Source organism: Typopeltis vanoorti, chromosome 20 (genome assembly GCF_054136105.1).
Source record: "Typopeltis vanoorti isolate ZY-2024b chromosome 20, IOZ_Tvanoo_1.0, whole genome shotgun sequence".
Taxonomy (NCBI): Eukaryota; Metazoa; Arthropoda; class Arachnida; order Uropygi; family Thelyphonidae; genus Typopeltis; species Typopeltis vanoorti.
Window position 1 is genome coordinate 59,628,044 of NC_143568.1, and position 144,179 is coordinate 59,772,222.

The window sequence follows — 144,179 nt, forward strand, 5'->3', positions numbered from 1 at the left end:
TTTTCGTCTTTTAAATGTTTAAAAAACACAAACATTAGTTAAGAATATCACAAGTGTTTTTGTAATATCTAAAATTTACACAACCCCAGAACACTATATTAGTGTCAGCGTTTTGTACATCAGTAAGGAGATAAATAAAAATTACTGAAGTGTGGCTCTTCCCGAAAGCTTTTTTTTTTTTAATGTCCAAACTATGCTCGCACGTGTCACGTTAAATTTGCTGCAGGCCATGATGGGATTAAACACGATGAAGTCCATTGTAGTCTTTATTTAGATATAATATTGCGAGGGGTGTTGGGTTTTTTCAATATTGACACCAGAAGTGCTACGCTGTCGTGAGATGACAAATTCTACATTTAACTTATTTCTTTCGCGATGTTCCTGAATGTCTTGCTGAGTAGTGAATGCTAATTTAATCCCAGTTACTAAGAATGTAACAGTTCTGCAAATTTCTTAAAGAAAAATTGCACGAAAATACATCTTCCTGCAAGATACGCTTGAAAGCAAAAGCTAATCCGTCTTAAAGAAAGTAACATAATATTAAGATTACGGTACATGAATCAGTATCTAATGCACACTGATCATTATTAACAGTGAATGTTACAAAACTGCCCGGATTTTAATTGAACATCCTGCAATTGATGGGGGCCATAGGGTTATCATGTCGTCAGTGAGATATGATTGTGAGAAAGTTTAAATTTAAAAATGAGTTTCTCTGATGAAACAAAAGTTTTAATAGATACGGCAGGCGCCTTTCTATTAACGCATTAATTTTTGTAAGGAAAAATAGCACTTAACACAAAGAATTTAATTTAGTGTTTGAAAGTAATATGAGTCATCGTCCTCATAAAGAGAGTTTATTAATTCACACTGCGTGTTAAACATGTCCTACATGGATATCTAACACTCCGGGTTTTGCACCTGGCGCTATGTTAATTATGGTGTATGTATTGCGATATTTAAACAAGTTCCACGTGCAAAGAGATTAAGTAGGATTCATGAAAGTTAACGTCATAAATATATCCACAGATGGACTTTAAAGCGAGAAAAAGGAAGGCGGTGATTACTCAGATGGTTTAACAAGGAAGCAGCAGAATGGAATATCAAATGTGATGTATTCATGTATCATGCATCCACGGGCTGGTTTTCCAATTCTGAGAAGAAGAAAACTGCAGTTTCCAAGGGAAGTCGTCTTCTATTGGATCAAAGAGGCCAAGAATAGTAGTGTATTATATTGAAATGGCTTCTCACTCGTTAAATAAAATTTTTGTCATAATGTTCTCAAACTTGGACTTTTGTAAAGATTTAAATTCAATAGCCGTAAGCATCTAATGTTGTCTAGGAGTGGGAAAGAGTATGGTTATCCCACCCTCCCTATTCTCCTTTCTTGTCATTTTCAAAAGTAAATGTTGTTCTCTTCACGCTGGGAAAAATTTAATTCATTGTTATACGCCTCCCAGTGTTTTGTTTTCAGAAAATTCAGTCATCCCTTTTAAACCTTCCCAGTCTGCTGAGTCCATATATTAAAATGTACTTTTATATTAGCAACTCTCTAGAGAATCAACACCAACATAAGTTTATTGTTGTTCAATTCCACATTAAAAAGAAAGAAACAAAAGAAAAAAATGTGGACTATTCATTATGCGATAACTGAGTTTTTGGGAGGTTTCTTCTTTAGCTAAACAATAGTAGTTCTCGATTTCTTAAACAGATCTTTCCCACATCTCAGACCATCTGCATGGAAATCTTAGAGCTGATGCAATGTTATTACAGAATCGAAATGGAATTGCGCCTGCAGGTTTGATTATTTGCGTTCTGTATGCAACAGTTGCTTCGCGAGGAGGTGGAAAGCGAAATAATGCAACTCCTAAGAACAGAAATGATGTCCTTCTTTTGTGTCACCCTCTCCCACATCCCAGAATGTCGACACCATGGAAATTCGCTTTTGCCGTTTCTTGCTGCTCGTGTCTTGCGAAGCGTTAAATTGAATTATGTGTTTGAATGCAAATTAAAATCCGCAATAAAGTTGGAAAGTTTTGAATTAAATTAGTTTTGCCGCGATCTTTACTGATGAAAGGAAATGTAAAGATGAATCGTTGTCAAGGTTTAGTCGCGTGCAATTGAATCGCTTGGGAATTCCTCTTAGGACACTGCTAAATTGAATTTATTAAAATATGAATTATTTGCGCATGCGCTATTCATACAGTAAGGATAACTTTTCCAGATGTAATAACACAGATATTAGAATGAAACGTGAATGCAGAAACACGGGATTGTTCTGGCTCTTAAAATAATGTTTCATTGTTGTTTCTGAGAAGAACGAACGACAATTCATGCAATGCATCTTTGTTCATCATTAAAGCTATTATTGATTCCGATATGAGAAACAAGTTCAGGAATTCGAACATAATTACTTTCCACGTTTAAGAAGAGCTTTCGATATATTTCTTTACAAAAAAAGCAATTTCTCTTCACGATTTTTTTCAAGATATTTAACTTATAGTTATAAATTATTTATCTTGTTACTATATTACTGGGAGCTTTATTGATATACTATAGATCTCGTGAAAAAATAACAAATACATTAATAAATAAATGAAATAAAAAATAAAAAAATACAGACAGTAAGTAAAAAAAAATGCCCAGCGTTTCTTTTACCCCCCCCCCCCCACACACACACCACGGCGCACTGTAATCACAACCTAAACATGCAACCACATCGTTAAGTAAGGTATGATCTTGACTCAGTGGCATAGCTAGAGCTTTTGCCGATGGGGGCTACCCCTGAGTTTTCCGCCCTCTCAATCACCAAAAAAACTACAAAAAGTCAAAACGACGTATAGGGAAATAAATTAAAACACTATGTTTATTTTGAAGTAAAACTTTAATTTCAACATTCTAAAATGTTATTTTTCTTGCTTTTCTGTTAGCAAAATCATCCATGACATTGGCGAAGTCTATTTCATAGTAATGTAGGTAATTCTTGATCAATTTTAATTTAGAAAAAACTCCCCTCACAACTAGCAACACTTACAGCAATTGTGAGGAAACTTCGCATCAGTATTACAATATTTGAAACTGAGTTCTCGTGACTGTATTTTAGAACTGCAAAAGTTCAAAAAGGTTCACAGTGCCGCCCGAGGGGCGGACAGCCCCCTCCCTTGCTACGCCACCCTTGACCAATCAGTTTTATTCATGGGCAGATTTATTTAAGCCAGTGGAGTACCCAGAGGGGGGGCACGGGGGTTCTGTCCCCTCCTCCAAAGAAAAAGGAAAAAACACTAGGAAAATTTCCAAAAATCTTTTCCTAATTAATAAAATTCATTTTTTATTTATGTTGTTTCGTGTTTTCTATTTCTATATTACTTATGAGTTAGCGATCATTGCAGATACTCAGTCATAGGTAGTATGCGATGCGTAGTGCGCTACTGATTTCAACAGCTTTCAAAACTGTTTACATGAATATTATAGCCTCGCTGACTAGATGCAGCAAAGAGAAACAGTGCTCAGTGAAATCGAAAATAGTTTATTCGATTATTAATAATAGGGTTTATTTACGAACGCTTTCTTGGCGCATTCACGAAAATGAATATGTATTAGCACATCTAAAATTATTGACTTCGAAGAATAAGTATATACAGTACAGTAAACCCTCGATTTAACGGACCTCGATTTAATGGACTTCGGATTTAACGGACAAAATTTCCAGTCCATATGTCACATGTGAAAATTAACACCCTGTTAATTTTAAAATGCTTTTAACCAAGATTTGCTTATAATTAAATTAACAGGTTATTTTTTGTTATTTTATTTTCAGCTTTGGGAAAGAGCGTATGTTTTTTTTTTTTTTTTTTTTTTAATGCCGAACAGTAATATTTTTTCCGTTTGACTCTGGTCGCTCTATGCACAACAGAGTTGTGCATAGAGCGACCGTCTGGAGGACAATAAATTTCATTGCATAATGGTATTTTTCAGTATGTGGGTCATCAAGTGATAGAAAGTTGAATTGTACGTTTTAAATATTGTCCTCCAATGAATGGCAATCAACTGAACACTTGTATCGATGTCTATAATAAACCGACCTATACCTAAAGCATACAAACCAGAAAAACAAAGAAAGAAAAAGAGAAATAAAAAAAAAGGAGAAGAAAGCGTCAGAGTGCTAACATTCTAGACCACATATGGGCAATCCGCGGGCCGGATCCAGTCCTCTACTTCTTTTGATTTGGCCCTAACTATTTCAGCGAAGTTTGTCTGATTCATGGTGGGAGAAAACATGGTGTGTTCTACTAACTCACATTAAGCTGACGTCATATGACTTGCGCAAAACACACTATGTTTTCTCCAACCAAGGCCTCTTTCTCACTTTGACTAGCGGCGTGTGTGAACGTGTTACGTGTCAGTTCAGTACTTGCGTTGAAGTTGTGTTCTGTTCAGTGCCTGCGGCGTAGAAGACAGTTTTGTTTGACAGTTCTGAATATCGCTTATAAATTTGGGACAATGTCAGGGGTTATTTCAAAAAAAAAAAAGAAAAGTAGATGCAGAGAATCGTCAATTTCAAGACAACTGAACGGAGGATTATTATTTTATTCTGAATAAAGGTTTGCCTGTATGTTTGCTGTGCAACGAATCCGTATCCGTCAACGAAGAATACAACTCGAAGAGACTCTTTACTTCGAGACATACGGATCACACAAAAATTCATGGACAACTACGAAAAGATGAAATACAGAAGATGAAGAAGAATTTGGATACCCAGCAGCAAATGTTCAACAAGCAAAGAACGCAGCACCACAGCATTGTCAAAGCCAGCTTTGTGGTAAGCTTAAAAATCGTTAAGCATTCTAAGTCATTTTGTGAAGAAGAATTTATCAAAGAATGCCTGCTGGATGTTGCAAGTGTATGTCCTGAAAAGAAAAAAGACTTCGAGAATATTCGTTTGTCGAGACGTACTGTTGTCCGACGGATAGAAATTATGGATGATATCAAAAAACGTTTTAAAGAGAAGATTGCTAGATTGGAAGCATTTTTAATTGCTTTGGATGACAGCTCCGATGCCTCCGATACAGCACAACTAGTATTATTTATTCGAGGAGTTGATGCGGATTTCAACATCACAGAAGAATTATTGGCGCTTCGGCCGTTAAAAGGAACAACTACCGGTGAAGATATATTTGAAACAGTCAACACAGTCTTCGAGAGATTTGGGCTTAAATGGAGTTCACTATCTGGCATATGCACTGATGGAGCCCCTGCAATGGTTGGTGCACAGAAGGGATTTATTGGAATAGTTCATGAAAGAGCAATAGAACTACAGATCCATCCGGAAAATTTAACAAAGTTTCAGTGCATTATCCAAAAACAAAATCTGTGTGCAACATCGATTAAATTCACAAATGTTATGGAAGTTGTAGTAGCCAGTATTAACTTTATTAAGTCACTTGCACTTAATCACCGCCAATTTGAGGAGTATTTGGCAGACCTATTTTCGGATTATGAAGATGTGTCTTATTATTGTGAAGTGAGGTGGTTGAGTAAAGGTAAAATGTTTAAAACGATTTTATGATCTGAGACAAGACATTGCAGATTTTATGGACATAAAAGGAAACACAATTAACCAAGTAAAAGATGATGAGTGCGTGTGCGATTTAGCATTCCTTGTAAATGTCACCGGATACCTAAACGAACCGAATCTTAAATTGCAAAAACAAGGACAATTGGTTCATGAACTGCATGAACATGTCAAAGCTTTTTGTAATAAACTAAGATTGTTGGAAAGTCAGATAAGAGCTAAAAATTGTTATCATTTTCCTACTCTAGCAACTCATAAAAATATCCCTTATAATTGTTATGGAGATGAACTGAAGACACGAATAGAGCAATTTGACACAAGGTTTGCCGACTTCAAAAACAAAGACTCCACATTCGCTCGTCCGATGGATGCTGATATAAATAATGTGCCAGAAAACTTACAGATGGAACTTATTGAGCTTCAGGCGGATTTAGTGCTAAAATCCCAATTTAACAACATTGCTTTGACGGAGTTTTATAAATTTTATTTGGTGGAAGAAATATATACAAATTTACGCGCCTTTTCAAGAGAGATCATTTGTCTTTTCGGCAGCACATGTATGTGTGAACAGTTTTTTTCGAGGATGAAATAAAATAAATCAAATATTCGGACAAGAATAACGACGAAAACCTCGAAAATTCTATGCGCTTATCCTTAAGTAATATTAACGTCAATATTGATAGTCTCATAGTTGAAGTACAAGGCCAATCTTCACATTAAATTGTTATGTCGTTCATTATATTATAAAATTTATGTAGAGCTTTATACCAAAGCATTATATTATAAATAAATGAAATATGAAGTAGCAACTTGTTTTAATTCATTTAATATTAAATTATTTTATTTAATTATTTGGCCCCCGAACTGGGAAAGGTTGCCCATGCCTGTTCTAGACTAATGGACCTTTTCTTTGTAGACAAAAACGGTGTCGCTTCTGATAATGAAGTAATGGCTTCTTATTAATTTTTTTCCCCTTTCCAGATGCTGCTTGCTTAGCTGTTTTGTGTAGCTAATCAGAGACCGACTAAGTAATTTTTTATTAATTTGATTAATCCATTTATGTCTTAATAGCTAAGTTTATGAGTGTATTCACTTTAGTAATTATAAACACAGTATTTATCGTCCAGGAACCAACACAGCTGTTGCGCGAAGTCATTTTGAAAATATGCTGAACGCGCGGCAGTGCACGCATTCAGAAAAACTGCCGCTGTGGTAAATTATATTTTCTTCTTTCACTTACTTTACTTTAAATTTAAAAGGCAGAACGCGTGATTTTTATGAACTTTCTTTTTCACTACATCAGATCGCCTTCAGAAGTCCTGATAACGACCATGTCTCTGAATACACACACACACACACCTTGGACAGCACATAAGAAACAGTAGAGATCCTTGAACAAAGATTATTTCAGTGGTCTGCACATCGGTCTAATTAGTTTCAAACTCCCATTAGCGACTGTAAGTAAGGATTTAATTTATTTTCATACAAAGCTGAACACCATTAAACTAACAAAATCCTTCAAAGGCTTCACTTAATTTTCATTCCGCCATATTCTCTCTCATTATTATTGTAAGTGGTGGTGATCGGCGGTAGATGGCGTTGGTGTAGATGATGAAAGTATTTGCAGTTCGTTGTAGTTGGTGGTGGAGATGGAGAGTTGTGGAGTAGGTGCCCTCCCTTGATGAGTCTTTGGACTCCCTGGAGGTATCATGTAATAATAATAATAATTATTATAATTATAATATCTATCAGATTTCTCCTGCGAGTTTTCAACAGAATTACTCACTCTCAAAGCAACTCGAAATACATAAGTTATATACTTGCCTAATGCATTATGAGAACAGTAGCGATTAGTGGACGCATCTGTTTGTATCACTACAACTCTCAGTGTATGCTGTCCTCTAAAATGTCTGTCTTCGATGGCCACAAACAGTAGAAATAATAATCATTAATGGATATTATTTCTCCAAATAATAAATCTCCTTCTCATTCCTTGTCGTATATATAACTTTTATTTATTCAAACTGTCGAAACACAACGATCAACATATATTAGCAAACCAATCTGACTGGTGATCTAGTTTAGTTCAGTTCAAATTGTACCCAAAATCTAGAGTTCTCTGTTAGGTATCATTGTAAAATATGGACTGTTTCAATTAACGCGTTTTTTTTTTCTGCTTGCAAAGCAAATAATGTGTGTTTAACTTAATTTCAATTTTAAAACTATTTAGTTTTTAAAGCGTGCCAAGAATAACTGGGATGATCTTGAACTGCTTCAGCCATAACCGACCAATTTCGATTGCTAAATCGAGAGATTGGAAGTCGAATTGACAAAAGCGGTCACTACTAGATTCCGGTCGTAACATCAGTATGATTTTTAATGCGTAAAGCTGATACCGCGTTATAAAAATTACGTAAAGTAGAACATTACAGCTCCAACAAGAGGAATATCAGAATAACAGAGATCTTCTACTATCACAATATTTCAGATATACAGGGTATCCAATAAGTTCCTAGAAATTTCAATAATTCATAAAAATTAGAAAAATTGGTATATTAGGGTGCGGTTTGCACGAAAGTGAATTCGCAAGGAGGAAGGATTTTTTTATGGCCGGGAGAAAAAAATTACTTCACATTTTCACTGATAGAGGGCGCTGTACCACATGCCTCATTTGCAAATACCTGCAAATGAGAGTTCTATAAAACGCAGGGTGCTCGTAATGAATGCGTGCAAATTCCCCGTCACTGAGGGTGAACACAATTGTTTTTGTTAAAAGAAAAATTTGTTGCTGTGATGCTTACTTTGGTGGTATGATGATTATGCACCACGAAGGATGAGGAATAGTGACAGTTTCGCTATGCCTGTGATTCTTGCAGCTTCCTGTGCACTGCTTACATCGCTTGTTGATTGTGCCGCTAGGGCATTCATTTGCGATACCACAACGCTGTACAGGCTTTGGATAACATTGGTCTGCATGTTCGAGGACGAATGACAAATTTCCAGTTTTCTCGAAACGTCGTAGTAGAGACTGTATTCTGGCAGGTGTGATAGGACCTCGACCTTTCTTCATTCTTTTCTGAGTTCGAAACTTTCGTAAAACGTCGGATACCGATCCCCCCCACTTACGTAAGACAACTTCGCTAACAATATCTTATCCACCAAAATCATCATCAGAGCAACAAATTTTTCTTTTCACGAAAACAATTCTGTTCACTCCAACAATGGGAATTTGCACGCATTCATTACGAGCTGTCAGCAGTGCATCCTGCGTTTTTAAAGAATTCTCATTTGCACGTATTCGCAAATGACGCATGTGGTACAGCGCCCTCTATCGATGAAAAGTTGATGTAAATTTTTCTCCCCGCCAAAAAAGCAATCCCCCTCCTTGTGATTCATATTCGTGCAAACCGCACTCTAATATACCAATTTTTCTAATTTTTATGAATTTGAAATATCTAGGCGCTTATGGGACACCCCTGTACATTCAGATCTTCTAGTCTTTTCTATATTCTAGGACTGAAATAGTTTTTATCCCTAAGCGGTATTCGCATTTTCAAGTGGAGATGGAATAGGTTGTTTGTTATTTATAAATACTGCTGAAAGAACTAAAGCTATGAGCCCATTGTATTATGTCTGTAAATCATATGTGTTCTTCTAGCCTGCCTACGGCTTGAGAAGCACACGTTCTCTGGAGAAAATATCCTTCCACCTCCTTACGAGACCGCTACCTCACCTTCAGCTGAAAGAAGAAGAAGGAGAGAAAGAAAGAACTTTGCATCCTACACAGGATTTGAAACGAACGGAGATCCAGAGTTGGAATAATGTAATAAAATGTGTCATTTAAAAAAAAAAAAACTTTAATCGTGGTTATGGTAAAAGTATGTTGGATTTTGATTACTTGGTGTTTATTTTAGGATTTTTACATCGGAAATAATCCGAAGGGCTTCACTCTCATCATAAACATGTTACATAAAGGACTGATTATCCTGCTTCATTAGTCTATTATGGGATGCATCTCGCAAATTAAAGGCAGGTCGAATTTCAAAACTACTCGCTACCTTAGCAAAGCATTTGCTGTGGTGACTGCAGAGATGATCCTATTGAAAGACAATTTTTCTTGCCATCATTAGATAACAGTTTGTAATTAGCAAGCATTAATGTGTGCCAGCCGCGTGTTTAGGATAACTTTCATGTCTGCACTCCGAGCCCATCATTGGGCGGAAATATTATTGGAAAACTTGGGAGAATACAAATCAATAGACATTTATGTAAATGAAAATTGAAAATTCTGTTCCAAAATTCTAAAGCGATATCTGAAAATTCAAATGTCTGACCATTGCTGCTGGGTTCCGTTTATTTTTTCAATATTCGAATTTAAAATTAAATAATATTATATATATATATTTGCAAGTTTATTTAGATTAAATTTTAACTTTCTTTAACTTGATTTTATTCAACCAAATGAAATTAGTTTCTTACCGTGGTTGGTACGAAGTAATACGTTGCTGTTGCCCAGATTACAGCCTCAGTAGAAACATTAACGTAATTTGTAAATTATCAGGGAAAGAGCTGATATTGTAAAATAATCGATTGAATACAATTAGTTTTCAACAGCTGTATTTTTGGAATCTGTAGATCTGTGGGAGATGTACAATGTTATTATCAACAGCAGGATATTTATATTTTATATTAAATTATATTGAATTAACGTTAATATAAAATTAATTATTTATTATAAAAATTAAACTAAATTATAATAAATTTATATTATACTAACGCTAATTAAAACAGTTAGTATACGTTTAAAATGAAAACGCTAATTAAAAAACAGTTAGTAAAAAACGGTTAGCAAAAAATGCTGGAGCATCAAAAAAAAAAAAAAATCTAGGCGCATTGTTGTTTTACTTCTTTTATTGGGATTCTGTGGCGCATTATTACAGTGGATAATATCGTTTATCCACTCTAAAAAAGGAAACAGATCTTGATTCTTTCTGTAATCCTTTAGAAAGCTGTAATAATCTTAGAAAAAAGTGGGCTGTGAAAAGAAATTCAACACCTTATTATTGTGCTAAGAAGACAATCCTTTGAAGTGGAAATATTGCGATAGTGAAGTAAAATACTGCCAAGAACTTAGTGAGTGAGTGTGTGAAGCTAGAATAACTTATTTTCTTGATGTTTTCTTGTTCAGTAAAAGCACAAAACTTTTTTTTATATTTATCAGAACCTGAGCTTCTAAACTAGAGTGGAAGCAATTCTCGGTTTGTTTTAAATGGACTTTAATCTTTAAAATAACACCTATTTTAATTTTTGTATGCTGACATTAAAATATAAAGAAAGAAAGGAATTTTTCTGAATGGGACAATAATTTTCATACGAAGTGCATCCTCTGAAGATAATATTTACTTCAACTTACATGTATTACTTATTAATAAACCTTCTTTAGTCTAGGTATGCACATGAAATCTTATATGTTCTATTGAAAACCATTAAAATAAAGCTCATCTATGGATACAAGTTCGTTGCAAGCAAAGCTAAAAAACTTATATCCTCATTTTGTTTCATCGTAACTGTCATCAGAGACTAAAATAAGACAGATTTTCATGGCAAAGCGCGCTTAAAACCTCCTAAAATATCCAGTGGATCTCATCTACATCATACGAAAGTGTATAAGAAAACTGACTAATTCCACAGTTGCCATGACAATACATAGTCATATGAATTAATTGTACAGTTAATTATTACATCAATAGCCGATTATCGATGCATTACCAGAGTATTTACGGTAACCTGCTTTTGTGAAATAAAAGCTTAGTTTTATCTTAAAAGCCAGTCCTAGAAGATCTCGAAGTTGTAGAAGATTCTTGTTCAGTGCTGATTCCATCTAAATCAGGATTCCATCAGCCATTAAATAAAAAACTTTGAAGTTTGATGAAAAATGTTCATCCTTTCTAGTTGCAATTACCACGCGGGGTAGAATTTAAATGTTTTCGAATTCTAGAATAGCTATTCAATATCGTGATTACATTTTACTTTTATGTGATTTTTACGTGATTACTTTTATCGTGATTAACATTTGCCCACTTAAAACATTTGCAAATGAATACGGTATTCATGTCATATTTCTAGCTAAAATTTCCTGCACATACAGACAAATATTTTCCAAAATCCGACAAATGAAAATGCTTTGACATGATAGCTGCTTGACAGATAGCAAAGCGTTTATAATGTATATATCAAGAAGTCACGTGTTGTTGATGAAATTCTGAAAAATATACTTAAAGTAATTTCTTCGATTTCAGAAGTCCATATCTGACAGCAGTTTCTCTCCATTTTATCTGGAATATTCGTCTTTCTTGGATTAGAATAAATTCAACAGAATTTGTTTGTGTTAATTTAGAAAAATACCAGTGCATATGAAAAAAGTAAGTGTTACAGCTGCATTTTGTAACATTTTTGTTACAGCTGCATTTTGATCAGCAATAACCGAATCGTATTATAAGGTAGACATAGATTTAAAAAAAAAAAAGATGCCGTTAATGAGTAGCAGAGAAGATAGTCATCGCCTCAGACCTCAAATGTAGTGTAGTGGAAGAGGAAGCATGAAAACCTTTCTTCTGTAAAGATGCCCGTCGGATGTATGTCATTATAAAGCCATTGACTCGCGAGAGAGAACATGGATTTATGTTCCAGTCACGAGGTAAAATTGAAATATATGACAGGGCTGCTGATGGAGGTGGAAATGAATATAAAACGGCCATTTTATTGGAAGGAAGTTTTGCATGAAAATACGATAAAAACGAACGGGAAGATGGTACGTTCGGCAAAGCTCATCCGATATGTTTCTGGAATAGAAGAACAACTACTGCTGAAGGATTTTTCTCTCGACACCTTCCGTGATTTTTGTTATCCGTCGGTTTTGATTTTCCCCTCCAGAAAATGGCGACATTCACTGTTCTTTCTAAAATGGTAGCAGTGGATTGACTTCAAGTAAAGAGGCGAGAAGAGAAGAAAGGAATGATCATATTTTCATGCCGTTTAATTTTTTTAAATAGGCTACAGGAGAGGGTCATTCAGTAAATACGAACAGAAATGGTAGGAATTTGGTTATGAAAGCTGCCTTTGAATTTCCTGTTTTATTCGGTTAGTTTCTCTATTCGTGGGAGAAAACCCACATTTCACTGCACGAATAAAACTTTATATTCACTGCGGATATTAGAATGAATCGTAATTTGTCAGGAGATAAAGATCATCGTCATCTAACTTCAGTCTCTCTTAGATGATAATTATAATCACCATCGCCTGAGAGTTAAATGGGAATAAAGCAGTACCAATTAGTGAGGGATCCTATAATCAGAGTTGTTCAAATTAAGTGGATATTGAATCCAACATTATTTCAAAGCCGAACAGAGAAACTACAAGAGTTGTAGTTTCCCAGAGTTGTTATTTAGCTTCGAAAATATCCTAGACATATAAATGTGAAGTGTTCTAGTATACATCATCGTTTAATGAAGATCAGTACATGAACAATGCCACAGTGAGTTATGGAACTAATAAGAGGCAATAACAGTTTTTTACTGTTATAAAGCAAACAAGTCAATCGTTTTTTTAAAGGAAGTTATAAAATTTGTCAGACTAGACTGCGATAAAAAATTTCTTGCGCAGAAACGCTAGCAAAGTTACTCTTATGATACCTATTTCATGTGAAACACTGTTTGGCCGTCATAGGGAGCAGTTGTTGGACTTTGAGAGACGGAATACGATCAATAAGAATAGGACTGAATTATTGACAGAGTGCGGCGACGTTCAAGTGGCCTATCGGGTCCTCTTTCTTGTTCTTTTTTGAAAAAGAAACACGAATTTTCTTCCGAAATGATCCGTGTCTCGTCATTTCCTATCAGCTCACCTCAAGATATGTTTTTATACTCAATCTGGATTTATGTGAAGGGGCTGCTGTGGTTGTTTATGTCAAGTTATTTCTTTAAAGACAACAAATTCGTTTTTGTAGATCGCTGGAGAGTGCTACGTTTGTTCAAAAATTGAGAATTTCGTTTCCCATTGAGGGATAACAAGGATGCTAGCAGAGAGCGGAGTGACCACATATTTTTAAAGTACTGCAATTCTTGAAAAAATAAATAAATAATAAACTCGAAGATAAAATTGCCGCTTTCTTTAGCGACATTCACCAATAAAAACCGATAAATTTAAGATTGGCTAACTTATAATGAGTTCTCTAACGTACCTAAATCGATGTTGCTTTAATTTTCTATTATGCTATACTGAATATCTTACGGTGAACTGCTTAAATTTAAAATAAAATATTCTTCCGATACTTCAGGTATGTCATTACTTTTTTGTTACGAAGCAACTCATCATTAGTGAATTGTACTCCATTTTTATTTATACAGAATACAAAATGTGCTACCACATATTCTAATATTAATATCAACGAGTTGATCAAAAGTAAATTAATTCCTTCCATTTATTCAGCACGCCAAAATGGTTATTGTATTTATTTATTTTCATTTTATGGATTATTATTATCATTTGTATCGAAATAACTTATTTAATAGTCATTAAAGATATTTGAGAATTGTGTTCGAGGAGTTTACTGAATCATCAGATAACATTAAAGGCAGTTAATACAACGCTGCTTCGCTGGCAGCATCTGTCGGGATACTCACCAAGTTATGTTACAATCCTAGGATGTGTTGCTGTGATGAAGAGCCATAGCGAATCCCATTAGTCAAAAATAACAATAGCGAGTAATATCTTCGCGCGTGCGCGCGCGTGTGTGTGTGTGGAAAATTTCGGAGAGGAAACAAGGGGTAGAACTACACATTTACTTTTCCAAGTTCAAGAGTAGAATGAGTCTGTTAAAAATACGCAGAGGTAGGAATATCTACTGACCAGCAAAACAGTTTGACTTAAAATCACCCGGTACATTGAGTGACGTATTAATGATCAATATGCAAGTTGATAAGAAAAATATCCCTGTATTAAATTTCCCTTATAGAGAATTATATATAATGATAATATCTCTATATACGAGGGTGAGGTCTGGAATGTTCTGATAAACACATAGAACAAAAGTCAGAACTTTCCAGACCCTCATCGTATAATTCTCTCTCTCTTTCTCTTTAATAGCTTCAATTTTCAGATCAGATTCTCTGAATTTTTATAGCATATACAGAAGCACATAATTCTGTACCATACATTCCTTTAAGTGTCCCATTCATCTTCCTTTGTGTAAGAGATAAATATTGGCCTGTTAATACCAATAGTAACTTGGCATTGGATAGTAATAAAAAGTGATTAATGCTAATCTTAATAATCTGCTATGTTCAACAACTTTGTGGAAAAAAAGAAAATGGCCTCTTCCACCATCATAAAAGTGGAGAGCGCATTCAGTTAAAACATCTATCAAGTATTCTGTGTTCCAAGAGAATTCGAACCCGAACCTCTCTAGGTAAAGTGAGTCGTTGCTACCGACTGCGCTCTCTTTACGAATTTTTTAAGTCGATCCTCAACTCTATCGACTAAATAAATCTGAATATTGGTAGAAAGACTGTTCTAGAAATCTTCTCAGAAAAGAAATCAATTGCCTTCTTATGGTTAGATTTTCAATCAATAAATAATCCTAGTGATTTGAGATAGAAAGTTCTCTGGTCTCAAAAAGCATAATATATATATTATGTCTCAAAAATATATATGCATGGAGGTTCATCTACTCGGTTGTTAAACATATTTTTAAAAAGAATTGAATAAAAAAACCGAGAAAAAAAGGAAAAAGGTTTAATACTATCACACGACTAGTTTCGGCATTTTACAGCCTTCTTCAGGTGTTTTTATAAAAGAAAAAACCTTAAACATTGAAGATAAAAACTGTCAATAGCACAGGAAAGTCACTATACATATTTAACGTGAAAATGTTGTAGTTAACGTATTCAAATTAGTTCCTTCGTTGGTCACATTGTTGAGTGAGTGCGTGCGTATGGCATCCCGTGAGCGCCAGTATTTGATCACAGCAGAATGACAGTCATTATCCCCCATTCTGGCGAATAATTTCCTAGAGGACTTTGAAACATTATATGGAGTCATGGTGAAAACTCTCTCACGAATTTTCTTCATCATCTAAATAACCAGCATCCAAATATAAAATTCACGGCAGAACTAGAACATGATAACTCCCTTTCTTTTGGATATAAAACTCTCAGGCTGTTCTGGAAAATTTAGAATCTCTATGTACAGAAAACCAACGCATACTAATAGATATCTTCACAGTCTTTCTCATCATTTTCTACCAGAGAAACTCGGAACTATTTCCACTTTGGGACACAGAGCTCGCTCTATTTTAACCATCCAGGTGAGCTTCAAAAAAAAAAAAAAATTAATCACCTCTCACATATTTTTGAACAAAATGGATACCATTGAAATAACAATTAAGAAATTTCTTTTAGATCCTCCTAGGCACCACAATACAGAAACTACCAATTTTAAAGGTAACATCTCAATCCCATACATCAGTTCGGTCTCCCAAAAATTGGCAAAAGTCCTTCAAAAGTACAACATCAGGACGTTATTCACCACTCTTTCAAAAATCAGATCACTTATAAGCCATCTTAAACCTAAGCATTATAATCTAAAATATCCTGGCGTACATAAACTATGGTGTGACTGCAATGTTCCTTATTACGGTCAAACTAATAAATCTGTTGAACTTCGCATGGAGGAGCATAAAAGAGCATCTCCTATAAAAGATCAAATGCTAGCGCCTTATCCACCCATGTGCTCTTCTCTAGCAATCCTCATGATAATTTTCAAGGTCACTCAGTTTCCTGGGATAGATCTGAAAACATTTTCCGTTGCAAGGATGAATTTGAAAGAAAGATAGTGGAATCCAGGGAGATCGTCCTTAATCCTGAGCATTTGAACAGTAATTTAAGCTATAACATCCCTGAGAGCCATACAGATGATGAAAAATAAAAAACGTATTAAAATTCAGTTGTTCTATTTACGTGCCATTGTTTGTTGTATGCGTGGTAGCAGACTCTCGAGAACGCCAGTATTGAACAACAGCGTTCTCGAGAGTCTGCTACCACGCATACAACAAACAATGGCACGTAAATAGAACAACTGAATTTTAATACAACGTTTTTTATTTTTCATCATCATCATACGTATCAAGGATTTAGTCCTAGCATGGTCTGTTCCGGCCTTAGAAGTCATCGTTGAATCGTTTAAGAGGTTTTCTATTTTTATTATTTTTTTAATTTTGTTTTTTATTTTAATTATTTAATACAATTAACCTGTGCTTCTCAGTTTTCTTAACATCTTAAGTCTTTTATTATTGTTTCTTCTACCTACAAAGATACCTGATGAAGGCCATAATAAGCCGAAACTAGTTGTATCATTAAAGTTTTCTAACTTATTCTCGGTTTGTTAGTCATTAAATATCTTTTTTAAATATATATATTTAAAGATACCAAGCAATTTTTTATAAGTTAGGTTTTTAATCTTTTTTCCCAAGGTAAGCAAACAGACAAGTAAGTCAAGTTTGCGGCTGCATGTAGTGCAACACCAGATAACTCGTGGTAAAGGTGGAGCAAGTTCTGATCACTTTCGTTAGAATTTTCCCCTAATACAAAGCACATTTCCGCAAGGAAATGCATGATGCTATGCATTAAGGTAATGGTCACTACCCATACCTGTTTCGACCTTTATTGAGGTCTCGTCAGTGGGAGCCAGACCTAAAAAATGCCAAGGGTGAAGTAATACAGAGCTTATAAATATTTTACCTAAACAAGTTACCATGAGGTGCTTTGACCTCATTAAATAAAAATCTTAGGATGAGAGTAAGATGTAGAAAGTTTTTTACCTTGGGTATATATATCATGTCCCACTGACGAGACCTCAATATATACCCAAGGTAATATATTGATATATATATTACCTTGGGTATATATATATATATATATATATATATATATATATATATATATATATATATAATAAGTAGCATATATATATATATATATATATATATGCTACTTATTTTTATTTCTATGCTACTTATGAATTAGCGGTCCAGTAAGGTGGGAATACCCTGTAGCGCTCGGGAATCCTGGCTGCTGTGAACGCAAGGAGGACCAAGTAGTGCTCGGGAGCTACTTCGTTTGCCAGAAACATTGCTCGTATGCAATGCGAGTATTCTCAAATCGTCTACTCAACTAACCCCCCCCCCCCTCCAATATTAAATCCTGAGTGCGCCACTACCACAAGGTAAGAATTATGCTTAAATAATTAGCATTTAAATCTTTAGATCTATATCTATAGGATATTGAACTTTTATTTGGGAACAGAATTTCGATTCAAGCATGAGAAGTCGTTTGGACAAATACCCAAAGTGGTAAACATTATTAATAATCATAAGGCAGTATTAGTTATCTCCACCTCACGTTCATTAGTGAGTTTGTTTTTACTTTCATGATTTCCCTTTCATGCAGTTTAAAAATGTATCGTTGTCTCAGTAGGTCTACTTAATTGCACAAACTGTCTGAGAGTAACCTGTTCTGTTTTGTTTATTTAATGGCTTTAAATAGCATTACACCCTGTTCTGTACTCAACTTAAAAACTTATTGCTTTTCATTTCATTAAGTAACTTTTAAGTCATGCATTATAAATAATAAGTGACGCTAAGCAAATATGAAACTCCCGAAGAACGAAATTTTTATTGATTATACTTACCAGAAGATAAAATGTTCGCTCGTAGTGTATAAATTGGAAACTCTGGTGTCACGCTAACTTTCTGGTCTGAAATTTATTGTTGCCAAAGTTGCGAGAACATCTTAAAACTTGAAGTTCGTGAAGCGTAGCTACTGGTCGAATAATATACTGTTTGTTTAGCAATCATTCTTCAGTGAAAAACATGTAATCTAAGGGTCACTTTTATGGAGTAATTTCTTTTGTTTTTTTATTGTTTTATTAATAAAATAAATATAATAATAATTATATAATAATAATTAAATAATAATAAAATGGAATCAAAATTTACATCAAGGAATTAAACTTTCTCCTACAGTGAACTTAAACACTCTCCTTTTTGCCGACGACCAAATAATAATTACAAATTCTGAAGTTAACTTACAGAAAGCTATTTTAGATCTAAATGAGATAGCCAAAGATTATGGTATGATAATATCAACAGAAAAATCAAACACTATGGCCTTTAAAGGACAAGATACAGCAAGAACTAAAATAGTAATAGATAACAAGATCTTAGAACTTAAAAATAACAGGTGTAATTAACTCTATATTTAAACCAAACCTAGTTCAAAAACAAACCAGGCTAAAAGTATACAATACATTAGCCCTACCAGTCTTAATGTATGGAAATGAAATCTGGACAATAAAACAAAAAGACAAACAAAGATTAACAACAGCAGAAATGAAGTTTATGAGAAAAACTGAAAAGTATACTCTATTTGATCACAAAAGAAACGAAGAAATAATGAAAGAATTAAACCAAGAACCAGTAATAGAAAAAAAATAAAAAACATAACACAGATGGATGGAACACGATCAAAGAATGAAAACAGAAAGATTATCAAAACAAGCCTTAAAGTACAAGCCATTAGGAAAAAGAAAACCAGGACGTCCTCTTAAACGATTCAACGATGACTTCTAAGGCCGGAACAGGCCATGCTAGGCATAAATCCTTGATACGCATGATGATGATGATGATAAAATTAAACTGTTATCGAGACATATTTTTTCTTTTCTTTCAGAAATACTTTGTGTAAATATTTTACCATCCACAGCACTAATGTACTAGAGGATTATAACTTTTCGTGCGTGAAAATCAAATAAAAAAGGAAGTAGCACTTTATATGAGTATATGAAGCAGGAACAACCAACAATCTATTATTTTTTTTGAAATGATTAAATATGTGACTTCTTCCATCTAATTCTATTGAAGTTATTGGATCTAAACTGTGATATAAACAGCATTCCAAATTTGTAAATTTAATCAGAATGCAGTTCGGCAACACTCTTTATACGTGAGTTTAATAAAGAAAACTAGCATATTTATTTTGTACAAATAAGAAGCGGAATTGAGTTCAATGAATACAGGGGAAGGGGGACTGAGACAGAAAAAGTAATAATTTATTTTTAAAATCTATTCTACATGCTTACACTAAAGATGCTCATAATACAGCAGATACTGCAACAAGAAACGTTATAATACCCTATGATATCAAGAAACCTCTCATTTGAGAAGAGTTCTAACGGAGTGAACAGGACAGGAGGGGGGAGTGGAAGTCGATGAAGGGTTAAAAATGAAACAGTGGTAACACTCGAAGTTTACGTGACTGATTACTACTGTTATAGCGGAGGAGTGGTCTGCCCAATCATCTCGATTAAAAAACATTCTAACCCATATCTTTTTATTATTTCTGTAGTGGACGTCTTCATTTTGAATATTCTAGGCTAAATCACAGCAAGCATTGAGAGTGCATTTTTTAAAGGCTATTCTAGAAAACAACACGAGGCATCTAAATGTACCATTCCTTACAGAGTTCTGTTTCTCCCCAGTGAACAAGCTTATGTATACCTGTAGGAAACGCTTTTTTTTTTTTTTTTTTTTGAGTGGATGAAAGACCATATGCACCAATTTTCTTCACCTACTTATCACTAGCTGAAACACGACCTTTCACAGCATTTTTTAACCTACACACGGCAGTAATGTGCTACAGCAGGCATGTCAAACTCGTTTACCTCCAAAGGCCAAATTAAGAATTATACATCAAGCCGCTGGCCGCAACAGAAAAAAAGTTTTAATATCAACAGAAAACAGATTTTTTTAATATTAACATTAGAGTATATAAGTACAAAATACAACCATGTTACAAAAATACATATAAAATATAAAGTTTACATATTTAAATAAAATTATATATATCATTTTTTTGAAGAAACTTGACTACGTTTTTCATTAACGAAATCTTCGAAATTTGGTTCAATTTGTTGAGCTGGAGTTATTTTCAAACTCGTTCGATATTGCTTGCACATTCTGGTCTGAAAATCTTGACCTTTCCGCAGTTTTAGTATTCTTTAAAGTTGAAAATAGTTGTTCGCATAAATATGTGCTACCGAACATAGATAAAATACGCTAATTGCACATAACACATTGGGATATCGATCGAGTGAGAAATAATTATAGAACTTTGAATTCCAACATCCATACATTTTTGTTTCAATACAGAATCGCACCGAATTTCGATTAATTCCAATGTAAATTGTCATCAATAGTTTTTCAACATCAATCGATAGAGAGAAGTAAATAGGTGAAACTGATTTTCATATTTCTTAAAATCTAAAAATCGTTTTTCGAATTAATTTTCTAATAACTTCATTTGATTGGAATATTCTGAAAATTTCAATTTCGGCGATTTTTGTAATAATGATTGACAACATTCAAAGTGGGATAAATTTTCTTTTTGAATTTGTTTTTGCCGAAGTAATAATTTCTGTTTGAAAATGTTAATATTGTCAAATAACATGGTAACTACTTGATGTTTGCCTTGTAGCTTAAGATTAAGTTGACTAAGGTGACTTGTAATGTTAACTGAAAAAGCCAGGTCCTTTATCCATTGATCACTTTTTAATATTTCACATTTATAATTTTTCGATTCTAAAATAAATGGTAATTTCATCCGTCAATTCGAAGAATCGCTTTAAAATTTATGATTGGAAAGCCATCTAATTTCTGTATAATAAGGTAGATCGCAATATTCTTCTATTGCGATCTACCTTATTATTTTATTTCTTCTAGAAAGTTACTAAATTGGCGATGATTAAGCACATGTGCACGAATATAATTAAAAAATTTACTGACATTTTGTAGGACATGTCCAATATTTAAAACTTTGGAGCATAGTGTCTGCTGATGAAGAATGCAATGAAAATGTTGAAAATGATTATTCCCTTGTTCTTTGCATCTTTTAAATTTGCAACACCTCCTTTAACAACACCAGTCATATCAGGAGCACTATCAGTTGCAAGACAAACTAGCTTTTTTAACGGTAAATTGTATTCATTCAAAACTTCCATAAGGGCGTCAAAAATATCAACTCCAGTGGTTGTATCGTTCATGGAAATAATTTCTAGAAGTTCTTCACTTTTAAGTTCATATCACATCCACGAATAAAAACAGCCAGCTGAGCGATATCCCGTACATCTGTACTTTCGTTAAATGCAAGGGAATAGGTCAGAAATGTTGGAATTATTGATTTTAGTTGATTCCTTAAGTTCCCGGCTATATCATCAATTCTGCTAGCAATGGTATTTCGAGATAAACTTATATTTTTAAATTTCTTTAATTGATCAGGACACAACGCTTCAACTGCTTTAATAATACATTCGCGAATAAATTCCCCTTCAGTGAATGGTTTCGACTTGCTTGCAATTAAATGTGATAAAAAATAACTGGTTTTTACCGTAGCTCTGTTATCTTCAATAGGTTTGGTAAATACCCCTGATTGATTATGAAGTGTCAACTTTAATTCTGACAATTTTTCTGCTCGAAGTTTCGCAACATATTTGTCATAGTTTTTCTTTATTGTATCGTAATGCCTTTTAATATTATATTCTTTGCAAACTGCAATAGAATTTCTACATATCAGGCATAATTTTTTCCCCTTGAATGCATGTATTGTAATTCAAGTACAATATTATAAATATTCTACTTGAATACAAAAATATTGTTGCACTATTACGATGTTGTTATATTGTAACGGCTAGCCTCCGATTGCTGTGGTCAGCAGTTGTAGCCGTGTACGTAAACTTGCTCGTTTAAATTCGATATTTATGCAGTGGTATAACAAGATTTTTTGAAATGATAATTTCAAAAGATCATTATTTCCTTTAGAAATTGCAGAGTAGTTTGGCGTATAAAATAATCTTAAGTGGAAATGTTAATTTTTTTAAATATGTTTATTTAATTCGATGTTGTCAAAAGTTAAATAACCATATTGGTGACGAAGTTTGGCGAGCTGTATGATACTTGTCGGCGGGCCTCATGCGGCCCGCGTGTTTAACATGCCTGTGCTACAAGTTACTGTACCTTTCGTGTATGCCATAATTTTCTTTTTTATAAAGAATAATATTTTAGCCCAATCAGGTGATGTAGTGAAAAAGTGCACATGTTATTTCGATGGTCACATCAGACTATGTGATTTTCTCGCACAATGTGAGAAGGCCATCATTCTTCCTATCAGAAGGTTGAATTAATTTCAAAAATTATTGCGCCTAGAATAGAGTTTGCTTCTTGATTATGAATTCTATTTCCTTCAAAGTTTCTAAATACACCATGCTACAGGATTGCTACCTTTGATTTGTGAGATTATCATCAAAATAAATTTTATAACGTCATTTTTAATTATTTCCGTACATTTTTGTTTTCATTTCGAAATAACATTATTTTGGTTTTTAAAAATGACAAGGATGAATTTCTTTTTCTTCCACGGGAGAATCGCTTTGTCTTTCAACTGCTGAAAAGTATTCTTTTAACTTAATATTCTTTTAAAATTGATGTGCAAATCAATCATATGCGGTTTTCATCAATGGTTTATGCTTCTTAGTCTACACAAAGTTAAGCACCTCTATTTTATTAGATAGTTTTGAAATTTCAAAGCAAATAAGAAGAAACGTGAACTGTACAGAGTTAAATTCTATCCCAAAATTGCTATGAAAGCATCGGTTCTCCATGAAGACTTTGCCTCGTAAGATATTTATTCAGTTATTGTAATATCGATCCGTTTTGAAAAATGGTCATACTCAGCAGATCATAATTCATTACGTTTTGATACTTTTGTTAATTTTTTTATTCGAATGATCTTCCAAACGCACGCCATTTGTTTTTGCAAGAAAACGCTGATCAAATGACGCCTTCAATTTCAAGGATTTTTAGACCTCTAAATGTGATTTTCTAAAAAAAATTAGAAATTGGAATTAGAAATTGGAATTTTAATTTTTTTCTACGTGATAAAGATGCTTGCACTAACATACGAACATGCCTATAAACTATAAGGTCTTCTTGTAAGTAATCTCAAGTTATTCTAGGCCATTAGTTTGCCCTCATCCGGAACATTTCATTCTAAAATGGGGAAAAAAAAATCATTTTCCAAATGGAATCTAATGCCAGCGCGTATACAGCACGAACCTTTTACTCTTTCCTGCACGTGTTCCCCATGGGACTGATGGGAAATAAATAAACAATATCCCCATGTAGCACGACCTTAGCAGAAATAATCACTTTTTAATTTCCGTTCACATCAGAGGTCAAAAAAGAGCGCAGAAGTTCGGTAATTGTGCGAAACTTTTATTTGAACTTCGCAGAAACATAACAGGATAAGACGTTACGACGGTAATGTCTTAACGATTAAGAGGTCAGTCTACGGTGTCTGACATAATTTTAATCCTTTCACAAGTTTTTTAAAAATTTTAACAACTTTATGATTGGGACGACGAGGGAAAGTTTTTGCCTGTCCGATAATCACCGTTCTGGGAAGCTCAGATGTTTTAAAAACTACACACTTACTTGATTCTAATCAATACTTTCACTAAAGAAATAGATCGATATCGGCACCTGTTCTCTCTCTCTCTCTCTCTCTCTCTCTCTCTCTCTTGTTTAATCAAGTACTTTAAGGATTTTCATTAATGCGAAGCCAGGTAATTTGCCTTGAATCTTACATCTTGTAGCAAAACTTCTTAAGCCTGGAGAATCGTAATTGCGTTATTTTAATGTTAGGTTTTCCATCTTAGTTAATGTTTACATAGTCTGCTGATATACCCCAATCCTTCTTCACATATTTCAGAATATATTTCTGTGGTCAAACGCTGCCAATACTGCTTTATAAAGGACATATGCTGCTGTTTTTTTATTGTTGTTCTTGTTTTGAAGTACTAAGAATGCGACTAAGACTATGTGCCAGTGTGTTATGTCTATCAGTTGTGTGGTGTCGGGGGGGGGGGGCTAGTTGGTTTGCCTGTTTGACGGAATGAAAACCCGAATATCCGGAAGGAAGAAATCTGTCTCTTTCATATGAGACTGGTTAACAGAGTTGAAATGCATATCTGTATACTCTCGATGGCACATGGAAATCTTCCCAAGTACGAAGTAGGTGATATCACAGGATTAAATTATCGGTGGTCTATCCATTCTCAGTCAATAATGATGATGCCCCTTGATGGACAAGAATAAGTTCGAATTCTGTTGAGAAATTCATATAAGGGTTTTTCAACTGAAAGTGAAGTAGCTAGTCTTCCGCGGAAGACAAAGAGATTTTCTCCAGAAACTCTATTTTTTTTTAAACTCAAAACAAGCAGACCATCTGGAGGAACACAGGTAATTAACTAGCATAATACACCGGTCTTATAATTTAGTTGCTCCGTCATAATTTAAAACATTCCAAACCAACATTTATCCATCCGTAATATTGGTACATTGCTGCATTATCCAAAATCCACTATAGATATCAGCAGCTGAAAACATATCAGCGATGATAGATATCCGCTGATGAAAATGTGAGAATTTTTTACGGAAGAACAAGCAAGCTAATACCAATGCGCACCAAAGAGTGATCGAAATAACTGCACAAATCTCGGACTCTGTTGTCGAAACACTCCTCTAGGAGTTCAAAGTATACAAAGGTTCAAGATAGTAATGGACAGTCACGGTCTCAGTTTCAGCTTCACGAGGAGTAAAGAAGCACATCGTCACTTGTCCGTAGAGCATCACTTGAAGTATGTGATATGGAGCGATGACTCAAGCTGTATCCATTTCGACCAGATGGAGGCGTGTGGATGTTGGAAGATATATTAGCACGCCGAGTTTATCATCTTAAATGTAAAGTGAATGATGTGTAATGTCTGAAGCTGCCTTTCTGGTATAAACTTGGAAGTTGCAATGAGTGTAAGGATGAATGCAGACGGAGGAAAAATTCCGCTGGATGATGTAACACTCCCTACATTGTTGTATCTTTACATAACTTATCCACGTCTTTAACAAGACCATATTATACAGCAAATAGTATCGTAACACACTTTAATAAATTAGTAAAAATGGTGAAAGTTTTTATTAAGCATTCAGAGTGTACATTGAATGGTCGTCATGTTGAAGAAAGAATAATTCAAAACACTTGATTAGTATTACGGTAGATTAGTGAAGACATTCTATTTAAGTTTGCCATTTAAATTTTCTGTCTTTTTTTTTTGTCATTCTTTCGAAGATTCCCTAGAGGAATTTCACGTGGCTATGATCTTCGCTATTTATTGAAGAAAATATACCAAGAGGAAGAAGTCGAAAGAGGATTACTCTTCAATTCCCATTGTAGTAAGTATAAATCTTTCTGCCTTAGACGTTTGCCCAAGTGGTTTTTGAAATTTAGTTATTGTAATATAACAGCTATAGACAAAAAATAAAAATAAATAAATAAATTTCACTTAGATAAGTAAATGCATTTCATTCTTCAGTATTACACGATGAAATTATCAACGCACTGTACTTTAATTTCTACATCTTGATTATTAAACGACATCTGCCATCGAAATGATGAAGATTAAAGAACAACATTATTAGTGTCAGTAACATCTTAAATCATGAACTGCCATTTTGTCTTTTTTTTATTACAATCATGTTCAAATCATGTTCAAACATGACCACGATGAGACATCTTTCAAATATGTCTCATGTTGGTCAAAAATAAGTCACTAAAGTAAGAAAATGAGAGATAGGGATGTTCTTCAATGGATTACATAACAACTCCTGCTTCTTGAAGATTAGGGGGAAGTTTGGTTGTTCTTTAATTTAAAACAACTGACCAAATGATGACTACCAATGCTTCTGACGGTAGCCTATTGAGGAAGAAGTCGGCTACTCAGCATAGTAACCCGGGTATAGTAAACTCAATGAAAAGGTCAGTGATAATACACAACTATATTCAAAATGGTGCTGATGTAATTTTTAAAGCAGGCATGTCGAATTGATATACGAAGATCGTTATAATTTCGTCAAAAAAGAAGACATTTGATGCGCTGTTTATGAGGCAACATTAAACTTGATTTTCGCTCATTTTCACTAGGTTGAGTCATGTTCATGACCGCAGATTAGGGTTTGTAATTCATTTGAAAATAGTTCTCGTCATTTTAAAATTAGAGGACTTTATGCTGGAACTTTTGTATATGTATATTGGATATCTCACTTGCATAAATACAGATTTTATATTTTTTATCTAAAGTTTTACTATTTCCCCCCTTTAATTTAAACATTAATCCTAGAGAATTTTTTCCATAACAGTCTCTCTTATTACTGAATTCAGTTAGAAAGAAAAAAATAATAATGAGAAATTAATTTCGGAGGAGACTAATAACGCTATCAGTCTTAGTGGTCCGTGTTTCGGCATGATTAATATCTATTATTGAAAAAATTAACGTGCTTGGCTAAGTTTCTCCATCCACATTTCTATCTAGATGAGCTTATTTATAAGCAACATCCGGTTAATTATGCAACATTCAAGGAATAAGTTTGCATATCAAATTTCGGTAACGGAATTTCTTGGCAGTTTTCCAAGTTTGTATGAAAAAAAAAAAAAAAAAATCCGTAAACTTTGGTAGGTTTTTTTTTTTTTTTTTAAAAAAATACAGTAAAACCCCGAAGTTACGCGGTAGGTGGGACCAACAAAAAGCTCATAAGTCCAATTCTCGTAATTCGGGGTATAATTTTGCATGTAATTTATATATACAAACATACAATTGGGACCAAAGGTTTACAAAAACACCTATATTTTTTAAGAAATATAATCATAATTGTAGTTTTTCGTACATTCGTCTGACGGCATAATGTCTTTTTCTTGTCACGCAAAATTTCTTCATAGCAAGCTAATGATTTTTTTATTCCTTGCCTTGTGGCTACAGTTCGTTCCTCGTTAGAACCTATGTCCTCCAAAATCTGTAAACCCTTTCTTTTATGATTGTTCTTACTGTGGATTCCTGTAGATCGAACTTCTTTGCTGGCTCACAAATTTTCATTCCGCCTTCAAAATCTTTAATAATGTTGAGTTTTGTTTCCAAAGTCAATGTTTTTTTTTTCTTGCTAGCTATAGAAGAATCGGACTTGCTTCTTTTGGATGATATTATTATTTTTTGTAATAAAAGTTTTATCAAGAGCATAATATTAAACAATCGCAAAGTTTGTAGACTATAAAAATACGTGTATGAATGGAGACCGCGCGAAACACGTCAGTACTTGTTCACAGCATGTGCGATATTCGAGAATGCGGCCGGCGCCTGAAAGATACGACTAGTGGTGAGGCATGAAGCGGGATGGGAATACATACATATAAGAAACCGCATAACTCCGGATTAGCGTAAGTCGGGGTAGCGTAAATCGGGGTATAACTGTATAGGCGACAGTGTTTTTCAGAAGGAGAGACATATTACACTACTTAAGATGAAAATTATAGCATTAACAGCACTTATCTGTTCGACTACTGGAAAAGTCTTTCTTATATCAACTGTCCTAAACTGCTTTTGCCTTATCTGCGCACCGATTTTATTTATAAGGTATATTGCATCCTTATCATCCAAACAAAGTTCTTTGTTTGGATGATGAGTTTTCGATGTGCTATATATTTTCGACCAGTTTAATTTTTTTTTTTCTTTTTATGGAAGGCACTAGCAATGGTTATATTTTTCTTTCATACTGCAAGTCAAAAACACATGACTACAGTTACGGTGATATTTAAGAGTAACTAAAACTTGTTGTTTTTCGTCCTTTTTTTATTAAGCATCTAAAAAAGAAATGAAAAAAAAAAAACTACAATTACAAAGTGATGCATACCGACTGGTTTGAATGGATCCAAACTATTTTGAATTAAGTAGAAGCGTATTCCTCAAACCAGCAATATACAAGACAGGATTTAAAGAAATAGAAATAGAAGTTAATTTTCTCAGCAATTTCAAAATAAGGATACTTGATCTCAAAAATACAAGTCCTTGTCTGAGTTTAACTCAGACAAGAACTTCGAGAAAATTCACTGAGTGAGTTTTCTCCAAAATCATCACCCTGTCGGTATCCAATAACACCAACTGATGTCGAGAAAATCCTCGACATCAGTTGGGGATTTTCTCGTCGATAAGCCAATAACGGAGTCTGCATAGCAGCTTCCCTTACACACGAAAACATTGGATTTCAAGCAACGCTGTGCTGAGAAAGATATAAATAGAATCTCACGCGAGATATTTTCATAAATATTTACAATACTCTTTGAACACGACAGCTCTCGCTTAAGAATAAGAATACAACTAGTTTACTAGTGCATAAATCCGACACGAACAACCTGGTCATTTCACTAGAAACATTGATGAAAATTTGTTCAAAGGCTGCAGTTGGAGTTTCTATTATTTATTTAGAAGCAGCAAACTTTGTTATCGTTGATATAAGCAATGCGGGAAATAGCATTTATTTATTGCGATTGCTGACCAATCATTGAACTCGGCTAATTGCATTGGCTGTTGGAAATTGTACTCGGGATAAATATACTGAAAATTTTATTAAGTGGCGATAAATTCCATTGCCTGCACTGCTTATTAAAGGCCCGAAGTGACTTAAAAAGTTCAATGTCTGGTCTCTAGATCGGTGTTTCTGGATTACATAAGAATAAATTTTAAAAAATGTAAAATTAATAAAAATAAGGGAAAAAAATCTTAATCAAGGTAGAAAAACAATGTTTCCTCTAAGCCATGTGCGTGCGCGGTTAAAAGGGGATAGCACACCCCTAATAACTTCGCGCGCTAAATTGTTGCCTTCAGAATTTCTAATTTGTGGTCAATAAGTTTGGAATCTCCTATAAAAGCGAATTAATTACTAAATCATACTTATCACTTAATTCATTTAGTAATTTCTCCAATGTCTCCACTCCAGTATTATTCTAAACCATTCCAACTTAAAATACACTTTACTTAGTTACTTTCAGCCTGCTCCGTATGGGTGTAATGATGCTGATATCTGTAAGTTGCAGTAGCATATTTGTTTTGTGTGTCTCTCTTCTAGACTCTAAAAAATAATCATTCTAAACCAATAACTCTACTGAGTCTAGACTTATTTTTGTATAAACATGAATACATCATTTTTACGGCTATTTTTGCTTGCCTTCATTTGGGAGTGTCCCTTATTTTAAATACATTGGCTCTTTTCTCAAGAATTCTTAGGGTATTATAAGTGTATTTTAAAGGTAAATATATGCAGATTAATAGAGAAAGAAATTTTGCACATGCCTTGTTTGGAAGTTAGGATATCTTCTTTCTCCATACTTCTGCTGTTTGCTGTGAAAAAAAGGGGGGTTCGGAAACGTGGAACGTTTCCGAAACTCCCCCCCCCCTTTTTTTTTTAAACTCTTTCTCCTAAACTGGCGAAAATCCTGAAGAAATGTAATTTTAAAACATTTTTTCACCTTTCCAAAACTCCGATCTTGCCTCAGTCAACCCAAAGTAAAACACAACCCTCTTCAGTTCCCAGGAGTCGACGAAATCATTTGTAGTTGCGACAAACCTTATTATAGCCAGACAGAAAAGTCCATTTCTCTTCTTCTAGAAGAACGCCAACGTGACATTTCTTACAACAGAACCTATGCTATTGGGTTCTGTTGTAAGAGGCTGGATAGGGGTCGAAACCCTATCCAGCCACGTTTTATTCTCTGCCAGTACCAATGTTGAAGGACGACAACATCAAATAGACTGGAACTTAACTTCAAACACACATAAATGCTCCGATGACTTAGAAAGACGTATCTTGGAATCCGAAGAAATAGCTCTCGATCCTACCCATCTAAACAGCAATCTCAGTTACAGCCTACCCGATTCACATAACCCTGTAATCCAGTTTTGGCGTACTCGTGATATCATTCACAAACAAAGTGCTTCACGCCAGAACTAACGCTCGGACTCAATTTCAAACACAACTACTATTTGTTCTAAACTCTGTTTTTGTCTAAAGTACAATATATATTTTTAAGATGTTGTTTACTCCCTGGTACTATTCACCTGACGAAGTCGGCATTTCCGATGAAACTAGTAGTGAAACCTTATTAAATCTCTTATATTTTTTCTCGGTGTCTAAGTCAGTTAATAATTTTAAACATATATATATATATATATATATATATATATATATATATATATATATATATATGTTAAAGATACCAAGAAAATCTTATACGTGGTTTTAATCCTTTTCCCAAGTAAGCAAAACAAAGTTTTGCGCGTGAAATATATTCACGTGTGAGCTACTTGTACATAGAGGCTAATGACTTCATATCACTTGTCTTAGTATGTATCCCATAATGCAAAGCACTTGCATAATGCATAATGAGAAGGGTCACTACCCAGACCGATTTCGACCTTTGTTGAGGTTTCATCAGTGGGAACCAGTCTCATATACAAGTAGGACAAAAGGTGCTTGACCTTATTAACAAATACCTGGATGAGAGAAAGGTGCAGAAAGTTTTTTTTTTTACCTTGGGGATTAAAAATCAAATATAAAATTTCTTGGTATGTTTAACGAATTTATACACCGAAGGTAAAAAACTTTCTACATCTTTCTCTCATCCAGAGATTTTTATTAAGGTCAATTTTTAACAAGGTCAAGCACTTTTTGTCTACTTGTATATGAGACTGGCTCCCACTGATGAAACCTCAATAAAGGTCGAAACCGGTTGGTAGTTGATTCCGGGGTAGCAGAGTTTTTGTTCTCTTAAGGTTTTTGCCTTAGAGAACTTTTGAGCATCCAGGGATTTCGATCAATTGGGGGTGGCCTGTATCACGGTTTCATTGGCTTATGCTTTTCCATGCAATATGGGCAGTTCTGCTCGGTGATAGGGTGAGCCTCTCAGTGAGCAGAGGCACCGCTGAGTTAAATGATCCTTCAGGTGGTTCATTGTTGGGTGATCTGAGGGATTGCACGAGTTTTTGGAGAGATCCCCCGCACTTAAACAGGGAAAGCGGTCTGGGTAGTGACCCTTCCCATTATGCATTGCGTTATATACGCCTGAAAGAGGGTGTGCTTTGCATGATGGGATACATACTAAGACAAGTGATATGAAGTCATTAGCCTCTATGTACAAGTAGCTCACACGTGAATATATTTCACGCGCAAAACTTTGTTTTGCTTACTTGGGAAAAGGATTAAAACCAAGTATAAAATTTCTCGATATCTTTAACACACACACACACACACACACACACACACACACACACATATATATATAATATTCATCAAAGCTTGATTTGCTTCCTTAGTCTTAAGTAAAAGGCTGGTTATATTCCACTAATTCGAACCCTATCCAAGGGCCTATGCGTTGTGGAAATACTTTCTGAATATGAATGCTGTGCCGAACAAAGCGGCCTTTTGCAGCTGCCCAATTTTTAATCCATCTAACTCGAGTGCTTCTAGATGGTTTTTCAATGTTTTAGGGATGGCGCCTAAAGCACCTTTTATTATGGGAACAACTTTCGTTTTCTTCGGCCAGATTCGTTCAACTTCGAACTTGCAAATCGCGATACTTTGTAATTTTTTCATTTTCTTTGTTGTCAATCCGACTATCTCCTGGTACTGATATTTCGATAAAACGTAACATCCTTGTTTTCACTTTTTTTCAACCACTGTTGAAATGTGTGTGTGTGTGTGTGTGTGTGTGTGTGGATTTTTTTTTTTTTTTTACCTTGGGTGTAAAATACGTTAAAGATACCAAGAAATTTTATACTTGGTTTTAATTCTTTTCCCAAGTAAGCAAAACAAAGTTTTTTTGTGCGTGAAATATATTCACGTGTGAGCTACTTGTATATAGAGGCAAATGACTGTCACTTGCCTTAGTACGTATCCCATAATAGAGAGAGATAGAGAGATGTTGCAAATTACAATTATGCTGTGCTTTTTGAATTTTATTATAGTAAATGTCAATCCGCTACCGTTTACACTGATTTAAAATAATGAAAGTTTACATATTGGCAGTCCTCAAGTAACAGAAGTTTGGAGTTCTCGTCATGTGGTGACATTATTATTTATCGGCGGAAAGCGAGAAAATTCATTAAGAAAGCACTGCACTGCACGCTCTACTATTTGAGACTTTTCAGAGGTCTTGTTCCGGAGTAGTTCGCATTCTGAGAAGGACCGGAAGTGTATTGGCGATGTTTCGAAATGCAGCAAACAATCTCGGATTGATATTCATGCCAATGTATGGAAGGCCATTCATTCCCTCAATTACTCATCCACAGCTGCCTGGAACGTGCACCCCACGTGTCAAACATTACAAGAAGGATGCGGCGTCTTCTCTTACTCAGCCGCCCATCTGACTGTCGCCTTTAGATCTATATCGGCTGATAATATATTTAGTGCTATTACTAATAAAAGATATAATAAATAAAACAAAATGCTCAGGTTTTTCTTTAATGGTACAAAGCATCGAATTTCTGCCATAGGCTCTTTGTCGCCAGAATGATCAGGCCCCCCCCACACACACACTCATCTGGAGCACGCAGTTGATACAGGAACTTTCGCTTTGTTACTGCTGAACAACTAAGGCGATGAAGACAGTGCATTATGTATGTTAATACAGGCGCTCGCTTTAATGGCGGCTTGCTTGGATATTGCAGATGAACAATCTGAGTTTCAGAGGACAGTAAAATATATTTTAATGCTTGTTGGTTGAATTTTTAGTGCATCATAAATCTTTTTGAAACGAAAAGAAATAAATTAAATTAAATTAATTATACTTTATAAAATTTGTCTGACAGGAAGTTTGTATGCTTCGTGTGTCCTTGAATATTTTAAACAAGAAGGTGCAAAACTTTTCTTAACTGTGGGCGCAGTGGAATATTTATGAAGGTTCGAATTGCCCTTCGTTTTTTGCTAAATGTTTATTGAAAAGAACGAATTACTCCGATAATTGAATAGATAGGTTAGCCGAAAATATCGTATTGTAAATATCTTTTTATTCTAAATTTTAAGGATCACATTCTTAACGTTTGAGGTCACATTTGCATCAAATTATATGGACAAACCATTCAAATATGATTGGCTAAGCAAATAGGTGCAGATCTGCAGCAAAGATTTTTGCAAGACATTCCACAATCTTTGAAAGAATAAAAAGTAGATTATCGATAAAATGTTCAAAGTTCAGTGCAATTCATAAAATATCAGTTTTGAGAACTTTTGTTTTTAATTTAATGCGAAGCATACACAGTTTCATGCGAAATTCATTAACAGCAAATATCTTCCTTTATTCACTAATTATTTGGTGAAACTTTATAAAATCTTTTTTTTTTGTAATTACAGTACTGACATACAGAAGTTTAATATGCTTTCTATTATTAAGGGGGGAAAAAGCGTTGAATTGATGCGCACGATTTCGAAGATTATTTTACAAATCAATGTTGGTGATAAAGTTATTAATTATGTTTCTTTGAATACTTTCAGGAATAAATTTAAAAAAAATGTAGTCTCTGAAATATATTTACCATCTCCCACCGTATTCACACGATCGGAGAAGATAATAACAACTTTTATTAACAACCTGTTCTCTTTGAAAGTCACTTCACCATATGTTTAGATTATATTGGCTTTCGTCTTATCTAAATAAAAATAAAGCAAGTGTAATCTAAACATATGGTGAAGTGACTTCCATCCGAACTGCAGCAGTGTATTGATGAAATAATAATGCTGTTAAGCTGTGCTAGCACAGCTTCTGCATAAACCCAATTTCTTCCAAAAGCGGTAAATGAAGCTGTAATTTTATTAAATCCTAAACACCCTCCAAAGAGAATTTTCTGCTAAACTACTTTATATAACTGATCTGCGTCTTCCATTACCGCTCATTTTTGCTGCTGCTTTTAATACCAAGGAGGATCTTATGTAGAAGACGATACACTGTCATGTAATCCTATCCAATACTTCGTTAAAATAATGTTTTAGCCACGCTGATTTATTATTTTTAACTGATTCTGATTTGATGAAGCTGAATGGTTCAAAATGAGCGTGCGAATAAAGTTAGAATCAAAGTTAAAATAATTAGAATAAAGTTAAAAGCAAATAAACTTAGATTCCCCTCTTAGATAAACTGATAACATTTACTTATCATGTTAGCTCTGCTAATTTTTAAAATGTAAAAAGTGTAAAAAGGTATAAAGAGTGAGCGGGTGTTCAGTATTTGCTGTTGATATTCTGCTCGGCAAATTTGAAAGGTTCATGGTCTTATTCGTAAGTTAAATATCAAAGATAAATACCCCTATTAGTTCTGCTATAAAAGAAAGAGACCGGAAACAACTTTGTTGCTTTAGCTCAACACTTTACAATAAATATTGACATCAACTCTGGCTGCAGGCGATGACGATAAAGTGATTTCGAGAAATGTCTTACAAGAAAATTCATCTTTATATATATCTTAATGAAGTCAATGAAGAAGAGAAACTTCTTTGGAAATGACCCCACAAACCAGTAAGTTGTGCCTACATTCGAAGCAGATAATCCAATTCATTTATTTTTTTAATTCCTTTCAATAACATCCCATTCGCTAACAATGTCATCAACAGTAACAGGGCTTTTGCAAACTGGTGAAATACAAACAAAATTTCTGTGAATAGACAATTTATCATATCCAAATGATACTGTATGCTAATCCATTTCAAAATACAATATTTCAAGTTCTCTTGCAATATTAAAAAAGTGGAATAAAGCATATGCTTATTAACGTATTACCATGTAAATTTTTTGTAACAGCGACGCTCGATGAAGTGACGCGCGCACATATACAAAACATTTTCGTGTTTCATTATTATTATTATTATTGTTATTATTATTATTCTGTGCCACATTTTTTCTGGCTGTGTTAAGTGTTTGTAATCATTTTAACTGCGATATAATGGCAAAAAATAATACCGAAATTGTAGGAAGTCACCATTTACCCAATTCGATAATTCGAGTCATTTAAAAACAAGACGGTTCTAACTGTTTTTCATTTCTTCCCCAGTAAAGCAATTATTAGTGTCATAAGAAATCAATCCAAGACAATATATATGAAGACTTTCTTCTTCAGTTATCACAACAACAGAAAAAAAAAATAGAGAAGTACAAAAAGTATAGAATATAGTTTGTGGATTTGATGCACTTAAAAAAACCTATTGACTCCAATTTATGGCATTTTGGAGAAAACTATCTGCTCATAAGGAGAGACTTATCGCATATATATTATGAAATAAATGAAGGCAAGTACATCAAATACACATAAATAATCATTTATGTGTATTTGACATTTATGTGTATTTGAATCATACTAAACTGCATAATTTTATTATGCAGTTTAGTAAGATTCAAAATTATTAAAAATAAAATCCATTCCTTTAATTACAATTAAAAGAATGGATTTACAATTTTTGGACATTACAATTAAATCCTTTAATTGTAATGTCCAAATATTTAAAGAGACGGAGTAAACACGATAAGCACTACGAACACTCTACTACTGGCGCAAACTGCATATAAACTACAGTAGAACTGCGCGACAGACGGTGCCGCATTATGCTAATAGCTCGCATCTCACTATGACGTGGCATATGCTTGCGCGCGTAGCACTATGACACTGTGGTGAAACACAGTGCTGCTAGCGTCCTTCGCCCTCCTAAGTGCTACAAGATGGACTTTTATTATTTTTTATACAAGATAAGAGAATTTTATAGGATTGTTGATGATAAAATTAAATATTACAAGCAAATATAAATAAATTAATAAATATATTTATATATCAAAAATAAATTGGGAGTGCTGCAGTTCCACAGTGCCTATGCACGAGTAGCCTCTGATCATGATTCTATAATTGATAATAAATAAAATTATTGTCTGTCATCTGTTAAAGTACTTGCAAAATGTAATTATTGGAAACTGCCGCGTAAACTTAATGTATTACAGTTACTTTATTTCCTGCAACAACGTTGAAGTGATGGTAAACAGAAACTCTCCTGGAAATGCCATTTGTCAGTAGTCAGAATTTTCTTCAATCATTTGAGAGGCTATAATGAATAATTCCTTATTTTTTTATTACATTATTATTACATGACACCTCCAAGGAGTCCAAAGACTCATCGAAGGAGGCACCTACTCTACAACTCTCCGTCTTCACCACTACTTCATCAACTACAGCTACTTCCGTCTTCACCACCACTTCATCCATCAACTACAGCTACTGCCACCATACACCAACGCCATCTACTGCCCATCACTAGTAGTATTTTTCTTTGTAAATTTTTGTCTGTAAATATGCTTCAAATACTTAGTATTCGAAACATATTTTCCTTATGCACATACAAAACTTGAACCCTCCCTATCCCTCTAGTTAAAAAAAAAACATACTTTTCTAGGATGAAATACCTCAATAAAGTGATCATTAAACAACTCTGCTATGTCATCTGCATTGGTCACTCGACAATTTATTTATTTATCGTATGGCAACCTACATACAGTTATAAAAGTACATGTACATAAATCAGTACAAATGTTGGGGTGCAAATCTAGCTCGCCTCCTTGTGGTGCACCCTGGATAACGCGCTAAATGAGCTAGAGCGATCGTGGCAGTCAGTCTATCTACCGATCTCCTGGCTACCAACTACATGCAGCAATCAAAAGTGAACGGTCCTTACAAAATCCATTTGAAAAACTCGACTACTATTTTCATTTGACAATATCATGCTTCCACAGTTCATTTCTCCTCCTGTTGGCCATATAATGAAAGAATTCTTTAGGATTTTCCTTGGATCACAGGGCTAATCTTTTCTCGTATTCTAGTTTTGTCTTTTTTACTCTGGAAGTCACTTTCCTGGGCTGGATTTCGTATTCCTCGTGCAACTGCTTTCCAATTCTCCCTTTATACCTTTTTTCGTAACCTCATTTTCATTTGGAGAGGCTATTTGATATTTCATTAGTTATATAGAGATATACAGCGTTCCTGCTGCTAAGAAATATTTCTTCATTAGTTCTTATGCAATGATGATATCTCTCCCTTCGAGTTCTTTCATACATGGAACTGCCCCGTGCCGATTTCAAAGTTATTATAATCACTTAACTTATAATTTCTTATACATTCCTTTCTCCTTGATACTTCTCCATGTCTGTTCATCCTCCAAGTCAAGATTACATGGTTATTCTGTCCAACTGGGACAGGCATGAGATGTCTCAGTTACATTCAGATCCTCTGATGTTAGGACCAATCCAAAACTCTTGAACTTCTTGTTCCCTCTATTACATGTTGCCTAAGACATTTGTACCTCAAGGATTCTAGAAATTCCATCCCCTTATTACTATATGCATTTTCCTCTTCCCAGCTTATACTGCTGTATTTAAAATCTCTGTTAATGATCACTCATTTTGCACTTGCTTCCTGTCCTCCACACTCTGTGATCCCTGGCTCATATTAACATCTCAATAAATATTATGTCCTGCCCACTTCAAACTTTATGCTCTCAAAACCTTTAGTACCATTATCCTTTTACATTCTCCACTCTGAACATTTATGATCATGGCTAAACTATTATCGACCAAAGAGAAGTTTCATACATATTGGACAGTTGGATCTACCACTTTTCCTAATAGCTTATTGCATAAAACAATATTTATCAGGTCGTTGAAGTCATCATACCGTTCTTCCTCACATTCACTTGTTAGGTGGGTTAATATTGCTAATTTTGATATCAAAGATCAACCTAGTAAACAACTATTAATTCTACAATAATTTTCGTAATAATGAATGACAGCGAGAATGTACCGCATTATTGTGAAATGAGGATTAAATAAATTAAAGACCCTCAAAAAAAAATTCAAACCAAATTCCACATTTGGTCTGAAAATGTACATAATTACAATTGTCGCTAGGCGTTTTGCTAAAGGTAACAAAACGCTTCATCATTACAAAAATTTCTTGAGTTCTAATTTTTGTCGTTATCGTTATGTTTTGCGTCTTACCCCCCTCCCCCGTGTAAATATGACCATTTTCAGGAGCCCAAAACTGTAGAAGTTGCCGAAATTGATGTACTGCAATTAGTACTTACAGAACCGAGATCAGGGGGACTCGAGTACTGGGATCCCATCAATTTTTCCCCTGTATTTGAATACAGGTATTGATATCGGTACTAATTAAGAATAATAGTTTATGATTTATTCACGTAAGAGTTATAAAATCAATAACAATAAATCATTACTGTCACTGAATTTGCACCTGAGGGAATGTTATATAAAGTACACATATGTTACGGAAATCTGAAAACGTCACGAAACTCCGATCTAGTTTACTAGACACATTGTTGCACACAAAAGAAAAGAAAAAAATGCATGTTAATGAATTATTTCAGAGATAACATTAGAAAAATCTAATAATTGTTTTATAAAAATAAAAGTTTATGAGATAGTTTATCGTTCCATCTTTCCCTACTCGCTGGTATCCTTTTCTGATATCAACGAGTAGAGATGAGATCACGAGAGGATTTACTGATTTATCCAAATTGCAGCAACTGTTAGGAAATGGTACTGGACTGCAGCAATTTTCCAAGTTATATTCGAAAAACGGCAGTAAATGAAGCAGCTCAATTTAAATCAGACAGGAAAAAAAATTTAGTCTGACTTTTGACGAGTGGACGTTAGCACACAATAAATGTTCATTGTTGGGAAATATTTTCGAATGTTGGACTCGTGAGTTTATACGGTAGTCTGCCAGCATAGAATTGCTTATAAATTTTAAATAAATAAATAAACAGATAAATAAAACTGAATACGGTCTCTGTATTTCTAAAGACGTAACATGCATAACAAGTGATGGATGATTTGTCAATTATCGAATTTGCTTCTGTAATATGTCGAATAGCATTTTGTTTGGTTCGTGGTATGCGCCACGTATGAATGTACTTTATAAGTAAATAGCAAATGAAGAAAAGTCTGAATTTCAGCAATATTTTATTATTTGAACATGAAAATGACCACGAGGATGATGATGAAATGAGAGTGGTGTAAATATAGAAAATATTCTTACAGTTATTATTATTCATGATCCCAGTCACAACTGGTTATCTCCTTTTGTACAAAAGTAAGAAAGGAAGTTAGAATTTATAACAGCTCACTAACCAAAATCAAAAATATTTACAAAAGTATATTGTAGCAATTTAACAACAGCTCACTCTCCATGCCTGAGAGATTTTTTAGATTTAATTTGAGTGGAAAGCTTTAACTGAGCTAAACTGAAGTTGATTTACGTAGAAACGCTTTTCCATTGTGGTCATATCCCGATGGAACCGGATTCATCGCTTTTTTCGGAGTTCAAATTTCTGTGAGGATTAATTTATTATCTGCGTCTTTATACTGTTCGACCACAGATACGAGAACCTCAGTTAGCTCTGTTCCAAGAAGATTCAATTCATGTTTAAGCGGAGAAAGAAATAAGACGGTGTACGAATTGGTCACTAACACGCGAAATCAAGTGCTTTATACGTACAATTTTCCAACTGTTATACAAGCAAACTAGTTACCACTTTAAAAACTACAATGATCATAAAAGACAAGTTAATTTTCCGACGTGTAATAATAAACAACTCATCCCTCAGTACGGATTGATTATCCTATTATCGGAAAGGATTCTCCTTCTTCTGACATGCGCAGAAGTGTCGAAGGGTCTCGCATCTGTGGATGTATAGTACTGATGTCTATAATGCTAACTGTAGATGCGCTATGCTGCAAAGAAGCAATTCTCTTAACTTCATATGTTGTCATAAAATTCATGATGAATCTCTTGCCATGCAAAATTATGAAATATAGAATTGCATATGGTGTGAAAACGATATTTCTCAGAGACGTAGAAATTTATTAAATCAAATAAAACTTTTCTCTCGTTTAGAAAATGACGAACAGAATTCAATCTGAGAAGAACAACATGGAATGAAGCATCTTCTTCCTTGACAATACAGCCCCATGTAGGGCTTTGGCCTTCCATTTTTGAGTTTCATAACTCACTACGAGGTGGGGTAGTTACCCCCACGCTCAACCATGTGTAATGTCTGTGAAGCGTTGTGTTCTTAAGACCGGTTGCCTGCTTTAATGGAGGAAAAACCCCAGATAAACGGGGGGAAAAAACCTGCAGTCTACATCAGCCTAACTTGGCTATGTCTGAGAAAACTCCTTAGCCCTTCGCGTCAGCGACGAGAATCGAACGCAGGACACTCCTTTCCCAGGCACATGGTTGCGAAGCGCGTAACCACTCGGACGGGAAAAAACACCAGTTCTACAATTTCTTTCTAAAAAAAAAAAAATGAATGACACTAATGAAATACAGCCATTAACCGATAAATTTGAGTGTAAATAATGAAATAACTTTGAATTGTTATACTCAAATAATTCAAACTAAAAATATGTTAAAAAGAAATAAAATTTTGTGAAGACGGGAAAAAACCTACAACTCGTCCAAAAATATCTCAGTGCTACGGCACCTTCCAGCGTAAAATCCGAGACGACATTTTTTGCCGCTAATCCAATTATGTACAAAAAAATTAGATCCAGTTTAAACGATAATTGCTTATATTTCTTAAGCGCTCACTCTATTCGAGTAGGTTGTGTGTGTAATCTTAAACATAATTAAAATTTACAGTGTGTGTGTACGCGCGCGCGTGCGTAGAATAATTGTATTTTTTTTTTTAATATGTGTTTGTCAGAATATTTATTACTGTAATAAGAGTTTAATGTAAAACATGAATTCAGGTAATTACTTGTTTTTTTTCACCTTGTTTTAGTGCACGTAATTGTCATAAAAATGAGAAAAAGGTTTGCTTTCGGAATGCTGGTATTAATACCGATATTCCGGTTTCATAAATTAAAAATCACGGTATTACGATTTTGATTGGTATCGTAATAAACTTCGCTATGGTTAGATGAGGTTTCAAAAAAATGGAGATTTAGATGTCTCTGGGTATCAAATTTCGGTTTCATCTGATGCGCTTTTATTAACAAATTCTGGTAAAATATTTTGATTTTTAAAACATCGCACGAGCTAAACAGAATTTAAGGACATTTTTTACTTTTGGAGGAGGCCTAAATTGTCCGAAGCATTTGATAATAATAATTCAATGGAGTAATTTCCGTTCTTAAACCAGTCAGGTTAAAACTCCTTTTCTTTTGTTCTGTTTTTTACTTTCAATTCATTCGTATTGAAAAAATAAAAACGATGTGAATGATAATAATTATTCCTGGCTTGATAAAATGTAATGAAAGTCGATATTTATGCGGAATTCTATGTAAAATGTGTTACGCAGTCTCATTTTGACCTCAACTGGACCATTTCAATGGCAAATTTAAGAAATGATGTATGTCTACATTACGTATGGTAGAAATGGCTGAATATTCTGGGATAATGAAAGTTTAATTATTATTATTATTTAATGATTGTTCCTATTTGTTTCTATATCATCTCTAATTATTGTCCAAGAATAAGAAGTGGATGTAGGAAGGTTTTTAATTTTTAATAGTGATTAATAATATTTTAGTGTTACATTCCTTATGAAATTGAATTATTTAAGCTACTCACCATTTTGTTAGCATTTCTTCTTCTTCCCAAAGTTCTTTACGTAATTGTAGTTCTCGTGGCTAATTACTTTCCAGTTATTTTTCTAAGTTCGGCAAGCGTTCGGTCTTCGCCTGAAAATTGATTGGTTTTTAAAAATTTGAAATATATCGGTTAGAAACTGGACTCATGTTCCACACACACACACACACACACACACACACACACACACACACACACACACAGAATGTGTTGCTTATCTTTCTCCGGGTCTCTTTGGCGAAATGCATTATCAAACTACGCGAACTCCTTTTGTTTTTCTCCAGATCCCCGATGAGTCTCATATAAACCCTCGCATGCTGCATTTCATCCACTGCCACTGACGAAAGAAATATTTTTCTAGCATCACAGAATTTGCTGTTTGTGGTTCGCGTGTCGATTTGTTCCCAGCAGGCCGAGACTAAGCCTTCCCAGAAAATACATTGGCCGTAGCTTTCAGGTAGCTTTACGAAGCCAGCATGACCCCCCAGGAGCAAAAGTTGTATTGCGTATTGCTTTCTGACAGTCAATCCGCGAGGAAGTAAAACCAAGAGGTTTACGTTTAATCCTATTACGAAAATAGCGGAACTGCATGGTGTTCTGCCACCCCTTCGTGCATTAGGTGCGGATTATCACAAAGCTTCAACAAGAACAAATGCTTGTTTGTTAAAGGATTTGGGAAAACTGAATGGTTCGTTTAGTTTAACAGATGGCGTTTAATTTCGCCTTCCTTTTAACAAGTTGAAAATTTTCTTTCATTTTTCATTGCAATCATTATCGTATGATCCATGGATTAAGAGATTAAAGGGGTAAAAGTTATCGAAAACCAAAGTATTTCACTTTATTTTTGTGATATTTGTTATCTTCATAAAACTGATGGAATATCAAAAATGTTTAAGAGTGCAATTTCGCATTACAGGTTGGAAACTTTTTAAATAGAATGACATGATATTTAAATATCATTTCCCCTGAGTTATTTGCTTTAATGTGTATGGAAAAAACTATCTAATTCAGTGAGAATACTAAAGTGTATCGTCACTAGCAGAAACCATTCTTGCCTTTTATGTATTAACATAAATGTCCGTTAGCTGTTTATATCTTTCCTGTTGTTAAAACATGTTTTAAAATACTTATATAACAAAATGCGTTTTTGAAATGAGGGAGAGAAAACATGCAAAACAAGCAGGCTGAAAAAAAGCTGACGTCTGAAGGAAAAATCATGCCTGCCAGCCCTCAATGAGACTGGGTAAATCATCTTTAGTTGACAAGCTTTAAAAAGATCGATAGAGTCTTTAAAGACATGAAACCGGAGCTTTCTTCCATCCAACGACATATCGTTACGGACTAAACTACATAGCATATTTCCCCCTTTTATGTAATCCCCACTCCCGAAAGTTTGTAAATCTATAATACATTTGTACTGTCGTTGGGATGACTTTTTTTTTTTTTACAATTTTATTAATTTGTATACCATTTTCATTTTTATTTACTTTGTTACCTAATTCAGAAACCTTGCTGTGGAAAGCAAACATTGAACTTTTTTCAAGGTACTTTAACCCCTCTAATAAGCGAGGTGGTGGTCGCGCACTGGGCAATGAAATTCATCTACCACCGAAATATAATAACAAACATCAACCTACACGGTAGGAGGTATTTCCTTAATGTGACCTACTTTATTTTATTTTTTTTTTAATCTCGGCAATTTAATTCGTTATTCTGCTTGTGATAATTATAGAAATCACGGGAATTTGACCAAGGTAAAAATAATTTCTTCAAACAAAGTATAAATTATGAAGTATCTTACTAGAAAATTATTAAAAAATAAAGGCAGTTCATCGTTGAAATTCATAGTTAAAATTACCATCGAGAAATTTAAGTTATTTTCACAGGAGAAGATGAAGAACTGTGAATACGAGCAGTAACGTGATGATGCAGTAGAAGAGCAAATAAGGCGCTCGTCCCGAGCTCAACAATGCAGAGGTCAACAAAACAGTCTGTATTATTTATTTATTTAAAAGAAGCAAAATTTTAGAATATTTTTTAATTTGCTGATTTTGGGGAATATATGGTCTGCGTCGAAGAAAATCGGCAAGTAATTGCGTCCAATGTGCTTTCCAATGAACTTCACAGCTGTGCAGCCAAACTTATTTGGGGATATGTGCAAGATTAATTTTCATATTTATGGATAACAGTTTTGTTAAAATTTATGTTCCGCATTTAAAAAAATAGTTTAAGCAAAGTAAAAAAAAAAAAAACTTTTAAATGTGGATAATTATTATGAAACTGCGTGCTATGAATTCAGTTTGATTACGAAAGTGCTGTCACCCATTGTTTTTAAAGAAAGTAGAATAAAACATTATATACAGATACATTGCCAACTTAAGACGATGGATTTTTTTGTACATTCTCCAAGAAGAAGCAAATAACATGCACATATCATTCCCCTCGTTGTGAGAAGAGGAATCTTTACATGGATTTTTTTTTTTTCAACTGAAGATGAGTTAGCCGATCTCATACGGAAGCAGCAGGTATTTTTCTCCCTGAAACTCGGGTTTTTCATCCCGCATACAGAAACATCGGCCTTGAGAACACACGCAATTTAAAGACAGAAATGCTAGCAGTGAGAAGTAGATGGCGTTGGTGTAGATGATGAAGGTAGTTGCGATTCGTTGTTGTTGGTGGATTAAGTGGTGAGACCGAGAGTTTAGAGTAGGTACCCTCCCTCGATGAGTTTTTGGGCATAATAATAATAATGCAGTATTTCTTTATCTTCGATGTAATTATAGTTTTAGAAATGTCAGCAGCTGGAAGGTATAACTACCAAAGTAACACGTTTTTTCCTAACTTGAACTTATTTAAGATAAGTGAAACCAAAAATGGAATTTTATTTGTTTTGGCTCTCGGGATGGCATAACTCATCATGTGCGCTCTTCTTTATTATCAAAAAAGATTATGAGTTAAAATGCATCTTTGAAGAAGATATATATGAAGAAGATTTTCTTATAGTTTTTCACTTTAAGAAAATTAATTATATGCGAACTACTGAAAGTATATAATTATTTAACTTGATTTTCTCTAAACACTTTTTGTAAATAATTATAATAATTAAATGACTTTAATTTAATACATTTTATTTTGAGAGATATTTTGGGGAATATATGGTTCGTGTAGCATTAATATTATTGTTTATTGAAGGTTTTCCCTATTGCATGCTTTTGGTATTCTTGAAAAATTAGTGACTATGGTTATAATTTATGTTCCACATGGCAATATTCCATTCTCCTCCTGGTACCTTTGGCTAACTCACTTTCGGTTGAAAATGCAACGACAAAGTTTCCTGGCATCTTAGGTGTGATTTCAAGTCATTCCGAAGGGCAAATGTTTCGACATCGTGGTGGTTGCGCTATTGTGGTCTCGCTCAATTTGTGTTAAAACAACTTTAGGAAATAAGAATATGATTGGCTAAATCAAAAGTAGTGTTGCATTAGCCAGAGTAGGGATTTTCAAGTGAGCGAAGCAAAAATGTTCGCTTTTTTGGTGGAAGAAGGAGTACAGCAAACTTTCCATTCCAAATCGCATTCCAAACCACTCTCCAAGAAACATGCTGTGCTGTCGATTTGAATCACGATGTGATTCAAATCCAATGTTTGTTGGAGAATGGACATATAACTACTCTCCCAACCCATCCGTCAGGATGCACGTGATATATATTACGTGACATCTCATTTAAATTAATTAAACACGAATGTAATTTTTCTTTAACCACCTAAAATAACTCACGTGTAGATGTAGTTTAAAAGACCAAAGTAAGTATACTTATTAAACTTTAGAATTCAAACAAAATATAATAAAATTATGTAAAAATATTCCATACTCATGTTTTATATACATGGAACAAAGCCGAATAATCAAAAATTATCGCGTGGAATTAAAAACCGGTATTAGATATAACGGATAAATATCCGGATAATCGACGTTCACTCACTGTAATTGGTTAGAAAAAGGCCAAAAACTCTTCCGCCATATCTTTGGGTTTCTCATTTTTCTAGATTTACTGCATCATATAGAAAAAAACTAATAAATGTAAGATATGTTATTCTAACTTTATTACGCATATGGGAATGCTGTGAGTTACTTTTAGCTGGTTATTTATTTCATGTATATTCATTTGTCATTCTTCTCCCTTCCGCTTGCTCAGTTCCTGTGCATAATTTCTAATAATAAACATCATCCAAAGACAACAGAATCCACTCCTGTGCACGACATTAATGATAGTTCTTTATTGTTCCAATTTTTCTTTTAAATTATATCTAACTTATACGATTTGAATAGTGTCTACAGATCACACAAAAATGTTGCCAATAGATAGCAAGGCCCGTGGAGTAGCGCGACAATTGGATATGCCTTATTCCACAGTATGGAAAATCTTGCGCAAAATTAATACATTTTTTCCATGCAAGATCAGCTGTTTTTGGTCACAATGGAACTCGACGATGCTTGGCTTTAAATTCTGTGGGGAGATGAGACGCATTTTTATCTGAACGGGACTGTAAGCACAGAAAATTGTCGAATATGGACTTCCGAATAACTTCATGCGCTCCAAGAACTCCCATTACATTCACCGGAAATTACCGTTCGGTGTGGCTTCACAGCAGATTTTATAATAGGTCCATTCTTTTTTGAGGACATCACTCCTACAGCAGCGCTTCCCAAACTCTGGGCCGCGGTCCCCTTGGGGCCGTAAGTTTTGTTGAGGGGGGACCGGGAAATAATGAAAACAAATTTAAAATGTTTTAAGACTAAGTAGATTTTTTTTAATCTGAAAAGAAACGTATTTACTTTTTATTATTTCTTTTTTGTTATTTTTTATATTTTAATGGAAAAAAATCACACATTGTGTTGGTTCACAAATTTTAACGGAGCAAGCTACAGGACTAGTAACTTGCTCCATTACCGCACGGAAATATCGCGAAATACCGAGCATTTGCGGAATGAACATCGTCATCCAGCAACGACGATGTCTGGGCAAGACTACTTTTATGCAAGATGGAGCACCTCCCAGCATTGGTCACGACTGGTACTCGCTCCGTTGATCCATGTGATTTTTGGTTGTGTGGTTGCCTGAAGGACATCGTCTATCTTGGCGGTGTCTCGAACTTGATAGCCTTGAAGGACAACGTATTTCTACGTTGACTACATTGAATCAGGTCCTCCTTCACGTGGATGAACTCAATATGGTCGAGTTATACAAGAGGAATTTGAAAACGCTTATGCTCCAGTAAGGGTAATACCTTAATTACTATGCTAAATTAAATTGATATTGAATGTTTTATTGCTGTGCTGTCATACGTGCAAAACATAGAGGTGGACTTTCATTTCAGTTTTGTCTTTGTTATTCATTGGTCTGTCCATTTTTAACGCTATTTTACATTGTATAGAACCAGATTCTCCTATGAGCAACTTTTTGTTTTTTCGCGGAATCCTTCTTCCCATGTCTTGATTAATTTCCCTACCAAATTAAATTAAATGTAACAATAATGGATGAAACACTCTCATACTATTACACAAAAAGTAACTATGATTAGTGGAGTATAACTAACAACTATTTTTTATTAAATGTTATTAAACGAATTCGCCGAAGGGGGAAAATATCAGTTCTAAACACCTGATGATTTATAAGATAAAGTTTGTACCGATTTAGTACTTTGTCTATCAATTACTCCTTCTAACTCAATGAATCATAAAATAAATTGATGGAATGGATAATTTTATTTTTTTATATTCTTGGGTGCAAACTGCCACTATCTAACTTTTCTAACCTTCGGGTAATTGCTATTTTCAATAAGATGTTATTAGTTGGAAGTAACGTCTCTCAAAGAAGTAGATCTGTTACGAAGAATAAAAATAACCGGAAAAGAAATTGTATCCTATTATTCATTTATTGCTTAAGGCAATATAATTTATTGCTAACTAAATTGGAGAATTAATTGGTAATTAATAAATTGGTAGTCGTGAGGTTCTCGTTGATTGCGTCAAAGAGTATTAATTCCCATCCCTGTGAGGCCTTCGGGAGAATTTTTAGTGGTTTTTAACTCCGAGAAAATGAATTACGCACATTGCTTTTAAAAGTCTATAATTATTTCTGTCTTTTATTATTCCCATTTATAAACTGCAGTTATTAAGGTTATTTTTAGTTTTCTATCAGTCCATCCTCTTTTGAGAGGGAATTTAAATTGAGGAGCTTTAATATTATCAAACATTATTCATTGAATTTTTTACCCTTTGGCATTTGTTAGGCTGTATTCTGCCAAGACCGATAGGACTGGTTTTAATTTATGTACCACATAACACAGCTGAATTCCCTTTTTTATCTATGAAAACTAGAAAGATGTTTTTTTTTTTTCCGTACTCGTTTCGCAGTAGATACGTTTAGAAATGACGTTGCTTAATGGAACTGTTTTCCAGAAGACAGTCCCTTCTAAGTATGGTCTGGAAATAAACCAAAATAGTGAAACCGTTTTTTTTTTTTTGCTGTATCGTAAATTATACCGGAACATTATCCTAAAGCACACAATTTCTAGTTACCGCTTTGAATAATAAGAGATCGTTCATATCCTATCAATATCTCTCATTTCTGTGAACGTCGAAGGCTGGAAAAGAAAAAAATAATAAAACTTTTTGCATATTGGAACCTGAAATGCAAATATTCCCCGCATTTAGAGTTCAGTTTAGTGATGTTTTATCTTAGTGCCTGATTTTATGAAAGTTATACTGAAGAAATTTTACTTTATTTTTTTTTCTTATGTGATTTCTACCCAAGAAAGGTGATTAACGTAATTCTTAGCCCATCCATGATGGACTAAGGATTTTTTGATTATTTTTAAATGTTCTTTATTTATTTATTTATTTTATTATTATTATTTTTTACATAGTCCGGAAATCCCGTTCCAAGTAAGAAACTTTTTCAAATCAATTCAGACCTCCAACAAACGGGACCATACCCTCACACAGGATTATCCAATTCTGCTGAAAATTTCACTGAAATCCTTTAATCCCATAGGTAGTAGGCGGAATTCGTGCTTTAACCTTACGTTTTGGAGCCTGGGGGGGTTCAAAATATTGATAAAGCATCATTATACTTTTCCAAAATATGAAATGTTGAAAACGGATTTTTATGGCATGTAAACCTTTCATAAATTTTAATTTCTTCCGCAATTCAGCCGCGATAAACAGAACATCATTAGCAGAATATACTGTGCGACCACAAATGCCAAACCATTCCGATAATAGGGTAATCAATGTGTTTCATGGGATGCTGTTATTATTACCATACGTCGGAAAATTAGCTTTCTCTTATGAAAATTCCAGTTTTTAAAGTAGTAACTATTTTGCTTGTACAACAGTTGGAAAATTTTACGTATAAAGCACTTAATTTGCTTCTGTGGTCGGACAGTAAAAGAATAAACGGATATTGAAATGTATGTATTATTAATGCATAAAAGCTAAATCGAAGTAATAGAAATATTATTATATATTATTTATGTTATTAAACTGTTTCCATTATCTGGATTTTATTTGATCTTTAATCTCAGTTGGTCAAATAAATGGGGCGGCATACAGTAATTCCTTGCATTTCCTGTCGTATTAGAATATCGAATAACCCATAAATAAATTTCATCCCGCAAGTTGTTTACTCAACACTCTACTTAAACGCTTATAGGTGGAAGGTATTGCTTGCTTCAAACACTCATGGTTTGGCTCGCATTTTGACTCGTGCATAATGTAACAACACATTTTGGGGAAAACTCCTCCAGGCCGTATTCTCATAAATATTTTAGAAGAGAGGGTCCAAGACTGAGAAAGAACATCGCTACTTCTCAATGTTATTTCTTAGCTGTTGTTACAATCCCCACAAGGCAGCTGTAAGTAGGAAGGCCATTTTGAAGCCCTCAAGCAAAGCGTTATTAACCGTACGCAAGAAATTTTAAATAAACACGCGCTGTTTTCTAAAACTCCAAAACATTTCCTTAAAGGAGAATGCATAATGGACTGCTTTAATCACACGCATATCAAAACAATAACCTTATTTATTTTTTATTTAGCTGCCATGTACGTTTACTAGCACTTTTTTTTTAATGATCATAATAGAAAGAAAGGGAAGTGATTATTTTTCTTTCCAAACTGGTCTTAGCTAACTTCCTAAGTCTAAATGTCTTCAGGATCGTTATGAAAAACATCCTGCCATCTTTCTTTTTAATGAATTCCGTTTCAAATGAAAATTATATTGAAAAATAAATAGAGGATTTTGAATAAAATACTCTCGAAGCATCTTCTAACGTTTTATTTATTTTTCCTTGAAAATTTATCAGGTTCTTGAGGATATATTATGAATGTATTTTCTTTTTGTATCATGCGTATAGTGGTCTTCATACCTCGAACTTCGTATCAACATCCATATCAGAGAACACCATCGACTCTAACCCCACTTAAATTTTGTGACAATTTCAGTAACAATCCCGACCACGAATTTGATATTTGTTGAATAATAAGAGAACTACGCTATGACACTAAACATAGTTGCGTTGTGCACTTAAGATTAGTTAATTGGTGCAGAAACAATAATCAACTGTAGTTAATCCCACCCATCTGCTACCTAACATATTCTTATCCCGCATTCTTACTGCTCTTAATCGCCAAGTTTCTGATTTTTTTTCTTCCGCAAAATCAGTTTCCTGCGCTTTAAGCCATGATTCGAATCCTTCCTAGTTGTCCACTGACATAACTCTGGGTCCTCAATCCATTGAACTACTACTTCTATTCAACACTTTTCATTCAATTCATTTTTAGAGCACCCATTATATTGTGATACGTCCCCCGATGGTTTTGTCCGACTACTTTCTCAAGACATGTGAGTCTGCGGCATGAAAATCTGGTCATCCCATGTATGAGATATACAGTATGTCGCGTCATGCACACGAGTGATTACCAAATTTCAGCTATGACAATTACACTAGTGTATTATACCAATAAATTATTCGTTTTCCAGAACGTTTGCAGTTTCACGATTTGAAAAATCCGAAATTCAAAAGTCCCTATCATGCCATGGAAAACCAGCTAACTCCTCTTTGAAAAAGTCTTATATAAGTTCCATAATGCTACGACGAAACTAGAACCAATATCTTTTCGTTCAGAAAGCAGTTGTTGTTACCGACTATTGATGCGCTCCTATAATTAGCAAAATAGTGGTCTCACACGGATCGTCGAAAATCATCTACCACCTAAACAGATGAGATGAGATTGCCAAATCAATTTGTGTCAATGCAATGCTAAAAGCGATACTAGATGATCAGTTACATACACAGTCAATTCAAATTATTTCTACATTTAAATAATATGCCTGTACCGTCCTTGTAATAGTTATACCGCTTATGCTCTGGGAGGTTTGTAATGCAGGAAACAGATTCTTCTGTTTTCATATAACAAATTTCAAAATCTCACTCAACAGTTCATATTTCACTATTTGACTAAAAGTATCGTTAAGATTTTAAGTAATATACTATTCCTAGAACTTACCACAGATATTAAAAAATGTGGGTAGTACCAGCATTAATCCAACACAACATAAACTGTTGTGAAATGAGCTCAGCATTAAGGAGTGCAGGTTGTTGGGAAGCACAAACGTTTGCCTGACAAATCAATCCATGACTTGAAATTTCTTAACAATTTAATGTAAACAATTCATTCATCTCGAAACTGAATTCGAGTGTCTTCATAAGATGATATTCATTGCCTACCATGAAAGACTGAAAATCTATAGTATACAAATTCCATTTGGAAAAAGGGAGGAAGTCAATATCATTTGTGTGAGGGTAAAAGTTAAAATGAAACGATATCGGACGAAGAAGATTTCTTTAGACTTCCTCACTCTTCATTGTCTCCTTCAGAAAAAGTGAAGCCAGTTGCGCATAGTTTATTGAAAACATAAACATCTCAGCGAGTAATTTCACTACAAACTGACTACACTCTCAGGAATTTGCAACAACAGTTATCAAAACAATCTTAGCTGAAACAGGAAATAACCTGATCAAACAAGGTATCTGCTGCATGGAGGATGATGTACTATCTCGAACTGGAGTTTACACGCCATTTATGGCCATGATGTTTTTACGCAGGGTAGCATACAACAGTATATTCAAATATTAAACACAAGGATCAGTGCTTGGTCCACTGTTATTCAATCTGTACATTAATGATATTGGGAAAGATTTGATAAGCGACATACAGTTATTTGCTGATGATGCAAAGATAGGTAGGGTAATCAGGAATGCTGCTGATAGCAGTACTTGCAGAATGATTTGAATAGGCCGGAATTGTGGGCATGGGAAATAGTGTGTTAGTTCAATGTGAGTAAATGTAAAGTCATTTACTTCGGTATGATTAGATATCCAATGTCGCATTATATTAGTGGGATTAGGCTAGAAGAAACTGATGAGGCTGGGGATCTTGGAGTTTTAAAAGATAGGAAGTTGAAATTCAGGGCCATGTGGCAAAGATAAGGACAAATGTAAAGATAAGGATGTTATTTTCCCTCTTTATAAGCCTTGATAAGACCTCACGTGAACTATTGTACGCAGGTCTGGTCTCCTGGTTTCCGTTGTGATTCTGATATATATTAGAGAGAGTACAAAGGAGAGTGTTAAAATGATATCAGGATTGTGAAATACTGATTATGAAGACAGATTGAGAATTCGTAGACTGCAGACACTAGCAAAGAGGAGAAAGAGGGGCGATATGATTCAGACTTACAAACTTCTGAAAGGGTCATACAGGATTTCAATTGATGAAAATTTTCAATTTATGGAGGGTGGAAAAAGGAGACGAGAGGGCACCCTTGGAAGCTGAGAATGAAAGCCACCAAGAAGAGAGTGAGGGCTAGATTTTTTTCTCAGAGGGTGGTGCGTGATTAGAATGGATTGCCTTTGGATGTTGTGAATGAATTCAATAATAAATATGATAGCTAGTGTGTGTGTAGTATGTGGCCTCCCTCGAAGAGTCTCTGACTCCCTGGAGGTCTCTCTTACTACTACTACTACTACTAATACTAATAATAATAATTAATAAATTGCCGAGCAAATGTCGCTGACGACGGATGATTATGGTGCCGATTTGTATTACTATTAATGAGAATATTGCACAAAAAACGTCATACTTTATACTCCACAAAAGGAGGTTGGTATCGATTACAAACTAAGTGCTGACAATCCAGTTTTGAATATGGTTTGAGGTAGTACAGACCTTGTCCCATAAGATTATCACCAGTTTTAGCTGTCAACAAGTATTTTTATGAGCAACTAAAGAGCATTTGTGAGCAACCAAAGTGCATATGACCTGCCATCTAGCTGTTAACAACTCTGCAAGAACAATAATGCAGATTCTATACTCTGTATGGTTACTGCAAAGTTTCCGGGTGAAAAAACTCCCTGCCTCCGTATGAGACCGGCTAAATCGCCTTTCGTCGAAAGAGACCAGATGAAGGTTCTTCACATCACTGACGAGAATTGAACTCAGGTCTTTCAATTTTCGATGAAATTCATCTTCCACTAAAGACCATCACCAACATCCATACCACGGTGGGATTCCAACCCGCGACCTGTTGGGTGGAGAGCGGGTACACTAATCACTCGGCCAGCCAGGGCGAAAATAGAAGAAGACTCAGGATATCGCTCTCATTTCGCATAAAAATGCAAAGCCCTATTTCACATGAAACGTTACGGAAAAGTATGGTTAGCAAATTCTTCCTTATCCCTGTGAAGTTTTGACACGAGCCCCAGTAGATTTCAGCCTTTGCTAACTTGAAAGTTCCTCTCCATAAAAAATGCTTCAATACCTTTGATGATTTCTGCTTAACTGATCGGCATATTAAATTCACGAACAAAACAAAGTCTCCTGGCAGGAATAAAAGATTTTCCAGACAAAGTGAAGCAGTGATAAGGCAGAATGAAGGTTATGTTGAAGGTCTTTACATGCATTTTGCAAAATGCTTCGTTCAACAACAGGAGTGCAGTGTGCAGAACTTTTGATGCGATCCCCATATTATAGTTGAGTGAAATCGAATATTTTCACTAATCCTCGAATTAAAACGTTTCCTGAAGCTCACAGTTGCAATTCTTGTGAGCATGTCCGTGTAAGTTCTTCAGGCTTACTACACAATGCTGGTTTCTTTGAATTACGTACTTAATTTTATTAAGTAAATAAATCTGTTTTTTAGCTTCATTGTTTTGGTTTATATTTCCACTTCCGTTTAAGTTTACGGAATATTGATTTACTCCTCTTTACTAGAAGTTCTGTAATTTTTTCCCTTCCTTATTTACCTTTGACAGTTTGTTTTTCGGTTTAAATAAAAATATTATTTAATAGAGATTTTAATTAAATGTAACCGTTTAATAGAATAAGTAAATACTTTTCCGCAGAAGTTTCTTTTGCAACAGAAAGAAAGAAAAAAAGATGGCATGTTTATCCCAATGAGGTAAACAAATACCAATTTTTCTCTTTATATATATATATATATATATATATATATATATATATATACATAATCCATAAACGTTGATCAGGAGAAAGCAAACATCGATCTGATATATTTTCATGGACACAATAATTTTTGCTTACGTGGCAAAGTAAGCGGTGTGTGTTTCTTCAATACCAGGTTGGATATCATAGCATCAGTGGAAAGGGACACGATAACCATAGCACTACTGGAGAGATGACCAATAGTACTTTCAAATGTTATGCGATCAATTCAGTTTACTTCAAAAATTACAGTGAATTGGAGTAAAAAACAAAATAAGAGACATTTTATAAAATGTAGAGTTTATTTCAACAGCATATAGGCCAGTAAAATTAAATTTGTTAATATTCTAGTTGTTTGTTGTTTTTCCATATGAAAAAATATGAAAAACTCACCCTTTCAACTTCGTTAAAGACAAGCTCTCTTCTTTTTAACTGAGAAATATAATTTATACTCGGAGGCTACACTGGATTCGAACCAACGTCTTTCAATCCATACGACATCATTATGAAGTACTCTACGAAAACCTTTCTGCAAGGTCAAAAATCGATTTAAAAAAAGTATTTTTATTTCTTTTGACCACCGGAAAATATGAAATAAGTTTAAAATAAACTTAAAAGATCAAGGAAACTTTGTTCTTCTTTATATTCCCTAATGTCAGGGCAATGCACTTGAATCTGGATTGTAAGATTCTTTCCCTCTTCTCCTCGCATTTCTTCGACTATTTCTTCTTTCTTGACACGACAGCTATAACATTTGAGAATGAGAACATCAGAGAGAGAGAGAGAGAGAGAGAGAGAGAGAGAGAGATCTGACCGCTTTTTTGAAAATAATGTTATGAATTTTACTGCTTCTTTTTTCATGTTTTTTCTTTCCAACAGATATGTTCCCAGAATGTTTTACGTTTTTCTAAACAACTTCCGATATTTCAAAATCAATTTTGTTGCATGTGATTAAAAAATAAATAAAATAAAAATCCGAAGGAAATCTAATTTCTTCCTTCGTCAAGCAACCTCCTTGTGGCGCGTTGTTATATTTTCCCCTCTTCAACAAAAACACAATTCTCCTGACACGCTCAACTGGGAAAGAAGTGAGCAGATTAGAAAAGTACAGGAGACGTCTAACAAAGGATACAAAGAATACAAAATAATACAGAACTCCTATTAAAGAATACAAAACTCCTATTAAAGAATACAAAATAATACAGAACTCCTATTAAAGAATACAAAATAATACAGAACTCCTATTAAAGAATACAAAACTCCTATTAAAGAATACAAAACTCCTATTAAAGAATACAAAACTCCTATTAAAGAATACAAAACTCCTATTTATAGAGCTTATGTAGCCCGTAAGTCTTTCACTGATTAATGCACACAAGATAGTTTACTCTTGGTTCTATTAATGATTTCAAAATAGTGAAAATGCGCATCATAAGTACAAAGAAAGTATTCCATTTACAACAGAAGAATTTTATATGTAACATGAAAATGGATCTCAGTTAAAAAAAAAAAAACCTGTTGTCCCATTTTTTATGTGGCTGTCACCCACATAAGGTATTTGTTGTTGTAAATGTACAGTATACATTTACATATTTTATATAATTTTTGCATTTTTATTTTTGTTTTTTAGCTGGTGTTCCGCAACCCTTCTATAGCGACAAAACATGCGATTTTTTAAGCCACTTCAAGTCGCCACTGAGCGGACTGTGGTCTCACATCGGATGGAATGACTTATCTCCCATCTAAATTTAAGAGAGAAATTTTACTTCAGTCTACTAATCCTTATAACAACACTACCACTCCGTGTCTTTTCTTTTGATGATGGAATTTAATTTTTTTTTTCGCATGGAATCTTCGATTGAATTACTTCGTTTTATCTACCAAAAACACCAAAAAATCAATAGCATTAAATTGTGTTCATAATCTGTTGCTTCTCAGATAAAATCAGATGCATCAAATATACCAAAAAACATATACAACAAACCAAAACAGCATACCAAAAAAAGAGCATCAGATGGAATTATATTTCAATGACATTCACATGCTTTGCCGAGAATGGTGATCCATTTATTGTAAGTATTGAATTTGGAGTATGCATGCATCATACGTGGTTGACAATTGAGATTCTCTTTTCAATATTTGTAGACAATGAAATTGGCTTAGTCTCGTTGTGCGTCTCATGGTACTACTGTGCTACAGGTTGAACATGCTCTGGTATATAAGATTGCCATATAAAACGTGCTATCGGCTTACGTCTATCTTATGTGAACATGTTTATTATTATTATTATCTTATCAAGTGTGTGTAACAGTGCATTTTCTCTTCATCTGGTAGGGGAAATAACAATCCAAAAGAAGTTAACCCAGTAACTTCTTTCTTTATAAGAAGAGACCCCGGTCGCAACAAATTTATTTCGTAAATACTTTTCCAATTTTTTTAAAGTTCATACATTAAACTAACATAAGTATTAATAAATAATTATGTCATAATCATAAAGAGTATTAGTACACTTATGTATACGGTATGGCATGTTGACGAACATAAAATTAAGGTACACGTGCAAGGGAAATATCAGAAAGTGGCCGCATGATAAAGCAAGAATACATTAACATTTTTCTCCTCCTTGTTTAACAATAAATAGTACAAGCAGAATGAATAAAGAAAGGCGAGAGAAGAGATATGTTGTTTCTGATGCAACAGCACGAGCTGGATTGGAAATTTTCCAATGGAAAAATCTCGTTATCTTCATATGAGTTCAACTAACTCACTTTTAATATCCTAGAAAGAATTAAAAAAAAAAGCCTTTCTCACTATGAAGCTTCTTCGCTACCAACTGAGCCTCCCGTAGCTCAGTCGCTACAACAATTTCCGTGGCTGGAAGACCTATATTCGAATTTCTGTCTAGGACACGAAGTACTCTTTTCTACGTTTAGTAGAAAAGAGTACTTAGAGTGATTATCTGCTCTCACATAGAGATCGCAGGGATCTTAACCGTAATTCGAAACAATAACAGCATCTGGCTACAGAGGGCTTCTGGACTTTGAAATGAAAACCTGTCGGCTTTCCAGTTCAAAGATATGCATGGAAGGATAGGATTGCAAAATAAATGCATGGAAGTGGCGTTCGTATCTACGTATTTCATTCTTATGATAAACACCGGGTGCCTTCATTCTATTTTAATGGTGGAGAATTTTAGTCTTCCTCACAAGAATCGATTATTGTTTTATCCAATATTTTAATCTAAACATTTCATTCAGAGATGAACAGTCCGGCAGTGTTTACTTTGTACTTTATAACATTAAGACTCATCAGAGGATGAGTCTCAATGATCGCAGCATGGTGGATGATCTTCTAAGCACGACATCCAGCAGACACCTGAATAGTGCGTAGGAAGCAGCGGTCACATGGTTTCAGTGGCTGCCTTGATGCTTCCAGTGGCCTCATCGCCAGAGCGATTGCACCGTAACAATACGAAAGCAAGTCTGGGTAGCGCTGCCTTTCAACGCGCGAGGCACGAACGGTATCGTTGCAGTGGCTAGAGGGATTATGACTTAGAGGCGTTCACGCATCATCATTTCACACCGAGAAGCTAAAGGCATTCAGTTCCAGTTGCACGCGAAGCATGACATGGTCAAAGATCTAGCCAACTATGGCCTCTTTAATTTAAAATGGTCTGCCATAAGGTCAGCGAATGAGTCCAACTCACTAACGCCAAGCACATGATTATTGTTCCCATCATAACCTAACTTATTCTACTTATATACTACCTTATATGTAACTTAATCTATCTTATTTCTAGGTAGTATATCCCCACCGAATCCTATATGGGAATCTTATTTACTTTATATATAATTGTCAGCGTAGCTCATTAGTGGCAGGTTCGTGCCACTAATGAGCTACGCTGCAATGAGTCCACCACAACTCAATGCAATGAGTCCACCACAACTCAATGCAATGAGTCCACCATTGCTAGAGCGTCAGAATGTAAATCTCTACGATTTCTTGCGGTAATGCACGAAATGCACAGTCAGAGTCTTTATGGGCACTCCCACCTCATCCTCCCGACTATAACGATGTCATCAATATTGGTCTTAATTTCCTGTGATGGGCACACAAGTACATCGGTGAGGACGAACATGACCGGTTTATTTTGAACTAGTCAAACCAGCTCTATCCAATGTCAACAGGGCGCCCACCTCAATGGAGCCAGGTTTGCTTCTGCCATATACTCGCGAACATGACCGATATTCTTTCACTTAAACATTCAGACCACTGGCCACAAATCACATTGCATCAACACCTCTCAACGATCATCGAATTGCTTTGTTTTATTTAGACAGTCGGATTCCCCTAGTCCTTGCCAGTTCTGAGTCGGCTCTTAGTTTACCGGCTGAAACAATCGCGCCGTACGGGCCATCCAGCACTCCGCGCCGCTGAGACATTCCATGAGAAGGTTCCCACGCTGGTCCGGGCTCAACCGTTCCATCACTGGGCAGATCTGTCTTACTTACATTACTCTATCGACTAGAGGCTGTCCATCTTGGAGGCCTATGCATTATATATAGAAAGTTTTTTACCTTGGGTATATGCTATGTTAACGATACCAAGCAATTTTATAAACTTGGTTTTAATCCTTTTTTTCCCAAGTAAGCAAACAGACAAGTAAGTCAAGTTTGCGCTTGCACGTAGTGCAAGGCTGAGGCAACTCGTGGTAATGGTGTCGTAAGCTCCGATCACTTTCCTTAGTATTTTCACCCAATGCAAATCACATCCCCTTGCGGAGATGTATGATGCTATGCATTAAAGGCAAGGGCCACTAGGGCCACCTTTATTGAGGTCTCGTCAGTGGGAGCCAGACCTAAAAATGCCAAGGTTGAAGTAATGCAGAGCTTTAATCTTTAATGGTTCTGAAAACATTTAAGCTTAACTACTTTTTTCATTTCTCTTGCGTCTTTGCATCTGTTATTAAACCATGTATTATGGTATGAAGGATTTTGGAATCCTAAAACGTTTTCGGATGCTCTGTTTATACAACACTTAATTTCATTCCATAGAGTATCAATATTTTCTGTTTCTTCAATATTATTAGGCTCCTCTTTTATTTCACTGGAGTAGTTTGATCGTATCTTATTGTTTTTCAGATTATCAATATTGGGTTTAGGATGTTTTTTATTTTTATTGAAACAGTTTTTGTTAAGTTTTATTTGCTTGACTGATCCTACCGAATAATGATCTGAATCACAATCAGCACCTCTATAGCTTCTAACAGAATACTTCTTCTAAATCTTCTTTCTATTAAAATATGATCAATTTGGTTCTGGGTTAATCCATCTGGTGATGTCCATGTTTGTTTATGGATGTCTTTTCTCATAAGTGTTGTGCTACTTGTTATCAGGTTCTTGGATATTGTAAATTTATTAACCTTAACCCATTATCGTTCGAGAATTCATGTAGGCTATTATTTCCAATTGTTTGTCTATAGATTTCTTCTCTTCCTATTTTTGCATTAAGGTCTCCTAAAAGTATAATAATGTCATTATTTGGTATTTCATCAATTATTCCTTCCAGAGTGTCATAGAATTCATCCTTGGTATCGTGATCACTTTCCTCTGTGGGTATATGTGCATTAATTAAGATTATTTTGAACTCTTTTGTTAGCAGTCTTATTTTACTGAGTCTTTCGTTGATGGCCTCAAAACTTATGAGTGAGTCCCATAGCGTTCTTTGCATCATAAATCCTGTCCCTAGTTCATGTCTTCCTGTGATATGTCCATCATATAATAACAAATAATATCCTAATTTATGTTCACCACTATCAATCCATCTAGTTTCCTGAATTTCCACTATATCCATTTTATATTTTTTGAGTTCATCACTTAAAGTTTGTAGTGCACCTTCTCTATATAAGCTTCTGACATTCCACGTTCCAATCGTAATCCTTTATTCCAAGCCACAGATCGAGTTCCATCTTGTACAGTTCGATATTGAGGCGTACTTGGTGCTTGGTTCCTAACAAGTAAGATTTTTTCAAGATGAGGTTGTCGGCCTCATGCTTAATCCCCAACCTGGAGGGCCAGCCAGGGTGTCTCTCTTAGTCTGGACCCTCAACATCTTCTGAGAGAGAGAGTCATAACCCTGAAGTTTGACCAGTCCGGCTTGGTATGCCCTACTGGTAAAATAACTGCTTCCTGCATCGCTCTCAGGGTCATTGGGACACGCAAGCGACGCCACCACGACAATGTGAAGACACCATCGATTTAATTTAAATTTAATCTGTAGTTCATTAATTGCATTTTTATATCTTATTAAAAATGTTTTTGGTGTTTATAATAAGAACATCAACATGCCCATCTAGATAAAATACACCCTATTTGATTTTCATATGCAGTGATAAATAACATCGCAGGGTCAACTGAGCCAACTTGAAATATTCATATGCATTTGGGGAGATTTCTCCTTTTTGAATCATCACTTTTTTTTGCGCTGCTTGGTTTTATATTTGTAATTGTAAAGAAAATACTTTTAGGCAGCTTGAGAATTTAGAGATAGCTAATATTTTATTCAGCTGATTTTATAGCTAATCACAAAACTAGTGTGATGTAATAACAGGATTCTGGATGTTCGTTCAAAAACCATAGCGATTTCACCTGTTTATTTCTTGAATTTTATTGCCATTTTCAACTTCAGGGTTATGAATCGCTCAGGAGATGTTGATTTTTTATATTTTATTGTACTTTACGTTTGTTTTTCGAATATCTGAACATACGTTTTCTAGCTTTATGGATGTGTATAAACGAAAGTTTCGTAACTTTTAGTATGATTTGGGATTAATCTGAAAATATGAAAGCTGGGTTCCATATTTTTCTTTGAGACGACAAATTTATTCGGGAATATGAGTCTTTACAAAAACTTTTCAACTGCAGGTATGTTAGCCGTCGTCATCGAGAGGTAAGACGCAGTACTGCCAGAACACGCAGTTCACAAGCATAATATACTTGCCTTGCAGCTTTGGTTGTCTTAGTCGCAGTCACGTAAAACTAAACATTCAACTGATTCTGCATTTGCTTCCTGTTTAAGCAGAAAGGTTTAATAAACTGAATTAGCCAGTCTCATAAGGTGGAAGGGTTTTTACTCCCAGAAACTCCGGTACCAAAAAGCGGCAAACCTGCCGCAAACCCGAAGAGCACATGCAGTTTAGAGACGTAATGCACTGGCCTCATAACCTTAGTTGCTTCGGCCGTAAATCCAAAACAAAAAAAAAAAAAAAAAAAAAAAACAATAAAAAAAAACATGATTATGTGCAATTTATAAAAATGACTAAATAATTTTTAAATTCGATTTGTTTCTCTGAAGCACTTAGATAATTCCTCAGACTGATGAGTTTACAGAAATTGGTATTCAGAATCATTGCAAAAAGTTGTCGCGATATCCCAAATTTCGTTGCAGTGTGCGCATTTTCAGAAACAAAATTTCGAAATTATACAAATCAATGATTCCATTCCCTATGTAAAGATTTAATAATAATAATAATAGTAATAAATTCTACTCAAGGTAGATAATGTACGTAATCTCCTCAAGGTACATTACATATGAAGTTGGAATGGTTAACTAAGTGGATATCCCTTCAACTTTCCAAACCGCAGGTCGTGAGTTTCAAATTCTACTGCGAGAATGGATTGTTTTTGAATTTCTTTAAGTGCTAGAACTTCATGAAATTCATCGATGAACTTCATCTCTGAATTTCATCCCACAATGTGAGACCACTACCTTACTTATTGAAGGCTTGATGTGACATGTAAAAAAAATTCGAAGTTTGGCCTTCTGAGCACATGTTTTCTTTATCTAATCTCTACTATAACTAGGATAGTAATATATGATAGGTTTACAACTTTTTTAGATGGTAGTCGCATTAAAAGTTTTCCGAAAAGAGTCTACTTTTAACTGTTGTGATGATAAGTGGTATCACTATACAAGAATGCGGTTATGAAATCAATGAAAAACAATACTGATAAGTGATTATTCTGATAAGTGATATCGTTATCAGAACAATTAGGTATAACATGTTCTTTGATATTCGGAATGATCCATGTATGTGCGTGTTTATTCGTGTGTGTGTTTTCCTTCACTCATATATTTAGATGATATTTTAAAAGAAGAGAACGCTTGATATTGAGTTCGTGCACTAGAGGGCAGCACTACACATTCAACTAGAATTTCATTTAATCGATGCATTGTACGAAATATTAAAAATTAATATATCGATTGAATTTCGTCAGCTGAGTCTCAATAGCGGTTGCGCATAATACATATTAAATTCTCAGGAAATGTGCATACAAAATAAGAATGGACTAAAGTCATACAGAACAACTTTACTCTCATAGCTTCCTTACTGATGTGTGGTGCAAATGTCGTCATATTGAAGTTGCGCACATCAACGATCGCTCGTTATGAGGGATGATGATTACTCACTGCGTACAAGCCGATTACTGTGTGATCACGCTTTATGATTAGAAATATATACACGTTAACACAAGAATAATGTTTAATTTGCCAAATATTTCGGTCTGAATATTACAGACCATCTTCAGTGGCTACATAGTATGGTTAAAAAATCACGCTTTAAGAATTCCGGACTGGCATTATATCCACCTACGAATATTTAATATGCGTAGGAGTCACAAGGCTGTTTTAAGAAATAAGACGTTCATTTCTTTCATGAGAGCATTGTGTGAAAAATCACTACTGCTTTTCATCCGACTGAAATTTTTACGAGCAGCGAGCATGTAATTATAACTGCAAACCGATGCAGCACACACTCGGACACTTCTCGAGGCTTTGATGGACTGGGGACAAAGCCGAAAGGTAATTGCATTTTCTTGTCATTAATCACTTGGTCGACATTCGCATTTCACGCTTCCCTGCCCTCGGTATTCGAAATTGTTTCGTGTATTTTTATTAACGTGGGGCGTTGTGAGCTTAAAAAGGAGTTTCTTTCTTTGTACGCAATTGGTCGAATGCTGTCCACAAAGTCCACAGTTTTATTGAAATTGTCAAGAGAAATGCAACATAGGACTTCAAGAAAGCTATTAGGAAACTTTCCTAACAACTTTCGGTGTTTCTGTGATCAATCCATTGTGCACTTAATCTGCACGTATTCAAACTCTCAGAAGAGTGGCACATTTCTAAAAGTACATGCAAGTGGTCAATAATGATGCATTGTTTAATGTCGAGATTCAATGAGGAGCACGCCACATTTTACGCTATGAGCTTTTTTTATTTTCATTTAGAAATAACAGAAATCATCCATTTAAAATTATTACTTTATATTATTAAATTACTAATTATTACTTTATATTATTAAATTTATTTTATTACAGAATAAAACTTGAAATCAGATCTTATTTATGTGGTCAAGACATGATTCTTAGAGTTCGTAAGACTGCATCTATTTCAATATTTTTAAAAATATTTTTGCATAGAAAACAAGACTTGACTAACTACATGAAATCTCCTATCGTAAAAGTGGGAAAGCGTCGGAGACCGTTTGTTCTCCTGCTGTGATATTTTGCTCACTCTCTCCATATTTTGAGATTTATCGCTAAATTTACCTGTTCTATGTGATTTTGGTTTATTTAGCGTAAACTCTTTATCTTAGAGGTGTGTGTGTGTGTGTGTGTGTGTGTGTGTGTGTGTGTGTGTGTGTGTGTGTGTGTGGCGTGCCCAATTTCTTTTTTATTTATCTATCATTTAACGATCAGTTGAAAGAAAAACAGTCGCCAAAAGCAATATATAAAAATCTATATCACAATAAATTGAATTTACCATTGTAACATCATTCAGTATTGACGCATCCTCTACAGATCGTTTCCTTTTGTACTGAAGTCGTCTTGTCCTTTCGTTAATCATTATAATGAAATTTCCAAACACAACAGACTCTCAAGGAATAATTCCAAATTGATATAATGATCCTTTTAAACAGTGTTTGCAAAAGTATCACAGTCTGCGGTAATAACGTACTATAGGTTGACCAACATCTCGTGCATGGGTTACACACACACACACACACACACACACACACACACACACACACACACACACACACACACACACACACACACACACACACACACACACACACACACACACACACACACACACACACACACACACACACACACGATAACTTGTAATGTATTGATGCGTCTCTGAACTGGAAGCCTGAACGAATATATTGTGTTTCATTAAGTTTGTATGGTATTTTGGGTGCGTGTTTCTTGTTCATTGTATGTCATTAGAGCTCCTTTCAGGCTATTGTAGTTTGTAAGGTTTCTGTATTTAAGAGGTAATTTGTTTATCATGTCTGGAATGTAGAAGTTTCGTGTGGCCTTTTTGAAGTGATTATTGCATTTATATGTGATATAATTAATTGTCTGAGGTCTTTTTATATGGTATGTATTTCTGAGTGTCCTGTAGTTGGTATCGAAATAATGTTTTAGCAAAGCTGAATAGTGACATCAGTGTTTTTCTGCCAGTTTTGTGTTCTGACAATGCAGTGTACATAAAGTCGTTATTGTCTCTTTATTCCGAAAAGATCAGTTTTATCATTTTGTACTGTAACGACATTAATATATTTAGTTTGTAGGGTGCACAGAAAGTATATGCATATTTTGGCATAGCGCTTTGTATATTAGTATTTTTTAGACGTGTGGGAATTATGTCTTTTAACCTGTAGAGTTTGCCAGTTATTGTTCGGAGTGTGTTGTGTAGATGGCTTATGTGGCTATTCCAGTTCATATCTTCATCAAAGTAAATTCCAAGGTATCGTATTGTTTCAACCCGAGTGATTGTAGTGGTTTCACTGTTCTGTGTGTTTTTTATGTTGGAGAGTGGATATTGGATGGTTATATATTTGTTATCAACTGGTCGAGTCAGTGGATTTCTGAATATTATTAATTTTGTCTTTTCTGAGTTTAGGTGTATGGTGTGTTTCGTGAGCCAGTCTGTGATCAGATTTATGTCATGTTGCATATTTGTTTGGGCTATGCTTGAGTTATTTATTATGGATGGATATTATAGCTGTATCGTCTGCGTATCTTACCTTTGAGGGGAAGCTGATTAATATCATGCGTGAAAATGTTGTATAGAGTTAGGGAGACTACAGCTCCCTGTGGCACTCCACATGTTACTGGTAGCTCTCTACTTTGGTTTGACCAGATGAGTGTGATATGCTTTCTATTTTGGATGAAGTTTGTAAATCACCTGTGCAGAGGCCCGTCTATTCCAACATGCCTCAGCTTTTCTAACAAGGTTTGATGTGTGAGAGTATCAAATGCTTTAGTAAGATCAATAAAGACTACCATTGCAATTTTGTTTTTGTCTGAGGCGGTATTAATTACGTCTGTAAAGTCTTCCAGGAGAGATGTTGTTCACTTATTTTTCTGAAAACCGTATTGTGTTTTGGGGATAATATGAAAGTTCTCTGTATATGCTGTGAGTTTCTTTAGTACTATTCTCTCCATAATTTGATTGATAACATTTTTTTTCTCAGTGTAAAAATATTTCTACAAGACCACCCTGAAGAGAAATATTAAGTCCGTTAAGAAGGCTAAATATGTCCGCCATATATGCAAGCTTAGCCATCGATTCCTCATTTAACAAAGGCTCTACTAGTCAGATTTTCGCTCTCGCAGAACCTACTTTACTTCTTCCCTTCCTCTCGATAATCACCTCATTTCTGAATGGAGAAGAAGATGTCGGTGGTGTGAGTCCATACTCTCACACAGTGTCGTGAACAGTCTGGAGTTCATAGCTCGACTACAAATTTCATTAATGGTCTTCACCGCGTCATTCATCACAGTGTTTAGTTCAGTAGAAAGCTTCTTTGCAGCCTGGTGCTCCCGGTGGATCATACAGTGACTGGACAAAACTTCTAGGTGTGTGCGACTTTCTTTATTTTCTCAACTACTACTGAGCGACGTCCAGTCATGTTCGCAGCATCGTCCGTACACACTCCGACGCATTTGCTCCAGTCTAAGCGCTGCGCTTGAAAATACCCGTCAAGAGCATTAAATACAGTATCTCTGAATGAGTGGTCCTTCCAGGTAAGTCAAAGCAACAAAGAAGTTTTTCCCTTAAGTCATCTTCACTATACCTCAAAGCAAAGCAGGATGGCATAGTTACTCAAGTCAGTAGATTCATCAAGTTGAATCGCGAAACATCTCGATTTCTTTATCCCCTCTACAACTTGCTTTTCAATATCGGTGGCCATATCAATAATCCTCCTCTGAATGGTGTGCGAAAGCGATACAGGCTCCATTTTTTTAGTGGCTTGAGGATCCAAAATTTCTCGTACGACATCTAAGATGCAAGGCTTTACTAACTCCTTACCAATAGTAAACGGTTTTTTCGTTTTAGCTATTCGAAGAGCAAATAAGACGCTCGAAGCAGTAACTTGTCATCTAGTTGTCATCATTTTTATTTCACTTTTCTGACTTTTCATCTGGTCATGTTATCTTTGAAAAAGGTCCAGTGGCTTATCAATAAAATCTCTATGCTTCGAATGCAAATCACAAGCAAGTCTGGAAGGTTTCATAGCGTCATTTGACAGAATTTCGGAACATGCTACACACAAAGGCCGTGGCGATAGTTCACAGCCAGGGGCTACAATGAAAGCAAGCTTTAAATAGTCCTTGTCGAAATGCCTAACACAGTTTCCTTTTCTTTTTTTGGTTTGTATTGCACATTCCGAAGTATCAATATATTTTTTTTTCTTTGTTTCTTCTAAACTTGAAGCACTAGTACTTGGCATACTTTCGGTACTATCACTACTTTTCTCCTACTTTTCTCCTTGCCTCTACTAAAGAAGGTTAAAAGGTTTTGCTGTTTGACTTTTTTTGTCTCCATTTTGTAGGGTTTCAAATTTTACTGAAGAAATAACTTGTTTTCCGAAATATCACAACACAATATTAGAAAACAATACGGACGAGCGCGATAAAATAAGAATTTTTCCGACGTGTCGTCGACAGGCGAGCTGACGCAATACTGGCATTCGACGACCGCGCACTTCGCCTATACTTCAGGCTCTACATTGTCGTGTGCAGCGTCCCACTCGCCCTGCAACAGTGTAGCGCCCGAATCATGTAGCCGCTACATGATTTTGGGGGGGGGGGGGAATTTTTGGCGGACCGCCAGGAAATTTCCCACAGGTTGAAGAATAAGATCTTAGACAACTGTTCAACAGTTACCTAGAACACCGCTTTTCAATAATTTTGTGTTTTGATCGGTAAGATTAAACAATAGAAGACATAATTAAAATGATATAGAAGTCGGGATTTGTTGTTTTATGATAACATTTTGAAACCAAATGTAATTTAAACACAAAACTTAATCAATGACTCTAGAGGAATCAATTGACTGCGTTATTACCTTTGCGAAGAATTGCATATTTAGCCCAAAACATAGCACTCTCACAAGTTACAGGACTAAAATAATGCATTAATTGTTTCCTTTTCTGGTTGTTTATATTCATGTAAAAGAGTCAACTGCCATCGGAAGATAGAAGAGCAACAACCCAGAAAGGAAGATAGATCAAAACTCACATATCTGCAATGCTTTTCCAATAGCTTTGTCTACAATATTTCGAATGCAAAGAATTTAGCTATTTCCTTCAGAGCCTGTTGCACATTTTTTATCTTCATATTTCGTCGATATATTAAAACACGTCCTTCAATATTTACTTGAGAAGTAGTCAGCTTTATGATTACTGCAAAGATTTGTACGGATTAAAACTTCATGTCATGCAGGATTCCTGCATGGAGTATCGATGTTTGCAACACTGTAGACTAAGGGAGAGATAGAAAGGAAAGCTGCGTTTATCGATTGCAATGAAACTTTTCTTGACAAATTTACACACTTCGATGATAAAAATTGGCATCAGTGCCGCTATACTCTGTGAGCATTTACAAGGCTGATGGAAATGTAGCCGTCGAGATATGGGACGTGATCAACAGTTTGATGTCATCTCTATCCACTGAATAGGAAAGATTTTTTTATCACTAGCTAATGAACTCATTTGATATGCTTTTGCAAAATCGAATTCACCCGAAGCTACAAGTCTTCGTTAGTGTGGTAAAGAAAAACTTACGTCTCTGTGTAATTTAGGTGTTTTCTCAAAACATCTATTTCTCCACTTCCCTGCAAAAACGAAGAAAATCAGAGATAAGATGCTCCAAGAAACAGTTCGGACTTTCTTAACTATTTGTCTTAAAGGAAATTGATTACTCTGACTGCTTCGGTCTAATACACGCGACCACATGCGACACTCTTGGTGGGAGAATGACAAATCCTCACCAGCTTCTTGTTCCAAGAAAGTTTCCAAATATTTACTACGGAAACAAATGAGATGAAGTGTGTCTGTTGATCGATATTCTTTCTTCTGGTCGACGAGCACTGTCACAACACACTCGCCTCAATGCAACGAACTTTGTTTTCTGACCTACAAACGCACATCAGATACCTCGCCCTCCCTTCTGTCAGATGGAGAGGTTCAGTTGATTTTGTTGTTGTTTATTTTCGAATTGAAACACCAAAAATAAGTGAAACGAAGACAGCAGAGCAACTCATTGGGATGTTTTATATTCATCGACCTGAGCCACACAGATGTATATGATGGGGAAAAAATGATAAAAGCTTGTAATGAGAAAACAATTTTTTTTGTACTTTATAGCTAAAAAAGTGGAACCCTTTTAGTCAAAACAAACTTTTGGAAATCTGCGGAAGACGTTCTCTACTCTTAATCATCCCAATAATTGAGTTTAGGAGAATTTCAAAACATAGGGGAAAGAGTGTCATAGATGACTATAGTCTGCTCGTGATCCAAAAGCCTGTCACCTCATATTTTTCCCTCAAATCGTATGTGTTCTAGAGTCGATTTTTCTGGGATTGAAAAGTCTAGCTACTGGGAGATAAGGCCATATTTCCCTCATTCAAAGTTCGATTGACTCAGGAACTCGCTATAGTTAGGAAAAAAAAATAGAAAAAAATTCTTGTAGAATTTTTAGAACTAGAATCGAAGATGTCTAGCATTATGTAACCAGGAACATTACCACAGAAACGTACAGGAACCTTTAATATTTTTAATTGTTAAAATTCTATAGAAGGTTTTTTTAAGAATTCTGATTATAATTAACTTACACTTTTAAATAAGGTATGTCAGAAAATTCTGAACTGTCTTTCACAATTTCACCTTCCATCTAACTTGTTATCTTACTGGCCAATCCCCAGTGATAAGTGGTATATCATAAAGGGGGTTGCATTGGTTTTCAGTCGGATTTCCATTTTGGCGACATGTGGATCACGTGAACGGCATATAATAATTTGTACTTTATTTTAACTTATAACACGTCACGTTTTAAGGATTTTAAACTTATTTCTTATAAACTTTAAGCTAAGCACACTTATTTAATATTTTTCTAATATTTTCTAATATAAGTTAATTATAATATAATACTATTTTATAATAATATTTAATATTTAATATTTTCTGTTGTTAGGAAAATAAAACTGCTGAATATGACTGTTTTTATCTCCATAGAATTTAAATGAACTGTAAAAACTGACTGCAGTTCACCGACCAATCCTGATTTTAATTGCTGCGAGTGAAAAATAAATAGAAATAGCTGCACTCATTTTAAGGAAACAATTCAATGAAAAAAATGTTCAAGCTAAAAGAATGTTCCTCGTACAAATATTTTACTTTATTAAAATTATTAAATCTAAATCTTTACTATTTTCTTTCCTGTCTATCATGATTTCTCATTAAATCTCAAAACCGTGTCCAGCAATATAAGCGAAAACTAAAAATTGTTGATCTGTACAGCTGGACTACAAGTCTGTCTCTAGTGTCTTTTTCTTCGTAATTTAATTTTCTGTCGAACGAGATCCAACACAACTCTGTTTCTGATTACGATATTAATAGAAATCTTGCAGTGATTCATTCGTGTGTCGCAGTTAGCGAGCTTTCATAACAGCAACACAGTGTGGTCTGTTCGTCATTCCAGACTCAAACTTTAAAACTTTTCTATTCCATTTGGAGAGAAATTCTTTGTGGAAGTTTTTCTTTATCCTCGAAAGAGGTAACAAAAATTTTGTTTGCAGAAAACAAATTTCGAAGTTAAGTTTCCTGAAAGTTGGATGACTTCCAAGACGTTTTGTCTTCAGAAATTCAACCATTCGTAAAGACGTAGAATTATTTTTATTGAAACTCCGTGATCTATGGCTTCAAAGCTGAAGAAACTGCCAATATTTCTTTGGGATTAAAATATTTTGGCAGCTCTCCTCCCAGTGCACAAATGCTATGAGAAAGGAGTTTCGTCCTTAAACATTTGCCCATTTTTCATACTTTCTTCATCTGTTGATCGATCTTTTGCGTTTTTTTTTTTATTTTTGCGTTTGGTTTGTGATTCCCACTTCTCTTTTAATGATAAAATTAAAATTAGACCTTTGAAAGTCTACTTTTTTGCGGCGAATGATTTCATTTTCGAGTCAACAAGTACGCATGCTGTAGGCACGAATTTTTTAAACGAGTGATATCAGTGGTTCGAAGTGTTAGCCTTTGATCTTCAGAATCGACAGGTGGCATGACGTGTGTGACTGAGATCTCCGACTTAACGAATATCCTGTCAAGATGATGAAGGCTCATTATTCTGCTCTCTCTCTCTCTCTCTCTCTCTCTCTCTCTCTCTCTTTTTCTCTCCTCCATTCTTCTCCGGAACATTACTAACGTCTCATTAGCGTTATGGCACAAGGAAAGGAAATGAAACAGGTTGGATCTAAATATAGACCAGTTCGTTATCCAGAGCAGATACCACATCATACTTCAAAGAAAAGTTTCCAATTGCAACTTAGCAGCGGATGACTTCAGTCCTGGAAATCATTTGCATCTGGAATTGGAATGGACTTCAATTACTTGAACGCAAACGCTTTTAGTTTGATTCTTGGAGCTTCTCATATCGGCAGCGTACACTTTCACAAGGAAAGACGTGCCATGTGACAAAAAACTCTATAATTGTTTATTTTGCAGCGTAGTTCTAACGAGAGCACAAAACCTGCATTTTTCATCTGAATTATTCTATTCTATTCTTCTTCAAAGCTAAAAACTCTCGCTTTTCGCTTCTTTAAGGACTTCGTTTCCTCAAATTTATTTTTCTTCCTTCCAGATATTTTTGAGTGCGTAAATCTGTACTGCACTATATAATTTTATGTATCTACGAGTATTTCACTGTAAGTAATTTTGTACTAATTCCAGAATAAGTGAAGTGCAAAGCAATTGCAACTTCGCTTTAAATGTAAGCTTCCCCTCTGTGAAGAGATCGGGTTCAAAGAATTCACAGAAACAGTTTTTGTTTTTTAATTTATATTTAAACGCAAACACGAATGCAGCGTTTTGAAACATAAAACACAATCACCGGATAAAAATATAAAATATTAATTCAGTTATTAGAAATCCTTCATACTATAATTTTTTTTTCTTGGTTGTACGTTGTGATCTGTCAGTCAGCAACCTAGAGTAGAAGGACACACATCCCAATCTTTTGTTTTCTGTGGTCCGACATTTCTTACAAGCTGTACAAGTCGTAAAAGTGGGGATTCGCAAAACAGGTGGTGAAGGTATACATTCCCTTTTTAAATATAGGATATTGTCAACAAAATGTAGAGATTTTTTTAATTCACTTGCTCAGTCGTTAATCATAGATTTATCCATTAATTACAGTTTTCAGAGATGGATTAAAGCACAGAGTATCATGAGTGGTCGAATGACTAATACCACACGGCTGTGTTATGTATTTGTATACGTATATGATGTTCTGCACACCTGTTCTGTTATAAAGTTCAAAGGTGTTTACACTTCGAAACCATTCAGTTGCAAATCTAAAGCAAATATGAGCATATCGGTAAATAACGTGGTTGTATACAACCTGAATCACATGCATGCATGTGTGGAGTTGCGTTTAGTCTAAGAATTCATTCCAGCAAGTGGCAGTCCGTTTCTATTTGTTTCAGTGTTTCTAAGTCATACGTCGGTGTTTTGCAATGGATGGTAAGTCACGTTTATTGAATTAAATGAACGCACTTTAATAAGTATACACCGGTGTAGGACCTGCTAACATAAAAGCACGTGAAGCTTGTTCATTTAATCAGGGAGCTTTCCCTGACGTTGAACTCCATTGTACCGAATATTGACTCGTCTTCATCAACGTCTTTGTGAGCGTGATGCACTTTCACACAACGAAATTAAGGAGGGTGATGAAGAATTGCGATTTCCACATGCTGCCATACAGAAGACTGCAATGGACAAAGATGCCTCACAAACAGCTTTATATTTATAATTTTGTCAATGGTTTCTTCAATAGCATACGAGGGACAACCTTATTTCTCTCATGTGTGCTTTTCAGTTATGATAGCAATCGCGTGTATACCAATCAAAATTCACATGAAGTTATTCAAGATTAATAGGCGCATTCATGACAGACAGATTAATAGGTGCATACATGTTTCCAAACAGGATCACAGAACCTCTGCACGAAACCTGATAGATAATATCTTCCATGATGCGTCCCCTTACACGTGGTTTATGCATGAGAGACCCGCCTCACGTTACAGCAGTGATATCCGAGGATATGTTGTCAAAGGTTTCGTAAACGTTGGATGCAAGATGGGCCAATTATGTGGAATTCTCGTTCGCCTAACCAAAATCGCGTGCATTTTTATTTGTAATGTGATGTTATCGTTAAAATTGAGATTAATTTACAATGATCAACTCTGCTGATTTGATTGATGGTCTAGTTTTAGTGTCAAATTACTGGACTACGCCCTGAAATTCCGTGGAATTTTACTTTTGTGTGCTCATTAAAGACCATCAGCGATTTGTTTTGTTAATCATTACAATGATCATAATGAAGTTTCGTTTCGACCGAAGGGGATGACGAAAGTGTAGTTATTACCCGTGTTTTACTCATCCGTGGAGGTATGGAGGTAATTTAATGTGCATGTGAATACATCAAGTAGAAACAAGTTTGTACATCAACTTTTTAACTGCTTCGTTATCATAATTATTATAAAGTTGGTAAACAGTAGTTATTAGTTATCATACACAAATACTTAACTACTGGTGTTATTTTTATATAATGATACTTAATATTAAGTTTTTTTCTTTTTATTTCGCATCAAAATCTCAGCACCATGAAAAATAAACTTATGGTAAAAGAATTGATCACGAGTATACCGCTTTCACTGCAGAACCTTAACTATTTTGACTATTTATAAAAATAATACATGTAACTCCTTTTATTTCTAAAGAGAGAGTACAAAGAGTTCTTTCTTTCTCCCTTGAATAGTTAAAACGAAGTTGGTTTCTGATAACTAAGGCTTTAGGTAATTCCAGAAGCATAAGTGGAGAGAGTAGCAGACAACTGTCCTCATTTTATGGGCCTAAATCTTTCCATTTATATATTATTATTTGAAAGGAGTAAAAGCAATTGATACAATTGTGGCTTAAAAACTCGAGTTTCTAGAAATGAATAAATAAATAAACACCTATATCCAAATTCAACTGAAATGGAGACAAATGTCCACGAAAAACGTTCTTCTAGTCATCGAAGTAAATGGAAGAAACCTATAATAATTAAATATATTAAAGGTGATTCTCCATAATATTTACAATTTTTAGATGAATGAAGTCCTATTTAAAAAATAATTAAGTAAAACAGTTAGTTTTTTTAATTTAGTATTTTTTTTAAACATTTTTAGACTATGCGTTAGAAAGATATTTGAAGTAACAAGGCACTATGCTACTTTAGACTTTAAAGACTTTATGCTATCTTAAAAATGACTGAATTTGCCAATACTATGTTACCAACAGAGATCCCTTCCTTAGTTCCGTCTCAGGGAATCGCGGGATTTTCCGTTTTTCCGTTGGAAACATTTACGTTTTAGTTCCGTACATGATGCAAAGAACCTTCCTTAAAATTCTCCAGTTGAAGATGACTTAACCGGTCTCATACGGAGCACGGTTGCATTCCGAGAGGTTTGTTTGTATACAGTTAACATAAATTTTGTATCATGCATTAGTTGCTTCGTTCATAATTTCAATTAGCTGAAATCAAAACTCAGAGCCTGTGTAGCTCAGTGGATGTGGCGTTTGCACACCACCGCGCTTGGCCGCACGAAGGAAGGCTTGGTTTCGAGTGTAGTCGGCGACTAGAGGAAATTTTTCTAAGCATTTTTTCGACCGGTTCCCGAGTTAGTCGATCTCTGGCATGGGCAAGCAGGTTTTTCCTCCCGGAAACTCGTGTTTTTCGTCCTGTAAACTCAAGAAAATCGACCGTAGAACCCACATTATTTCAGACATTAAAAAAAATATATTGTGATATTGTGTTAGGGTTAGGGACCACGAGATGGCGGCACATTTGAGCCGTCTCTCTTCACTGCGTACCGCTTAATTAGTGATAGCCTTGGGCCATCTGTCTCTGATTGGGTACCAGTGGAGATTGAGCTGCCCACTCAGTCTCCAAAAGTTAGACAGGGCTAAATGGCCTCGCTACTCCCGTATACGGGAATAAAAAGGCGTTAGCTGATTTTTTTTTTTTTTTTGCTGAAATCAAAACTCATCTTAACAGAAATATAATAAGGAGAAAGAAAAATAGAATTTCTCTTTCTTATTTTTCTTAATTACAATGGAGCTCTTCGCTTTAATAATTTCTGATGTTGATTAGTTTTATGTTATTAGTTTTATTAGTTTTATGATGTTGATTAGTTATTAGTTCTATGAGAAATATTAGAAACTAAGCAGTAAGACCAGTTTTGATTTCAAGCCATAGAGTAACCATCCCAATAGTCTTCGTTTATTAAGATCGGTGGTATGAGCAATGACGTTAGTAACTTTCGCTGTGGGTTGTCGTCAAATAGGCAGAGTTTATTTGGCGACACCACTTTACTAAGTCGTATTTCTAAACCACCGACGCTACAAGTATGTGGAACGATATCATCTGCGAGGGAGAAGCAGAACGGTGCATAATTAGTCCACAACCGTCATTACTGAAATTAAACGTAGACACGAGAAGGTTTCATTTAATGTCGTACCTTGTTGCGGAGCACTTAGATGTCGTTTAGAAGCATTCGGACGTTCATTCTGCATATTCGTAGTAATTAGTTTGTTTAAATGATCACAGAATGAGCTCTGCGGTAATGTTGTAGTGCAATGCAAAAATTACCGTCCATTTGAAGGAATAGCGAGTTGCAACAACTAATCATCAAAGTTTATTCGTAAAAGCGTGTGTGTAGAGAAGGGTATATATCCAATGATAACGATTTTTAAGATATAAAATACTTTTATTATTAAATTTTTTATATGCATAGATGTAAAATGTTCATCTTTACTTCTATGGATGTAAGAAAATCATCATAAAGTGAAATATCATAAATCAGCAAGAACTCTGAATGAAGAACAGTGCGGGATCAAGAAAAAAAAAATGACTCACTGAATCCTGCAATCGAAATCATTAACCTACGGCGGTTGGTTGAACCTGATAGGAAGGTAACTGATTTACCTCAGTTTGATTGAGATGAGTTCTGTCATAAACACAGAGGATGTTATTAACTTTCATTATTTTTATGTAAGTCCCACGAGCGTATCCCAAGAATGTGAATTTATCATAAACAAAATTTCTTTAAGATTTGAGCAGTGTAAAAATAAAGGATGAAGAATTAGAGGATTTCTTCTTTGTTGCGCAATTTTTGAAATTATCTGTAAAACGTGTTACAGATTATTCGAAGCTTTGCTTTTGAAGAATTTAATCATTTTTGTTTCTTTCGATCCGATGCATTGCGTTAAGTTTTATTAAGAGAAGCTCACCAACAGCCTGTATCATCCGCTGGCGTTAAAACAGTAAGTTGGGCTTACAACGTTTACATTTGGATTTACTGGATTTGCAGCAATAATCATTACCACAGGTTCAGCAATTACGCCTACATCAAAACATTTCGACAAACATCGTTTCTTGTAAGCACGTCAATTATAAAATTACTTTGCAAAAGTAAAGTGATTAAGGGTGATTTACAGCATCCATTTCAAAACGTAGATCACGATTATACTAACATCATCTTACATGATCTTATTCGTGTTATTTCTTTAAAATGGATACACAGATAGGCAAATCCTGTTTATATATCATTTAGAAATGAAGAGTATTATTATTATTTTATTTTTTTAGAAAAATGTTGAACAAAAAATCAGCAACCACAAAGAGAAACGCATATAATCGTTATTACTGTTATCAGATTACTGTGTAAATTGAATACTGTGTACAAATGTGTTAATTGAGATTATATCGCTTATAGAAATAGAAGGTGAGCGATTCTTTTGAAAGCAACATCGGTTAGACGAGAATTTCTATATGTAATGAATCCTCATTTTGCTAAAAAATCTTACAAAGGCTTCATTTTCTTGGTAGTTGTAGGTACCTAATTAAGGTAAAATTGAAGCTCTGTTCGTCAATCAGAGAATGAAAAGTTTCTTGAAAAGGGCAACGACATTTCAAAATTGCATATTTTAAGAATTTCTTTTTAAAAAAAAACATATTTCAATTCTTCAAATAATTCAATTTATGATCGCAGAAAGAAACCTGATTAAAATTTCTGTCTGGGGGATTCATCATTTTCAATGTAATAAGCAAACTCCCAGTGGCCTGAGGAGTTTCAGATTATTTTTAGAGAGGGTCTACTTAAGTAGTTTCTATGTCAGGTCCTTTGTTACGGAAGAATGATCCAACTGTCTCCGTCACAGAAATTTCATCCGGCTCAAAAAATGAAAGAAATATTCATTATGAAAAATTTATTCGTTTGGTTTGTGGACAATATCTGCAGTGATTAATGAGGTTGCTGGCTATAAAAATTCAATAAATGAAATAAACATAGATGCGTCTTGAATATCCCAGCAGCAAACTCATGAATAATAAAGAGAAATCGGAGAAAAGAATTTGTAATTTGAAACAGCAAACGAGCTCCGAATATTAATTTATTTTTGGTTGCTTATCGTTGAATAAACTTTTTGTGCTTTACCGAATAGCGAATGTTTATCGCAATGCTTCGGAAATATCATACGCTCAGATTTCAAAGGAATTCATATGATATATATCACCGCACAACATTCTCTAGAAGTGTATTTGAACTACTGTTTAGTAGTTCAAATAATCCGTTTGGAAACGTGAAATTTCTAAACACAGTTTAGATATGTCGTGTTAAGATCTGCTGTGTGAAGAAAAAAATATCATAATATTAATACTATTTCATTATTGTAGTAAATTTAAATTTTAATACAGTTAGTCGTGATCACTAAATACTAATTGCGCAAAATACTAACCAAATACTTGCATCCTTCTTGACTCCACTAGATCATAGGTGTTCTGAGTTATTGTAAACCATCTACGAAGAATAACACCCTCTGAGGCTAGCGACTCAGCGTGGCGTTGGCGCCGAAAGGGGGGATGCTTCGTTCAGCGTGATCCCTTTAAATGTTAGAGGGAATTCGCATCAGAACAATCAGGCAGCCATGGCAACATAAGGAATGATCCGATAAGCTCTTCCAGCCTTGTGTCACAATGCGATTCTTGTGACATGGGGTGTTGTCTTGCTGATAGGGTTCAGATCCATCGATCCACACTGTCATCATGTCTTACTATCCCTGTTCTGCAACAATCCCCAAATAAGAATTAGAAGTTAAGATGTGTCCAGTGGAGATGAGAAAATCAAGTGATGTTCTTGAAAACAATTTCTGGCCAATTGAAGTATGATGGATTTGTTCTTGGTCTACCGTGGCATTCTTGTTAAAAGACTAAATTATTCTAACTATAATTAAGGACTTTGTTCTAGTTAGAATTATTTGGTTGGATTATTTGGTTTAGATAAATAGAACAGAAACAGTGATCAGACCATGGAAATGAGAAAGGGAGTTCACAGATGATGTCAAATGGAATGTTCTCTAGAATGAGAATGACTTGATAAAGATTAAGAAAAAGTCACGTGTGTGTTAACAGCATAGTGAGGATAATCTCATATTCTGTGTGTGTGTGTGTGTGTGTGTGTGTGTGTGTGTGTGTGTGTGTGTGTGTGTGTGTGTGTGTGTGTGTGTGTGTGTGTGTGTGTGTGTGTGTGTGTGTGTGTGTGTGTGTGTGTGTGTGTGTTATTGTATTTGAGTATGTCGAATATGACGGATTGCAGTGCAGTAATTATTTTCTTAAGCATTTAAAAGTGGTTAAAAACTACGTCTAAGCATTACAACTTTGCAAAATAAGTTTAAATGCGTCATTTACATTATAATAGTTATTTCTATACATCGAACCGTACTCAACTGTAAAATGACCATCTATGACAGCACTTCGTGTTCCACCTGAATACTTATTACACGGATAAAGTACATTGTTTTGAGGCAATTAGTACATCCTTTCTAATTAAAGACTTACGAAATACTAATCTTCCCACTAAGAACATATGTATTCCAGACTGTACTATGGAGATGAGTGTAAGATAACTTGACTGTACATAATGAGATGTAATAAATGAGACGACGATATCAGGATTCGCCTTCAGCTGAAAAGAGTTCCATTTAGAAGGAACCTCAGAAGGGGTTTTCAACTTATGAGTTGGCCGATCTAATATGGAGATGGGAGAGTTTTACATCTTGCAAAAAGATCAGCCTTATAGTCATAGTTACTTGGGCAGTAATTCTAAACAACTCAACAGATAGCATGTTTCTTTAAAAGTAAAATATTTAATGCTCATTGCTTATATATGGAGATATTCATACACAGTTACTTTTGCGTTATTCGTATAGAAAGCAGTTGTCGATTACGAGAAAGGATTTTCACCATTCACTCTCTATATCAAGTTCTCCGGTCTTTAACAATATTTGAATGCACACTAAAAACTGTTTTTGTTTTTTCGAAATTTTCATTTTGGTTCTGTTAATTCGCTTCTGTGAAAATAATGAATTATTTCATATATGGGACACAAAACAAAGCTTGTTGCTACCGGCATACGAGCTGCATGTTCGGCCAGTATGTTGAGCTCTATTAGAATACATAGAAGAATGGAAAGCACTTCCTTTACATGTGAACACCTTCCTTTCTCAAATCCGATCAGCCGTTTCATGGAAATTCCCAATAAACGTAAGGCTAAGAAAAAATAAGTTTTAAGCAAATATTTGCCACAGGACTAGATCTTAATTAAGATTAAACACGTTCCTTTGGTGGTAGGATGAGGATCGTTTTCATTATATCGATTTATTCTCTTGACCTCAAGTTTCGTTAACTTTTTTTCATTCTCAGCAGCAGCAGCAGATGAAAAAAAAAGGGGTAGATTCATTACAACATTCAGACATAGAGAGTAACGCATGCTGCTGATTTTAACATTTCGTACGAATTTGATCGTAAATCTACAATTTCTGTTGCGCGCTTAAAAGCTCATTTTGCTGTAAAATATGCATAAATAATGAAAAGGGATCGAAATGTTTTCAAGTATCGCATAAAACTTATTTTGCAGCTAATATACTTATGTATAATATTACTGATAAAAATCTTCACATATTATACTTAACAACTGTTTTGTGGTGATACAAATAAACGTATCAAATTATATCTGCAGTAGATCTACTGAATGTAACTTTCTTTGGTATTCTCCTCGTAGAACACATAAAGTTCTCAAAGGAATTTTTCAAGAAAATATGGCGCCTTTGATGCAATAATTTATTCACTCAAGAAAGTTGCACCTGATTCTCATTTCACGTAGTACTCATACACCTCACTTAATATAATCGATAATTAAGGAGTTAAACAGGTTATCTATGAATTCCACTATCTGCAATGCTTTCATCTTCACAGCGAAGAAAATGATCGAATTCACTTCTGTGCTACAATCAAAGCATAGAAAATTCTCTTAATCCATCTTTCATCTTTCATTCTTTGTTCGCTAAGAATGGGCTGCAGATTATACGCGTTCCAGTTTCCAAAATAAATGAAAATAATATCAATGTGGCAATTCTGCAAAGAGAAATCAGTTGTGATGAACTGTTTATTTGTTCAAGGAAGTTGCACCTGATGTTCATTGATGCTCCAATTACAACAAAACAAACACGAAATTGAGAATTCACTTTCTAATGTGATTTTACTTTAAGTGATCGCTTTACGGTAATTTTACGGAAAATACGGTAATTTTCGTCTACGACAAGCAAACTCATTTTGGACTGTTTTCATCTTACCAAAGAAGAACATTAAATACAAAGCTTGCCATCACCCCTTTTCAGTCCCCAGTACCTTTTACACGTTTGACTTCCTTTTTTACATTGCTGTAAGAGAGCATAATTTTTCTTCGTACATTCGATTAATTTTGACTTTCTCTTGCATTTAAATTTCATTTATCAGGCTTTCAGTGCATGAAAGAACTTAAAATATTTACTAATAATCCAAGATCCATCTGTGACAGATTTCGAATTATATAAATAAACGTATTATTTGTATAATTAGAAATATGGTGTCACTCTTCCTAAAGATACTAATTCTCGAAATAAGTCTTATTTCTCTTAAAACTTTCACACCTTTTTATCCATATTTATTAATATTTACGAAATATAAGAATCTCATATAAGAATTCAGTCGTGATGCAGGTAAAGCAGTTAAGTCATTTATTAATTTGCTCTCATCCTGACAAGACAATAAAACGACTCTCGTTTTGACCTCGAAAAGTCTCGAATTATTTCTTGGTTCGCTTCTTGTCACACGCATTTATGTTTCTGAAAGCACTGAGGTGTTCAGTTTGTGCGAAGTCTCCCATGTCGTAATGCGGAAGCTACGAAAACCCCGAATCTCTTCTTTCAGTCTGTAACTGACTATTTTTTTTTTCAACACGTGTTCATCTAGGAACGCTAATTTGTCGATACTCACGTGTGTTTCTTGCACACTTTCTTTTTGTTGGGTAAAGCACCCTCCCTTGAGGGAAGGAAAGGTTTCCGCCTCGCCGCCTACGGCTTTGTCAGTTTACAATCCAGACTGTAATTCATTTCGGACGGCTGTTTTCTATCGAAAACGGATGCACTTCGTGTAGTGTTATTCTCCCCAAGCTCCAGATGCCTAGGGGTTTAAACACCGAACTACCTCTTTCGTAAACGTCTGCTTTGTGCTAGTCGGTGGAAATAATGCGGTGGAAATAAAAGGAGACAGAAATCTTTGTTAATGGTGTTGTTACTTCACTATCCTCTGGGGAGAGAGAGAGAGAGAGAGAGAGAGAGAGAGAGAGAGAGAGAGAGAGAGAGAGAGAGATGTGTTGTTGTTGTTAAGTTTTCATAAATTTTAATGAAATCAAGGAATCGAACCACGCGGTCCCTATCTTTTCTCTCTTGAGCTGTTTCAATGAAATTCTGTTTCTCCTACGTACGGACACTACTTACAGCACTGGTAAGTCATTAAAACATATGCCATTCTTTTTAGCGTAATGCTCATCGCTCTCAGAAAATAAGCCTCGTTTCCATTATTGTTGTTGCTTGAACATTTAAACGTAATTTTTTTCATGAAAACAAGAGAAATCACTTATGTAAAAAAAACACATATACAAAGCAAATTTCAACAAAGCATTGACAACAAAGCAAATTTCAACAAAGCATTGACAACAAAGCAAATTTTTTACTGTATTCCCATGACCCACTCTAAGATTACTTTATCATATGAAAACATCATTGAAGGCATCATTATTTCTATAAGAACAGACGATATTCAGATAGCCATTTTACCAGGTATATAATATAACTTTATATCATCTATCTTAAAACTACTTAAATAAATACTGAAAAACAAAACAGAAACTCTAAGTTGAAGTAGTTTATATCCTAAAAGAGTTTAATGAATACTTCTTGCTCTTCATTTCCTAATAAATGTATTTTTTTATTTTTAGTGATACGAAAGATTTTCTGTGAATATAGGCATCAAACAGAACCTTCTTGTTCATTGTAAGTCTCATACTTACACTTTGAAGAACTCGAGAAAACTCTAAGCTGCGACATCCATCCTATTCGGTGTGCCTTTAGATCTCGCTCTCACAATTGCATTCTAAAGCGGAAATAGCATTGCGAGCATTAAGAATGGGATCTCTTTTCGGCAGCATGAATTATTTTTCCATAGAGACAGACAAATGTTTGCTTCTGTTTCGGATCTTACACTATTCCGGTTGCTCTACTAACAGTAACTTAAGTATTGACAAGTAAGCTGAATAGACGTCAGGTTAACAAAGATACCTGTCAGGGCCCTTTATCGGTACCGTAAACAGTCCAACCAATGTAAAGAACACTTGGCTGCCACCACACGTAAGCTCATTATCCAGAAGGGTGATTTATAAGCTCATTATCCAGAAGGGTGATTTGCTATCAAGTCCCAATATCTTGGGACTTGAGAGCAAACAGTAAAGGATATCAGAGACATAGGGAGGTTACGAAGCCATCGATCTTGAAATCACTGAAGCGGAAATTAGCGAGAAATATCTGGTAAACGCCTTCCAATTCTCTAGTTTTCCCATCGCAAGATGGAACGAGAAGGAAGGTGAGTATATTAGGAATGACAGACCAAGTCAACAGCTAATAAACGAAACATTTGGAAGTTAAAAGCCGATATTAATTAACAGAACCGGCGCTAGGGTCTTTGTCGCCCGCATGCAATTTCTATCTAAGCGACCCTGTAACGATCCGGGCGTGTGTGATTCTTTTACGATAATTAAAATTTAAATTTTAAATTTCTTAAATAAATTTTGACAGAACACTCACACGTTGATTCGCTAAATGTAACGAACCAGGGGTGTTGACAAGGCAGGATAATCGTTAAAAACCCGAATATTCAAAAAATTCTCAAAAGTTAAAGCAAATTTTGATAAAGCTACTTCATTTTAATCGTTGAATATAATGATACAGAGATTATAGTCTTCTCACTAACATATTTAAATCGCTAACATATTTAAAACGAATTTTAATTAAAGTTAAAATTTATTTGAACTAAAGTTTAAAAAATGCTTGCATTTTACAAGTTACTAAATTCTTAGTAACTTGTCAACATTTTTTTAATAATTTTTATAATTGGAATTATCTTTTAGGAAAATAAAAGAAACTCAAGATAGATGAGAAAATAAGAAAAGAATTCAGAAATAATTAGAACATTTAATATAAGTATTCAAAAAATAACATCTTTACAGAATAACAGAAAATAAATTAAATTACATAAATATACTTAAAATTTTTTAATTAAAATTTTAAGGTTTTTGATTTCATATTCACAAAATTAGAAAGAATGGTCTTAATTTCTAATTCCGCACATATATCATTTTCAATAGCATTAACTATTGAAAATAACGCCAAATTAACAAGCCTTTTTTGTGACATACTTGTTCTTAAGTAGGTTTTAATCAATTTCAACTTGGAAAATTAACGTTCGCCGCTCGCTACACTAACAGGTAAGGTTAATAGTATTCTTAAAGCAATTGAAAAGTTAGGGAAAGATAAATTATTGGACACAATAAAATTAAGAATATCGAAAGGGGTTTGAATATTTAAATTATCCTTCCGAAAAATATCCCGGAAAGCACATAACTCGTCACATAGTTCTATTGTATTTACGTCTTTATTGTCGTCGTCCTTCAAGAGAATCTCTAAATCGTCACAATGTTTTCGTAAATCTTCGTTATTAATTAATCTACAAGAAATTGAAATTATCATAATATGGGTTTAGTTGTTCAAAACGTTCAACGTCTAGAAGTGTATAAAACATATTCACTCTAAATTCATCTTCTGGCGATTGTGGCGATTCGTCATGACGCTCGTAGTCAAATTGTCGTGTCTTCTTTCGCCGTCGAACTTCCGTACCAGTTTTAAATTCTTGTTCTCCTTTCCACCTCTTCACTCAGTTCTTTGCCGTTTTTAGAACTTCTTTAAATTTTGTATCTAATCGATACTCTTGTAAGAATATTTTTAAGTTTTCGATAGATTCTAAAGAAAGTGTAATGTTCATACTTTTGTCTTGAAGCATTTTACTCACAGGGTTTATTCTGTTAAGTAAATCATGCGAAGTTATAAGAGAGCAAATAAATTTGTAGTCCTTTATTTTAGCGCATAATGTTCATGCTTCTTGCTGAGTTTCTTTATTAAAATTTTCATTATTTAAAATTTCAAAAAGTGCATCGTAAATTTCTGATGTCGTAGAGGGTAGATTGCATTAATTTTACTTTCCCGTCGCGTTTCTGATGGCTGTTTAAATGTTATTTTTTAACGAACTTTAAAAGGATTGCCCAACGTTTGTATGAGAATGAAAAGAAATTGTATATTTCTTGAATAATTGCAAAGAAATTAATTGTATCTGCATTCACTTTGGCTGCATCGTTAATGATTACATTTAGAGTATGAGCAGCACGTGGCACGTAAAAAGCTCGAGGATGTTTGTTGAAAAACAAATTTTGGAGCCCATATTTTTTTCCCTTTCATATTTGCCCCATTGTCATACCCTTGAGCTCGCATGTCTTCAATGGGAATGTTCCATTTTTCCAGTTGTTCCATTATTGTTCCACATAAACCATGTCCTGTGGAATCTGATATATCTGCAAAACCTAAAATGTTGTCCTTGATCTTGACAATTCCATTTTCACAGGAAACAAAGCGAATAATAATGGTCATTTGTTCTGTTTTACTTGCATCAGGTGTGCAGTCTAAAATTATGGAATAATATTTAGATTTTCGAATTGATAATAATATTGTATCCCTGATTGAGTTACTTAAAGTTTCTAATATTTCATTTTGACTGTCTTTACTCAAATAGTGTACGCTTCGCAAACGGTTCGAGTAATTTTTAAAAATTGCCGTTATTTCTTTCATATAATTTTTTATGTGATCCGCGAAAAGCTAAATTTTGGCTGCCAATGAATTTTATAATTTTAATCAAGTGTTCTAAAACACTCGTGCAATGTTTCTTTTCCATTGAGTCTGGCAATCAATAGTAGTTTTGTTTTTTAAATTTTTATCAACTTCCTTCCATTTTTAGAAAATTTTCATGTGAGTCAAACTAGTCTCATGTCTATGCAAAGTTGTAATTACATTTCTCCAATCGTTATAACCTTCTATAAGACTACTTGATTCAGTAGGTGCGAAAAGTTTGCAACAAAAGCAAAAAAACAGAATTTAAAGTTTCGAAATAAATGAGCCATGTTCTTGTCACGAGCTCCCCGTTTTCCATTTTTTTATTATAATACGTGTCGCCAAATTTACAACCATATGTATCTCTGGGATATATTATATTTTTCTTTTGAACAGGTCCCATTTCAATTAAAACAACTCGTAATTTTTCATCAATATTTCCCCATTCACCTGGATCTTCTAAATTTACAGAGACTAACAATGTGTTAGTTTTCCATTTTTTTATTATAATACGTGTCGCCAAATTTACAACCATATGTATCTCTGAGATATATTATATTTTTCTTTTGAACAGGTCCCATTTCAATTAAAACAACTCGTAATTTTTCATCAATATTTCCCCATTCACCTGGATCTTCTAAATTTACAGAGACTAACAATGTGTTAGTTTTCCATTTTTTTATTATAATACGTGTCGCCAAATTTACAACCATATGTATCTCTGAGATATATTATATTTTTCTTTTGAACAGGTCCCATTTCAATTAAAACAACTCGTAATTTTTCATCAATATTTCCCCATTCACCTGGATCTTCTAAATTTACAGAGACTAACAATGTGTTAGTTTTGTGGTCAACTACAACTAAATCTTCTCCTAACTGTTTTTCATTTAAATCATACGTCTTATCTTGTTCAATAGTTGCAATAGTACTTTCATGCAAACTGGATGATGTGCACGGTTCTCAAACTCTGATTTCTGATGTATCGAGTTGGTTACAATCTGCATCAGAATATTTTAATATTTTAACAAATTTATTAAGAGCCCAAGTTTGTTTCTTAACATCTGCTTCTTTTACAGCATGACGCTTACGATTTTGTGCACCGGATAACTTTTTTTTTTAATTTTTGATTCCATTTCTATTTTATACCCACAAGAAATTATTACACAACACGACACAGAGACGAAATAATAGTCTGCACTGCTCTACTGTCAATAGCCTACTGAGATGCGTACCATATGATTGGTTGTCTAGCAAGAAATGTTTTGTACGAAAATTCGTTTCTGCGCATAAAAATCGTTCACCGTTTCACTTTAGATAGACTGCAGTAGACACAACATTCTGAAGACAAGCATTTAGCTTGCTCTCGCTGCAAAATTGTAAACAGTCTGCTGATCAAAGAGGCGGCAATATACAATTTTTTTAAATTTTTATTCGGTGTATCGGGCCTTATTTATTTTAATATTGATCATTCTAAGAATGATCAATATTAATTTTTTTGTTTTTATGATAAAAATTTTGTTTCTTAAAAATGAACTTATGAATCGTGCCCCGGCGGCGGCGCCCGCATGCACTGCATGCTCTGCATGCCCGCTTCCGTCGGCCCTGTTAATTACCATTCTTTCAGTTTGTTAACTACGATGGATAGAAAACAGCATTTTTAACGTTATGAATGTATGGAATCGACGTAGTTTTTCTGCAGTATGTTAGAGCTAGCAGTATTCAACAAAATGAATTGAATAACTAGTTAAATGGATAGAACGCAAAAATTCTTGCTAAATCCGGGATATTTTTAGAAATTGTACTAGTAGTAAAGAAAAATATATTCTGAATTCTCTTTACTCTTTCACATGATCAAAAACAAAAAAAAAAGAAAAAGAAAGAAACGTAGTGGATCATTCTGTCAAAAACTGCAGACGTGTAAGGGTTTTTTATGTAAAATTTGGCATTGCACTCTTAGTAGTTTATTTCGATTTATTATCGTTAGAAAAGATATCGATAAATGGTTCTGTTAACAATAGACATTTGTTTAATATGAAAACATAATTACAGCAACACTGACATATGAAATGGAACAAACTGTGAATCTAGTATACTGAATCCAATGCATTTGCATACTCTCTGTTAAGAGAATGCATAAAAAGACTCCGATTTTTAAGTCATTAATTCAGTTAAAGTCATATCATTCAATAGAAGACTTCTGAAGATTTTAATGTCTGTATATATATATAATGAGACCATTGTTTTGACGTGTACTATACATACTTGGATGATCTACACCTTTTTCGGTTATTTGCAGTATTCCTTAAAATTAAGAAAAGAGATTGTTATAAAAGCTACTAATTATAACCTTTATAATGACTGCTTTAATAATTTAATATAACAACAACAACAGTACTAGTCATTTTGTCTGAAACATGCCGAAAAACAAAAGCAAGTTATCTTTGGAAATGATTTAATTTTGGTTTTAGTTATGCTTCACAGAAAACGACTGTTACTAATATATTATTATTATTATTATTATTATTATTATTATTATTATTATTATTATATAAAAATACTAATCTTTATAAAGCATTATGTGAAAACATTTTAAGGTACGCATTCACATCATATGCATTCTGCACAGACTAAAGACTTAACAGGTTACAATGATTGCAAGATAAAAAGGTAAAACTGATATTCTGGGAACAACCCACAGGCACACGGACAAAACACAAAATATTTAAGGTGAAACACTTACGCCACTACACAGTCATGTTAAAACATTACTACAGCCCAACCTATAGAGTAACCAGACCAACATACTGTATAACAAGACCATAGTCAACAAACTACATAACATATAAGTACAACAATCACTACGGCAAAGCCACCCGATACTTCTACGTACCTGACATGATAAACCAACTGCCGTTCGAACAGAAACCTAGGAACATACAGAGAGCTGAAACAGACGCTATATAATTATTATAGCGAGAATGAAAATTTGAGCAATTCCTGCTAAACATACAAAGCTATTTTAAACCTGGTTTTACTCCATTTCCCAAGTAAGCAAACAGAAAAATAAGTCAAGTTTACGCCTGCAAGTGTTGCAAGTCTAGCTGACCCTGCACGTAGTGCAAGACCAAGGCAACTCATGGTAAAAAGTTGAATAAGCTCTGATCACTAATCTTAATATTTACCCTTAATGCAAAGCACATCTCCTGGAGGAGATCTATGATGCTTTGTATTAAAGTCAAGGGGCCACTACCCAGAACGGTTTCGACCTTTACTGAGGTCTCATCAGTGGGAGCCAGGCTAGAAATACCAAGATTTTAGTGATACAGAGCTTATAATACAGTGATACAGTGCTTTGCATTAAGGCTAAATATTAAGATTAATGATCAGAGCTAATTCAACTTTTTACCATGAGTTGCCTTGGTCTTGCACTACGTGCAGAGTCAGCTAGACTTGCAACACTTGCAGGCGCAAACTTGACTTATTTGTCTGTTTGCGTACTTGGGAAATGGAGTATAACCAGGTTTAAAATAGCTTGATATCTTTAACATTTATTATACCCAAGATAAAATGCTTTCTACATTTTTAGAGCAATTCTTATTTTTCTCTCTCTCCCCCCCCCACACACAACCTATGAAAAACCCCCTCTCAAAAACCATCACTACAAGAACACAAAGAAACGAACACACCATGTCTAAATCCAACCCTACCTGCAAAAGAAAAAGAAGTAAAAAAGTTAAACTGTAATAGCAGTTGAAGTCTTCCAAGCACGTACCAACAAACAGTAAAATCAACACCTGGCTTGCGACCAGTATAGAAGCATAACCATGAAACCACCGCCATCTATCATCTATTATCTTCCTCAGATAAGCTCTGCTAAGCTTCGAGGAAGAAATCAGAAATGCCTCCCAAAGAACGTTTAAACGTGAAAAAAAAAATTATTATTATTATTATTGTAGAATCATTTCATTTCATTGTAATCATTGCAGAATAATTTCTGGAATCATTGCATGGTAAAGAATTTCATTCCTGCTGTAAGATTAATGGAAACATTGTTAATAAATACGAAGTAAAGGATTCTTTGTTAATGTTAATGTAAATAATGCTAATGAAGGCTGTGTTACTAATAGTTATGCTGCTAATAGCTGAGAGTGAAGAAGAGGAATCTGAAGTGAAAACTTTCTTTTAAACTCCCATCTGTTGCGGTTCCTAATTGTAGACTGGAACGGACACTAAGCGTCAGTTTAATTGCAGAATCTCTCAGCAGCTTCTTTCTCAGAAAACAAAGAACATAAATGCCATTTAAGCAAGGAATAAACTCTTTCTTGCGTGTTGGTGCGCGGTCCCAGACATCTGTATGTATTTCATCATAGAAGCAACAGCTGCTTCTGCACGAGACCGTAATGATGCCATTACCTTAAATGTCGTTTCTAATGGACATCCATCTTTTTTCAGGCTTCTGGATGGTGAAAGGGTGCTAGAAAACTGTTGCATGTGTCCAGTGAAATGTGTTTTGTTTCAGCTAATATTTCAACATTTTCGTATACACAAGCACGCACACTGCATTAATTTTTACAGCTCAGAGAGCACTTGGAGATCTTTCTAGTTTTTCGAAATTAAACTGTAATATGTTGAAAATCTGTTTTATTGACGATCTCCTTATTTTACTCGGAGTCGAAAATTTTGAAATAATTAATATTCAACATACAATATCTTCGATGGCCCGTTTCTGTAACGTGATATAGAAAAAATTTTAATATGATTATATACAACTTGTTATAAAGTCATATTTGAATACTTCCATAGCTTGTCATTCTGACTATGTTTATTATCTCGTGTCCCATTGTTGTTGATGACTGTTTAATGTATTGTTTCTATAATGGACTCGTAATAGAAACAATTTCGTTAAACTATCATCGACAATGGACTATCAACATTAAATAATTAATTACTTTTATTAAAAACTCTTAACATAATTTTATTTAAATTCTTATAGACGACAGCCACAAATCACTATCTGAAAAAGCCTCAACTGATGAAAAATCGGATATTGGGTTATTAATAAATAGCACCGTTCTAATACCGTAGTCTACGATTGATTTATTTTGATGAAATACGGAAAGTAGTATAGGACATTGTTGTTTCAATTACAGTATAAAGAAAGGCCTCTCGTTTGCATAACAGTCAAATAAGTGAAGTAAAATAAAATAAAATAAAATCCAGGTATTCTAAAAGCCATTTTCTTATTGCAAAAAATTAAAAATGATTGGCTGAATAATTTTTGGTTTCATATCAGTATTTAATCTTATATTTGCAGACGACTAACAAGTAATAATGTTTTAATTTATCTTTTAAAGAATAATTAGTTGTTATTTCTTTGTATGTTCTTGTTTTGTTATGGTTTATCCATTTGTCGTTCTCTTTGGAAAGAAAACAAAACTGAGGATTTCTCCATAGCATAAATAATATAAACCATTCGCAAATTCAAAACATTTCACAAAAATGGGCTACCTTTAATGTTCAGATAGACACGCTTACTTGATGTCTCCAGAAGCATTGATAAATATTGAAATGTAACTCCAAGAGTCAAGCAGACATGCACCCTAAAAATCTTTTATGCAAAACACTTCCTGCATGGAGTGTATTATTCTTTCTTTTGCTCACTTTCATTCTTACTTTTTGTCTGCTACGTTCCACTGGAAATTCCTCATAATTTGTTGTGCGTATATCCGTCCATCTCGACTTTCTTCTTGCAACCAAAGTTATGAGTTCTGCCAACATCTAGTAAGTGGACGATGCATCTCACATTTCTTATTCAGCGACTGATTTTACTGCTCTTGGAAGGCTGCCAGAGACTCTAATGTTCAGTCTAAGCAACACGCACAATAAAATGTGGCATCTCTCTCTCTCTCTCTCTCTCTCTCTCTCTCTCTCTCTCTCTCTTTCTCTCTCTTATGTCTTTCTTTATTAATTCTCTCTTCTACCTTTTACAGTGTCGAAATTTCTTATCCTTGCAACTGCAACCGTCTCGAGGATAAGGTAGTTGGCTCTATGCCACCCAGCGTGTCCTATGTCTGTAGATGCGTTTTATTGACGGGGCCGGTTTGCATATTCTCGAGGAAGAAAATCCCGAATTTCCAGGTGAGAAAATCCGTTACTTCTGTATGAGACCGGCTAACTCACCTTTAGTCGAAGGAGATCAGATAAAGGTTCCTCACGTCACTGATGGCAATCGAACGCAGGTCTTGCCGACCAAAGGACTTCGTCTATACCGACTGAGTTACGGAGGTTCTTCTTCTTCTTCTTCTTCTTCTTATTGTAGTTGTTGTTGTTGTTATCATCATCATTATAGTATTTTGCAAAGAAAACGAGGATTTTTAAATATTAATAATTAAATAAATTTCTTTTGTGAGAAAATTAAGTTAGCTTTGAAAGTTGCGAATTTTAACGGAAAGAAGTGAAAAATAATTTCAGCGGCAACCCAATTTTAAGCAGAATTCACATTTTGCAAGTAAAATAACTAATGCAAAGTCTGCATAGCGCAGATGTAAGATTTTAGAAGTAGAACTAATTGAATAATTGTAGATAATCAGTCTGGAATGTTTAAATTACGAATTATTCTTTCTTTTCCCCACTTTTATTCTTACTTTTTGTTTGCTGGTTCCACTGGAAATTCCTCATAATTTGTGCATATATATTTGTCGATCTCTGCTTTCTTCTTGCAACCAAAGTTAAATGATTGTATGAATTATATATGTATGAATGCAAGATTTTAGGCTGAGTCGCTCTCTCTAAAAGAGAAAGCGACTTCTATAATTCTCATTGTTCAACTGTTTGTTTCTTATTCTGTAAAGGTCTCCTGAGAACGATAAAGAGCCAAGAGGCTATTTTTCCGGCGGCGTAAATTAAGTTAAGGGGAATTCCCTTAACTTAATTTACGCCGCCGGAAAATTAGTCTCTTGGCTCTTTATCGTAGTAATAATAATATATGGGTACACCGCTCTGGCAATTCGTTAGTGGGGGTATATGTAAGTTCGGTTCACTTAAACCTTGGTATTCCAGGTCTATTTGGAGTTATGAAATAATTTCCACAAAATCACGAAAATGCCAGCTATGTACGAATACGAATGGTACTGCCGACAGTTTAACCAAAATTATTATTATTATTAGCAGTAGTAGCATTTATTAAATTTGGTTTATCCCGAAAAAAGGATGCCATCCGAATAATCAGATACGAATGATGTCTTCCTCTGTATTTCATAAATTCTCGATTATAAGCAACTGTTTAACAAAATCAAACGAAAACTTCTTCAGTTATTTAACAACCGATTTCAACGATAGAAGTAATTTGATGTTTTGTTTTTCGTTATTTTATATTTTTATATTCATCGATCAGCAACCAATTTTACTTGATATGAATACGGGTCTTTTTTTTTTCTTTCCTACGTTGTCATTAACATTTTCTACTTTCTTCTCATAATCGGAGTGCCTATAGGAGAGAAGGCTGTTTTCACGAACAGCAGCAGCATCCTGACTGATATGTCCAATCATTTATATTTCGCAGTGAACTTTAGAAAACACATCTGGAAAATTTTAGAAACGTATTACAGCGAATAAGACATTACTCAAAGTCATTCATCTTTTGAATAACTTATGATCTGTATAAGGAAGAACCAAATATATCTCACACGTCATTTCTTATTAAGCGCTTCTGATGGGACACTAAGGTAGAGGTGCCTTAGAAATCCTATTGACTAACGGAACTCTCTGGAAATTATTTCTTAAAATTGGCATTCCTACTCTTTGATCTTGTTCATAATTCAAAGAGACGTCCATTACCGTAAAGTCTGCTTCTTGGGATTCTTAGTAAATACTCTTCCAGCAAGAAGAACAGAGAATAAAATATGCCGTGAATGATATATGTGGTGTAGTAGGTATGTGTTTTGTTTACTTTTATTTTAAAAACAGAAGAGGAGTGAGTGAGATAGAGAGAATATGGTACATACTGTATTTTGTGTCCGAAAACATCCCATAGTGAAATAGATACGCAACGAAAATTTCTGTGCCGTGCCATTAAGTCAATGATGCATATGTTTAGTGTACAACCAAAAGGACATTTTCTTTCATTTAACAAATTGCACTAAATAAGAAACAGTTAAGAATTTGCTTAATGCCGAATAATAAATAAATAAATAAAAAATCAGTTTATGAGGAAACACAGATTAATGAAAAACTCTCCTACTAAAAGTAATAGGACGATTTGCAGATCAAAAATGAAACGTATTTATCGACAGCAAATGATATGTTGTCCCATTTTTGACCACAACATAACTGCTATAATGCGTAGTTCTGTAGCAGAACTACGCACGTAACCATTAACTTCCTGCCAGGCGACATTTCTTATCCTAGTGAAGAAAAATGGTAATGGTGCTCTGATTCTACATTCCTATTTGTCTCACTAACGTGTTATTAGACTCGGCCGTTGTCGTGGTCACTGCGTGATCAGAAGTGTGGTTCAGTAGCTTTTCTTTATCTGTAAATAGCATTGCTGTGGCATGGAGGGTCGTGGTTCCACAAGGCTGATGTATACTTCGCCAATCGATGATATAGTTTCCGTTGTTTACAAATGCTTCATGGGTTGCAGGGCTTCCAAAAAAAGACAAACAAATCAGTAAAATGTAGCTTTCCATGAATCTTGGATTGACGCACAACGATTTGAGGTACCTGACCTCAAAAAGATTTGGTTTCTATTAGTCAATGTATTACACCAACATGATGGCGTCTTGGGCTCTCTGTTATCTGAACACTTCCGTTTCTTCAGGACGTTACCTGCTGAAAACTTGAATATATTAATTACTCTGCACTAAGAAAAACAATAATTTTTTTCCAGAATGACATCTGGATATCGTTTCTCTTCTGAAATGGTGTTATAATCGTAAATTTGTCCGTATAATAATTCTTTTGTATAGACGATAGAAATTATTTCCGAGTGAACTACTGATTCTCATTCGTTTTCCTAAAATAGGGAGGAATTCTCACCTTAGGATGATGGATGTGTTGATCTAAAGAGGTAAGTTACATCTTAGATATCGAATACCATAAGCACTGTAAAATAACTTTAATACTATCAAAACTGGTTTTGTTGACTGAGAGATGTCTGAAATAACGATCGAGGCAACTAATAGCACGAGACTTTACAATCCTGTTTGTAAATGTGCGAGTGTGTGTTGTCTCAGAGCAGTTTACCTGGTTCCTAAGAGTTTAAACTAAGCACTCGTATGATGCTTCTCTTAGAAAATGCGCGACACCTCGCATGAGATCTGCTGACTCATTTTCCAACCTAAAAGCTCTTGTGAAGTTTTTTCGCCTCCCAGATCAAGGGCGATAGAAACGATAGAGCTGCGTAAGTGTATGTAAATGGTATGAATATCAAATAAGGCATATTAAATTATATTTTCCATACAGCATACTAGAAAAGTTACAAATTCATGAAAATTAAGCATACTGATACTTATGAAAGTAATAAAAATGTCACGATTTACTGTTTCTAAAAACAATCTTTCAGTATTTCAATGTAGCACATTCAGTGTATTTTAATATTTCCGGTATTTGCAGTACAAAATGTCAGTGCTGCACAAAAGTGATTGAGAACAAATCTGAATATAATTAACTCTTGAATGATACATGTACTCTGTGCTGAATGTTATGAAACCTGGTTACTTTTCCCAGAAATAACAAGGTCTATTAGTGAATCTAATTTAAGTGATGTCTAAATTGAACCTTTCTATTCTGATTCTACTTTTGCTGCAAACTTTCATTAAATGAAATGCTACGCATACACTGAAGTATGATATTCAAATATTGTTTCAACTCTTTTAAAACATACATTATACACTGGTTAGAAAGAAGGCAGCGGACACCCCTATTGGCAAAGTTGATCGTAATTTGTAACGAGTCAAGTGTCTGTAGCCGGTATAAATTGGAGGAATGTTATGCTCCCAAATCAATGCAACTGTGTCATTGCAACCGAATGAAATAGCTAAAAGAAGATCTTTTTGACAGTGTCTCCGAAGGCATGTATTTCAAATAATAGGCAGCAATGCAAGCATATTCCGAATATCCAGTAGAAATTGATCTACCACACCACGGGTTCATCGCAATGCAAATTACTAAAGCCTAACAAAACAGTGGTTGCGATATTACTTTATTCATTTTTTTTATTTAGTATGCTAGAAACATCTATTATATTCGGCTTCACTACCATCATTGTTTAGGTAATTCGTTGAGTTGTTGAGCCGTTGAACGACTTGAAGTTGGGCAGTAGCAGACGAAGGTGATGAAGATTTATGGTTTTAATTTTGCACGGACAGCAAAGGTCATAGTGCGCGATATCAAGGTTATAGCAGTATACGAGATAAGTCAATCACAAACATCCACGCCCTCAGCGGGATACGAGCTCGAGACCTGTTGGTTGGAGAGTGGGTGCGCTAACTACTCAGCCAACCAAACTGGGCAAGCAAAGGTAGCACGTTTGTTTAATGTAAGTCATGAATTGTCATTTCGTGGAATGGATGTAGTTCCAGGAGATGGAAATCATTACAAGAAGAGCTGATTACCTCTCCAGAGGTCGTCTACCAAAACAGACAGCTATCCAACTCTAACAGCAAGACGGAATTCTACGATGTGCAGTCACCAACTGTCTCTTGATGTTACATATCTGTAGTGTCCGGCCTTTGATCAAGTATTTTATTTCTAACCCAGCTCTCAGATCCATAAGTTAAAATTGGTTTGAACACTGTCTTGTATACAGTTATGGTGTTTTGACTAATCTTTCTCTTATTCCATATAAATTTATTCAGTTGATTTCCTACTATATCAGCTTTGCTAATTCTGCTGACTATTTCCAAATTCAATTTGCCAAACGTAATCTTGTGCCTGAAATGTTTAATGTACACCCTTTTAGCACACCTGACATAGCATCAAACCATCATACTGTACCTCCTATAATTCTAACTGTTTATTTACAACTCAAATAAAGACTAAGTATTGCTTGATATAATGTCCCACTGACACCATACAACTGTAGCGTTTTGAATAGCTTCTCTCTTGGCACCTTTTCGTATGTTTTCCAGATCTACAAAACGTAAATACAGATGCTTTTTATATTCCCATTTTTTCTCAACTATTTGTCTCGAAGTGAAAACCTGATACTGACAAACCTCTTGTTGACCTGAAACCAGCTTGTTCTTCTCCAAGCCTTTCCTCCACATTTTGTTTTAGCATTTCTCAAGAATTCTTGCAGAAATCTTATTAGGAAAACTCAGTAGAGAATTTCCTCTGTAATTCTCACATTCATTTTTATTTATCGTTTCATAGATGTGTACTATGAGAGCTCTACTCTAATCATCTGGAATTCGTCCCTCTGTCCAGGCCTTCTGAACTATGCAGTGCAGTCACCGTAAAACGTTTATAATACCTCCATACTTGAGCATTTCAGGACAAATATCATCTACTCCTGCTGCCTTTCCACAGTTCAAGTTTGAGATAGCTTTTTCTACTTCGAGTGCAGATGTATATTCCAGAGATATTCCTGTTGAGTACTTTCTACTGCCATATTATCACTATTTGTTTTATTAAGCAATCTTTCAAAGTAATTACTCCATACTTCAAGGATATCTATCTTCCATTTGTATGTCGACTTTATCGTATCACATTCCGTTTACAGTACTCTTTCCTCCATTTCTAAGCTTTTTCAATAGCCTCCGAATATTTTACCACCTTCCTGATATTGGTTTTCTATGTTTTTACCAAAGTCTTCCCAAGACTGTTGTTTAGCTAATTTCACACAGTGCTTTCTTTCTTACATTTGTCTATCTATTTTTTAAGAGCACAAGCTGACGTATTTGCCAGGAACTTTTGATATGCTTTCTTCTTTTCTTTCACTGCCTCTTTTACTTCTTGTATCTACCGTGGAGTTCTGATTTTTCTATCCTTGCAGACAACCTCACCACATGCCTCTCTGGCTGAATCAATCAGTGTTGTCTTCAAGAAATGCCACTGAATCTCCAAAATTTGGTTCTTGTTTTCAAACTCTTCAGTTTTTCATGACTAATGTTTGTGTATTTGCGTCTACAGTTCATATCTGATAGCTGTTCAACTTTGCTGCGTTTCAAAACTTTCTTGCACACCCTTCTTTTCTATATGGAGTTCAATTTTATCCAACTGAACACTAAATGGGGATCACTTCCTATTTCAAACACCGTTAATACGCTTGTGTCCTGGACCAGTCGGAAAACATCACTGTCAACAATACCATAAGTCAACATATTCTTATCTTAGAACTAAAAAACATCTTCGTATATGTGGAGCTGATACCATCAGTGATAAAAATACACTAAAATAAACAGTTGAGCTGAAAAAAAACGCGTGTTTTTGCATTAACGGTAATCTCTCCATTTAATCCCTTCATTTAAGTAGATTATATGCCAAGCTGTCTTGTTTCCTTTTAAATTAAACATAAATGAACCATTTGATTTAAATGAGTATTATTTATATACCACTTGATAAAGAATTACAAAGATTAATATATTCAGACACACATAATCATTAATCATGGGGAGGTTTTTGTGGTTAAGAAGTTCAATCGAATTATTTCGGTTTTGTGACCACAGTTTTATTAAAAAAGATTGTTTTTAAAACTAAACAAGTACAAAAAAACAAACCTGACAAGTTTCGTTAGTCGTCAGACTAGCATCTTCAGGGGTAAAGATAACTAACAGTTTAAAGCACAAACTATAAGAAATTACGAAAAAACAAGTTCATTTATTGGTATTATGAACATCAAAAAAGTTCGTTAAAAAACAGAATAACAGATCTATACAACCGTTAATACGTGTTAGCTGGAAACAATGCTATTTGATGTCGCATTCTGTGGTTCACTTTCACTGTGTCCGAGGTCTGAACTGGGTAAATTTTTAATAAACGCTGACCAAACTTGATTTAAAATTAAACCTGATTTTTGTTGCATTGCGTAGGAATTTTAATCATATTTGCTGCCTCTTTGAATTTTCTTGTGAAACAGATTTTATCAATGTAGGACATGTTTGTTCTGTCCAGTAGAAGTTGTGTGAAATGTCAAGCCAGACTTATGTTCTCTCTTTTTTTTGCACGTCTTTTTGATATCCGCTCATGCGGATTTCTCCCGATCTTCCCGTCTGGCCTACGTAGCTGATGCCACAGGAAGAGTGAATATTATAAACTCCTGGTTTTTTCATTGGGTGATGTTTTTTCATTGGGTGAAATCTCTTCATCCTCCTGGTTTGGGAGGATGAAGAGATTTTGATATTTTTTTAAGTGGCAGGAAAGTCACTTTTATGTTGTACTTGTAGAGAAGTTTGGCTAATTTATCTGTTACATTCTTGATATAAGGAAGAGTGACTGCGTTCTTGAAGTCTTGTTTATTTAAGTTTCTTGTAGGTGCTGTATTAAGAATTTTCTTAATTTTCTTAGTTTGAAACCATTCAGTTGTAGGATCCGTGTTAAGTATTGTATTTCTTCTTTCTGCTTTTCTTCTGTACTGGGGATGCTGTATGCTTTATCCCTTAAGGTTTTTATGAGGCCTATTTTTTGCTTGGGGTGGTGGTGTGAGGAAGCATGAAGGAATCTTCCTGTGTTCTATAAATGGATGTGGTCAGCCTTTTCACAAAGATTCCAAGAAATGAAACAATAAACATCCTAGTTCATTCGGTTTCAATGATTAAGTTTTCGTCAAGTGTCAACCACCACTCCTTGACCTGAATTCAGCAGTTTTTTTTTAGTTGATAGTGGAAACTACAGTTTGAGAGGAAAGAGTCAGCCCTCGCCCTCGAGTTGCTCTAATAGCACTGGGGGGGGGGGGGTAAGAAATAAGAGAGAGTAGAGGGAAAGAAGAGTAGAAGACCAGTCTCCAGATATGATATACCAAGTATATATTGTATCAAGTAAGATCAGGTCTAGCTTGGGTATCTCGGGTTTGCCATGCTAGTACTCACCAATGTGAGCCTCTGAGAGCGCCCCTGTTTGGACTCTCCCGGGACAGACAGAAGTGTAAAGAGTTCATTCGGCCTCATCCTCATCCACATAGATGATGGAAGAGAGGAGAAGAAGAAGGAGAAACGTCCTAGAAAATCTCTTCCCACCATACATTGTACAGCTCTACGAACATTTCATAAAAAACACGTTCTTCCTTTACCAAGGCAAACTCTCTGAACAAAAAGAGGGACTAGCAATGGGTTCAGCTCCTTTCATCAGCTCTAGCAAACCCCTATATGGAAAATTGTGAACATAATGCTCTAGAAAACAGGCACATCGAACCAAAAATTTGGCTCCGCTAAGTGGATGATATCTTCATCATTTGGCCAGTATCAGCACTAGAACTGACTGCATTTAAAGACTATCTTAATAACTTACACTCTAACATAAAAGTTACTCTGGAACTAGAAGAAAATAAAAAACCTTCCTTTCCTAGACATCCTTATAGAAATAAATGAAAAAAAAAACAGATTATCGTTCTCCATTTATAGAAAGCAAACAAACACAGGAAGATTATAAATTAAGACCAAGTACATAGAACATGGTTAGATGATCTAAATAATCTTCTTCGTAAGAGCAATTCCTAAAAATATTGGATTAAAAAAACAGAATTAAAAAAAGTCTTGGTATTCATAGAACTGACATCACCAATGATAAAAATAAGCTCAGGTCAAGAGAGTTGAACTGAAAAAAAAAAGTGTTTTCATTGGCGGTAATATCTCTACCTCTAATTTTAGTTCTTCATTTAAGCAGATTATGTGCCAAGCTTCTTGTTTCCTTTTAAATTAAATATAAAGTAATCATTTGATTTAAATGTATACAGGATTAGGAATTACAAAGATTAATATACTGGGACACAGATACCCAATTACTTTTCCAGATTTTCTGGATTAAAGGTTAATCCCTTATCGATTGTGTACCACATGTGACAAAAATAATCTCCACTAGATATACAAAGTAAAATTGCACTTGTTTTCCACGAAAGTATCTTTAGTCTAATGCCGTAAATTTAAACTTAATGATTTGTCGGAATTGAGATTCATCTGAAACTGATACTAAAATTCATGTACAAGATGCACTATTTCTTTTTTCAATATTCCACTTATGTGGGAAGTTATACATTTGTTTTTTTGACTCATTTTCACATCAGACCATCCTTTTCCTTATGATGTTTGCCTATCATGAGAACTTTAGAATTTTGGAATTGCTGTGTTCTATTTTAGAACACAGCAATTCCAAAATATCACTTCCGGTGTGATAAGGTGTTGAATTCAGTAGCTGTGCTCATATGATGTTGTCCATAGTGATGCTGCCACATGTAGCTCCTAAGAATGATGACACTGCTGCTAATACTGCAGTAGATGTTTCAATTCATTCCGATCCATTCTCAGTCCACTCCGGAACAATTCTGTTTCAGCTAGTGCAGGCCTAGGCCAGGGTTTCTCAAACTTTTTCGACGACGGAACACTTTACAAATCCTGAAATGTTCACCTTCGTTATTTTGTAATGTATTAATTAATAATTAATTGGTAATTTAGCTTATTTTGTTGTTAATTAATAATTGATAATTAATTAATAATTAATTAAACATCAATGAAACCATCGTTAAATTAATTTGTGCTGATTTTCATTGACATATCCCATTCTGATCACCAAAAATTTATAATATTATAAGTACTTACGAGTGAATGCAGACTTTTTCTCCTGCGTGCTGATTTTATAGGGTAGGTAAATATAAATAAAATACATGTAAATCTAAGCGTTAAGAAAAAACAATCATTTATTTTCAAATGTTAATTAGTAAAAACAAAATACATAAAAATAGTAAAACACGTATATTGCAAATTAATTTCTTAATGACTCCGATGTTTTTGGGTCTTTGAATTACAAATTCTTTTGATATCAGGCACAATATTAGAAAGTTGAATTTTCATATTTGGTGTAGCATCGAGTCTGTTCCTGGACTTTGGTTTGGTTGCAGCATAATGTTACGTCGTTGTTTTTCTTATTTATATCTTCCCTTTCTATCTTTCTATTTATCTGTTTTTCTGTTAATCGCTATTTTACTTCTTCAGATATCGGGGCTAATATACTTTCATCTAGGATTGCTTCCTCTTCGGATACTGGCAAATTTATATTATGCTACACCAACCTGTATCGTATAGCAGAAAACATCCTTACTCAGGGAGACAATACTAGATTCTGAAGCGCTCTTACACAATGTTTTACTTTAATACGGCTGTATAGATTCAGACTGCAGTCGTGACCTAAATCTATGATTATATACACTTTCTAATTCCTTCCCGCCAAAAGAGGTTCTATTTTTATAAGTGGTAATTCGGAAGCATAGTCAGGCAAAACTCGGGTTTAAGCAAACAAGTCATGTTTATTGGAATATCAAAGCAAAATACACTACAGAAATTTATGCATTCAATTCATCTCAATACTGAATAAGGAAACTTGAGTTAAAAGATCAACACACTTTAAGTTTAAATCAAAGGTTATAAAGCAAGTAAAAAACAGTAACTGACAATAGGGATAGATAGCAAATGATATGGTGTTAAACTAAAATTCCCTTCTGCGAGCAATTCATAAATTAATATAACAAACATTCTAATGTTATTCAGTTACTATAAATCTACAATCCCAGTCTCGTTATGTTCAATCAATCACATACAACACAAAAGATCACTTCCAAACAATTCTTCTTATTCTCAATAGGAGGCTAACTTTCTAATTAGAGTCTGTCCACAAAGTCCTTTAGAATAATGTTCGTAATTTACATTCACAAATAATTTTCTCTCTTCTAAGGAATTCTAAACACAAAATAGAGTAATTCTACTTTACCGACTTTTACCGACGTCTTTCAGCACCACGTGTATGTCTGGTTACCTCTTGTCTATTGGCTGTCCTTACGCCAGCACAGGGGCTACGCTATCTTTATAATTACTGCCGATCAGGGACTCGATTCTTTCCGTTTCAGGAAACATCTCTAATCGATGGGACTTTTCAACGAGGATTCGATTCTGCTAGGGCTGGAAATTTCACCTCCAGCTCTGCGTGGAATCATACCTCATTCTTAGGAAAGCTCGCCGTCCACCATCGTAGCACTGATGCTTCATCCCCCTTACTCAAACCACCGGCTAACTTCCGAACCAGGAACCAGGAAAAGGATAAGACAAGAGCGAGCAGATACGGCACTCATTCCCTTATATTCTTCGTTCGAGCGCCCTCTTTTTCGGAATCCCCTTTGCACACGACCTATATCTTTTCTCCCCTTGAGTTCATCCCTTGCTCTCTCCTTTGCTGTTATACTCTTGTATTCACGGAATTCGTGTCGACGTATCTTCCGCGTAACTACTGCCTCTGGCGTTGAATTGTTACTTAATATCTACCTGGTGACTCACAATCATTCTATACAGCTAAAGTGAGGCTTAAAGAATATTAACAAATTCCTCTTTTAAGACATTCTCTAATTCGATCTTGGTATGATCACAATAAATTAAAGTAGATGGTACATAAAATTAATGCAATTTTTATACATATGTGAAGAAGTTTCACTTTAATTTCAGCTGATGTACAGGTATTTCTCTTTGTCTGTGTAGTTTAGTATGTTAGACCCTGAATGAATGATTTCTTTGCAAGATTCTTTCATCCAGGATCTAACAATAATATGAAAATCCTGCCTCACATAAATATGTCGTTGTTAAAGGAAGTAAAACAAGAATAGCTAGTTTTGACCTGGTGGGGTACTCTTCAGTTAAATTTGTCCAGAAATTATTTATTGGCAGTTCCTTGTATTTTTTTTTTAAATCAGAGTCACTAATTAAGTCAATTAGATTTTCATAGTCACTTGCGCTGAAGCCTGCTGGCTTAGCTGTCGCTGTAAATGGATTCAGAACCCAGGAATTGTCCTCACTGGATTTTGGAAAATATTGCAAAAGGGATGATTGCAAGTCATTCAAGTGTTCTAAAATTACATTAGATACTTCGTCATTTACTTTAGAATTTATTTCAGTCAAAAATTCATGCAAGGTGGGAAAACAATCAAAATTATTTAGTTCAACTGTAGAAATCCAGAATTGCAACTTCCTATCAAAAGATGCAATTTTATCTTTTGTATTAAAAGTTGTAATATCCTTTCCTTGTAATAAGTTAATTTCATTGCATTTTGTAAAAATATCTGCCAGATACGCATGACTCATCAACCATGAATAATTTCTTAATAATTCAATAAAATTTTGTCCTAAATTATGTGACATCAAGAAGACCATTAACTCACTACGAAGTTCAAAAAGCCTCAATAATGCTTTTCCTCTGGATAGCCATCTCACTTTAGTAAGTAATAAAAGTGCGTTATGTGCACTACCCATTCATCGCACAAAATTTTAAATAATCTGGAATTGAAGTGGTCGAGATAGTTGATCATTTTTACGGCTTCATTGAAAATAGTTTTTAAATATGTAGGAATTCTTTTTGTTACTAGTGCTTGTCTATGTAAAACACAATGACTTTTGATGGCTCTTGTAGCTACTTACAGGATACGTGTTACAACTCCCTTCATCTTTCCTACCATTGCTTGAGCACCATCTGTTCAAATATCAATACACTTCTCCCAACCGAGTTCCTGTTTTGTAATATAATTATTAATACAGTTGAATATATCTTCTGCGGTAGTTTTTTCTTGTAGATATTCGCACATGAGTAAATCTTCTTCAATACTTTTATCAAATATGTAACGAACAAACACTAGTAATACAGCGAGTCTTGCGACATCTGTAGATTCATCCATTTGCAATGAATATTCACTGCAGTCTAAGTCGATGAATTAGCTCTTTTTCTGTGTCAGCAGAAAGATCTTTGATTCGGCGTGAAACAGTATCATTTGATAATCGTACTGCATCTATTTTTTTAGCAACCTGCTCGTTTAACATCCATGATGCAATGTCTTTCACACAAGGCTTAATGAGCGTCTCACCAATTGTATGAGTTTCACCATGAAGTGCAATGCGGTAACTCACGCGAAAAGACGCCTCTCTTGCATTTTCAGTTGTAGCGATTGTAGCCATTTGAAGTTTAGATTTTTCTAGCGAGTCACGTCGTCTCTTAAAAACATGTACAGGGTGTTCGGGATACATTTGACATATTTATAATTAATTATATTTTTCCGTAAGTTACATGTATTAACACACACTTCTCTTCATTTAAAAGTTTGGACCCTTCTTCATTCATATACAAGATGTCAGAAAGGATGGATAGCTGGAACCCACCTGAATCATGGAAGAGAATAACTTGTATCATGATGATTCGTGCCCGCCATCAAAATAAGGATATTACGACTGCTGCCCAATGCTCCCTGAATACAGTAAAAACAATCAGGCATGAACTAGAGACTTGCAATGGTGACTACGAGGATGTAGCAAGAAGAAAGATCCCTAGCAGACGATCTGATTGCGTTCGTACAGCAGAATTCCTCGCAAATCTGCAGGAACAGGTGTTGAAGAACCCTGGCATTGGAATTCGGGCTTTGTTCGTGGAGTTGCTAACTGTAGTCAAGCCCTGGATAACAAGGGTAGCCAATGGTAGGCCGTATGTATGGCAGCAGGATTCGGCCCCTTGCCACACCTCTGGGAAAAGTCAAAAATGGTTGTCTGAAAATTTCTACGACTTCACCAGTCCAAATGTTTGGCCTCCAAACTCCCCAGACCTTAACCCCATGGATTATTTTGTATGGGGCGCAGTTGAAAAAGACACCAATCGCACTTCCAGTAATACAAAAACCCAGTTAATGGATAAAATTAAAACAGTTTTTGCGGCCCTTCCCAGGGAGACTGTAGCATCAGCTTGTTCGAGGTTCCGAAGCAGAATTGAAGCTGTGATCGATGCTAATGGTGGTTATTTTGAGTAAATCTTGTTGATAGTATTGTAATTAACTCTGCCTGTAATGTTTTTTTGTCAATTCATTAAATTTAATAGATACAAAGAAGATTTTCTTTTTCCTTACGAAACTGTCAAATTTATCCCGAACACCCTGTATATCTTTTCCTTTGTAATCAGTGTATTTGGTTTAGTAGCTGGAGTCAAAGAACTGTTTACTAGTATTTTATTACATAAAACACACATTACATCAGAAGCATGTGTATTGCCGATACACGTAAATCCATAATTTAAATAACTTTCATGGTACTTCCGTTTTGATCTGTTCTTAGATGACTCTTGTTCTTTAATATTAGCTTATGAAGAAACCACAGTTTGTAATTCCATATCTTCTCCAATCATACGAGTAGATGTGTCAGCAGGAGTATTTGCTCCTCCTTGTGTTCAAGTTCCTGTCTTTAAACAAGAATCCATGGGAATTTTTTCAATAATATTCAAATTCCAATAATTGTCAGAGCTATAATAAAAACAAATAGAATTGTGTTGTAAAGGTAACTTTAGTATGAAAAACAATAAGATTATAAATAAGAAATGTCGAATAATATAAAAGTAAATGAATAATGCAAAATAGTAAAAAAAGACTGCAACACACAAAAGTAAATATGAATTTTAACAATACTTGTAAGAAAAGTACTAAACCGTAACAAATAATGTAAAAGCAATTGCAATAAGAATGATTTGATAAAATATTCAGTAACAAAAATTAAATAGTTCGAAATAAATCAAATATTAATTATATAATTAGTTAAAAGAGCAAGAAGAATTCTTTTTTTAAAAGACGAGGGCCCAGTCCCAACAAATTTACTCGTAAATACCTTTCCAAATTTTTTTAAAGTTCGTACATTAACATAAGTATTGATAATTAATTATGGAATAATCATGAAGAGTATTAGTACACTTATGTATACGGTGGCATGTTGACACATACAAATTACATTTAAATTAGTTATCAATTACTGGACTAATGAAATTTTGTAGCATGTCGTAGTTTCTTCAGGCCAACATCATTAAATTAATTTGTGCTGATTTTCATTGACATATCCCATTCTGATCACCGAATAAATTTATAATATTATTATAAGTACTTACGAGTGAATGCAGACTTTTTCTCCTGTGTGCTGGTAGTTTCCCCCTCCTTTTGTACATCCTGGAGATAATATTTTGTAGGCTTGAGGTGGATTACTCACTATCTGTTCCGTCACAAACACCTTCAATAAGAGATTTCTTAATACCAAAATTAAACAAAGTGCCTTGTCTGTTATTCATATTAGAATTTAAATCTGTATTCCTATTACTTTTAAAAAAATCACGGCACTCCCGTTTCAGAACAAGCACTTACACACTGCAATACGAACTTGCGAAGAAAGTATTCAGTATTAATAGATTTGAGAACCGGATACAGACTACCTTGATATTCAGCTTCAATGGAAAAATATTCTTTATACTTCTTTGCTGATTGGTCACTGACGTTTGCAACGCAGATGTTATTTCGTTCAGTTTTGAGAACACGCCGCCCATTGTTGTAATCGGCTCGCAGGCAATTTTTATGATCGGTCATAAACGGCGGTATTCTCTTTCCCGATTGTTGAAAATTTTCAATGTATGAAAATTAACGATAATTCATGAATATTTCCATGTTTAAAAATATGCTGCTTGGTCACTGACATTTGCTACACAGATGTCATTTCCTTCAGATTTGAGAACAGTAAATATGACACCAATTACTGTAACGGACTTGCAGGCAATTTTATGACCCGTCATAAACAGCGGCATTCCCTTTCCGAAATGTTGAAAGGTTTCGATGTGTGAAAATTAACGATACACAGATGTTATTAGGCGTTCTGGGTCTGAACTTTTCGACATACTCACGAATATTATTCTCCTCAGAATATTTTAAAATAAAATATTTATTCATGAAAAATGCTTAGAAAACTAAAATGACAAATTCCAGAACTTCTCGCGGAACACCTATTCACCTTCCGCGGAACATTAGTATTCCGCGGAACACAGCTTGAGAAACCCTGGCCTAAGCAATGGGTGGTAAGCGTGAGGCTGATACATTTGGCAGGTTATGAGCTCCTTTACACTAATAGCATAGCTGTTAGTGTAATGAACTACTGAATTATTCCTTTCTAGTACCACATTACTGTTAGAAGGCTTATGCCTCGGAAGTAAAACACTCGTTTTTGTTTAAGTCTATTCCCGTCTAATAACAGAGTTATTTTATTAGGAGATTATTCCTCACTATTAGCACAATCGTTTTTGTTTGTGAGTAGACTTCCTCTCTAGTAACACAACCTTTGTTGTTACTGTGAGGGGACTATTCCTGTCTACTGACCACATTCTTTGTTACTATATTATTCCTCTTTATTGACACAACTATTGTTACTAATAGAATCCTTGTTGTTATTGTTGTTGTTGCAAAACTATTCCTGTGAAAAATAAAAATCGTGGTTATTGTTGATACGATTTTTTTCTTGTCTCGTATTACAACCATTTGGTCGTTTTTGTTTACTTGAATCATCTTGTCTATTAACACAATAGTTGTTGTTGTTGTTACTTTGCTGTTCCCGTCTAGTAATGCAATCATTGTTGACAATAGTAGATTAAGCTAACCTAAAATCATAATCCTTGTTGTTAGTAGACTAATCCTGTCTATTAAGGGAATCATTGTTGATAATAGACTCTTCCTGTCCGGTAAAAAGATATTTGTCAGTAGATTATTCCTGTCTAGTACCACAATCGTTGTTACCAAACTATTTCTGTCTATCAACACAGCCATTGTTAATGTTGTTATGAGACTATTCGAGACAATGCCAAATTGTTGTTGTTTTTCTTGTTTTATGATCCAGACTAGTGACACAAGCACAGTTTATGTTAGGAGACTCTCCTCTCTAGTAGTACAATAATTATAGTTTAAGGTAGATTGTTCTATTCTATAAACACAACCATTGTTGTTGTTAGTTGTGATATTAAACTAGAGTAATCGAGTTTAATATCACGAGCTTTGTTGTTGTTGTTGTTGTTAGTAGAATATCAATGTCTAGTAACATATTCACCCTTAGTGAACTATTACTGTCTAAGAACACAAGCATTTTCACTAAATTGTTCCGGTCTAGAAACACACTCATTTTGACTACATTATTCTAGTCTGGTAACACAATCATTGTTATTGTTTTTCTAACGAGTCCATTCCTTTTTAATGATAAAATCATACTTTCTCGACTTTTCTTTTCTTGTAATACAGCCAATGTCATTGTTTTTGTTGTTTAGAGATTCTTGTATGATAACACGAGCTTTTATGTTGTTAATTGATCATTCCTCTCCAGTAACACAGTTTTTGTTATTATTAGTTAACTATTAACAGGTAATACAACCACTGTTGTGTTACCTGTTAATAGTTACAACTAACACAACCACCGTTGTTTTAGTTGTGGAGGTTAGTAGATTATTCCAGTGTAATATCACAGTTGCTCTATTTTTGTTAATAGACAATTAATATCTAGTAACAGTTATTATTGTTGTTGTTTTTGTTTAACTATTACTGCCTGTTGACACAATCATTGTTGTTCGTTGTAGTAGGTTATTCCTGTCTTTTATCACAATAGCTGTCGTTATACTTAGTCCTGTATAACGACAGGACTAAGTAAAGGAATAAGTATAACGAATAGCTGTCGTTATACTTATTCCTGCCTATTAACACAACTGTTGTTCTTGATAAGCTACTGTTTTGTACCACAATAATTGTTATTATTGTTATGATAATTCTTGTCTAATAACATATCGCTGTTGCTGTTATTACTAGACTATTCATATTTAGTAACCCATTCATTGTCACTAATATATTTCTGTCTTGTAACACCATCATTGTAGTTGTTATCGTTGCGAGACAATTAGATATTTCCTGTCTAATATCAAAATCGCGTTGTTGTTTTGGTTATTACTAGGATATTCTTGTATTGTTACATAACAATTGTTGTGATTTTGTTATTTTAATATTCCTGTCGATTAACACAATCCCTTTGTTGTTAGTTGACTCTTTCTCTACTAAAACTTTATTTTTTGTTATTTGACTATTCGTCGAGTACGTGTTCATTGTTGCTGTATTAGTAGACTATTCCAATCCTACCTATTAACAAAAATTCTTGTAATTTTATATTCCTGTCTAGCAGCAGCAGTTGTTATTGTGGTTGGGAGTAGACTATTATTGTCTAGTAAAACAATTGCTGTTGAACTTGTTATTAAATTATTCCTCCCTGGTAAAACAATCATTGCTGTACTTATTTTTAAAATACTTCTTCTTATACCTCATAGTTGTTGTTGTCAGACTATTATTGTTGTTGTTTCTAGTAGATAATTTCGGACTGTTGACGTAATAGTTGTTTTGGTTGGATCCAGATTCCTGTCTACATCGTTGTTGTCCTTGTTCGTAAGAGACTTCTGGAATACTGACAAAATCGTTTGTGCTGTTATTATTCTTTGCAGGCTGTTCTCGTCTACTATACAACCACAGTTGTTTTTGTTATCTGAATGTTCTTATTTTGTAACAGAATCGTTGTTGTTAGTTGATTATTCCTATCTAGTAACACAATCACTGTTGCTGTTTTAGTAGACTATTCGAGTCTAGTTACATAATCGCTTTTGTTAGTAGACGATGCCTAGTAAAAAGGTACTTGTCATTAGACCACTCCTATCTGCGTCGATGAGATTTTGATGGGAATATAGCGACTGACAACGTCTGGTAGTCATAGTTGGAAGAAAACCTAGTTGTATCGAGACAAGTAGGATAAACACCATGGCATGCAGAACGTAATATTTTATGAATAGCTCTATCTTAATATAAAAAAACAAGTGATTTTTATCCCAAAATATATTATTATTTTGATCAATTTAAAATGAAGCATTCTTGCAGTCGTCATCCTACATAACAATAGGTTACTATTGTTACGTCCTGGTTGCTTTTACATGCTACTGTGTATGACATGTTCAATGTAATTGAACTACTACTAGATAACTGAAACTAAATAATACTTAACAGAGAGTACTTAACATTTAATACTCTGTGTATTAAAGATTTTATTTTAGAATTTAAAATGCTTTGCGATAAAACATTCAATGCATAAATTATTCCAATCAGCGCGTAAACTTTAAGAAGTTGGTTTTGGAAATTGCTATAGTCACAAACATTCAAGTATAAGAAGCGGGTTTATCACAGTATAACCAAAAGGCTTAGCTTAAATCGAACTGGATAAGTTATTAAAGATTTTGGACGCTGTAAGGAATTTTCTTTAAACAGAAATACTCATAAACATGAACAGAATTACTTTTTGCATTAAAGCTTATTTCTGTTAATTAGTTTTGTACTGAAACGGTTGTGAACTTTTGAGGCTCAATAGAAAAGACATTGTTGAACAACAAAGTTGAATGAGATCTCAAAACTGGCAAAGCGTGTTGATGAATGACTCATTGTCATCTGACATAATCTGCAGGCCAAAAGTAATATTTGAAATGATTGTTGTGAAATTCATTAGTGTTTTACTAAATGTATAGGCGACAGTATTCTCTCTCAAATTGTTATTCACTCAAACTGGCAATCTTTCTTCTCAGAATTCCCTAAACAAAACACAGGTGATTCGATAGTGTCAAGTTAAAGGGAAGTAACACAGACAGGTTGAAAGGACTCGAATAGTATTTCCATATGACTTCCCTTGTGAATTCTGTTCAATGATCTAAGGCAATTATATAACTTCGTGTGTGAGATTTATGATGAGGTAGCTTAGAATTATTATCAATTAACAGACTTCAAGTAGAAGAATGTAAACGAATTCCATGCATAAGAGTGATTGAATACAGATTCACCAGTGAATAATTAATAATATAAAGCGTGTCAAGTACTCATAAAGTGACCTTGCCTATTGAGACATTCATTCAAATGATTTAATGGGAGAATAAATCGCCTCGTTGGAACATTTCTTAGACTGCTAGTAAAGCAGTATTTCGGCTGCTGCACGTCTGTATACCGAATAGAAAGTTTATCGTTTTAGCCTCTCATCGTCAGCAGAGTATTGTTCAGGAATTGTTTCAATACCTTCAAATTTGTATCTCGAGACGATTGAACTATCAATGGAAGCATTCAGCCTCTTTCGAAACGCAACTTCCGAAGGTTGGCTCAATGCTTTTAATTGCCTTGCCATTGACACATCCTGATGAGTTTGGGATCGGTAATTGATATTAACTTTGTGATATGCCAAAAATCGCGAGAATAGCTCAGTCCATAATAGGAACATCATTTGAGTGGTCTGATTATTCCCTGTTGTAGTACATTAGTTTTAGCAATTTGCTCATATTTTATAACAATGTTACGGCCGAGTCGAATAAATGAAATGGATACACTATGATAATGTTGGATTTTTCTAAGGCATTTGATAGCATACCACACGATAAACTGGAGAATATGGGATTGGAACATAATCTATTGACTTGGATCAGGGGATGGTTAACAGACAGATATCAAAACGTGGTATGAAGTAGGTGTGAATCTACCAGATTTAAGGTAACCAGTGGTGTACCTCAGGGTTCAGTCCTTGGGCCACTATTGTTCAATCTATATATTAATGACTTCAAGCAGGGTCTATCATCAGATTTGCAATTGTTTGCTGATGATGCGAAGATAGGCAGGACAATCAGGAATTCTACTGATATTCAGCAATTACAAAATGATTTGAATAGACTGGAAATCTGGGCAAACGAAAATGGCTCTCAGTTTAATGTTAGTAAGTGTAAAGTTATGCACTTTGGCGTGATTAGAGATCCAGCGGCATATTATATTAGCAGGGTTATGCTACAAGAAACTGAAGAGGCAAGGGATCTTGGTGTATTGGTGGATAAGAATTTAAAGTGCAAAGGTCACATAGCAAAAGTTACAAATACAACTCAGAGGATAATTTCTATGCTGAAGCGAACCTTGACATGTAAGGATAAGGAAGTAATTTTGCCTCTTTATAAGGCTTTGATAAGACCACACTTGAATTACTGTGCTCAGATTTGGTCTCCCGGATTTCAAGGGAATAAAGAAGCTGCGGAAAGGGTGCAAAGAAGAGTTACAAAGATTATATCCGGATTATTAGATTATGAGGACAGATTGCGAATATGTGGATTGCAGACTCTGGTTAACAGGAGAAAGAGGGGTGATATGATAGAGTTCTATAAACTTTTGAATGGGTGTCATAGCATTTCAAATGATGAAATTTTTCGTTATATAGAAGGCGGGGAGAGAACGTTGTTCTCAGTCAAGAAAGGGGTAAGAGCTAGGTTTTTCTCTAAGAGAGCAGTGAGTGAGTGAAATAATTTACCCTTAGGGGTAGTGACTGCATCTAGTGTAAATGAATTTAAAGGAAGGTATGATAGCAGGGTTGGGTGATTTATAGCCTCCCTCGATAAGTCCTTGACTCCCTGGAGGTCTCAGATAATAATAATAATAATAATAATAATAATAATAATAATAATAATAATAATAATAATAATATTTTTAATAATAATAGTTTATTATCTCTCAAGTAATTACATGAATATACTAAAATTTAGGCAACAATGCAACTTTTTCTTGCAAAATGGTTCAGTAAAAATTATAATTACTCGTAATATCATTATCATTTGCAGAATTTCTCGTTGACACGAGAGTAAAAAGTGTGTATTATTACCATTAATAATAATCATAGTAATACTTTACACTTAATAACTCACAAGTTCAACAATATTACTTATGTTGCACTTTACGTAGTAATAATTTTTTCAATTTAAATATGTAAATTAAATATATAATTTTAAATTTAAATATATAACTGAAGTATTACTATCACATTTTCTGTTTACTACAAGTATTCATTACAGAATGTTAAGTAAATAATGTTTGATAGATACTACTACTGGGATGTAACTCAACTGCACCCTCGAAGCTTTGTAATTAGCTTATCTGAGGGTGATACTGGTTATATATATATATATATATATATATATATAATTGTTATTGGTTTGGTTGCTGTGTTGGAAGTAGGCAGATGTTTGGGAGATTAAATGAATGATCTGAAAGGTCTGATCAAAGTGAAATTGCCGGTATATCCTGTGTTATTGCATCTGTCTTCATGGTTCACTTCTTTTTTATTGTGGGCTTCTTTTTGAACTATTTAGGAGGCTTTTTTTTCACAGTGGAAGCCTTTCTATGTCTTCTGTGCTTTTAGTTTGTATTGGCTTTGAAGTTTGTGACTTCCTTATGAATATCTTGGCATCTCTGGTCCACCAAAATTGGTAATTTTTTTCCATTTTTGCTTTTCTTGCTTTGTACAACAGATTCTGGTTGAATGGTGTTAAATATTCGGATAGGAAGATTGGTGTATTGTCTTGCTGTGTGTTCAAGTCCTTGGCAACTGGTTTTTTCTGCTTGCTGGCTTTTATGAGATTGTCTCTTGTGGACTTGCTCTTAAGACGAATTATGACTGGTGCAGGTCGTGGCAAGCCTTGGTTTTTGCTCTTCCTAGGAATCCGATTTACGGTCTGAATGTCGTCAAGCTGTAGGGGGATGTCAATTACTGGCCTAATTTTAAAATCACGTCTCTGAGATTTTCTGTAGGCGCAATTTCAGGAAGACCGTTTATGACAAGATCTTCTTTATGTTGTTGCAGATTTAAACGTTCGTATTGTAGTTTTAGAGAATGAAGTTCTTGACGGAGTTCGGATGTCTCTTTCATCAAATTGTGTTGCCTGTCATTTAGTGCGTTAATGCTCATTTTAATGTCTTTTACCGTTTGCAACACTTCTATAACTGCTAAATTATTATGTTTTACCAAATCTTCATATTTGCTAGATTTTTTTGTTATTTGTTCGTTCTGTTTATTAAAGAGTTCTTGCACAAGGTCTACTAAGCTGGCTTTTATGGTCTCTAGACCGTTTCCTATTAGTATATTTAAAGAGTTGAAATTATAGGACTCACCTGCATTTTTTTGTCTGTTCAGTTCGTCGACTGATTTTGCCTCCGGTATAATTGGCTGCGTCGTAGGTGGCTGCTTTAGGAGCGTTTCTTTGTTCTTCCAACAGAGTACGCATTTCCATTCCTAGCGTGTGACATTGGATTTATATTTATGTTGCCCGGTTGTTTCTGAAAAGCCGGCACATTTTAAGTGTAGAATCCTACTGCATTTCGTACAAGTTATATTTTTTCCGTTGGACGATAAATCCTCCAGGCATTTGATACACTTCATGACTCACCTTTTTTTCCCTTAGGCAGTATGGCGTGATTATGAAGATGGCGACGTCCTTTGTTCTTCGCTCGTTGTTGACCACGGTCCTCTCTGTTCCCTTTTTAACACTTAAAAATATGGTTTCTTCTTAGCCGATCTCGTTGAATTTTATATCACTGTCTTCGGCGTGATGAGTAGGGTTACTTGGGAGCACTTTCAACTTAAAACAGGAGTTGGAACCACTTTAAAACTATATAAAACTGGAGCAGCGATATCACCGTGCGTCCGTTCGTATGCCTACACAGCGCCCATCTGTTATATTAATAATAATAATAATAATAATAATAATAATAACTTGAAACTTCCCTCACTGCATAAAAAAATTTCGTCAAATGTATGAATATAGTTTGAAGTATCGTAAGAAACAGAAGCACAAAGAAGAGATTTAGTTTTTGTCACTATGGCCGAAGAAATTAAGGGTATGAAGCCAGTGTGTGCACGTATGTTCTTTTCTAGCTGGTGTTCTGTTTTCAGAAGTGAAAAAACCGACTTTCGAATAAAAAAGCCCTCCGGTCTCTGTATGACATCAAATAACTCACAAGTCGAAATGCCTTATGTCCTTTACGTCCATTTTGGAATTCAAATCGAGATGTTTCCAACCAAGGGGGTGTCGCCGACCACAGTACAGCATTCTATGCAAAGAAAAGTAGGAAATATTAAATGGTTGTAAAGAGTGGATATCTTTAATTGTAATAGCATTAGTTAATCTTTTCTAAAACATAATTGATCTATGTATTTTCTAATAATAACTGAAAACAATTATTTCATCTAATTCTGTACATACATTGTGCATATGAAGTATTTCCAAAGAGACATCGAAGAGTAAAGACAATACATATACTGAATAAAACATAATATAAGTAGGGCTTTCTAAATTATCATACTTACTAAATGTCTACTCCCGATTTTCTGATAAATCTGTGAGTTTTGCTTTTTTCTGATACTAATAATAATATGTGAATAATTATAAGGGCATCACATCTTTGATAGCTTTACCAGATGCTGAAAACAGATTGGCAGAATATGGTGAAAGGTGCAAAAATGTATTGTACACATCAAATACATAGAAATTGCTATGTATTTCTATGTAAAAAAGGGTGGCATTTTGTATGATTCTTGTCCACATTTATTTAGTAAGTTCAAACACTGAAACTATTCAATGCAAATTTGCAGTTTATCTGAAGCGGGGATAGAAAACTTGCGGATAATTTAAAAACTTGCGGAGTATGTTTCAAAATAAACGTCTACATTTTAGTTTTCTACAATTAATAAAAATAAATTGCCTTTACTTTTTGATTTTTCTCTAAACATGCCTTAGTTCATATCGGCTTCAAATATTTGCATAATGACATTTCAATTCCATTTATAATATTTTCAATTTCATTTTTTAAAAACTATTTTCAGTTAAGAATATTTGTGTTCGATTTGGACTATAATTTAGCACTTTTAGAAATCGTAGAGGATGTTACTATCTTGCTGGTAAATGCGGAACCTGTGGTTGACAGAAACTTACTTCACATCCATTCCCATCAACTGAAAGTAATTACAGAGAAAGAGAGAGAGAGAGAGAGAGAGAGAGAGAGAGAGAGAGAGAGACAGCAAATCACCAGAGGATCACTTGTTTTATATTTAGCCCAAAAGAATTTCTGAATTTCCCTATCTAGATGATATCATGAGAATGTGTTTACTATCATTTTCAAGAACATGTCAAAGAGAACTTGTATGCTAACATAGGAACAATGCTGAAAAATTAGGAACGAATGTGTTTCCCTAATAAAAATGATTTTTCTCCTATTTAATTATGCTCCTTCTAATGTTTATCTATTTCCGTTAAAATAAAAATAAAAATGTCAAAATATGAAACATGTTCAGAAATATTTTCATTCACTTCATTCACAGAATGAGGTTTTCTTAAGTTCGTTTCTGTCTTGAAAGAAATAAACTGACTCACTTTCGGATAAATGCCAACGAACGAGGCAAAGAATGAGCCTGGAAGTGATAATGTGTGGTTCCCATGCGAACTTTTGTTTCTTCTCAGATTTCATGAGGATATTTAGAGTTTTGCTGTTGACGTGCTAACGCTACTCGACTAGCGTCTGACAGAATTCCGTTGTCATGGTTTCGTTAAGAGCCGCGCTATTGTTGCTGCTCACATGAGCACTTTGGCAAACCATTTACTGGCAGATGAAGGACGAAAGTGTGTTCAGTAACTAATCGGAATGTTTGAGATGAAGATACGTAAGGAGAGAAAATACTGTAAAGAAAAGAGCGAATGTCAAGGAATGCGAGGGCCAATTAAAGCTGTTATCTTAAGATTATTGGGACATAGGTTACGGAATGAAGAAAACTCACGCAGAACTGAAATGTTAAGGAACAGGATAGTCATGAAAGATACTTTCTCTATAGGATATTAGGATGTTTTTCGTAAATCACCACGCAGCGATAGTATTTATCCTTGCTAGAAAAGATGAAACACATCTGTAAAAATTAGAAATAATGATGCGGACATACACTATACTTTTCATTGCAAAACATGCATATTCCGTAGATAACAAATAATCGAGATGCAAGTACAGAAAGTAGAATTATCATAAATGGAACAATAAATTATGTGCTTTACTTATTTTTAATGAAGGCAGAATTCTAAGTTCCTTGAGCAGTCTGAATGCGAACTATAATGGTTATAATCAAGTGGAACAGAAGTTAAAAAACACAGATCCGCGTGTTGCATACACGAGAACTCTTGTTGAATACCATTAGTTCAAAAAATCAGTAGAATGTTAAAGTAACAATATTAAATTAAAAATAAAGTTGCTGCTTCAATGATAAGGCATAATTAATCAAGCGAAGTAACAACGCGAACGGAAGTGCAGTTTGCCCTAATAATGACCAAGTAACTTAGTTGAAAAATTCTGTAAAGAGAAGAAGACGTAAACTATATTATGATAAACTCATATTAACAGAATAATATCAGATAACAGATAATATCAACAGAAAAATCAAACACCATTAGCTCTACCGACATGAAGTTTATGAGAAAAACTGCAAAGTATACTCTATTCGATCAGAAAAGAAACGAAGAAATTATGAAAGAATTAAACTAGGAATCATTAATAGAAAAAATTAAAAAATATAAACACAAATGGATGAAATACGTTGAAAGAATGAAAACAGAAAGATTACCAAAACAAGCCTTAAATTACAAACCATTAGGAAAAAGAAAATCTAGGAGATGATGACTTCTAAAGCGGCTGAAACAGGTCACTCTACGCCTAAATCTTTGACAAGCATGATAACGATGACGTAAACTATTGTTCTCTTTAAATCATTACTGCATTTATAATGCATCTTCTACATAATATTATTCAAATATTTAATGTAAAATGTTTTTCACCTGCAATAATCAGTTTTCCTCATTGAGCTGAGAATTATTATACAGGTACATATTCCGTTTTTCTTCGCATAAAAACAGATATCCACCTTAGTTTGCATTAATAATACTCTGAGTATTATTAATCATGTTGCATAATTTAAAAGAATTATGTTATTTTTATTAAGTCGATTTCTTTAAATCACAAAGAGACTCACGAAACATTTATTTGTTCAGTATACGGAATTTGTTCATGACGTCAAAGTAAGTCACTCTTACGGAAGTTCAGGGGCGAAGATAAATTTAAAACCTTTATCGCTATCTGCGATGAGTAAGAGTGACAATAGTGTTTTAAAGACCGTTACGAGTTACAGCAGATAAAACAGTTTCGCCTTTAAGGTTATTTGGCATTTCTCTTCTTAGACTGGAACTTCTGCGACAGGATCATTTGTTCCGCTTTTGCCGGAACAAATGATAGAAGTAAAGATGGCACAATGCAAAGTTGATTTAACGGAGAAAGAAATTGTGGATATTAACATTCGCGACGCAAGAGAAATGAGTGGGACCTTTGAAATGCCAAGTACTCTGCGACCTGAGCGGAGATCGAGCCCTCAAAAGAAATCTTAACAGCATTCTTTAATTTTACAGGGGAGAGAGAGAGAGAGAGAGAGAGAGAGAGAGAGAGAGAGAGAGAGAGAGATGGATAACGTATTTTTATTGTGATTCTCGCGCCCGCGATTCGAGTGGTAGGAAGAAAAGCCATTAGCCACACTTCAGGAATGCTGTCATCTCAGGCGGATAAAGTAATATTTCGGAACTCGAAAAACCGACACAGGAGGATCATTTGCTTCTGGAAGTCAACTTCGCATTTTGTTCTCGAGAGAACAAACGTAAACGGAAAGCAAGTGTCTATTGGATAGAAAGAGAAAGAAAAGAAATCGGAATGTTCTTCAGCAAGAATGGGAAGGTGGATGCTTGGGTGAATACAGAGCTTATACAGATCACGTGATTGCATTTATACCATTTTTGCTATTCGTATAAGAATCCAGTCAGTAACAAAGCGATAATTCATATTCGGTACAAAGAAACTTAATTTCAAACAGAAGAAATCAAAAACAAAAAATAAAGCATTTATCATAACTAACGATATTTGCGTACTTCTCAGTTAAGATACCTTAGACTCAATCCTCTTGCTTCTATATCGTTAGAAGGAACGAATACCTCAATTCCGAAGATTTGAGTTAATCATAAATATTAATCAAAATGAATCTCGTATAATGATCGGCAACATACCGTCTATTAATGTACGTGTTTTCATTAGTGAAAACGAAGAGAACAGAAGCCTACTAATAGGACACTTTTATCTGAGAGAAGAAAACAGATATTAGCAAGTGAATATACACTGCTTGGAAAGAAGTTAACGGCGTCTCCCATTGGCAAGGTGCATCGTGCATGTAACGAGTCAGGTGTTTGTGACCCGTATAAATTGGAGGAATATGATGCTCCCAAATCAGTAGAACTGTGTCCGGGTGAAATGGCTGGGGGAAGAAAGTAACGGAATTTGAAAGCGGCATAGTGACAGATTGGGCCATCCAAGGTGAACAAGCAGTAATGTCATACTAAGATGAAACAGTCGTAACATGAGTACAAAAATGGTCCGAAATTTTCATTTATCGCTATTGTAGGCTTATGGAAAATATTCACTGGGGGATTGCTGCATTCATCGCAGCAAAAGGATGCCCTGCATCTTATTAAGTTGGGAGTCATGGCTGTTTGTTCCTCACACTATGGTATCCATTGACTTCTTTCCAAGCAGTGTATCAATAGAATATAGTGAGGTTTGCTAACAGGAGTCAATAGAATCGAGGGGTAGAATAGACATGAAACTCTTTCAATCAATTTAGTTCTTCAATAAGCACGGTGTTGGTGTTTTATTGGACAAGGAAAAAAAAAATAGTCGTTCGGTGTGACTTGTATAGTCTCATACAGAACGTCCATGCCAGTCAGATTCGATTTACCTCATTGGTAGAGATGTTATCCATTTGGCTACTCGGGAAATTATAATTGTTGCTTATTATACTCATTAAGATAAAATAATGCAACATGTTAATTCCTAAGCTATTAAAATGGGAAACATTAGGGATCCAACCACATTTTATAGCTAAACATAGAAATAAACTTAAAACAGTTTCGATATTTACCGAACGTTATGAGAATATAACCTTCCATCGAAGATGCCTTAGTTTGCACTATTTAAGTCGTCACTCTACCCATGATCTTTCATGTTCGTCTTTCCTTGGTGCTTGGATTAGGTTTCATTGGCTTAAAATACAATTGAATTTTAGATGCACCTCCGTCAAGCCATTGTTTTATAAGAATGCATTTTTTCACGAACAATAATATCATATAAACGTGCAACACAACAATATCGGTGCAATTATGTTGGTGCTATGCCGATAATCGATTGTTACATATCACTTGCATATTTATATGTAGTAACCCTAGAAAAAACGAAAAACAGCCAACATTATTTATGAGAAATTATCAATAAAATATTTTATGTTGGATGAGTATTGACAAAGAATATAGCAATAAAAGTTGAAATCTTATATGACGATTTTTCTGTTTATCAGACTGATGAAAGTTTGTGAAGTTATAGCATGTTAGCAAAGTAGATGGTCTAAGGGTTAAGTAATCCGAAAACACTTTAGATGAAATATATAACTGAAATGTATAGATTCACTTCATACCTCCAAATAATAATTCCGGAAGCTGAAAGAGCACCGTAAATAGCAAACCTTTTTTCAAAATCTAATCTTTACTTAATTTATTTAGTGGAGAATAATTAAGAGATTGCAAATACTGAAATGGAGTATACAGAAAATGTTAAGAGGGGAAGAGAGAATCTTTTGATATTTCCCCTGAACAGCCAGAATTGTATTCTTTGGGAATCGCAATGCGCTTGCATATTGTTCTAGAGGACAGAGATAAATGGAATGGGTAAAAAAGAGGATGAGATTGTTAGTTATAAAGGGAGTCTGAATGGAAGGAAAGAAAGAAGGAAACTCGCAACATATGCAGAGAGCTTTCATATTATCTCCAACACACAATACGGAAAAATAAGGGAACAAAATTTCCCTCGGAAGACTTTACGGACGTAATTAATACCACCTTAGATAAAAACCAAAATTGCCATGGTAGTCTTTAGAGATTTGACTAAAGCATTTGACACACACACACACACACACACACACACACACACACACACACACACACACACACACACACACACACACACACACACACACACACACACACACACACACACACACACACACACATCAAACCTTATTAGAAAAGCTGACGAATGTTGGAAAGATGGGCCTCTGCACAGGTGGTTTAGAAACTACCTCCAAAATAGAAATCACGCGTATCGGGTCAAACCAAAGTACTACCGATATAACCTGTGGAGTGCCACAGGGAGCGGTTCTCTCCCAACTTTATTCAACATTTATATGCACGATATTAATCACTTACCTCTGAAAGGCAAGATCTTCCAATATGTTGATGATGCAGCTATAATATTCATCCATAATAATGCAAGCATAGCCCAAACAAATATGCAACATGAAATCAATCTGCTCTTAGAGAGGCTCACCTAACACTCCAAACTCCTAAACTCAGAAAAGACTAAATTAATTATATTAAGAAATCCACTGAATCAACCAGTATATACAGTATATGTATACCATTTACCAAAACCATTTACCGTCACTCACGATGAAACATTTCGATACCTTGGAATCTACCTCGATGCAGATATGAACTGGAATAGCCACCACAAAACCATCTTCAAAACAAACTCCGATCAATAACCGGCAAACTCTACAGGTTAAAAGACATAGTTCCCACACGCCTAAAAACACTAATATATAAAGCATTATGCCAAAATATACTAAGATACGCTAAACAACGTATGCTTTCTGTGCACCCTACAAATTAAATTGATTAATGCCATTGCAATATACAAAACGTTAAACTTCGTAACACAGCAATCAAAACAATAAACAATAACTAACCAGTGTCATCCTCAGATAAGCTTAAAAAAACTTCGGGATGCAAGCTAAGAAATTACATCACGACCGAGATCAACCAAAAAAAAAAAAAAATCCATATATTACATTTAAGTGCTTTAGTTACAACGCTTAAATTTGTTAAATCAAAAATCGCAAATATATATAATTTACTGTTAGTGTATAAATGCTTATAAAATGCAATGTTGTTCAACCACAACTATAAATTACCAACTAAAGTTACTATTATTAATACATTATACAGAGAAAAAAAGAAAATTTTGTGAATGTCATTGTTACAAAAAAAAAGAAATATGTGTTGTAAATATGTAATTACAATATGTAGTCATAATTTTAATTTTAAAAAAATTGTATACGATATGTAATTAAAAATATTAAAAACATGTTAACGTTAACACATGTTAATGTTAAAAAAATTATTATTACACCACACCTCCAAAGATGATTCATCGAAGCAGAACACCTACTCCAGAACTCTCCGTCTCCATCACTCAATCCACCAACTACAGCGAACCGCATCATATACACAACGCCATCTGCTAGCCACTAACACCACAAGTATTTTCACAGACAATCACAGGTTAGATCAGACCAGATGATCTGGAAATTCAAAATCTCATGAAATTGAAATTTGCACAAATTTTAATTCTTTAAATTGAAATTAGACTGTAAAATTAAAATTACATAAATTTAAATTACTTGAATTCTGAATGTTTCTGTCGAAATAACAGGAAACTTAAAAATAAATTACTGCTAATTATAAATTAGAATTTAAATATTTATTATTGCTAATTCTGATTTAGAATTAGTCATGATGATAAATTTTATTTTGAAAATACTGAGAGAATTACTTTTTTTCTGATTAAGGGTGTGAACTTCAACACATTAATTTCTCTCTCAGCTGTTTGATGCTATATTGAAAAATTAACGTCTGAATTAATGTCAGAATTATACTTGAAATAACTCCTGGGCGAATACTAAAAAAAGAAATTGGAAGTGATGTGTAAAAAATGTATTCTTTACACATAACTTCCAATTTTCCCCGCTTGAAATGACCTCTAAAGTTCAGTACATCGGACATGTACAGTGGCGTCTATAAAGAGTACCAATCACTATCGATGATTGTTTTAATAATGAGCTTCTCGCTTATTAGGTTATTATGTGCGAGGAGTTACTTGTGTGTAATAGCCAGTTTGAGAAAGGATACTGACGAATGAAAGCGGATAAATGTAGAATTTTATACGAGGCAAGTGTACAGAAAGAATGCAGGAGTCGAACGCTTTCAAAAATTTTTAATGAAAAAAAAATTTTCTTTTTTAAAAAGAGAAAGTTCTGAGACATTAGTTTAGGAGTAATCATGTTAGCAATAATGCTATTCACACAAGTGAAATAAAAGAAGAATAAATGTAACGATTGTTGAATAAAAAAAAGTCGCTTATCAGATTACATTTTAATGAATACATTACTGCGTATGTGAATGCGCGTGCCGGTGGGTACGAGAGGAAATTGGAACTTTCACATTGACTGCACAGTTTTAGGAACTCAAATATTCAGAGAACGGATGATGCGGGCAAATGATTATTTGCTGAGAGCAAAACACAATAAAAGGCAGACAGAAACACAACAACGATGCAGATTGCAATAAAACAGAAAATGTAATAACTTCATGTAAACAAGACAAGCAAGCGGAAAATATAAAACTCGTCGCATTGCAAACAAGATCATTTGGAATGCAAAAAATGTATTTAAAAGAATGAATTTCTGTGATTCAATGATGACTGGTTAGCGTACAGAAAAGTGCATTTGGAAAGGTTGCATGAATAGATGATAAAGGCGTGAAAATGTTTAAAATAATTTCTGTAAATTAATTTTTTTCTCAGTGCATAATTGACAAATAAACATTCAGTGAGTCTTGACTGGCACTAATATTTCTCGAAGGACGTTCTCTAGTTCGCCTTCCTGATGAAAAATAATTGCTAGCTTATAAATAAGGAGAAGAAATTGTTAATTGCAGACTGGGCCTGATCCTATCGGTGCAATTAAATATCCCCTGCAGTACTGACATATATCAGTTAAAATCAAACACGTGATGTCCTCCAAGTCACAGAATGAGATCCGGAAAACCAAATGGTTTGAAAGTTAATTTTGTGTAAACATCAGTTACTTCGTTTCTACCTGCTTATACTTTCTGTTCTCTTTATTAAATGAGTGATTTAGCGGACGTATGCATCGCTTATTTCCGATTCTGTGCCATCACCTATTGGAAATATCTTCGAACAGAAGATATTTCCAAGCAAAAACATTACGTCCATCTTAATTGATGACAATGAAATAGTGTTATCTATCCTGCTATTTGGGATGACAGACATGTGGCATGTTTCCATGATAAATGTTTGTCATGGAAACATGCATATACGCAATTATATTCTTTTCTACCCACTAACGTCTTGTATTTAGTCAATAAGAAAGGGTGTAACTGTATCTATTGGAATTTTTAATTCAAAAATTCAGCAGCTTCATTAGTACGTTCTAGGTTCGACATACTGAGCATTTTAGCAGTGAGAATATATCTAATGTAAGTCTTGTATACTTTTATAAATAATGAAAATTTGAAATATTTCGTTTCCTCATCGTCTTTTTTTAAGTAAACAAAATTGTGTGTATAGTTAGCATTCCAGTAATGAAAAACTCCAAGTCAGCACAGAATGGACATCTAAATTTAAATGAAAAGAATACTTGTTCTAATTATTATTAATGAAGGCAAATGTTAATTATCTTCCATAACATTTATCATAATTAAATCAGTGTTTTATTGGCTGTGAAATTCTCTTTTGATAACATGCGAATTACCAGTAGAGAGTGTATATCATCGGGGTAACTACAGAAAATACTAAATTTGCATAAAATATTAAATGTGTGACTAAGTCACACATTTAATATTTTATGCAAACTACTGCCAGCTTCATCTCTGAGAGCGCCTAGGAAACGAATGAATTTCGAAGAGGCAAATTAATGCGATTAGCTAATAACAGCTTTTCGGATTATTGTATTTTTTATTTTATAATCCTTGGTAGTTTTAATTATGAATATTTTACTGAGCTTATTACACTTATAATTATTATACCACATTGTAGGAAATTAATTCATTAACTGGTTAAAACTACTTTAAATTTTATTAGTTAAATTTACCAAGACGTTTTCTGTAAGTTAACACATTTGCATTAAGCACTCTTCAGAGTTGAAGATTTCTTTCTAATCGGAAAGCTTTCTCGTCAAGCACAGATTGCCTCTGTTGACACATAGAGAGATCCATTATATTACAAGACTTGGTGGATCCTGAAATGGTGTTATAAATCATTATGAGTGCTCTCTGACAACTCGAAGAGAGTGGGACTTAAAATCACTTTTTGATGATTGCTGGCATAAACTCTTTTCTTCGTTGGCATACTCTCTTTAGAAATCATTAAATGCTGCATGCCATGAAGGAACTGAAACTAACATGCAAAAAATGTGCATTAAAAATCTTAAAAGAGAAATCTGGAAGCACTGTCATGAAATAATTTAATTTTCGAAATGAATTGTTTTTATATGAAAGGAAAAGGCACCATAGGCCGAGCAAGTCAATGCAAAAAATCGCTTAATGCATTCCGAAAATGAGTTTTAATGGGACAGTAGCAAAGAGGAGGGAAGAAGGATAACTGGAATAACCTCGCATAAACGAAAGAGTGCGAACTAATTTCTACATTTCATCAGTTTAATGCAATTAGAATTTAAAATATTTCCGCGGAACTGGAATTAATTTCGGTCTTCGTGTACCATTAAAATAACTTGATTACCGTACACGTTTATTGTGGAACTGTGTCCTTCGCAAATAAGATTAAGTTTTTCCTAGGGAGAAAGGAAAGTCAGTTGATTAATAATTAGATGAAGATACTTGGAACATCACCATTAAAGAAAATGTTTTTTTTTTTTTTTTCATTCATCTCATTAACTCAGTGTACTTTGAGATTCTCTAAGTGTCTAGCTGCGGGTTTACTTTTGTCATTACTATTGGTCAATGTTTAATGCGATGGCTATGTTATAATATAAGCATTAAATACTTGACCACTAAGAAGATTGTTGTTGAATGAATGGAGTTTGCTATTGTCATCAGTGGAACATGGTTCTCTCACCTGCTTCCCAATCTAGGGAAGTGGCACGAGATTGTTTATGCATAGGCAGAAGTGCGAGATGTACATATGCAGACTTGAGGCGATTTGTTACTGAGAGAGAAATCAGGTGGAGGAAGGTTGTCATGACAAGTCGTGACAGTCATGTCATTAGGATATAATTAGAAATGTCAACGAAAGACTCCTTGAAATAATGCAACCGGTTATTCTTATTCGTTGTTTGTATGCAGATTGTCTTATTTCTGTTTTCAACACAAGGGTTTGAGAGCATCAGAGAAACATTGGATCATTAAATATCCTACCAACATAACAACCAAAGAAAACATCAGAAAGAACACCGTGATGACACATTTATAAATAATTTATAAACGATATAATCTTTCTTTTTTATGAATATATAATATTTTTCTTTAATAACATCCTATTATTGAGTTCTTTCCTGCCATACAGGAACTCTGATTACACATATCTGAGAAATATATTTTTCGGAAATTAAACCACATACGAGTTTACGTTTTTCCTCCTTTAAACTTTGAAGCTGCTGATTGTACACGTATAACGTTCTCTTCTCTTAATTTGCTTCGAAACTCTCACATCAGTGCTCCTAACCCAGTTCGCCGATCCTTTGGCTATAATTGTTTTGAACCTGATTTTATGTATACTGCTAGCTTTGGTTTTGGCTAATTTCTCACTTATTCAATATGAATTTATTCGTACGAATAACGTACTGTGTACTAGGATCACTTGCATTGGCTAACGCTAGTATCGCCGATACTTTATAGTTTACTATATTCGGCAAGAAACTCTCTGATTCCAATCTTTGAGTTTCTTATTCGGTTTTAAAACTATGTGGGATTTAATATCCCCTAAATTTAAGTAATGAATTTATTCATTCGGCTCTCCAGTGTCCCAGATTTTCTTTTTCTGTTATCAGTTTCCAGATTAAATCAATCTTCTCTCTCAAAATTGTATCTAAATAACAAACGATTTTACTAGTGCTATAGGTTCTTCATTGGGAATGAACATAACTGATGTTTCCACATTCCTGCTTTTTTATTGTTTATTGCATTTTATTTTTATTTTATCATTCTTCATATCGAATCCTTTAGAATGGTTTCATTAATTGAGAAGTCTTCATTGCCTGTCGTATTAACAAAGGCTCATCATTAATCACCTTAATAAGGTTATCCTGTTTTAACAAAGTCGCGAGACTTTGTTAAAAATCATTTGTCATCTCTGGACCCTTAAGAAGCGTTTTTGCAGCCATTCAAGGAATTCTTTGTAGTGAATGTGATTGACAGTCGTTCTAGGAGATTGTTGCGGCAGGCCTTCCCTAAAAGTTGTTCATCTTCCATGCATCTTCTCTCCCCTCCAAAAACATCTTGTGCGACAAGAAACACGTAAACACATGATAAATAATCATTATCATTCTCTCGTCAATTTTATCGAACGTTTCGGTATCACTGTCATTCAGTTTAATACAACATTTAATCGTACAACATTGTTCAAGATTTCGCATCTCTAGTTTTTCGTGACGAACAGGGATACAATTATTAAATACACATAACTCGACAAGAGCCTCCGTAGCCCACTCAGTATAGACGAAGCCCTTTGGTCGGAAAGACCTGGGTTCGATTTCCGTCAGTGACTTGAGGAACCTTTATCTGGTCTCTTTCGACTAAAGGTGAGTTACTCGGTCTCATACGGAGGTAGAGTATTTTTCACCCGGAAATTCAGGTTTTTCGTTCCCCCAGAACATGCAAACCGGCCCCGTGAACACACATGGATTACAGTCATGAATAAGTCCCAGCCATATGCCGGTCCCGAGCTCGGATAAAATTGGGGGGTTGGAGAAGCAATGGTGAACTACCCTATAAAAATATCACCATGAATACTTTGTGGGCAATGCCTAGAAAGTCACTTACGGTCGTAAACGACTGAAAGGGAAAATCAGATCAGATCAGAGATCATAACTCGACAGATGCTTATCCTACCGACGAAAAACTAGTTGTATCTGAAAGAGCTAGAATCATGGAATTATTTCCTACTGGATATTGTATTTGTAGCTCATATACATATTTATCTTCTCCGGATCCTTTTGCTGTAGCATTTCCTCGATTTATAAGGGTTCTCGTTCATTAAGCAGGAATATTTCGCGGCCATCATGATATTCGCCTTCTGTCTCTCCCCCATCCTCCCAGATCTTATTACTGTTAAGCGTAACGTGTCTTTCTTTGTATGGTAACGTGTGACCATACAAGGAGAGAATCGATATCTGTATGGAACATATCCTTTTCATAGAAATATGACTATAGAAGTAGAGAAAAGCTATGAAAGGGATATGTTCCATACAGGTATCGATTCTCTCCTTGTAGACAACTTCGCCATATCCATTCTTAGATGAATGCATTTCCTTTATGTTTTTGTATTCTGCTTATGCCCAGTTAAATAATTATGTGCTACACCCAAATATTTTCTTTGGAAGCTCTTAATTTCAAAGATTTTCAAATTTGTTTGTCTTTAAAATTTTTGTCTGTTTTTCTTTTCAATGTGATTCACTCTATTCTAGTCTACGGGAATGATTTCTAAGCTTGATTTTATTACACTTGTACACTCTTATTACAAAAAAGTCTAAAAATATTTTAGTTCTGATGTAATTAATAATTTCCTCTTTCACCATGTTCTTTCCATGTGATAAATTCATTCATAGCATCATCAGCTAAGTCATTGTATTAAACTGAGATTCAGGTATTAACTAATATTAGTTTTACCATTTTCTCTAATTGTACATGTATAATTCATTTCGTATTTAGAAATTCAATATAAACAAACCAATAAATTAAATAGAAACCAATGGAGCAATAATTGGTGCAAAGGTGGATTAAGTTCCCAGACGTGTACCTGCTACAAAGGTTTGTGTCCTCTCTAAGAGTAAAGCCCTTAGTTATAGGGTTGCATTGTAGGAATTAGAGTTGTGTTATCGAAATAGGATGCTTCAATGATGCCGAGGTTTGAGTACTTTATAAGAAAAAGTTCAACACCATACCAACCACAAAATGAATCGCTATACTAACACATTTCTTCTATCAGACTTCATAACTAGAATCATGTGCTTCCGCTGGAAACACACTCACGTGATCTCTCGAGCAGGAATCTTCCACCATTTGAAAATAGTGAAGGTCAAAATAATTGGAGAAATGGAAAAGCATTTTCTAAATCAGAGTCCACTTTCACAGAGAAGTGAATAGCAGACCCACGATTTATAGCGTCTAGTGATCATGAGCTTATGGACCAGATGTCTTGTTTAAGACTCTGCTGCTCTATGGCACATATGCTACATTCCATACTGTATGCTTTTATAGATGGTTTCGCCTTTGTAGATGATTCCGCTGCAATGCAGAACTTCTAGATCTCATTTAAAGTTGTGCAAAGGGACAATTTTCAGTAAAGTAAAGAACCTTTCTACGTAGAATGACCTAATTAGAATCCTATCGATAAACAAAAAGAAACTGAAATAGGATTCTAATTAGGTTATTATAAGTAGAAAGATTCTTTACTTTTCTAAAAATTGTCCCTTTGCACAACTTTAAATGCGATCTAGAAGTTCTGCATTGCAGCGGAATCATTTACAAAGGCGAAATCATCTATAGAAGCATACAGTATGGAATGTTGCATATGTGCCATAGAGCAGCAGAGTCTTAAACAAAAGCTCTAGTCCATAATCACATGATCATTATACGTTATAAATCGCAGGTCTGCTACTCACTTCTCTGTAAGAAAGTGGACTCTGAAAAACAACCTCTAAAAAATGCCTTTCCATTTCTCCAATGGAAAAGCATTCACTTCGCATCAGTCAGTCAGTGTTCAAACCTGATCCAAAATGCCAATTTTTAATTAATGTACTTTGAATTTTTATTTTGTTGTGTTTAATTTCCTGCATTTTTAATAATCATATATAAACACCAATTAATGGCTATGAAAGTCGAAATGTGTGTCTTCACTTTTTCCAACTTTTAGATCTTAGCAGACACAATAATACTGAATTAAAAAAAAATATAACGAGGAAATATAACGAAAAAGATGTTTTCTGTTAACAAACACTTAGAGTTTAAGAGCTGAGTTAAAAAACTTTAAAATAGTCTTCTAAGCCAAAACAAAATAAAAATCTCAATTATCTTATTCCTCAAGGGATGATTTCTTGAATAATTCAGAAAAAACTTTTATCACATTTTGCAGTGAAGTTCTTTCAAGAATTTATAATAATTCTAGAGAGAGAGAGAGAGATTTCTTCTCATTTCATAATCGAAGACAAAAAGAAGTAATTTGGAAACCAAGTTTTAAGAGAGATAGCAGCGAGAAGAAAGTTAATTAAGACATCAACCATGCGAAATGTGCGTCACGAAATTTTCTTCTCAATGTGGGAGAATTATTTTTTGCCCTTAAATACTCGTAGGACACGAAACCAGATTGTTAGAATCCTTCATTCACTAATGATCTTGTGAGACACTTAAAGGATGAAAAATTATTTTTATGATTTGATCCAAAAGAGAGGAAGCAGTGGCTTCGCAGTATTTCTGAACCTGTGTTTCATAGTTCTTTTTGAGGTGAGTATAAAATGATAAGCAAAGCTTTTATCAGTACAGAGCTCACTACAGTAATGTATTGGTTTTGGCTACTTTAAATTAAAAATACTAGAAAAAAGGCAATAAAGAAAACAACGGTGCACTGATAGCATCGTCCTTCATTTGTGATATTAAGCATTCTGGAAACAGCAAATTTTTGAAGATTAATGATTCTCTGGGACAGATATATTTGAACGATTGGTTAATATAAGAAGTTATATATATATATATATATATATATATATATATATATATATATATATATATATATATATATATATATATATATATATATATATATATATATATATGATGAGAGAAGGTATTTACAGGTCGAAATACCGTTCCAGTATGGCAACTTCAGAAAATTGGAAGATTAGTAGAAAGCCCTACATATAGATTGTATAAATAAACTGTGTTTTTTTGATCGGTAGAAAGTCTTCTTTTGTATATATTTATATTATGGAGCTGCAAAATTTCCGATATAATATAGTGACGACGACATTCACTGCGTTGCAATGTGTTGTCCTTGTTTCTATATTCTCTTATTTTCCTAGTTCTTAGGTTTTTTTTTTGTTTTTTTTTTGAAAATCACTTTCTCTAGTTAAGGGCTATCTCTAAACTGATTGACAGTGGAAGCAACAAGCACATTGCTTATTTGTTTGTTTGTTTTTTATTTAGGAATTTAAAGTGACTAGTAAAAGCAGACTTGTAATTTAAATATTTCAGTATATATTTCATAGCTTTATGTGTATTACGTATATGCAGAGATTTTGAAATTTTGTTAAGAGGAACATTTATTTTATGTCGCGGATGGGCAGCTCTTATTTTTACCGTTGGCTTAACACAATCTATTAGTTGTTGCATTCAGGCTCTATTTTAGAAAATCGCTTTCAAATAAAGAATTTCCTTAATAATAAATTTAGTTTAATCCTTTATCCAAGTGTAAGCAAACAAAGTTTACGCCTGAAGTACGAGTTACCAAAAGGTGTCTCACCTTATAATTAGGTGAGACACCTTTTTCAACTCGTATAGGTAAATATGACTTTGCCATTGCTTCCACCTTGGTATCACCATCTCTGAGTCTCGCTCCCACTGACGAGACCTGAATGAAGGTCGAAACCGGTATGTGTAATGGCCCTTCCTTTAATGCATAACATTATACAAATCCGCAAGGAGATGTGCTTTGCATTATGGGAGATACTAAGACATGGAGTGATGAGAGTTGGTCCACCTTTACCACGAGTTGCCTCAGTCATGAAGATACTTCAGGCGCAAACTTTGTTTGCTTACACTTGGATAAAGGATTAAACTAAATTTATTATAGTCTAACCAAGTGAGAAAATAACTTCCAAAATAATTTCCCTGTTTCGATCTTCAGATACTATTATATATCATCTGAATGCATGCTTGCGTGGTTAAAAATTTTAACCACGCAAGGACAAAAGAAACCAATATTGACACTGATGGGGATAATAGTATTATCTCGATCAGTGGCAACATTTATTATGAAACGTTTCATATACCCGAACTTAGTCTAGATGGTATAACTGTTCACTGACTGACAGCATTCATCTGCAAGTGAGAAGCATTTTCATTTTCTTTATGGTAAGATGAATCTACATAAATGAGAAACAATTAAGATGGCGAATTTCATTCAGTGAGGGTGAAGGCTTCTCAGAATACGGAAATTAAATATATTTCTATGGTGTGCCATCTACAAAGGGTTATAACTTATCTTACATTAATATCATGAACGACCAAGATGGATCGGCTAATCCGGAAGTCATGCTCCGATACCAAGCATGGAATTTATCATGCTACTTCAGGCCTCCAATAATCAGGGATTAATCTAGATTTGAAATCATCTACCGCATAAAAACTTTCACAAACGTTCAACCACAGGAAGATTCGAAGATAGCTGCAGTATAAAGCAGTTAATAATGACTTGTATTATCGAGTGCTGAAATGCCCATCGCAGTATGACTACGAAATAGTTTTCCTGCGAAATAAGGCCTTTAAAGTCAAAATGTTCAGTTAAACGCAGGATTTACGAACATTATATCCTATAAGGTTGAATTATATCTGTCATAATTAGTGAGAACTGTTTCACAAACGAAGGCCGTGCAGCTGAAATATTACACTAGGTGAGCAGTAAACGAAAAACATTAATTGCATCGAAACTTCTTTTATTTCAAAGAAAGAACAGGGTTATGTGTAGAAATTCTACCTATGTGTAGAATTTCTACACATAGGTAGAAATTCTACCTATGTGTAGCATGACTTCATATCTGTTAATTGTTCAGAAAATGCCAATCAAGTTTATTTTACGGGTGAACGTTGGGTCGATAAAAAGGTTTAATGAATGCACCGCAGCTACTTGGCTTACTCAGTTTCCTTCATTCTCTGCAGTCAGGGATTTCTAAAGTGTGAAATGAAAACGCGTGGCCCGGAATTTGGATGCACGCCACTGACAAACGAAAGCAGCAGAGAAAGAAAGAAAAGCTTTTAATTGAAAGTCTCCTCCGGCTGTAGAAACACAGTAAATTTCAGTGGCAACGAGAAGCACGTTATGGTTTGGAGAAGGGTGTCGGTACGATTTCATTCAGGATGGAAACTTTCAAAATATTTTTTATTATACTCGGTGTCAGCAAGGCCCGTTTTCACGATAAATTGAGTCATCAGGCATATGGCGATCATGTCACTGAATTCGTGTGGATTATTTGAAAACATTTTATGCACAAAGAGATCTCAATTATTTTCAGTGTTTTTTGTTGTTTAAAATGCAAGAAAATAAAAATTAGTATCAAACTGTAGGAATCATATTAAGTTAAGCTAACGAACTACTGTGCATCAGAAAATAATCACCGCATATTTTCTGTTTTTACGTTTTATTTTCATATTAGTATGATTTTCTGTGATTATAACTCCTACAAATCATATATAAATATAATTTGGCCACAGAAATTCTACCTTTCCATTATAACACATCATAACAAAACATTAACAGTAATCATAACAAACACAAACCGCACTTAGTTCAATTACTCTGGCCCGTCTGTATGAGCCAGAGTAATTGAACCCGCATTGGATGACCCAACGTGACTGCAGCGAATATGTAAAAACCGCCATTCGTCAGACGACACGTTGAATGGGGAGTTCCAGGCATCGACTGTAGCACGAATCTGCATAAAAACATTCAGAACCGCAGCTCGCAACGTGAGTGTCCATGGTAGGATCGCAAAATGCAAGCTCCACTTTACCTGAACCAACATGCAACATAGTGTGGGTGTGGCGGATGCAAGGTGAACGACGTTTATTCGAACAAGACGGTGTGATGGTATGGTTTTGATTTTCCTGGTTTGAACTCGGACCTCAGTTTGTGGTGCCACGAACATCGAACTTCTAGAGATATCTGAGCAATCTGGACAATGCAATGCTTTCTACTTTGTGCGTTTCTACAGAACCGATCATTGTCTCGTTGAGCAAGAAAATGCGCCGTGTCGTAAGGCTGCTGCTGCTGTAATTATGGTGTATACATACAGTATATATATTAAAACCTTTTTACTTAAATCTCGGTTTTAGTCATTCAATTTCTTCTTAATATATATATATATATTAAAAAGAAATTGATTAAAAGTAATAAAAGGTTTTAATATTAAAACACGACTAGTTTCGGCTTGTAACAGCCTTCATCAGTTGACATTATAAATAAAGAAAAAAAGAAAAAACACTAAAACACTGAAGCTTAAATACACTATGAACAACATAGAGAGTCTCTATACATAATTGACATTAAATCGTTGTGGTTGTATTTAAAGCTGTTCTTTCGTTTGTTGCATTGTTGGGAAAGTGCGTGCTTGCAGCATCACGTGAACGCCAGTACATGATTACAGCTGAATGACTATCTGGGAGGTAATAGCTCAAGTTATTATTTAGATGAACAGGATTGAAGATGATTTCTCTAGATTCCATGATTTTTCTCTCTAGTTCATCATTGCAACGGAAGATGTTAGTAGATTTTTCCCAGCAGACTTTGTGACTTTGGCTTTCATCATCAGGATTAGCCGAGAAAAGGATATGACTTGATAATGCACTGGCTCGCTGTCTCTTGTAAGTAATGTCCCTCATTTGTTCTTCCATACGCAATTCGACAGATTTGTCTGTCTGCCCAAAATAAGGAATATCACAATCACACAATATTTTATATACACCAGGGTATTTAAGGTTTTGGGTGGCTACTTAAGGAACGGACTTTGGAAGTGGAGTGAACAAGGTTCTGATATTGCATTTTCGTGTATGTATATATATATATATATATATATATATATATATATATATATATATATATATATATATATATATATATATATATATATATATATATATATATATATATTGCTTCAGTGTTAAGGATATATGCCACCATAACCAATGTGCTTTCGTTGCTCTGTTCTAACATAATTGGATAGGTCACTCTCATCCTGGATATACAGCAGTTACTACAAGACTGATTCCATCTTCTAGCACAAATCCTTGATTAATTAAATCAGTTTATTGAAGCGATGTCGATACATGTAACGCGAACATTTTCCTTTATCTGTAGTGGTTTAACAATTTCCTCTGGAACAGAGTGAAATTGATGACTTAACTGTAATCAAATAAGCTGCTTGAAGCTCGCGAATTACATGCACTTAATGCTGTCTGTTGGCGGATATTTATTACTTCGGCTCGCTAAACGTAATGGAAGCCAACACGGTCTTACAGTGCCTCTTTGTTCTCATAACACCTATTTATATTCATGGATAAGGGCGTAGAGCTCTACGAGTGAATTAATATTGTTCTCAAAATAATCGTGTGTACAGAATACAGCGGATGTTCACGAGATATCGGAGTGCAACGGAGATATAAAAATAAAAGTTTCACAATCCCCCCCCCCATCTCAAATGCTTTCAAGGGTTTTTTTATCCAAAAAAAACATTGCATTTTACTTCTTTTGTAGGTAGGTTTCCTTCACTCTAGGATTCACACATATACGTACATCCACTCAAAGAATTAAACTGAGGTACACGTGACTAGATGCACATCCATTTGAAGATTATGGTGTAACTTTCCAAATCATGAGCTGCATTGCTTAAAGAAGTCAGTTTCTGACCGTGAGCATGCTGCTAATGTACATCGAAACAGCGAGCTATGGGTACATCAAAATTGTGATGCCTTTCTAGGCGACTATTTCCGATCACGATGGTTGTGTGATGCTGTTCCTCCTGAAAAGTTACCAAATATCAACTGGTTTTGCACTCTTAACTGGCTTCTTCGGAAAGCGTTGACAACTGGGTGATTACGCCTGGTCGTTGTAGGTGTGTGTGTTAATCATCATAAACATACTAGTAAGAGCCTCCTAGCCAAAGAAGTAACCCCATTAGAAAATATAAAGTAGGAGAGAAAACAATCTCATATATTTAGAGCGCTCTTCTGTGTCAAGGCTCAAACTCTTTACGCTTCCATACTTGCTAAGCCATTTAATAGGCTTAGAAAAATGAAAGGTTGCATATATTATAGGATATATGACTGGCTTATAAATTATTGACTTGGATAAAAGAGTGAATGAAGGACATTTATCAGAAAGTGACATAGATGTTGAGTCTTCCAGATTTAAAGTGATCGATAAAGTTACTTACACCGATGTCTAGGAAACATTATAGATCTAAGGACAAAAAGCTAAGAATGAACTATACTTTTATCTATATATGAAAAAACTTTCACGACTAAAACAAATGTGGACAAAAATTATTGCGCATACTAATAAGTTATATTACACACAAATGTATTACAACTTTCGTAAAAATTTAAATTGCAATACAGTTTTTGCAAAAGTTAGAAATTTTTTAAGGATCCACTTATGGAATCAAGGTACAATGCTTACAGAACATTATGCGGAGAGACATTTTACTATGGAATATGACCCCCCCCCCTCCACTGAACTGCGATGCAGATCTCACAACGTCGTATATTGCCTAGCATCAAGAAATTCAGAAGTTCTTGAGGCGAACTGGTCATTTTTTCCTTCAGAGTGAGGATAAATCCTTATTTGTTTTGTGGAGGGAAATTTTGAAAAGCAATGCGTCTCCCTATTGCGTCTCAAAGGTGTTCTATGTGATTAAGGTCTGGGGAGTGTGCTGACCACTTGATTTGATAAATATCCTCTGTCCCTAGAAGTATCACCACTGCTCGTGTACGAGGTGGTGTGGCATTATCATCAATAGAAATTAATTCTTCGCCTACAGCAACCACGGAACAATCGAACATGGCGTTGAAGAACTGCGTTGCAATATCGTTCACCAGTCATAGTCCTTTATTCAGCACTTGTAGCTCGGTGCGTCCATGAACCTCTCCACACCATGGCCCCAACACCCCTATGTCTATCCCCATGAAGAACATTCTCTCGATGGTAAGTAGTAGGTTCTTCACACGGGTTGATGAAATTGATCTTCCATCCTATGCCGTATACAAAGTATGTGTCCACGGTGGTGTTCCAATCTGCAGCCTGTTGTTTGGAGGACGAATACGCTATCTACCCAACCAACTGGACCAGTAGATGTGCAGTCCAATTCCATTTCATTCGTTATTTTCTAGTATTGGAAACAACCAGAAAAATAAAGAGATTTATTTTTCTGGTTGTTTTAGATTTTATTTTAGATTTTTATGAAAATCTAAAATAAAAACTTAACATCTAGCTTCAATTTCGATGCACCAGCCAGACCAGTGAAACAACCCTAGTCTTGTGATCATATTTAAAGTTTATATGGTTTAATAGTATACTTTAATGTGACTCTTCACTCTACAGATTCGCAAAAGGAAATGATAGGATATTTCCTCTTGGAAACTCGGGTTTCGTCCTATAGAATAGCAAACAGAACAGAACACATGCAGTTTCTGACATGGTACATTAGCGGTACAGCATCAGTTGCTTCGACCGTAAATCAAAACAACCAACTACAATTATTGCATAGATCATCTTTTATGTTTGCGTCATCGAAATATTAGATAATGATTCTCTTATTATTAGGCACTTTTCGAATGACTAATCTGTTGCTGTTTTGAAGTAAAATACACAGGAATGTCTATAGAATATTTGTGTGTAATGGAGAGGATAATCCAAATTTCGAAACCGTCTTAGTAGATTTTTTAGAGAATTCGGTGTGCAGTTATTCTGCAATAAGCAGGTATATGCGCTATGGAACAGTGGATGTCTTTCAATGTTCGTTCTCTTCCTTAATGAAGAAAGAGCATTGCTATATGTTAGAGAGTATTGAATAACATTTTCGTGTGTCTGAGGGAGAGTTGTCATTCTTTATCACAATAATAATTTATCAAAATATTCATAAATATTTAAAAATTCATTTCTTGTATATTCATTAATATAACGATTAGCACTTTTCGTTTCTTTAAATTTTTATTTTTTCAGAAAGCGCATATAATTATATGCGCTTTCTGAAAAAAAGTGATCGCATTTTCATCATAACTTTATGTATAGAAGTGAAGACCAGAAGAATGTTGCATTCTTGTAACATTTACTAATCTTTGCAGAAAACTCAAACATAAATTTCCAAGTTGTTGGAACACTCAAAAATGTTCTTGCCTAAAGAAGGCGGATACTCCGTGATATTCGTTACATTTATTTTAAAAGAATCCTCAGAATGAAAGGTTTTATTCAATACTTAGCACGTTTAGTACGGTGGGTGGCTTAAGAGATACGTACAGCTGAAAATCATCTACCAACTAAAAGCAACATAAAAAAGTCTGTAGTTTGGAGCGAAGAAACTATGCACTCTGCAAACCAAGCCGATGAAGGAAATATTTTGTAAAGTGCTTGTAAAAATTAGTTTTATTTCGGTAGTCATTAGTAACCGAAGAACCACCGTTACAAGGGAAGGAGCTACAGACAGAAGAAGAAGTTAAAGGAATTCATAATTTCAGTAAATTCCTAAAGCGATTTTGCTTAACACATACTTCTTTAGTGTAATACACGGTTTCAGCGTCAATACAGGCCACTACAAAACTAGCCTTGTTTATAAAAAGACCACAAGAGTAGATAGACTACACTTCCCTTCTTGGAATACGGTCGTTCTAACCTGCAGTCTTTCTTGACATGCACATCACGGTCATCGCTCGCTTACTATCTACGAAACTCGTTACCTTCAAAAATTATTTAATTCTGAATGTCTGATAACTCTATGCAATTCGCAAATCCTTCCATCCATCGGATACTGTTATCACATTGGGTGTATGCCTAACATTTCACTGGTACATATAAGAGAATAAAGTTCATTATCAATACTCTCACACAAGTTCACTCTACTCTCTTTTATGCATACGTTCAGTTTTTGTTTCTTCATTTCCTACAAATATTTCTACAGTTATTGTTAATGAAAATTGGCATTGATAGAAGCTTATGTGCATTAGAATTCTCACTTGTAATTTGCATTGTCAGTTCAGAAAATGGTACTCTTATGAATTGGAACCGAATGATGCAAATTCGGATGATGTTGTTCATCAGGATTGACACTCACTGGCAAAAGAAATGTTATTTACTCTTTGTTCATCTTTTATACTGCGTTTTGTAGAACACTCCTCTCCGCCATGCTTATTTTCTAATGAACGAAATTTACACAGGTCTACATATCAAATATTAACAAGTTGTTTCTTCATCCTTAAAGAAATTAAGAATTGGGCACACACTCGTCTTTCATGACGAACAAATAACCTGAACAAGGCAAAAAATGAGTGGGAGAGTTTTTTCTCCCTCAAAAGAGACACATCGCTGAAAAATACGAAATTAATAAAAAAAAACATCATCTTCATGCATTCAGTTGCATTTTTGATAATATATTTAATGCTAAAATATAATATTAGCTCACGAGAAAAACTTGGAAACAAAATGTGAATCTTTCTCGCTAAGTGGACAGCTCTGGGGAGGTGCAAGAGAAAGATAAAATCACCTTTGTGGACACTGAGTCGGATATACGATATTATATAAGGAAAGACACCAAGTCTTCTACTTGAAGAAGAAGAATGCCTTTCTGATGCAGGACCACGGATTGTATTCGAATAAAAGTCAGTACTGTTGAGTTTTGAAATCTATTTCATTTTTGTTTGTAAATTTTGAAGAAAAGGAATATGATTACGTTTTGTTTCACAATAAAGCAACTCGAAGATTGCTTTGTTGTGAAGGAACATGATTTCGATAAAGGAAAGTAAGAAATGGACTCGCTAGTCTTCGGGACAAAAATGTTACGGTATTCGTTATTATCATGGAAATACACGATTTAGCATTATAGTCTATCCATAGGCATTACACAAGATTATCTCTTTTGAGATTTATCTTTCCAGGGTATCAGTACTTACCCAGGACGACAAAGCTGAGATCGTCTTAATAGGGTCATATTAAATGGCTGTGGATTCCAATTCTACTAACGTATCGATAGTGTAAATGCCTTTGGATTACATTGGGAATCGTTGCGACCAACAAACGAACACGAAACATGTCTCTACAGTAGGTTTACTGGGTTATTTAGCCCACCCACTGTGTTAATGTGCTGTATGTTTCTTAAGTTAGTGGGCGATGTTAAAAAGAGAAAAAAATTCTTAAGCAAACTTCTCCAGTTTTTACTTACTGTCGTATATCTAAATTTCGTTTTTATTAAGAGGAGACAAATTTAACTTGGAAACAAAATACGAATCCTGTATCGACTTGTTGAAATGTATAAAGAAATCTTGATGGAAACGTAGGGGCATGCTAACTGTGTCTCTAATTTTCTCACTGGATAAACCTCCGTTTCTTCATTTATTTTGAACGTTCGACAACTTTATGTAGTTAAGGTTAGAAACTGTTATTAAATATTCCTAAAATACGTTAGCTGACGATGAGAAAAAAAAAAAAACTTCTAATTGGGAAACTGAACATTAGAGAGAGCTGCTATTCGTATGGATGAAGTAGTTTCTTCCCGTAGAATATTTCTTTCAAATAATATAGAAAAAAAAACAAATGTTTTTATATGTTTAATCTCTAAAAGAGAGTTTCTTGAGTATCTAATCCTTACCTTACCCAGGGTATTAAATATACTACAGGTTTCAACTCTTTTTGGGTGGTATTCACTTAAGAGTGGAATATTTCATTGAAATTTGCAAAGGCGGAGATTCTTTCAGAGGCATGTTTCGAAATATCATCAACAGGGTTTATTAAAATGATCTGAATGCTAAAGCCCAATTAGGAAAAATGCTGGATTATGGAAATGATGAAAATCTGAGATTTTAGAAGTTAATGTTAGTGTTTTCCTTTTTTTTTTTTTTCCAATTAAAGGCAAATAGTGTATGTTCAAACAACTGAAAGTTTAAAACAAAAATAATATATTTAAAAAAATTATACGCAGATAGTAAACATTTTCTGTTTGAGATAAATAATTCAGTTGATGGTAGAATTCGAACTGCAGCAGAACGAACTCCTAAAATTGGGTTTGCAGGTTTGAACTTCAAGACAATATTACTGCGCTAAATTCAAGACGAATTTAGCGCAGCCGATGCTAAATTGCAACGAACAATGCATCAGCAGTAACGTCAAAAGCTTTCCATTTAGATATGGTTAATTACTGTGTTTAAAGTTTTCCAATTTCCTCATACCGATTCTTTTAGATCCTCCATGTTTTTTTCCCTTGATTCTAACTGGAGCATGACGATACTTAAGTTGGCGATATTCAGATACAGCCAGCCATCTGAGACCGAAGATAATCTTTGTGTGTAACAGTTTCAAATCGCAGAAATATTGAGATTATTAATCTTTGTTTTTATCACAGTTTCGTAAAGATCAGTCTCATATTTTCGTCATCAATTACTTGTGTCTCTTCCTTTCAACTGTCTGGAGCCAACGAAGTTCATTCTGTGGCTTACTCCTTTTTAATTTAGCAGACGTTCAACCCAGTGTAACTGTGTGGTTCAAAAAGAGAATTCTAACAATGTGCAATGATGTTTATGGGGAGAGAAATGGATTCCATCTTTTATAGCACTCGAACATCTGTTTGGATTGGCAAGAAAGTTTTCTTCAAATATAGAGAAAAATTATCAGTATCTGATTATCAAGACTACAGCAGAATGCATCAAGCTTAGACATCCTTAATTTAATGTCTAAATTACTTTTCCATGCATAATGCGAAAGGACTTGAAGGTTCACAGTTAAATATACTAATTAGGAAAATTATCATTAATAAAGGTTACAGAAATGTAGCCGGCTTATAAAACTGGCGGAAGATAGTCATTATTATAAACATAACAAATAAATCACGCTTTAATTATATCAGTTGGCTTACTGACAATCGATTGCTTTCTGACCCCTTTTACATAGAGGTCAGTCTCTGATTTTGCCGTCAGCTAGCAATCCAGAGATAGATACAATATGCATGCCTCCTGACTTCAACTTTTTTAACTTCTTAAATAGCAACGACGTTACTAGAATTCTGTATAAAGCTAGAGGAATGGAGCAAGTTCATTTATGGAAAGATTTAATGCAGCCTTAGAAAATCCTTCAGTTTTAAGCATCTTGAGTATTGTGAGAATTGCATCTCAATTAAAGCAAAGTTTTTCTGATTTCATTTTGTTAAATAAATAAATTTAACTTCTCTTGTGTAGTGCGACACACATGAATTACATACTGTTGTTTGATTTCCATATATATTTTTAAAATATGATCACTTAAATTATTTATCTGACATGTCTTTCTCCCTCTATTGGCTTGTTTACTGTTATGAATTCTTTATTACGGAAGGAAGGAAGGAAGGCACGCGGGCGCGAGCCATTTCTCATATTTTCTGCGTTCGTTGAACAACAGGAAAGCAATTTATTAAGAATATACAGTGACTGAGTGCGTGTGTAAATCAATTCTAGACCAGAGATACAACAGACTTTTCTAAATGAGGATTTGTCTTAAGTAAAAACATTTGTGCTGATAAATGACGGAAAATAGGAATTCAGAAAAATTAATGTTTATAAGTAACACAACTGTTACAGACAGAAAACTGCCATGAATACTGATCATTATATCTTTAAAACAAGGAAATAAAAGCTTTACTTCTTGTGTGATGCCATCACTCATTATCACAAGAACATAACTGAATTTAGAACGATGTAAAGTGCCTTTCATATATCTGTAAGATTTGTTTCGTCTCTTTGCACTTACGTACAAACATTATTCCTTGGCTCTAGTTAGACAAATGTTGTTAAAATTCAGTATTTGGAACCACTGTTAAATTTTATCGAGTCATCTTGTCGTTTAAATGGAGATATTTTAGTGGAAGAATTAAGTTAAGACCAAAGTTGTGTACAAAACAGGCGGAAAAAACAGCTGTTTTTCTTTTCTTTGATAATGTGCTCACTATACAATAATTCTAATAATAAAAGCGTTTCCATGATTATCGGGAAACATTTATTTAATTTTTGGCTTATGCATTATAGATCTATGATTTTGTTTCGTAATTTTCACTGGTAGACTGGTAGACAAAACTAAGATGATTTGAAAAATTTTGGTGGAGATTCTAAATATTAAAAAAAATAAAATAAAATAAAAAATCAGTTAACGCCTTTTTATTCCCGTATATAGGGAGTAGGCGAGGCCGTGTTTAGCCCTATCTGACTTTTGGAGACTGAAAGGGCAGTTCAATCTCCACTGGCAGCCAATCAGAGATAGTTGGCCCAAGGCTATCACTAATTAAGCGGCATGCAGTGAAGAGCGATGGCTCAAAAAGTGCCGCCATCTCGTAGTCCCTGACACTCTTAT

General features: G+C 34.5%; 1 long non-coding RNA gene across 2 annotated transcripts; it reads left to right on the plus strand.

Moving 5' to 3' along the window:
- Positions 1 to 16,753: 16,753 nt before the first annotated feature.
- Positions 16,754 to 116,667, plus strand: LOC150095470 (uncharacterized). 2 transcript variants are annotated; one of them, XR_016550082.1, is made up of 4 exons: positions 16,754 to 16,816; positions 25,861 to 25,964; positions 94,824 to 94,868; positions 116,503 to 116,667. It is a non-coding gene; the product is annotated as an uncharacterized LOC150095470 (long non-coding RNA). The 2 variants fall into 2 exon arrangements; XR_016550083.1 differs by lacking the exon at positions 16,754 to 16,816 and adding an exon at positions 17,121 to 17,257.
- Positions 116,668 to 144,179: the final 27,512 nt, after the last annotated feature.